The 144,179-nt window shown below is 39.9% G+C and overlaps 3 protein-coding genes across 5 annotated transcripts; 2 read left to right on the plus strand and 1 right to left on the minus strand.

Annotated features, from left to right (window-relative positions):
• Positions 1-15,735: 15,735 nt before the first annotated feature.
• On the minus strand, positions 15,736-22,871 carry dusp19a (dual specificity phosphatase 19a). The gene is made up of 4 exons (XM_053627881.1): positions 22,502-22,871; positions 18,551-18,597; positions 18,236-18,388; positions 15,736-16,105 (listed from the first exon to the last, which is right to left on the minus strand). Exons 1-4 carry the CDS (start codon positions 22,722-22,724, stop codon positions 15,884-15,886), a joined length of 645 nt encoding a protein of 214 aa, XP_053483856.1. The 5' UTR covers positions 22,725-22,871; the 3' UTR covers positions 15,736-15,883.
• Positions 22,872-27,088: 4,217 nt separating this feature from the next.
• Positions 27,089-102,297, plus strand: nckap1 (NCK-associated protein 1). Of its 2 annotated transcripts, none has more exons than XM_053626288.1 (31): positions 27,089-27,495; positions 46,245-46,355; positions 54,720-54,812; positions 54,955-55,011; positions 55,788-55,930; positions 56,147-56,237; positions 57,606-57,743; positions 60,247-60,295; positions 60,521-60,677; positions 64,963-65,019; positions 65,411-65,507; positions 65,622-65,728; positions 69,449-69,581; positions 70,015-70,096; positions 71,043-71,101; positions 77,028-77,173; positions 78,547-78,679; positions 82,123-82,242; positions 83,690-83,829; positions 84,293-84,424; positions 92,236-92,454; positions 93,116-93,246; positions 93,547-93,644; positions 95,152-95,245; positions 95,615-95,697; positions 96,985-97,065; positions 97,153-97,246; positions 97,628-97,744; positions 98,019-98,128; positions 100,609-100,698; positions 101,258-102,297. In XM_053626288.1, exons 1-31 carry the CDS (start codon positions 27,388-27,390, stop codon positions 101,372-101,374), a joined length of 3,387 nt encoding a protein of 1,128 aa, XP_053482263.1. In that variant the 5' UTR covers positions 27,089-27,387; the 3' UTR covers positions 101,375-102,297. The 2 variants fall into 2 exon arrangements, with proteins under 2 accessions (XP_053482263.1, XP_053482264.1); XM_053626289.1 differs by having other exon boundaries at positions 54,726-54,812.
• An 8,587-nt stretch (positions 102,298-110,884) lies between these two features.
• frzb (frizzled related protein) lies at positions 110,885-121,043 on the plus strand. Of its 2 annotated transcripts, XM_053626290.1 has the most exons (7): positions 110,885-111,775; positions 112,378-112,416; positions 114,026-114,082; positions 116,519-116,584; positions 116,673-116,877; positions 117,048-117,111; positions 118,280-121,043. In XM_053626290.1, exons 1-7 carry the CDS (start codon positions 111,301-111,303, stop codon positions 118,340-118,342), a joined length of 969 nt encoding a protein of 322 aa, XP_053482265.1. In that variant the 5' UTR covers positions 110,885-111,300; the 3' UTR covers positions 118,343-121,043. The 2 variants fall into 2 exon arrangements, with proteins under 2 accessions (XP_053482265.1, XP_053482266.1); XM_053626291.1 differs by lacking the exons at positions 112,378-112,416; positions 114,026-114,082 and having other exon boundaries at positions 110,886-111,775.
• The last annotated feature ends 23,136 nt before the right edge of the window (positions 121,044-144,179 follow it).

Here is a 144,179-nt window from a genome sequence, read left to right on the forward strand (position 1 = left end):
TAACTCTTTGGCAATAATTCAGCTTGTCATATTTGGACAAAGAAGGGTTCCATGTATAATCCCAGGAACAGCAGACCCACAGTGAAGCCTAGTGGTGGAAGCATCATGATATATGAGGCGGCTTCTCTGCAAACAGTACTGGGGTAATACACACCATCGAAAAACATGAATGGAGTGACACACCAGAGCATTTAATCTCATCTGCCAAGAAACTGAATCTGGAGGGAAGATGAATGTTTCGACAAGACGATGAACCCAAACAAACAACCAGAATAACTCAGGAAGGCCTTGCATGACCTAGCCAAACTCCTGACTTGAATATCATTAAAATGTATTAAGTAAACATTTTGAAATTGCAAGTCCATCAGAGGGATCCTCATAACCTTGTGGATTTGAAGACGATTCGCCAAGAGGAATGAAACACAATTCTACAGAAAGCTAGTTACTTCTTACCGTAGACGTCTTGAAGCTGTAATTGCCAACAATAGCTTTGCAACAAAGTACGAATGTTGGTATATTGTGGTGTCTGAATACTTTCCCCATATCAAATTATTTTTTTTAAAACATATCTTGTTTCTGATTATGAAGATATACTACTTTGCTCATCTTTATTAGACAAAAGGACATTATTTGTGCAAATTTGAAGTGGATACTGCACTTGTATGCACTTGATACTCCCTCACTGTATGTCTTGAATACAGTGTGAACTTGAGAACTATTATTCAGGACTGAGAATTGCAAGAAAGTGGCTGCATTCTGTTGGGGTTTTCAAGTGCCTAAGCACAATCTCAGGTGAGACACAAAAGTCTGGAGGGAAAATATGTTTAGTAGAGTTGTTCTGTTTCAGTTCTCTCACTATGTAAACACACCAAATTAATCCCAAGAAAGCCATCCATAACACACACAGGAGCAAAAACAGCAATAAACCAGACTGTAAACTTTATCAGCAACCTAAAGTTTAAACAGATTAATGATTCTCAGTTTTGAACCCTTTCCCTTAAGAGGGGGAATTATATTTCTGTGTCCCCCACTCCACCCTAATGTCCCTCACTCTATTCTATTGTGTCTCTAACCTACCCTACTATCCACCGTTTTATCCTACAATTTTCCGTTCAACCCTACTTTACCCCATTCTTCCTTACTGATTCCCTTCTTTACCCTACTGTCCCCTATTCTACTTTCCTGCCCCCTTTTTATCCTAGTTTACTACATTCTACACTAGTTTACTGCATACTACACTTCTGTGTCTCCACTTTAGCCTACTGTCCCCAATTTGCCCTACTATGTTCCCAATTTACCCTACTGTATCCCCATTCTACCTTACTGTTTTACCCTATTTTACGCTATTCCCACTGTATCCCCACCCTACTCTGTCACCCACTTGATCCTATTTTACCTCATTCTACCCTCATTCTTCCCATCTGTGTCCCCACCTTATCTTCCTGTCCCCCACTTTATCCTACTGTCCCACACTTTAACCTACCGCCCCCCCCACTTTACCCTACCGCCCCCCCCACTTTACCCTACTGTCCCACAATTTACCCTACTGCCCCCACTTTACCCTACTGTCCCCCACTTTACCCTACTGTCTCACACTTGACCCCACCATTCCCCACTTTACCCTACTGTTCCACAATTTACCCTACTGCCCCCCACTTTACCCTACGGTCTCACACTTTACCCCACCATTCCCCACTTTACCCTACTGTTCCACAATTTACCCTACTGCCCCCCACTTTACCCTACTGTCTCACACTTTACCCCACCATTCCCCATTTTACCCTACTGTCCCACACTTTACCAATTGTTCCACATTTCACCCTACTGCCCTCCACTTTATCACCCCCAATGTCTCCCACTACTGTCACCCAATCAAAGGTCCCCTTTTATATTCTAATGCCTCCAACAGCCCCACTATACCTTATTGTCTTATAATCCACCCTGTTGCCCAAGGGCGTTAGCTGGACTGTGAATCATCTGGAACTGAGCCCAGATTCTTCTCCATGCATTTTTTTTCCAGCTCAGCTAGTAGCCTAAGTTTTGTTTTATGGAAGCTGAGGTAACTTCGCTGTCAATGTATGACATGATCAGAGAAAGTTGGATTTATAATCTCTTTGTAGGACTACCAGACCGATAAAGGCTAAAACTTTTCTAACTAGGCTAGTTTGGTGTCTCTAGAGAAGGGGAGGCACAGCTAAGTTATCACTGTATGGGTTTAGCTGCTACAGTGCCATGCAGAGTACATTATCTTTCCTTATGCTATGCTCATATCATGTTCATGTAAACTGGAACTCATATAGAAATGTACACACCTTGTTTTCCTGCTCGGCATCAGAGGATGTTTCTGTTTCAGTTTCATTCTCTTTACTGGTTTAAACACACACACACACACACACACTGACACTGACAGTGTGAGAGCTGTCAGCCAATAAGACACGAGTGTATCCACATATTTTCCTGTAAACCCTGTCTGATTGGTCTCGCCTCCGTTCACTGAAGATGTAAAATTACAACACCGCCGTCTTCTTTTACTGACGTTTGGTTATGTAGTGACAAACCGCTCCAAGTGGAGAATTATTCGGGGCTAAAGAAAAAAATCTTCGGGGCAAAAGCCCCTAATGCCCAGGCCAGGTTACACCCCTGCTGTTGCCCTTCACTTTACCCCACTTCTCCTCACTTTACACTACTACCTTATCTTCTTCTGCACTTTATCAACTCTCCACTCAACCCTCTGTACATCTTACTGTTCTCTCTCTCTCTCTCTCTCTCTCTCTCTCTCTCTGTCTGCGGGTTGGTTTGTATTACCCCAGCTGCGGGATCACTTGCCTTGCTCTTGCTCGGTGGTGATTTTTGACTCGGTGATGATCTGTCCCTCTGTGTGGCCTGTGTGTGTGTTCAGGGCTCGGTACTGCTCCGTGTCCTCCTCCTCCTCCTTCTGCACAGCTGCCACTTTGCGCCGGGAGAGCGCCGAGGACACGGTACCCATGAAGAGGACGCAGAAATCCGCGCAGACACCGGCAACAACATGAGAAGAAAAAAAAAAAAAAAAAGGACGCGAGGGAAAAGCTGAGGAAAGCACTTGGGTATCCGTATTTTTTTTGTTGTTGTTGTTGGTGGTGGTGGTTTTTTTTTGTTTGTTTGTTTGTTTTTTACGGCTTAAAATGCAAAGTGTCAGTAATAAAGCGCTGCTCGCATCTGGCACAGAATAAAAACCTCCGCTGGAAGTCCGGGTGCGCTGGAGACCGAGTGTTATTAACGTTATTCACCACAGGGGGCGCTGTGTGACCTGTCTGCAGCTTCAGGGATTTCACCGTCAAATCATGTTTATCTTTCAATATTGTTTAAACTTTAAAGATAGAAACCCCTTCTAGTGTAAAAAAAAAAAAAAAAAAAAAGTCCAATGGATCCCTGTGTGAAATTCACATTTAATGTTGCACGTTTTTTTGTCATATTAATCGATGTCACATGTTAAACACGTAAAATGTAGGTGTAGGTTTTCTGGAAGGGTTTGCAGCAAAATTATTTTTGAATATAATCTAACTATTCAAATAATGAAATAATAAGTAGAGTAGACAAATAAGATCCACAATATTTATTTATTTATTTATGTTTTTGTTTGTTTGTTTATTTGTTGGAGAATGTTTTTTTCCTCAACTTTTTTTTTAGTTCTCCAACCATTATTCAAAGTAGATTCAAGCTAACATTAGCCTATTAAAATAGATTCAAGTTACAAAGCAGATTCAAGCTAACATTAGCCTTTTAAAGTAGATTCAAGCTACAAAGTAGATTCAAGCTAACATTAGCCTATTAAAGTAGATTCAAGCTACAAAGTAGATTCAAGCTAACATTAGCCTATTAAAGTAGATTCAAGCTACAAAGTAGATTCAAGCTAACATTAGCCTATTAATGTTGATTCAAGCTACAAAGTAGATTCAAGCTAACATTAGCACCACGTCGGTTGTGCCATCATCAGTGGATGTTTGTGGACGTCTGCTTCTCAGTTGGTTAAGTTGGTCTTTTTGAATTTGTTAATAAGTTCAGCAACAGTGTGGTGTGTGATGTGCTTGCTGTCAAAGTTCATCGCAAACTTTCGACAGCTTCCCGATCCTGAATGATTTCAATACATTCTTCTTTTGTCAAAGGCGTTCTTACAGACTATATATATAATGTGTGTGTGTGTGTGTGTGTGTGTGTGTGTGTGTTAATTTCTTAGTTACTGTATGTACACTCATCATCTAGCATTATCTAGAACAGAGGTTCTCAAACCTTTTGCAGTCACGGACCCTTTTCAGTAAAGAAATAAATCCACTGACCCCCTGATTTTATAGCTGATATACAGTAGTCTTAGGCACCCTTGTTTTTATACAGAGTTTGTCTTAGATGTTTGTTTAATATCTTCTACATGATTGTATTAGTTTGAAAATAGAGACATTTTTTATTTTATGAATGTTTTTACAAAAAAAGAATGATTTTACAGAGATCGTCAAATGAAATAAAACATAAAACAAAGACAACATGAGTAAACAGAAAATGCAGTTTTTCTTTTTTTATTTCTTTTATTGAAGCAAAAAAAAGTTTTCCAACACCTATCACCAATGTGAAGAACCATTTGCCCCCTTAAACTTAAAATCTCTTTGTGCCGCCTTTATCAGCAATAACTGCAATCAAACGCTTCTGATAACTGGAGATCAGTCTTTCACTTACTTCTAAGACCAGGATTTACTCCTATGCTTTGGCTCATTGTCTTGCTGCATAATCCAGTTGCACTTGAGTTTCAACTTACAGACCGACGACCGGACATTCTCCTTTAGGAATTTCAGGTAGAGACCAGAATTCATGTTTCCCTCAATTACTGCAAGTTGTCCAGACCCTGAAGCAGCAAAACATCCCCACACCATCACACTTCCACCACCATGCTTGACTGTAGGTATGAGGTTCTTTTTGTGGAATTCTGTGGTTTACGTGAGATGTAACGAGACTCCTGTCTTCCAAACAGTTCCACTTTCGACTCATCAATCCACAGAACATTCTCCCAAAAGGTTTAAGGATCATCAAGGTATTTTGGCAAAATTCAGACAAGCCTTAATGTTCTTCTAGGTCAGCAGTGGTTTTCACCTTGCCACCTTTTCATGGATGCCATTTTTGTCCAGTGTCTTTCTGATAGTGGAGTCATGAACAGTGACCTTTATTGATGCAAGTGAGGCCTGTAGTTCCTCTGATGTTGTCCTTGGCTCTTTTGTGACTTGCTGGATGAGTAGTTGCTGTGCTGTTGGAGGAATTTTGGAAGGCCAGCCACTTCTGGGAAGGGTCACTACTGTGTGAGTTTTTCCATTTGGAGATAATGGCTCTCATGAGTCCCAGAGCCTTTGAATTAGCTTTGTAACCCTTCCCAGACTGATGTATTTCAATCACCTTCTTCCTCATCATTTCTGGAATTTCTTTCAACTTTGGTATAGTGTGTTACTAAGACCAACTTCAGGCTGTTGTAAAAGTTCTATGTAAGTGTTGATTTGATTGAACAGGGTTTGCAGTAATCAGGCCTGGTTGCGCCTAGTCCAGCTGAACCCCATTATGAATGCAGTTTCATAGATTTGTAGATTTGGGGAATTAACAACCAAGGGGGCAAATACATTTTCACACAGGCCCAGTTGATATTGGATAACTTTTTTTATTTTCTTCAGTAAATAAGATTGTCATTTAAAAACTGTATTTTGTATTTACTCATGTTGCCTTTGTTTATCTTAGCTTTTATCTTTAGTTTTTTTTTTTGTCTTAGTTTTAATTTCTGAAACAATTTAGTAAGAGATATAAACAAAAATAGAAGAAATCAGGATGGGGCAAATACTTTTTTGCATGTACTGTATATCTGTGTGTGTGTGTGTGTGTGTGTGTGTGTGTGTGTGTGTGCATGTATGTGTGTGTAGTAGTAGTAGTAGTAATAGTATTATGTAGTTTTCAGACCCCTTTATTTGTTGCACACTTTGTTGTGTTGTGGATTTGATTTTGAATGGATATACTTGCCATTTTTACTCATCAATCTACACTTAATTGCCCATAATGTTAAAGTGAAAACAGATTTTCAAAAATATACAATCAAAAACTTAAATAGCTTATTCACAAAAGTATTCAGACCCTTTGCTGTGGGATAAGTAAAGCAAGATGCTGCTGGCTTTACTTATTCCTGAGATGTCTCTACAACTCAATTGGAGTCCACCTGTTGCAATTTGAATTGATTGGATATTGTTTGGAAAGACACACACCAGGGTTTATAAGGGCCCAGAGTTTACACTGCATTGTCAGGACAAATAAATATATGTATACACACATTTTCCCACTGGGATGAATAAAGTCTTATCTGGTAAAAATAATAATAATAATAATAAAATAATAATAATAATAATAATAATAATAATAATAATAATTAAATGTTCTACTGAAATAGCAAATTTCTTCAGTGATGTTGAACACTCAATGCTCAGTGTAACTGTTTAGCTACCATTCTAGCTAGTTAAGTTATGCTAGTGTTAATAGGAATTGAGCTATTTCAGTACAAATTAAAATCTTCTGCTTCATATTTTCCATTTTGACTCCACTTAAGGGCAACACATTTGCCTCACACCTCCAGGGTTGAGGGTTCGAATCCCAGCTCCAGCCTGTGTGTGCGGAATTTGTATGTTCTCCCTGTGGTTTGGGGGTTTCCTCTGGGTACTCTGGTTTCTTCCCCAGTCCAAAGACATGCGTTGTAGGCTCATTGGCATGTCCAAATTGTCTGTAGTGTGTCAATGTTTGTGTGATTGTGTCCTGCCATGGGTTGGCACCCCAGCCAGGGTGTCTCCAGGCTCCCCACAACCCTGTGTAGGATAAGCGGTACAGAAAATTGATGGATGGATGGACTCCACTTACCTCTACTCTATGTTTCTTCACTTCACTTCATGGATGTGAACGTGGTGACTGGGATCAGCTAAAAGTTGAGTTCAACTGTTTTGAAAGTGTCTACTTTTCACTGGGAATCCTGGATGCTTCATCTTTGGCCTAATTCACATAAAATCTGTATTTTTTAGATTTTTATTTAGAGTTCTTTGGGGGTTTTTTCTATCAAAACCATAATCCATAACTCACAGGGAAATAAATCTAGTTTATTGTGGTGTATATGATTCAAATACACAAAAGTCCTATTTAAATACTTTTGTCGGTTTCGTCATAGAAATTAATTGTATTTTTCTTTGATATCATATATCACTCCTTTAACATCATAGGCATGTGCTGATATTACATATCATTACATATCATAATCCATCGTCTGACTGATTATCAGCACATGTATTCATGAAGTAATTCACTTTTTCATGCTCACACCATGCTGTAGAATGAAATAATTCATTTCAAGTTTGATGCTGTTGCCTTGGCAACCGGCTGAGTTTGAAGCATTCAAACAAAACTCCAGCTGGTGTTTGTTAAAATCATAGCGAGCTGCCAGTCATTTCCCTTTTCTCACAAAAGTCTCCACATGCGGTTAGGAATAACATCAAGAGAATGAACAGTGCAACACATTTCAAGCATTATGTTCTGTTTGCTTATTTATTTATTTAGTAAATTTATTTATTGTTTATAGTAAATTGTTTATTTATTTATTTAGTAAAAGGAAATGTGGACTAACACTAAAAGAGAGATTTTTTTTTCCAACTTCAGCAAAAGGAAGCCAAGCACATAATAAACCTGAAAATATGTTTTTTATAGTATAGACATGATGCTCAGGTCATTTTGACTTTCAGAGTAATGAGAAGAAATGCTATAAATGTATTATGTCTCTAAAAAATAAAAGAGAGTTTAATTCAAACATGAAAAATACATTTGTGGCTCCACTGCTATAAATATTGTAATAAAGGTAAGATTAATATAAGATAAAAGCTGTGATTGCTATAAAACGTGCTTGGATATAAATCATAATATTGATAACAGAACAGAAAAGGAGATGTGGTCTTACACACACCCAGTACACAAAGCAACAATACAGTTTCAAACAATAATAATAATAATATAAATAAATAAATAAATAAATAAATATTTACAAATTATTCCCAAACTGTCACGATCTCGCCGGCAGATGGCGCTGTGGCAACAACGTGCACGAGCAGTTTCAGAGCGCGCACGTGCTTGAAGTGCGCATGGACACTAAAACTGTGTCAAGTGTTGCCAGCTGTCGGCAATTAAGAGAATGCTGACTGGTTATTTAAACCCATCGTGTTGCTGCGCATGTCGCACGGCATTAAAGTAAAGCAGAGAAAGGACTAATGGAGAATGGACGAACAGCGAAGAAGATGAGCAGAGAAGAAGACGGAATGAATAATGGTGCTAGGTTGTGATGTTGCCATGCTCTGTCTGTTTTCCTGTTCCTTAGCTTATGCCTTGTTAAGAGTGTTTATGCCATGCCAGAGTTAAGAGCATTTATGCCTTGCGATAGTTGAGTGTTCATGCCATGCCGGTATTAAGAGTGTCATGGCGTTGTTTAATGAGTGTTCATGCCTAAGTTAAAGGAGTGTTCATGCCTGAGTTAATTGAGTGTTCCATGTCAAGGTCTGGTTCTAAATTTGGTGCTTCCCGCCTCATTTCTATTTAAAGGAGAAATGTTTAAGTTAGTTAAATGTGGTAGAGTTCCCACACCCTATTTAAGTTTCCTGTTCTTTGCTTGAGTTCGAGTTTTATGTTTAGACCTTGTTTCCCGCCTCCTCGTGTGTTGACTTAAGTGGCAAATAAAGACTGTACTCCTGCACTTACTTCCTGTCTTGAGTCCTGTGTCATAACAGAATGCCGCGCCCAACCATGGAAGTAGCAGGATGGCACCTTATTGGGAGGCGCTCGGACTACTGGCCGCATTTCCAGTCCATGCAATTCCCGCAGAGGTTCACTGCCGAGCTTCCACCAGTGACAGCGGGATTAGGGAGCTACCCACTGGAATTCCTCTGCAGTTGCCAGGTTTTTTTCTGCAGCCTGGCGTATCCCAAGCCTACCAAGAGCCAGTGGATCGGGTTCTTGGTGTCCCGGATTTGCAGCCCGGCCAGGGACTGGGCGGAGGAACTGGTGAGTACTGGGTCCCCCGCTCTCCAGGTTGTCACCCAGTTTGTGGAACTGTTTGTCGAAGAGTTCTACCGGCCAGGACATCTTCGTGGTCTGGATCTGCTGGGGTGGTGGGTCAATGGAAAGCCCCAGCCTGATCCGCCCTTCCACCTTTTCTACAAGTGGGTGGACATGCTAGACTCCACAGCTCCCAAGTAGATGAACATGCCCAAATCCACAGCTTCGCGTCAGGTTCCAGTCGACGTGGTGGAGAGGACACCGAGATGCATGTCTGAGGCCTGCAGGAGGGAGACTCAGTTACAATGCCCCACCTGCAAGAAACTGGGTCTCCAAGAAGCATTCTACTGTTTGAAGGAATGCTTCAAGAGCAGCTGGCGGGAGCATAAACGCCTACACCGGAAAGCCCCTGTAGAGCTCCAGCCCGAGGTCAACCTGGCGACCTCTGGACCCCCGTCTGAGGTTAACCTGGTGACCTCAGAGACCCAGCTTGAGACCTACAGGGAGGTCTCAGCTCCGGAGCTCCAGCCCGAGGTCAACTTGCCGACCATGGAGCTCCAGCCCGAGGTCCACTTGGCAACCTCAGAGCTCCAGCCAGAGACCTGTGGGAAGGTCTCTGCCACCAAGAAAGCTGCCCTGCAGTCCTGTCCTGCCGAGGATGCTGGCCCGCTGTCATGTCCTGCCGAGGAAGCTGGCCCGCTGTCCTGTCCTGCCGAGGAGGCTGTCCTGCTGTCCGGTCCTGCCAAGGAGGCTGTCCCGCTGTCCGGTCCTGCCAAGGCGGCTGTCCTACTGTCCGGTCCTGCTGAGGAGGCTGTCCCGCTGTCCAGCCCCGCAGAGGATGTCCCGCTGTCCAGCCCCGCAGAGGATGTCCCTCCAAGCTCCAGCCCCACAGTGGATGTCCCTCCGAGCTCCAGCCCCACAGAGGACGTCCCTCTGATTTCCAGCCCCACAGAGGACGTCCCTCTGATTTCCAGCCCCACAGAGGATGCCTCTCCGAGCGCCAGCCCCACAGAGGATGTCCCTCCGAGCTCCAGTCCCGCTGAGGATGATGCCCAGCGTTCCAGTCCCGCTGAGGATGTCGCCCAGCGTTCCAGTCCCACTGAGGAAGGCACCCCGAGCTTCAGTCCCACTGGGGGTGGTGCTCCGCCTGTCTACTGCCCGGCGGAGGCCGCTCTTTTTTCCGATGCATCAAGAGACAGATTACACAGGGGCCCAGGACCCCTGCTGGAGCGCCTTTGGAGGGGGATTCTGTCATGATCTCGCCGGCAGATGGCGCTGTGGTGACAACGTGCATGAGCAGCTTCAGAGCGTGCACGTGCATGTGCTTGAAGTGCTCATGGATACTAAAACTGTGTCAAGTGTTGCCAGCTGTCGGCAATTAAGAGAATGCTGACTGGTTATTTAACTATTGCCTTGCGATAGTTAAGAGTGTCATGTCGTTGTTTAATGAGTGTTCATGCCTAAGTTAAAGGAGTGTTCTTGCCTGACTTAATTGAGTGTTTCATGTCAAGGTCTGGTTCTAAGATTGGTGCTTCCCGCCTCATTTCTAGTTAAAGGAGAAATGTTTAAGTTAGTTAAATGTGGTAGAGTTCCCACACCCTGTTTAAGTTTCCTGTTCTTTGCTTGAGTTCGAGTTTTATGTTTAGACCTTGTTTGACTTAAGTGGCAAAAAAAGACTGTACTCCTGCGCTTACTTCCTATCTTGAGTCCTGTGTCGTAACACAAACATTTGGTATTTATTGGTTTAAAAATAAATTTATAAGCATGTCTTGATAATTTATCAAATCAGTAATATTGCATAGATAATTTATTTCAGAGGTATTTGACCTGTTTAATCTGTTTATGTTTGATTGAAACATATAATATAGCAACAGGTCCATTTTATTTAATGAAGCAGATAACGCATTAAGAAAGTAAAATAAACTCCAGACAACACAAGCACATTCAGATTCAAGCAATTTTCCTTAATAATAATAATAATAATAATAATAATAATAATAATAATAATAATAATAATGATATATTATAATAATAACTGCATACTGTATATAATATTCCTATACACAGCAGCCTATTGAGTGGATTGTTTATCTGAGAAAAAAAAAATGAAGTTGATCCAGTCCTGTAACAAATGGAAAAGATTTGAATTGGATTTGGAAAAGAGATGTTTACTTGATTGCAGTTTTTTTTTGTTTTTTGTTTTTTTGTAGTTGTTTGATTTTATTATATTTTATATTTGATACTTTTCCTGTATTTTTAAGTGCTTCAGTAAAACTAAATAAGCTTAATAGTTTTTAAAGAAAATAATATCAGATATCAGGTATAAATATAGAATGATGGATGGATGGATGGATGGATGGATAGATAGACAGACAGACAGACAGACAGACATTGTCCACACAGAATTTAAATTGGAAATAAACAGGTTTTGGGTTGAAATCTTTAAATCACAGAAAGTAAATGTTCAATATCATGAATATTTAATAATCAAGATTCTGCACTATTTCTAGGTTCCTATTTAAATATTTAACTTTAAGTACATTTGTGACATTGGCCATGTTGTCTGCTTTATTCAAAAGGTCAGATTTTCCTCATGCCTGATCTCTTCTATTGAAGCATGTATTCAGATGACACTCCGATGGATTTGATCTGAAATGGATCAAGTTTTTGCACAAACTTGTGGAGTCCATACCAGCTCGAGTCACACGGTCATTAAAGCAATAAGGGGACAAAAGTAATACCAAGAAACTCTGAAATCCATGTAAATATTTCAAAGATTTTACTTTTTACTCAAGTTGAAGTCAGTAATATATTTTGTAATGAAAATTGTGTAAATTAGAAAAGAATGCAAAATCAAAGCAGTTTCACTAGTGCTCTCAAACTTATGGACCCTGCTGTATAAATAGGTAGATATGTATCTATACTGATACAAGGTGTCAGTATAGAGAACATTTCTACAGTAGAACAGGACTATAATTATGTAATTGAAATCTGCATTTGAAACATTGCCCTTCCCTGATTAATTTCATCTCTACACTCTGATTTGATGAAATAAAGTAAGAATTATAGTGGATTGGAATGTTTACTAGCTAATATGTACATTTGGCGTGCTGGGGGAAAAAAACATCATAATTCCACAAACAGAACATTGTGTGTTTCATTTGTTTATTAACTACATTTAAATTTAATCACTCCTTTTCCTTATGGGAACAGTTAAAAATACAATTTGCACAATTTAACATTTACCTCAAATGTAGTCATTCAGTCAAGACATGTTGGATTGGTTTTATACTAGAGTTATGAGTCTAATTTAGCAAACAATAATGAATTATTTACAACAAATGGTCATCATACAGCATCAGAATCCACACGAGAAAGTGTATCAGGGATTAGTTACTAGTGTTATGGACTCGAGTCACATGGCTTGGACTTGACCTGGACTTGAGTCACAAGTTTGCTGACTTTCGACGCGACTCAAAATAATAATGATTAATAAATTATAATTGCGACTCGACTTTGACATCAATGACTCGTGGCTTCACTTGGACTCATAGCGAAGATTAAAAATGATACAATTAACAGTGTGCAGTGAATCAACTATTCATTTTCCAAATAAACAATTCATTTTCAGAAAAATCAGCATCAATCTTTATTTCCAAGGTTAACGTTTAGCCAGTCAGACAGCCACTCAACTTGTACTTGACAAACACAGTTGAATGTTGAAAGAGTGCTATTTCCCCAATGACAGGCACTTTTAGAGATAACCATGCTCCCAAAAATAGTAGCCTTCGCTTACAAAGATTATGTTGTTTACAACAATTAAAGAGTCACAACACGTAGAACCTGTTGTTGCAACAACTTAAAATTTTTTCGGCATTTGAAGTTGCACAGAGCAAATCCCAAAGTAAAGCCAAATTTAAATTATATAGATGGGTACACTTAGTGACAATAGTCTACACCTCATCTCATGTGAAATTGAACGGAAATTTTTATAGTCGTAGTGTAGTGTATTTCAAATACTCATGTACTTCTACTGAGTTATGACATTTGTCTAGAAAGTGCTGAGCACCAATTTTAAAAAGTCTGCAAGATTTGTGTAAATTTACTATATCAATTAGAAATGTGGCTATAAATTTTGCAACAAGCACATTATGACTTAAGGACTTGTAACTTGACTTGGACTTTATCACTCTAGACTTGTGACTTACTTGTAAACAATGATTTGTTCCCACCTCTGTTAGTTACCGGTTTTAAGGTGAGTATGGATAATTTAGGGTTACATTTTGCACGATGCTAAACTAGAAGCTTTAAGCGTCCTTTACTTTTTAGCTACATAAGCTTCATTAGCTTCTAAAGAAGCCAGCTTTAGACACCTTGGAAAATATAAGGTTTGCTGTATGTAGGTTATTGAATTAAATGTCATACATGTCAACCTATTTTTATCATTTTACTTCTAAATTCTGATAAATTGAAATGTGTTTACAATAAATTAGCATTTACAGTGAGGGAAAAAAGTATTTGATCCCCTGCTGATTTTGTACGTTTGCCCACTGACAAAGAAATGATCATTCTATAATTTTAATGGTAGATTTATTTGAACAGTGAGAGACAGAATAACAACAAAAAAATCCAGAAAAACGCACGTCAAAAATGTTATAAATTGATTTGCATTTTAATGAGGGAAATAAGTATTTGACCCCTCTGCAAAACATGACTTAGTACTTGGTTTAAAAACCCTTGTTGGCAATCACAGAGGTCAGACGTTTCTTGTAGTTGGCCACCAGGTTTGCACACATCTCAGGAGGGATTTTGTCCCACTCCTCTTTGCAGATCTTCTCCAAATCATTAAGGTTTCGAGGCTGACGTTTGGCAACTCGAACCTTCAGCTCTCTCCACAGATTTTCTATGGGATTTAGGTCTGGAGACTGCCTAGGTCACTCCAGGACCTTAATGTGCTTCTTCTTGAGCCACTCCTTTGTTGCCTTGGCCGTGTGTTTTGGGTCATTGTCATGCTGGAATACCCATCCACGACCCATTTTCAATGCCCTGTCTGAGGGAAGGAGGTTTTCACCCAAGATTTGACGGTACATGGCCCCGTCCATCGTCCCTTTGATGCGGTGAAGTTGTCCTGTCCCCTTAGCAGAGAAACACCCCCAAAGCATAATGTTTCCACCTCCATGTTTGACGGTGGGGATGGTGTTCTTGGGGTCATAGGCAGCATTCCTCCTCCTCCAAACACGGCGAGTTGAGTTGATGCCAAAGAGCTCCATTTTGGTCTCATCTGACCACAACACTTTCTCCCAGTTGTCCTCTGAATCATTCAGATGTTCATTGGTAAACTTCAGACGGGCATGTATATGTGCTTTCTTGAGCAGCGGACCTTGCGCGCGCTGCAGGATTTCAGTCCTTCACGGCGTAGTGTGTTACCAATTGTTTTCTTGGTGACTATGGTCCCAGCTGCCTTGAGATCATTGACAAGATCCTCCCGTGTAGTTCTGGGCTGATTCCTCACTGTTCTCATGATCAATGCAACTCCACGAGGTGAGATCTTGCATGGAGCCCCAGGCCGAGGGAGATTAACAGTTCTTTTGTGCTTCTTCCATTTGCGAATAATCGCACCAACTGTTGTCCCCTTCTCACCAAGCTGCTTGGCAATGGTCTTGTAGCCCATTCCAGACTTGTGTAGGTCTACAATCTTGTCCCTGACATCCTTGGAGAGCTCTTTGGTCTTGGCCATGGTGGAGAGTTTGGAATCTGATTGATTGATTGCTTCTGTGGACAGGTGTCTTTTATACAGGTAACAAACTGATATTAGGAGCACTCCCTTTAAGAGTGTGCTCCTAATCTCAGCTCGTTACCTGTATAAAAGACACCTGGGAGCCAGAAATCTTTCTGATTGAGAGGGGGTCAAATACTTTTTTTCCCTCATTAAAATGCAAATTAATTTATAAAATTTTTGACATGCGTTTTTCTGGATTTTTTTGTTGTTATTCTGTCTCTCACTGTTCAAATACAACTACCATTAAAATTATAGACTGATCATTTCTTTGTCAGTGGGCAAACGTACAAAATCAGCAGGGGATCAAATACTTTTTTCCCTCACTGTATAATTATAGTAAAAATCATGTCAAAACCCTCTGAGGAAGCACAAATGGCTTTAAATATTAAATGTGCATTTTTTTTGCTATATTTTGTATCCTTTCCAATGATTAGGTCCAGAGCGTTTTCTGTGTCTTGCCTGCCTGAGAGTCGAAAAAATATATAAAGTGTCAGAAATCTCCTAAAATATTTCTAAACAGGGCACTAAGTTGATTTTGGTGTATCTTTATTTTTTTTTTTTTAACCTTTATTTACTAAGAAAAGTGAATGTAATGTACTTTAATGTGTATTTAAGGTACATAAGGAACATTAAGTCTTCCTTTGTAACTCTACAGTAAATCTTCTGAAATTTTTTTTTACAGACAATTATATTTCTAATCATCCTGATAAATGAGTCAATAATGGGCTTAAATGCATAATAATAATAATACGTTTACAGTTATTATATTATTTCGGTAATAAGAGTTCTGTTGTGTTCCTTTGACTGCTTCTCAAGCTTTTTAATAATATATTTTTTTTAAAAGTCATGTATATATTTGTATTAACCAAAACAACTTTATTAACAACTTTCTCCTTGCCAGTCTAAATGCTCATTCCTCCTCATACTCATAAAAGATAGAAGATCATGATTATCATGGTTATGGCCATGTCAGAAACCTTATCGGAAGCACTGGTGCCTTTAGTATGAACACACACAATGTAATTTATGGATTTATGAATGACCAATCAGACCATTTGCTTGTAAACCGCATTGGGGTTTGAAATTTTTCAGCTGATCGATGAAACCTGGGTTCGGACACGACGCTGACCTCGATGACTTCACCTGAGAAAACGCATCATCAAATGACTGGCCTTCTCTCCACATCAGGTATCCGATGACCACAGAGACTGCCCGAGACACACCAGTGTTACAGTGGACGAGCACTACACCTTTCTGTTAGGAATAATAGATTAGGGTTGGAGTGTTATACAGTATGTAGAGTGATAATATCTAAAATTTGAGAAAAATTGGAACTTGTAAGCAGATATTGCAATGCACCCGTAAGATAATTTGATTTCTGTTACAAGCACTCAGATAGAAATGTAAATCAATACACGCCATAATGGTGATATTAGTCATTCTTATGTAATATATACCACACAGCTTTATAGACAAAAGCTTTCATTTTTATTTTTTGATGGATTATAATGAGAAATAAAATCAATTGAGATGTTTAGTAGGCAATATGTATATTAAGTGTACTACAAAAAAACCCCCACTAATTTCTACAAACAGAACTTCGTTGATTTTGTGTGTTACCTTTATGTGTTTAGTTTAGATAGTTTAGTTTAGTTTAGTTTAGTTTAGTTTAGTTTAGTTTAGTTCATTTATTATCCACAAGTGGAAATTTGTCTTTGGCTTCACTATACACAAGGACACCAACACAACATAATAATTTTTGTTTGTTGGCTTAAATAATTTTAGTCACACATTTCCATTATACAATGAAATGAAATGTGTGCAATTTTCAATCAGCAAAGACATGTTTGGTGTCTTAGCCTGGCTTAATTAAATGTTTACTAAAGCTACAATTTAGCTAACTAGCAATGAGTGTTTATAAAACACTGTGTCACACCATGTGAGGAAGCATGTGAGCAAGTATAATTAGGGATTAATTACTAATAATGATAATAATGCTGAAGATTTTTTTTTTTTATGTCCATGCTGCTTTATAGACAGATACTTTTGTTTCATAAATAGAAGCCTTCAGTAAAGGTAATTGGTAGCTACTATGTGTATATAGCTATGTGTATATAACTACATGTATATAGCTACGTGTATATAACTATGTGTATATAGCTACGTGTATATAGCTACATGTATATAACTATGTGTATATAGCTACATGTTTATAACTATGTGTATAGCTACGTGTAAATAACTACATGTACATATCTATCTACGTGTACATAGCTACGTGTATATAAATACATATACATAACTATGTGTATATAACTTAATTTACATATAGCTATGTGTATATTACTACGTATATATAGCTATGTGTATATAACTACATGTATACAGCTACATGTATATAGCTATGTGTATATAACTATGTATATATAGCTACGTGTATCTAGCTACATTTATATAGCTACATGTATATAACTGTGTATATAGCCACGTGTATATAGTTACGTATATATATCGATAGTATGTGTATATATCTATGTGTACATAGGTATGTGTATATAGTATAGCTGTACCTTTGTTTTCATTTTGTCTTAATTTCAAGACAGATAGCAAATAGAATCTGGTGAGGGAATGACTGCTGTAATATAAGTAAATTATTTTGCAGATGTTCCACAGCTTTAAATGTAAATATGAACTGATTAAAAAATACATGTCATTCTTTAATAAGCAAAAAAAAAAAAGTGATATAAGTGAAATAAACAATTTGGTGTTATTGGAAAAATATATGTGAATGTGGAGATATCACAAAACTAAACCTCTGTGGTCATCTTTCTTGCATCCTGGCATATCACTTACACATTATAATGCACTTTATCATGCTTCATGTAACAAATACCAGACTAATCACTCCTCAAGACAAAATTATAAGGTATGAGGTAAAAGTCTAATGGGAACACGGCTTGATTAACGTGGCTTGAGTCATTCTGTTTTGTAGGTTACATGCTCATTTTACAGAGGATTGGAAACTTATTTCCAGTGGCCATTGTAATCATAAACCCTTTCACGAATTTGCCTCATGTGGCAGTGTCAGGTTATGGGTGACTGGCGCTACTATTTGGTAAAGAGGTTGTATGGCAAACAACGGCCCTGGCAGCGAAGTGATCTTTCTACAACGGCGTCAATAATGCATGGTGAAAACTCGACATGAATTATTCAGGCAGCTGTTGATGAGGATAGGAGCTATGCTCCATTGGACTGGCTGTCCAGTATCAGATAGGCTGTAAAATCAACACTCAGGAAATTACTTTGGGAAAATGAACCATCCCAATTACACACAGGCTTTTGTTATGTGTCAAGTGTTATATCCTCTTCAGCCATAAAGCTTACCTCTGCCTTGGCCTGGTCTATGAACTGTGCACACTCGTGTAGGTGTGATATGATGTCTGTGTCAGGTAGATCCAGTATGCTCAGGGTTTTATAGATGAAGAGATCTGGGAAAGCGTTTTCCACACCGTATGCCACATTCAGTATGTGAGTGACCTGAAGTCAATTGGAGTAAATGCTTTATGAGAGTTTAAACATAGATGTCAGTGGGAAAAAGGATGTATAAAATAATAGATATTCATTTAAAGTGGTTTCTTTAAAGTAATAATAACAATAATAATAATAATAATAATAATAATAATAAAAGAAACATTGTACCTTGTACTTCTTTAAAGTGCCAAAGTCATGAGCGGCATCCTGTGAACCTGTAAATGTTTGAATTTAAATTTTTAAACAGAAAGTACACATAGTATACATTCATCCATCCATCTATCCATTTTCTATACAGCTTATCCTACTGGGTCTTGGGGAACCTGGAGCTTATCCCAAGGAACATGGGGAACAAGGTGGGGTACACCCTGGACAGGGTGCCAACCATCGCAGGGCACAATCACATGCACATTGACACCCCCATTCATACACTACGGACACTTTTGAAATCAGTCTACCATGCATGTCTTTGGACTGGGGGAGGAAACCAGAGTATCTGGAGGAAACCCCCTAGCACGGGAGAACATGTAAACTCCGCACACACAGGGCCATGGTGAGAATTGAACCCTAGAGGTGTGAGGCGAACATACTAACCACTAAGGCACTGTGTGCCCTACATAGTACGCATAATAGTATAGAGTAAAAAGTAAACTTAAAGGTTCTTGTTTAAAAAAGCAGACACTGTTAAATTATTTCGAAACCTCTCTACAGTATATAACCTTCTTTCCTCTCCATTTACCTGAAAGAATTTCTTCTAAGGACATGAATTTTCATTAAAAATACAATTGAAATGTGATTTCCATTTATCAGTTTTACTAACATTATATCCATGAGACAATTAAAGTACATATTTGTATTTAAAATGCATGACAGGGTTGTTGCCTCACAGCTCCTGGAGCTCAGGTTTTTGTCTGTGTAGATTTTCTGTGCATATTCTCCCCATGTCCATGTGTTTCCTCTGGGTTCTCTGGTTTCCTCCCACCTCCCAAAAATATGCCATGGATTGGCTAGGATGAATTGCCCTAAGTGTTCATTAGTGTGTATGTATGTGTGTATGTATGTGTGTGTGTGTGTGTGTGTGTGTGTGTGTGTGTTTGTGTCTGAGAGTGGTGTCCTGTGATGGAATGGCATCCCATCCGGGGTGCATTCCCGCCTCATTCGCAGTGTTCCTGGAATAGGCTCCATATCAACCGCAACCCTGACCAAGATAAAGTGCTTACTGAAAGTGAATGAGTAATTATACTGTGTACAATATGGTGCAAAAGTCTTCTGTAAAGCAATGACACCTTTAAAAATCAGAATTCAAATAATTTGACATTTAAAATGGCATAAACTCTCTTAGGTAAAGAACTGTCTCATGCAGTTTTCTAAAGAAATTAGTTCATAGATTGTTTCAGGCTTTTTGAAGAACATGCTACAATTTGTCTCTCTCTGCAGGTAAAAAAAATAAATAAATAAAAAATAAATGGAAAAAGTCCCAGACAGCCTTGATGATGTTCTTATAAGAAATTTGGCCAATTACCTCAAAATAATTATTTGAAAGAGATTTTTTTCCTTTACTGCTCAGACAGTTATGCAGTAGGCATAACATAGGCATGTAGGACAAATTTTGTATAAAACGTTGTAGAATAAGACATTTGCACAGTAATGTATCAGTAAATATACAACATATATAACTATACTGTACATGTATTTATACAGATAAATATATTTTAAGTATACATTTTTAAATAATATATAGAAATAGTAATATATTCGGTATAAAAAATAGTATTAAGAAGAATTATAGCGTAATATACACTGTATATGTAGTCTAGTGTTATGCAGTACAGTGTAGCATTATAGTATAGTTTATTAGTTGTTCTATTATTTAACAAATACAGTTTAAAAAAGTATATAAAGTATTTTTAGTATATTTTAGCATTTTAGTATCTGATGGAATATACACAGACCAGATTAGTGTTATATAATATATACAGTATAGCATTATATGTATAGTACATGCAGTAAGGAGTAGCATTTTATACTAAAATATAGCTATTTATAGTATAGAGCAGTGTTTTACAGTATAGGTACTGTATAGATACTGTATATATAGTAAAGAAGAGCATTGTATGATATACTATATATACAATATATTGTTATTATAGAGTATAGAAAGAGTATTAATGTAGTGTAGAACAACAGTATAGTATTCACAACACAGTATAAACTATAGAATATCATTATTTGTGATACGAATAGGGCAGCATTATATTGATATAGTAGAAAATACAGTACTGAATACTTAAACTAGAGAGTAAAATTATATAGTATATACATTATAGATTAATATAGTATAGTTGTAATTTCCACATACTGTCATTCCTAAACATCATCCACACACATTGTATAGACTATATGCAGAAAAGAGTAGTATTATATGGTATAAAAAGGAAGGAAGAGAATATATTATGTTGTAGCATTGTATACTACTTATTGTAAGGAGGATATTATATAATATACTATACACAGTATAAAGAACATACAGTATGGGGTATTAAAGTATAGAATAGCATTATAGAGCACAGTATATAATATGCAAAGAATAGAGTAAATGTGTATAATATAGACAGTATAGATTAATATATTATAGTTGTAATGACCCGTATTATCATTCCTAAACACTATGACCCATAATCATACACACACACACACACGCATATAGTACATATAATAGCATTATATAGCAGTACAATATATAACATGCAAAGAATAGAGTAGCTTTATATGGATATAGTAATAGCAGAAAATACAATAAGTATATAAAGTAGAGAGTAACATTGCTGCATATAGTATATACAGCATGGGAAAATATAGGATAGTTGTAATGTCCCCATAATGTAAACACAATAACCCATTACCAATACATACACGCACACACACACACACACACACACACACACAGTATAGACTATATACAGAGCAAAGTGGCATTATAGAATATACAATATAGAGTATTATTATATAGTATATGATGCAGTACAGAGAATATATACATATAAAGTATAGCATAGAGTATTAAAGTCTAAAATAGCACTACAGAGTACAGTATAGAGCCAGATAGATTAGCATTATATGAATATAGTAATAGAAAAGACAGTATTGGGTACCTAAAATAGAGAGTACAGTTTTGAAGTATGTACAGTATGGATTAAAATAGTGTAGCTGTAATGTCCCCATATTGTCTTTCCAGTGTATACAGCATTATAGAATAGATATGATATGATATGAGAGTAGTATTTCATACTGCATTTCATGTAGTATGCATTACATTACATTTGGACTGCATTACATTTGGACTATACAGTATGCAGCATTACTATAGAGTATAAACAGTACAGAGAATATACTATAGTATGGAGTAGCATTATATAGTACTTACAGTAAAAGCATAATAATATATACAACATAGGAACTTTATAGTACGGAGTATTATTATGGAGTATACTGGAGCATGGAGTTTTTAAGTCTAAAAATTATGGAGTACAGTATAATAATAAGTGGTAGCAAATACAGTACTGAGTTCCAAACATAGAGTATAGATTATATACATCACACACACACACACACACACACACACACACACACACACACACACACTACAGTATTTGTAAAGTGGAGTATTATTATAGAGTATATACACTACAGAAAATATTGTGTAGAGTAGTATTTCATACTACATTTTATGTATATACAGTGTAGTAACTATACAGTATGGAGTATTATTATAGAGTATAGTATAGAGTATCAAGTTCTAAAACAGCATTATAGAGTACAGTATATAATATGTATAGTAATAGTAGTAGAAAAAATAGAGTATAAATTCACATTGTATAGTATATACAGTATAGAATAATACACTGTAGTTGTAATATATCTACATACAAAAAAAATACATTGACCCGTCATCATCCACACATACATACAAATAAAGTATAAAGTATGTACAGAGTAGTATTATACTTAAAGTATAGAGTATACAGTATATAGAGTATGATTATACAGGATATACAGCACACCTGAGAAAACTGAAACCAGTAATACAACACCTGTGATATTGTGTGCTATAGGCCTTACCCAGTAACAAATAAGGTCTAATACATCCCACTTGGAGATCCCATGTATTATCCTGAATGTATCCACATGGCGTCTCAGGTTGGACTGTGTCCTCAACCACATGGACAGTGGATCCTTTCCATGTTTCAATAATCCTCCTCCCGCTCAGAGTCGTCACCCGAGTGCATTGCTTTCGCAGATTGGTTTTGGAGAATGATTTAATTTCTTGGGCGAGTGACTGCATCACTTGTGTGGATGTGGACCTCGGCAATGCGAAATATGACAAGCTGCTGTCGTTTAAGTTGCTTGATCCGTGGTGTGATCCCTGTTTACTATGCTCCCGTAGCTGTATTGGTGGGTGCCTGCTTTTCTTACAGTCTGAAAGCTGAGAAGGCTCATTACCTGGTCACAAATACCTGAAGCACTCAGGACAATAGTGCCACCAAGAGGAGCTCATCATCACATCAAAGGTCAGAGGTGACCAACCTGAATGATCCTGTATGGTCAGAGACTAGCAGTTTGGTGCAAATACCAATATTGTCAAAATTGTCAAATGTTGTCAAATTTTGATATTGACAAAAAAAAAAAAATTATTTTAATTTTTAAGTCCTAGATTTCCAACATGTGGTCCATGAAGGTACTACAGTGTCACTGAAATGCCTGAAGCTTTTAAAACCAGTAGCCTATGTATATTTGGCAGGGGAAGAAAACACTTGAGAAACTGTACTTAAGTAATATTTTGGATAATCTGTACTTCTCTCAAGTATTACTGGCATTGAATACTTGTATTTTTCTCAAATATAATTACAAGATTAAAAAAAAAACAAAAACAACACTTTATATTCCATACATTTTTATTTTCAACTTCAAACATGTAGGTCCTTTTTTTTTTTTTTTTTTTTTTTTTTTTTTTTACCTTTGTTTCTTTTTCTTTGATAAAAAAAAATAAATATCCACCTTTAAATTTCACACCCACATCTAAAGAAGTGTGTTAATTTAACTTTACGTTTGGCAAATTATTTACTTAAGGTTTGTAATTTAGCTTGTTAAATTTGCTAGCTAGTTACATTTGAAAATTAGCTCATTACATTTGCTAGCTATTAATATTTTTATAAATTGCTGTTTAAATTAAGCAAATTAGCTTATTAAATTTATCTAGCTAAGTTTCACAATTCATCTTGTTAAATTACCTAGCTAGTTAAGTTAGCTTAAAGTTAGCTTGTTAATGTAGTTAGGCTTTGTTTTTGTTTCTAATCTACCTTAGCATTCTTTCCAAAATTCCTATTATAAGCTTAAGACAGCTATCAAAGCCAAATTCTAGGTTTGTCTGCATTTGCAGAGCATTTTTCTTATGACTGACAGCTTAGTGAACTAACTCAGGGGTTCACAAACTTTTCCAGGGCAAGGCCCCCCCAGATGGCATTAACATTTGACCGAGGCCCCCCTTTTGCAAGATGTCTTTAAAACACATTAAAAATACAGACTCAGATCCATGAGTAACAATGGCAGGCAAACAATGTTACCAAACAGTGACCATTTACATTGGTTTTTTGTTGTTTATCAATTAGAAAGTTAGGTATAGCAAATGTGATTTTAATATGTATTGTTACAAATAACATGTTATAGTAATGCGTATATATATATATATATATATATATATATATATATATATATATATATATATATATATATATATGTATGTATATATAAATCCTGTATTTATTTATTTTTCACACCAAATTGTTGAGGCCCCCCGGGCGCCCCCTGGCGGCACCCACTTTGAGAAGCACTGAACTAACTAGTCATACAGGATCAAGTATGATGAATTTGTGGTCATTGCTCTTCACCAATTAAAAATATGTACTTTTTACTCTTGAGTACTTGAGTATATTTAAATGAAAATCTACTTTCTCTCAAGTAGATTTCTGCCTCCATACTCTTTATACCTTTAACTGAGTGAGATTCTGACAGTACCCATACTTTTTCAGGCACATTTTCACTGTACTTTGTCCATCCTGGATGTGTAGATTGGTTGTGAAGCAGAGTTTCTAGAACAAATGGAAAAGAAGTGTCTCCTTCCTTTTGGCGACAAATCCATCGGTGGAAGTGGTTTTTTTTTTCTTTTTCTTTTTTTACACTGGTCTATCTGAATAATAAATGAATACACAAAAGGCCTGTCAGGCATAGATTACAGGCAGATGGGGACAGGAGACTGTTCCTTTCGACCACCATAAATCAGATAGAGCAGATTTATCACAAACAGGTAGAAAAGGATCAGAGGAAGAGCAGGGAGCATGATGTATAGAGTGTAGAGTAGTATTATAGAACATTATAAAGCATGTTACATGGCATTTTATCCATATTAAATGTGGGGGGAGGAGGAGGTTAAAATATTTTTCCATCAGGAGCTAATGTTTTAATGGTCTCCATGAATTTATCCATTCTTGGTCCAGTCCATTATTTAGCATAAATCTTACTCCATCTTAATCAATAATTCTTGATCAATCTTAATCAGCCTTAATCAAATTGCATCTTAATGAAATAATTGCCAATTCTGTCTATATAACCATGATCATTGTATATCACAATTTCCCTGCCTCCTTGCCAAAAACATAAAATGGATGATTGTTTTTGATTACAGCACCCATCACAGAAATCCTTTAGGTTAGTAAATTCCTATGAAACCACAGGTTATTACCAAAAGCTCACAAACAGAAGCCCCTGGACTTCATTAAATTTCCATGAAACCTCTTCAAATGACTCCACTGTTTCTATTAAGAATTAATATACTGAAGGGAAAATGGTTAATGGAAAACAACACAATAACAAAAATGATTATGAACTACTGGAAACTAAAGATGGCACCGATCCCATTCCCAGTATCGATATCAAGGCTGATATCAGCGAAAATCAGATATCAGTGGGTCAGATATTGGAGAAAACATATCGGATATCGGATCCTGTAACAAATGGCAAAGATTGGAATTGGCTTTGGGGAAAAAATATATTGTTGAAACCAGAAATATTTACATATAAAGAGATTTGGCTGTTTTAATTGATTATAATTGATTTGATTATATTTATATTTTATCATATTTATATATTGATTATATGTACAATGTAAGTGATTTGTGTGTGAAAGAGTTTAACTATGAAATGCCTCGGTTAAATTTTTTTTAAAGCTTAGTAGTTTTTAAAGAAGACAGTATCAGATTGGGTATCGGTAGCTGATACTCAAGGTTTCAGTATCTGAAAAGAAAAAGTTGTTTCATGCCGTCTCTAATATAACGCATTACAAAACAAACAGGAACCAGTAAAAACACATGAATTGTAAAATTAATACAAATATAATAGTAAAAAAATTTATTGAACAAAGTAATAGTAAAAATCATTAAACTTATGGATGTCTTTCAGTATATCTTTTAAAAAAAAACTAATAAATACTTCTTTATATATGTATTAAATTAATAAAGAAACAAACAAATAAAGACCCATTTAAATGTTTACTTAATAGATTATTCATGTCAGATTTGTTAACGGAAAACAATTAGTCCAATTCTCATTAGGTAGAATTTTTCAACAGCAAATCCAGAAAGAAAGAAAGAAAGAAAGAAAGAAAGAAGCATTTATATATTTTTAATAGATTATTCATGTCACATTCGTTAATGGAAAAACGCTAGACCATCAGTCCAATTCCCATTACGTAGAGTTTTTCAGCATCAAATCCTTAAACAAACAAACAAATTTCTGTGGATTTATCTAAGGATTTGTTGATGATAATTTAATGATAGATCTGTTTAACATGCTTAAACAAACAAACAAACAAACAAATAAGCATGCATTTAAATATTTTAATAGATTATTCGTGTCAGAATTGTTAATGGAAAACATTAGACCATTAGTCCAATTCCCATTAGGTAGAGTTTTCCAGCATCAAATCCTTAAACAAACAAACAAACAAACAAACAAATTTCCGTGGATTTATCTAAGGATTTGTTGATGATAATTTAATGGTAGATATGTTTAACAATAGTTTTTAGCACGTTCGCCTCACACCTCTAGGGTCGGGGGTTCGATTCCCGCCGGGGCCATGTGTGTGTGGAGTTTGCATGTTCTCCGGTACTCCGGTTTCCTCCCAAAGACATGCATGGTAGGCTGATAGGCATGTCTAAAGTGTCCATAGTGTATGAATGGGTGTGTGAATGTGTATATGTGAGTGTGCCCTGCGGTGGACTGGCACCCTGTCCAGGGTGTACCCCGCCCTGTGCCCGATGCTCCCTGGGATAGGCTCCAGGTTCCCCTGTGACCCTGAAAAGGAGTAAGTGGTTGAAGATGGATGGATGGATGTTTAACATGCTTAAACAAACAAACAAACAAATTTCCATGGATTTATCGAAGGATTTGTTGATGATAATTTAACGGTAGATCTGTTTAACATGCTGCTCTACACCCGTCACAGCAGCGCGTCGTGTTATAGTAGTACTACAGTATTATAGTGAACAACGCGTGATTTGAGACACAGCCCTTAATTTTCCAAATTCCAGGAATTCAAAATGGCGGCATTGTAAGAGGAGTGCGCTGTGGTAGTGAGCGGGGAGCGGTTCGGGACACGGTCCTGCGTTGGTGTTGCAGGAAAAGAAACAGGCTGAGCTTTGATAGACGGGGCAACACCTAGTAAAAAAAAAGAGAGAGAGGGGGAGAGAGAGACAGACCGGGAGGCTAGAGACGAGCTCGACCAAGCCTTTTAGCCTGTAATATGGGCTTCATTTAAACACTACACCGAAACTGGTTTCTTTATTTCTCTCTCTTCTGACACTACTGAGAAAAAGGGGGACATTTTCTCTTCGTCCTGGGTTTTGGTTTGAATTAAAATAAGAGAGAGAGAGAGAGAGAGAGAGAGAGTGAAAATGTCTCGGGGTGTGCTGCAGCCGAGCCAGCAGAAACTGGCCGAGAAACTCACCATCCTCAATGACCGCGGTATCGGCATGCTCACCCGCATCTACAACATCAAAAAGGTAAAATAATCTCGGATATTTAACGACATGTCTCCTAAAATGGCTGATTCTGTTTCATATAAACGCGCCGATGGTGTGTGTGTGTGTGTGTGTGTGTGTGTGTGTGTGTTCTCGCTTGATCACTAAGCACGGTTCAGAGAGGCAGGAAAATACACACATTAAAATATATAAATAAACAAACACATAACGCGTACTGTCTTTTATTAATAACTTCGATCACCTTCGGATTCGGCACGCGCGAGCCTGTTGACGGTTGCAGCTAACGCTAGCTCGGTTATGCTAATGCTAGCACACGCTAACGCTGTCCAAGCTTAACTCAAGTTTATTGTTTGATAAAGAATTAATTCAGTTATGTTCTGCTTTTATTTACGCGAATCTACGACAAAAAAACCATCCCCCCCAAAAAAACCAAAACACATTTTCGGACAGATTTCGCACCGGAACGTTGCTTAGCTACGGTAGCTAGGTAGCTCGTGCTAAACGGCTAATCGCGTATAACTACGGGTTAATGGAAGCGAAATTAGTTTCACTTCAATTAGTAAATATTTTATTACTTTATTGCGATAAAAAATTGAAGTGTTATAGTGTAGGTATAATTATTATATTATTCGTACGAATAATAATGATGCTTCTATTGCCTTGTTTGTGTATTTGACATAATTACATATTACAGGAATAAGACTGATGATGATTAAAGTATTAAAATCAATAGGGATATTAGTTATTTTATTTATTCATTTCTGTCTTTCTATCTTTATTTTTATATTCTTAATTTGTCATAATTAAGCAATTTAACTGTGTTAAAGTAATAATTGCTGTATTATACAAATAACACTCGTGTTTCGGTTATATAAGGAAAATAATTATTTTTTAAACGTGTATAAAAGCTATTTAGTAATTTCCCCGTTTTTTTAATATTAATGTATTTCTCATGAAGACAAAATTACACAAACCGCGTGTTAAAGTCAAATGACATTTGTTTGTTTGGTTTTAATTTATTTGACATAATTACACATTAGAGGGATTATAGCAGTGTATTAAAGTATTTTTTTTTGCTATTTTATATTAATAAGTTACTAGTTTAGAAATATTTATTTAATATGCTTAATTGTACACAACTAAGAATTATCCTATCATATTGTTATATTATTATACTGCCATCCTGCTGAAAAAACCCATTACAGAAATATAACATCAACAGAAGGCAACAGATTACCAGTAGAGACCTACAGGGACCATTAAAGTTTCCATTAAATCCAATACAATCACATTTGAACCATTAAAACCATTAAATATTCTTTGAGGGTTTCTGCTGTTTTGGGTTTTTTTCCAGCAGGGCCCAACTTTTTTTTTCTTGTTTGTTTGTTTGTTTCTTTCTTTCTTTCTTTCATTGTTTTTATTTATTTACATTTATTGGCTTGACATAATCACACATTACAGGAATAAGGTGATACATTACTTTTTTTTTATAGGAATAACATTTATGTCTGTAGAAATATTTATTTATTACGAGAATAATGATCATTGTGGTTTGTATTTTTTTTTTTTTTTACTGGTTTTCTTTTTCATAAGAGAAATTGAGTTGAATTTATTGGGCTAAAAGTGAAAGTAATTTTTTATTTATTCATATGTAAGAGGACTTCCCTTAGTGGAATTTGGCTTTTTTCTGAAATAATAAAAATAATCTTTATTCGTCTTATTATTATTATTATTATTATTATTATTATTATTATTATTAAGTGTGGTATTGAATGTGAAAGACAGCACAGTGAAAGACCCTCTGTAGAGTATTGTGCTGTTTCGTCCCTTGAGTGCTGTGTGAATGCGAGGGTTTGTGCTCAGTTGTCCCTGCTTCTGTGTGTGTGTTTCTGGCTGTTGTATATAAATGTCAGTAGTGTTAAGTGAGCTCTCATCTGCAGCCTGTTTGGCTCATGTGAAAATTTTAGGCTTTGCAGGTGTTTATTAGAGACGTTGTGGTTTACTGACGCGGTTTTGTAACCACTCAAGTCCTGAGTGATGCGGCGTTCAGTGGATTTTATATTAAAGATCATTTCCTGTCAACTAACACTCTTATCAGAGGACCGGACATGAAGCTGAAATGGATAGGAAGGAGTGTGTGTTAGTTCAGGATTTCCTCCTTCTACTCCTTATGACCCCCTTATGACACAAGTGGTTTTGGGTGTGTGTGTGTGTGAGAGAGAGCGAGAGAGAATGAATGAATTTAGTTTAGGGGTGGTTGATAATGTCAGTAAGGTGTATCATGATCCAGGAAGACAATACAGAATGTGTATCATAATATTTGTTTAATTTAAAAACTATAAACAGATTGTTTATGTTACATCCACCATTTACAAAAGATATATATAAATTTAACAGTGGTGTGGGGGATTTTTTTAACCCCCCCCCCTTATTTTTTATTTTATGTTGCAGTGAGTAACAGTAGTCTTGATTTGTAGATGTCTTGAGGGATGATGATTCCCATGATGCTCAGAAAAATGTCATGATGTTAAAGTATCATGACAATCGTCTTATTTGGACAGGATTAAACGTACATGGGGTCCTGAGGTAATTTCGTATTTTACTGGTGCTTCTCCTCTGTGACTTTATTTCCTTCCATATAGGCCATGTCTGTTTTTCTCCATCTTCCTCTGAGAAAATTACACGCTGAATTATCGACTGTTTTTCACCAAACTCTGTGATCGTCCGATACTTTTGGCCCAGGATTCACACGTCTGTTATTTTCTATGCAGTCAGATCTCCGTACGTGGGGTGGGGGGGTTGTTTGACTGCTGCTACTTGCTGTGTTTAATCTCCAGTCTCTTCAAGATTTTTTCAGATTTTGCAATCTCAGAAATGAACACAAAATCAGGGAAACTTCACAGTATTCGCAGGAGCTATCAATTTTTCCAAATACCGCAGGTTTTCTGCAGATTTGGACCAAGACGCGTCACATGACGTCATCACGACGTGCATTCCGCCAAAGCCCTCTTCAATTCACGTGCACAGCTAAAAGGTCTCATTTACCCACAGACATCACTGCGAAAGACCGTGCAATCAAATCAATTTCGTGCAATTCCAGTAGTTTTCCACAAAAAAGCACAAAAAGCAAAATTTGAAAAAAGTCGCAACAAAAGCATGCATTTTTGGCTGCGGCAAAAAAAAAAAACCTCAAATTCCTGTACGGACTGAATTTCATAGCGCGTGTATTAGAGCCCCTCCCACAGGTATTAAACACTTCCCCGAACAAAAAACGGATGCTTCTCGTATTCTTCGCCATTGTTGTTTTATTTATTTGAAATAAGATCCAGTATCCACTTCTCCACTCCAGCATCTCTTTGGCCATTCGGATGGCACGTCGTGAACGGAGCGTGATCACATGGCCCCGTGACTCAAACATAGAAAATACAACCCGCTAGAAATTCTTTCCTTTGGTCGTTTCATTACCGTCTGAATGTTAGTTTTATCACCGATGCGACGTGTAAAAGATTTATTATGGATGTCCCCCTGATGGACATATCCAAACCGAATAGGGCTCTGCAACCCTTTTTTTCCCTTTGAGATAATTCATTGAGTACGCTGATAGGTTTTATTTCACATAGATGAACTCTAAAAGTTTTCCCTTTAGAGACAGAAACCGACAGACGTGTGAGATTGAGGAAAGGGGTGGGGCTTCCGGGATGTGTTTGTTTATATCGGAGGTTTTTAAGTCGTTCCAGATTCATTTGTTGATTTGTTCATCTCGCATTTTATCGAGGAGAAAAATACGGCTCTTTTGGCGTTTTATTGAGTGATTACTCGTAGTAGCGTACACCGATGTCTTTGCGGAGCTGCTGCGCCAAATGTGTAATGTTCAATTCAATTTTATTTGTATAGCGCTTTTTACAGTGGATATTGTCTCAAAGCAGCTTTACAGGAATATATATAAACACAGGATGGAGATTTTAAGTGTGTGAGTTTATCCCTATTGAGCGAGACAGTGGCGAGGAAAAACTCCCTAAGATGATATGAGGAAGAAACCTTGAGAGGAACCAGACGCAGAAGGGAACCCGTCCTCATCTGGGTAACAATGGACAGTGTGAAAGTAAAAGAAAGTTCATTATGAGTTTTACATGAAGTCTGTTTGTTGAACTAATCCACTGTTCACTAAAGGAGACCTGAGTGTAAAACTGCATGTGCAGTCCCAAGGCCATTGCAGAAACCGTAGTCCCAGCAACCACAGCGAGAATGTCCATGTGGAATTGAGGTCCTAAACTATTTCATGGTACTTCAAGCGGTACCATCCTAAGCAAACTCCAGGCTGTAGCCTCCAGTTCATGAGAGCTTCATCCAGAGGTAGGGCATCCAAACGGCTCAGGCAGGTCCGGAGTGCAGAAATTGTCAGGATCACTGGCATCTCCATAAAATCATGTGTGGCTCAACAGAAGGCGAGAGGGAGGTAAAGGGAGGGAGAGATTGTTGGGTAAGGCTGTGTACTTTGCGTAAAAGAAAGTCTACTCATGATAAGCTTTAGTAAACAAATACGTTTTCAGCCTAGACTTAAACACTGAGACTGTGTCTGAATCCCGAAAACTAATTGGAAGACTGTTCCATAAAAGTGGGGCTCTATAAGAGAAAGCTCTTCCCCCTGCTGTAGCCTTCGCTATTTGAGGTACCGTCAAATAACCTGCACCTTTTGATCTAAGTAGGCGTGGCAGGTCATAGAAAACCAAAAGGTCTCTTAGATACTGTGGCGCGAGACCGTTTAGTGCTTTATAAGTTAATAATAGTATTTTATAATTAATGCGAGATTTCACTGGTAGCCAATGCAGTGTTGATAAGATCGGGTGATGTGGTCGTATCTTCTGGTTCTAGTTAGGACTCTAGCAGCTGCATTCTGGACTAACTGGAGTTTGTTTATGCTCCTACTGGAACATCCAGACAGTATGGCAGTATGGCCAGTACAGTAATCTAGTCTAGAGGTGACGAAAGTATGAACTAAAATTTCTGCATCATGTAGTGACAATATATTGCTTAAACAGATCTTTCGGTAGGATTAAGGGGTTTTTAAAATTCAAGCACTAACAATAATCAGAAACCCATTAGTACTCAGTAACGATCTGGAATAGTACATACGATTTGAGACAACATTAGTTTGTTTGTTCAGTTAGGGACACAGGGTCACATGGTGCTATACTACCTCCACAGTTTACATCAGTAATGCACCATGTGGAGGCGTCGCGTTGATTTTTAAGGATGTGCACAAGCGATGCATCAAAGTGCCGCAGGATACATGCGGTCACCGTTCTGCCTACATGTACACACAATCAACGGCAAGTATGCTTATTTAAGCACCAAGCCTAATATCGGTTTGTCTTGGTCGTTCGTGGCCACTTGTATTTTTTGGTGCCGGTCAGAGCAAGTCCTCTGATTGGCTGTTCAGCCGAGCGAATCAGTGCAGGAGAAGAGAGATGAAAAGAATCATGCTGTGCCTTCACAAAAACGTCTAATCATTTAGTTTAAGTGTAATGTGATGATGGCTCTGCTCTCCAGAACTTTATTCCATTTAAATAAGTGTGTTCTGACCTCCCCCGCCCCCAGATTTTCTCACTAATGTAGTCTTGGCTAGTTCCCAACCACCAGCCGGATCTCCCCCATAACACAACCAGTCATGGAGTGTGAAGGCTCTTGCATGTTGCCTCAGAGACACATGAAGCCAGCCAACCGAGTCTTTTTGAACTGCTCCTCATGATTTGTCACGGGATGGCGTGTAACACTTGGAGGAAAGTGCTATCTGCCACCTTCCGTATGCATGAACTCACCGACAGCCATGATTGACTGTGATTGACAGGGCAAAGAGAATGCCCCTCCCACCTTCTCGGACTCCTGGTCACTGATGGTTGCTGTAGACTCCAGTAATCAAATCCTTGTGTAATTGTGTTCTGTGCAGAAACCATGGATTCAGTAGGGAATTAAACACTTTGGGGCATGCTGCTAAAGAAAACTAACAGTTACATATTAACATGTAATAGTTTTGTTTGTGTCATTATTGTCTCGTGAAGCCTGTATTGGGATACGTCTCGTATCATGGCTTTAGTGTCATCTCATGCCTGCTGATCAGTTAGCTTTATCTCCTTATAAACTCTGTGCTGCATCCAGTAATTATTTTAGCTGACTGACAGAAGTGTGTGTGTGTGTCACACGAACATGAATTAAATATTTGCTGTGACAGCAAGAGGAAAAAAATGAAGCAGACGTTCATTGTTCATGTGTATTGATGACTGAGGGAAGACTGTTTAGTTAGGAAATCTAAATCACATCACAACGTAAGGTTGTGAAAGAGAGTAGGTGTGTGTGTGTGTGTGTGTGTGTGTGTGAGAGAGAGAGAGAGAGAGTGTATGTGAGTGAGAGAGAGTGTATGTGAGAGAGCGAGAGAGAGTGTATGTGAGAGAGAGCATGAGTGTGTGGGAGTGTATGAGAGTGTATGCGAGAGAGTGAGTGTGTGGGGGAGAGAGGTTGTGTGTGTGTGTGAGAGAGTGAGTGTGTGTCAGAGAGAGAGTGTGTGTGAGAGAGAGTGAGAGAGTGTATGTGAGAGAGAGCATGTGTGGGGGAGAGGTTGTGTGTGTGTGTGAGGTTGGTTGTGTGTGTGTGTGTGAGAGGTTGTGTGTGTGTGTGTGAGAGGTTGTGTGAGAGGTTGTGTGTGTGTGTGTGAGAGGTTGTGTGTGTGTGTGTGTGAGAGAGGTTGTGTGTGTGTGTGTGTGAGAGGTTGTGTGTGTGTGAGAGGTTGTGTGTGTGTGAGAGGTTGTGTGTGTGTGAGAGGTTGTGTGTGTGTGTGTGTGAGAGGTTGTGTGTGTGTGTGAGAGGTTGTGTGTGTGTGTGAGAGGTTGTGTGTGTGTGTGAGAGGTTGTGTGTGTGTGTGTGTGTGTGAGAGGTTGTGTGTGTGTGTGTGTGAGAGGTTGTGTGTGTGTGTGTGAGAGGGGTTGTGTGTGTGTGTGTGAGAGGGGTTGTGTGTGTGAGAGGTTGTGTGTGTGTGTGAGAGAGGTTGTGTGTGTGTGTGTGAGAGAGAGGTTGTGTGTGTGAGAGAGAGGTTGTGTGTGTGTGTGAGAGAGAGGTTGTGTGTGTGTGTGAGAGAGAGAGGTTGTGTGTGTGTGTGTGTGAGAGAGGTTGTGTGTGTGTGTGTGTGTGAGAGAGGTTGTGTGTGTGTGTGTGTGAGAGAGGTTGTGTGTGTGTGTGTGTGAGAGAGGTTGTGTGTGTGTGTGAGAGGTTGTGTGTGTGTGTGTGTGTGAGAGAGTGAGTGTGTGTCAGAGAGAGAGTGTGTGTGAGAGAGAGTGAGAGAGTGTATGTGAGAGAGAGCATGTGTGGGGGAGAGGTTGTGTGTGTGTGTGAGGTTGGTTGTGTGTGTGTGTGTGTGAGGTTGGTTGTGTGTGTGTGTGTGAGGTTGGTTGTGTGTGTGTGTGAGAGGTTGTGTGTGTGTGTGTGTGTGAGAGGTTGTGTGTGTGTGTGTGTGTGAGGTTGTGTGTGTGTGTGAGGTTGTGTGTGTGTGTGAGGTTGTGTGTGTGTGTGAGGTTGTGTGTGTGTGTGTGAGAGGTTGTGTGTGTGTGAGAGGTTGTGTGTGTGTGTGTGTGAGAGGTTGTGTGTGTGTGTGTGAGAGGTTGTGTGTGTGTGTGTGTGAGAGGTTGTGTGTGTGTGTGTGAGAGGTTGTGTGTGTGTGTGTGTGAGAGGTTGTGTGTGTGTGTGAGAGGTTGTGTGTGTGTGTGTGTGAGAGGTTGTGTGTGTGTGTGTGTGAGAGGTTGTGTGTGTGTGTGTGAGAGGTTGTGTGTGTGTGTGTGTGAGAGGTTGTGTGTGTGTGTGTGTGAGAGGTTGTGTGTGTGTGTGTGTGAGAGGGGTTGTGTGTGTGTGTGTGTGAGAGGGGTTGTGTGTGTGAGAGGGGTTGTGTGTGTGTGAGAGGTTGTGTGTGTGTGTGTGTGTGTGAGAGGGGTTGTGTGTGTGTGTGTGTGTGAGAGGGGTTGTGTGTGTGTGTGTGTGTGAGAGGGGTTGTGTGTGTGTGAGAGGTTGTGTGTGTGTGTGAGAGGTTGTGTGTGTGTGTGAGAGGTTGTGTGTGTGTGTGAGAGGTTGTGTGTGTGTGTGAGAGGTTGTGTGTGTGTGAGAGAGGTTGTGTGTGTGTGAGAGAGGTTGTGTGTGTGTGAGAGAGGTTGTGTGTGTGTGTGTGTGAGAGAGGTTGTGTGTGTGTGTGTGTGTGAGAGAGGTTGTGTGTGAGAGAGGTTGTGTGTGTGAGAGGTTGTGTGTGTGAGAGGTTGTGTGTGTGAGAGGTTGTGTGTGTGTGTGAGAGGTTGTGTGTGTGTGTGAGAGGTTGTGTGTGTGTGTGTGTGTGTGTGTGTGTGTGTGTGTGTGTGTGTGTGTGAGAGGTTGTGTGTGTGTGTGTGAGAGGTTGTGTGTGTGTGGGAGAGAGACAGAGAGAATGCGTGTGGGGGAGAGAGAGAGAGAGTGTGTGTGTGAGAGAGAGAGTGAGAGTGTATGTGAGAGAGAGAATGTGTGTGTGAGAGGTTGTGTGTGTGTGTGTGTGTGAGAGGTTGTGTGTGTGTGTGAGAGGTTGTGGGTGTGTGTGTGAGAGGGTGTGTGTGTGAGAGGGTGTGTGTGTGAGAGGGTGTGTGTGTGAGAGGGTGTGTGTGTGAGAGGTTGTGTGTGTGTGAGAGAGAGACAGAGAGAGTGCGTGTGGGGGAGAGAGAGAGAGAGAGTGTGTGTGTGTGTGAGAGAGAGTGTGTGTGTGTGTGAGAGAGAGAGAGAGAGAGAGAGAGAGAGAGAGAGAGAGTGTGCGTGTGTGAGAGAGAGGGATATCATGATACCAAAAATCTAGTAGTCGGTACCGATACCACCGAAAGTACTCGATACCAAAGTCGATACCACGGTGTGGTATAAATAAATAAAATTAAAAACTCCTGGAGGACATCCTCCTCTGGCTGAGAGAGAGAAGGGGCTATTTTAGTTATCAAACACTGTCTGACAATGACTAATAAAACAGTGCTAAATGCTAACTACAAGTGTTCAGGTGCACCCCTGCATGCGCGCACACACACCCACACCCGCCTTGTGCTCTGAGTGCAAGCATTAGTTTAAATTCACTGATATGGTGGCAGGCCAAAAACATTTATTAAAAGCATGAACATGTGAATAATTATTTACATTAGCTATACAATACATTAGCTACATTTTGCTGACAGGACACGGGCTGAATGGCGATGCATGTTGGCCCATTCGGAGGTAGTTTATAACATTGCAATGCGTTAACATCATTAACAAATAACTGTCTATCGCAAACATTACATGGAGCATAACATTAGCTGGTTTCACGGCCATCATGCCAGCTGTCTCAAACAAACATAATATAGGACCGTCTTTCAGGTGCTTCTCCAAATTCCAGATGTTTCCTCGCTTTGTTTGAAATGAGCGATAGCATCGGGTACACACCGGCAACCGATGCTATCTTTCCTCTCAACGAGTCGGGGCGGAGCTAAACTTGTTAAGCTAAGCTAATCTTCTGTAGTTTTTCCCGTGTGCTTGTAGGCGTTTTTCTTCTTCTTCACCACTTGTGGACCGACTAAACCAGGGGTTCCCAAACTTTTCCAGGGCAAGGCCCCCCAAATGGCATTAACATTTGACTGAGACCCCCCTTTTGCAAGATGTCTTTAAAACACATTAAAAATACAGACTTCTGAATATATCCCCCCTTTTTTTTTATTAACAATTACATCTTACATCTTTACATTACATTAGGAATTGATTGTGTGTGTGTGGTTGACTGAGAGTGAGAAAGAAAAAAAATCATGTATTTATTTTATTTTCACACCAAATTGTTGAGGCCCCCCGGCAGCCCTCTGGCGGCCCACACTTTGAAAACCACTGGACTAAAACACTTGGGCGTCTTTGCTGCCCCCTTCAGTTCCGGAAGAATTGCAACCTCGGTACCTCCATTATCAACACTACCTATGCTAATGCAGAAAAATAAGTACCGAAGTACCGTCACGTTTTAAGAATGTTGGTACCGAAGTATCTGTTTTCGTGATATCCCTAGTGTGAGAGAGAGAGTGTGTGTGTGTGTGAGAGAGAGAGAGAGAGAGAGAGAGAGAGCGTGTGAGAGAGAGAGGGAGAGAGCGTGTGTGAGAGACAGAGGGAGAGAGCGTGTGTGAGAGAGAGAGGGAGAGAGCTTGTGTGAGGGAGAGAGCGTGTGTGAGAGAGAGAGGGAGAGAGCGCGTGTGAGAGAGAGGGGGAGAGAGTGCGTGTGAGAGAGAGGGGGAGAGAGCGCGTGTGAGAGAGAGGGGGAGAGAGCGCGTGTGAGAGAGAGGGGGAGAGAGCGCGTGTGAGAGAGAGGGGGAGAGAGCGCGTGTGAGAGAGAGGGAGGTAAGCGCGTGTGAGAGAGAGGGAGAGAGCGCGTGTGAGAGAGAGGGGGAGAGAGCGCGTGTGAGAGAGAGAGGGCGGTAAGCACGTGTGAGAGAGAGAGAGGGAGAGAGAGCGTGTGAGAGAGAGGGGGAGAGAGCGCGTGTGAGAGAGAGAGGGAGGTAAGCGCGTGTGAGAGAGGGAGAGAGCGCGTGTGTGAGCGTGCGCGTGTGTGAGAGCGTGTGTGTGAGTGTGTGTGAGAGAGCGAGTGTGTGTGTGAGAGAGAGGAAGAGAGCGTGTGTGTGAGAGAGAAAGGGAGAGAGCGCGTGTGAGAGAGAGAGAGAGAGAGAGAGGGAGAGAGCGTGTGTGAGAGACAGGGAGAGAGCGTGTGTGAGAGAGAGAGGGAGAGAGCGTGTGTGAGGGAGAGAGCGTGTATGAGAGAGAGAGGGAGAGAGCGCGTGTGAGAGAGAGGGAGAGAGAGCGCGTGTGAGAGAGAGAGGGAGGTAAGCGCGTGTGAGAGAGAGGGAGAGAGCGCGTGTGAGAGAGAGAGGGAGGTAAGCGCGTGTGAGAGAGAGGGAGAGAGTGCGTGTGAGAGAGGGGGAGAGAGCGCGTGTGAGAGAGGGGGAGAGAGCTAAGCACGTGTGAGAGAGAGAGGGAGGTAAGCACGTGTGAGAGAGAGAGAGAGGGAGGTAAGCGCGTGTGAGAGAGAGAGGGAGGTAAGCGCGTGTGAGAGAGGGAGAGAGCGCGTGTGTGAGCGTGCGCGCGTGTGTGAGAGCGTGTGTGTGAGTGTGTGTGAGAGAGCGAGTGTGTGTGTGTGAGAGAGAGCGAGTGTGTGTGAGAGAGAGGAAGAGAGCGTGTGTGAGAGCGCGTGTAAGGGAGAGAGCGCGTGTAAGGGAGAGAGAGAGGGAGAGAGCGCGTGTAAGGGAGAGAGCGCGTGTAAGGGAGAGAGAGAGGGAGAGAGCGCGTGTGAGGGAGAGAGCGCGTGTAAGGGAGAGAGAGAGGGAGAGAGCGCGTGTAAGGGAGAGAGAGAGGGAGAGAGCGCGTGTGAGGGAGAGAGCGCGTGTGAGGGAGAGAGGGAGAGAGCGCGTGTGTGAGAGCGCGCACGTGCTCTCACACACGCTCTCTCCCTCACACGCTCTCTCTCCCTCTCTCTCTCACACACGCTCTCTCCCTCTCTCTCTCTCACACGCTCTCTCCCTCTCTCTCTCTCACACACTCTCTCCCTCTCTCTCTCACACACACTCGCTCTCTCGTGTGAGAGAGCGAGCGAGCGCGTGAGAGAGAGAGCGAGCGCGAGCGTGTGAGAGAGCGAGCGCGAGCGTGTGAGAGTGCGTGTGTGAGAGTGTGAGTGTGTGTGTGCACTCGCGTGCGAGAGTGTGTGTGTGAGAGAGAGTGCACGTGTGTGTGTGTGTGTGTGTGTGTGTGTGTGTGTGTGAGAGAGAGAGAGGGAGAGTGTGTGAACAGCCATGTCTGTGCTGCTTTGAAAGGTTTTGTCCTGGATTCGGTCCAGTTTGCTGCATAGAGGGGATTGTGGGGCATTGAGCACAGTCTTCTGTTAGACTTTCCCATTCACTTTGGGGTAATGTTAGCCTCCTTATACACACACACACTTTCTCGCTCCCCACAAGTGTGTTTCCATCAGCAAAAAAAATCTTTTAAATCATGTCTAAAATCCTGCTTTACGATCATGTAATAATTGAAAAGACAGTAATTAAGAATTTAAGAACGTTTTCCTGATCGTCTGAGGTGGAAATGTAGACGCAAGGATGCGGGTCGGGCCTATTAAAGATGGAAGCCTGTTTCCACCACTGAGAGAAAAAGAACAAATTGTGACTTTATATCTCACCGTTCCAACTTTATATCTTTCAATTCTGACTCTATATCTGGATGCAGTTTTGCCGTCCACTTGACCTGAAACGTGACTAACTTCAGGTAACGAGCGCATGCTAGTTTTCCTTGTCTTGACTAGCTGGTGAGTGTTGGTCTTCCTGTGCATTCAAGTCTACCCAGGAAGTCGACGCCAACTCAATTTTGATGGCGGTGTACCTTTTTAATTAACTGCAAAAAAAAATACAGCGAGGTTTTTAACTCTACTATCCTCAAAAATGAACAAAGAATGCACAGATCAGGTGTGTTTGGCCTTTTTATGTTTTTAATCAGTTTATGAAGCCGCTGTAAACTTTATCGTTACATAATATATTGTAATTGTACAATGCTATCGTATTTTGTGCAGGAAATTTAGCTTTCAACAAATTTACCGTCATCTACTGACGTTGCACCCATCGATTTCTCCATGTTTTCTCACTGACACGCCCCCAACTCGGAAACTCAGGGCTCAAAGAAAATCCAGTTTTTCCCCACTCATAATTACGACTTTGTCGAGACGTTCGTATGCGTTCAGCTCGTAAATCCGAGCTTTCTGATATGACTCGAACGCACCATTATGTGGCCTTTTTACAGAGAATGGTTGGTGCTTTGTCTGTGTGTTCTTTGTAACTCACTGAATGTCAAGTGGACGTCAAAATTGAGAGGGGAAAAAAGTCAGACTTTTGAGATGTAAACTCGTAATTGAGAGAAAAAATGTCTGATTTGTGAGAAATAAAGTCGCAATTACGCTTAAAAAAAAAAAATTCCGTGGCAGAAACGGGCTTCTATAAACAAAGATACGACAAGGAAATTGTATACAATAAATTTATATACGGAAAACAAATGAATTTAGGATTAGAATCATTGTTAGAACGAAAATGTTTGCGTCTCTCCATGTGCGAGCGTTTGTCTGGTGTGCTTTTGACGGCATCCTCTTCAGGATTATTCTTTCTGGATGAATTGTTGTATAAAATGAAGACTTTTTTTTTAATAAGACGGATTTTATTTAAGGAACACATGCTGACTAGCCGAGCAGCCTGTCCTATCTCAAACAGCAAGTCAAATACAGACTCTCAATCTCTCAATAGTCAATTTGTATTGTTTTAATATGAAAATAAATCCAGCGGATTATCTGTACGCTGTCGCAGCCCGCGTCGGTTAATAAAACAAGGTTACACCTTCAAGCAAATAAAAGCAGTGTTGCAGTTTTTTATTTTAAAAAGCATGTATGTATGTATGTATGTATTTATTTATTTATTTATTTATTTTCGTACTTCTGATCATTCATCAGAGCAAACACTCGACGATTGCATGCTTTCAGAAGTCCTGTTGCTTAGCAACTGGCAGGCCGTGACATCAGCGCTGTAACAAAAAAAGAAGTCTTTGCATTTTTTTTGTGATGTAAGAGTTAGAATTATGAGAAGGATTTCGTGTGTGTGTGTGTTAGAAGCCGTACAGGAATTCCCAAAAATTTCCCAGAATTTCCCAGCCACATGTGTATCAGAGTTGTTTGATTTTTATGAGACAGGGTTCCTCGTTTTGTGTGCACATGTGTAAAACGTGGTGTGTAGATTTTCACACTGATGGTCGCTTTAAATGAGGAGCCACAAATCAGATAATGCTGTCAGATAATCGAGTTATGATGGACTGATGCTGAATCAGTAGCACAATAAATTACGTCGCAGTACCAAAATAAAATGTTGTGGTGCTCTTTTTGGGTGTCCTGTTTTACGTTTGTTCCATTAAACAAGACAAAAATTGTATTTAAAATGCCCATGAAATGTGTTCCCTGAGTATTGAAGTGCTTGAATAATTTCCACAACAGCTATAATTTTTCCTGCTGAGGCCCTGATTACACTAGTGCGTTTTCGTTTTAAAATGAAAACGATCCTCGTCCACACTGGTGTTTCCGCTGTGTTATAGAAATGATCTCCGTCCACACTACAAGACCGATTACGCATGTCACATGACCATTCATGCACACTGGGCATGCACTGGGCATGTGTAAACAGGAAGTTGGTTGCTAGACCAAACTGGTGTTCCGTGTAGGGCTTATGCCTCTTGAAATGTGATTGGTTGGCGCATGTAGCAGCTGCAGTGTTATAAAATACAGAATTTAACTGCACAATGGCTGCTAAGAATGACAGCAAAAAACAGCAAACAGCAAAGCTTGCAGTTCGGTCTCCATGTTGTTGTGTATACGATTAAGGTAGTGTAACGGTCATACGGTAGGGGCTTGACGAATCAGGGAAGGACACGCGTTGATCCAGAAGACCCAATCAGGGAGCGAATGTGGGCGAAACCACGCCTTTCATTTTCAAAAGGCTTCGTTTTGGTCTGTTTACACTGAAATGCGATCCCAGAGTTTTCAAACTAAAACGGGGTCTTCGGCGTTTCCGAAAGTCTCCGTTTTGGATCAAAAACGGCGGAGTAGTGTAGACGACAGGCGTAACCGTAGCAACAGTTATGCGTTTTAAAACGAAAACGCACTAGTGTAAACAGGGCCTGAGGCTAAGCAGGGTTGAGCTTGGCCAGTACCTGGATGGGAGACATCCTGGGGAAAACTGAGGTTGTTGCTGGAAGTGGTATTTGGGATGCCAGCAGGGGGCACTCACTCTGTGGCCTGTGTGGGGCTCAATGTCCCAGTATAGTGACGGTGACACTATACTGTAAAAACAGCACTGACTACGTGTACGTGGACAGCAGTCTAATTATTTTTCATTAGTGGTTTTAGGTTTTTGGACCCCCTTGGATATCAAGGTGGATAGATAGAGGGGTTGGTGGGTAAAGGAAAGGATACGAGATAAAGGGATAGATGGGGAGGTAAAAGGATTGCATAACATTGAATAAATGCACATAAAGGCCAAATTCACAACACTACTCCAGGCGCGGCAGTGGCTGTAATGTGCAGCAGGAAGCGGAGAGACTCAGGAAGTCAACGCTTATCTCAGAAAACGGGTTAATCCTCATAGGAGAGGAGTTATTTCACGCAGAAGGGCGCGTCCTACATCGCGTTAACGTTATGTACAAGCGCCAACTTCACTTCACTTCAGACATGTAATGAACGCTGATCAGTGATCCCAAATCTTTCAGTGGCTGTATAACCCAGAGCGATGTGTGATTCATGCATATATTATTTGTTCTTGTGTGTTTTTGAGCTATTTATGTGCAGATGGTATTACCGAGACTAACACTCGTGCTACATTTTACTTTTGATCAGAATATACCTTTCATGATCTTCCTGTTTCTGTGCACCTTTGCCAAAGAATTAAAAAAGAAACCCATGCTCATTGATTTTTGTAATAGATAACTCTCAGACTTTTGAAGCAGATCGCATCTCTCACATCTCTGTGCATGTGAGGTGTGGTGTTGAGTCACAAAATAAATGACATTTTTATTTTATTTGTTGAAATTTTCCCTCACATTGTGTTTTTGTGCCATTATTGCATAATTTATTATTATTTTTATTTTTTAAAAGTTCTTTTAATTCGATTTCTTTACTTACAAATTCGTTGGCTTTGGCCTCATGTTATTGATTTCTTTCCTCGCATGTCATCCTTTCTTTAACAAGATCAAATTCGTTAAACCAGACACACCCTTGATTACTTATTTATTTATTTATTTATTTCCCGAACGCGAATCCGTAGATGTGCATGGTAGAGAATTTGGAAACGTTTCTGTGTTTTATTGTGTAATTCTCTCTGTTTTCTGTTACACTGCTTCCCCCCAGCAAGGACAAGTTTGGAAGGTTTGCACAGCTTTTCCACCTTCCTCCCCCGTCTAAAATCTTGTTCCCTCGCTCCCTACCTCCCTCGCTCTCTGTTCCGTCTCACTACCCCTTTTCCTGCTTTCCTGCCTTCCTGCCAGCCTCATGTCCCATGATCTCTCTCTCTCTCTCTCTCTCTCTCTCTCTCTCTCGTTCCGTATGCACCACACACACAGACACACACACGGCTCTCTTGTTCCCAAACTGCACTACAAATAGACGGCGCTTTTTTTTTTGTTTGTTTGTTGCATATCATCATTTTACTCATCTTTCATTCATATGTTACTTTTATGTTGCTTTTATTTTTTCCCATCGCATCACAATGTTTTATGCTGTGTATTCCAGGCATGTGCTGATAAACACAAAGTCAAGCATTTCTTTACCTCTTGACCAATCAGGGAGCAAGTTGGTGGGCATGTGGGGGGAGGGACATGGAGGACAAATTGACAGTGAAATATTCTTGGTAGTGAGTGAATATGAGGAGATTTGTGATATGTCTTTACGATGTTATGTCATTCAGACATGCCATAAAGATGTCATTATGATGTTCTGTCATTAAGACTTAATATATTAAGAAACTGATAAGATGTTGGAATTTATACTTCATCTTTAAAATGGTAAAACAACAATTATGGATTTTTTTTTTCTGTAAAATAAAAAAAAAATCCTTTTAGAATTGTTACACTTATTTCTTTCAAACAGCTGTAATTTCCAGCCTATATACTGTGATATATTATGTATCATAGAATTGGGATATGATGGGGTTTTTTTCTCTATCGGCCACCTCAATCTCATACAGGCCTTATATGAGCAGCTCAAATTCACTTGATTTTCTGCCTCCGAGACTCCATAGGATTTTCTGCCTCTGTTGTAAAAGTGTACACAGTTATCGTGATATGGAAATGTATTAGCACATGCTTCTGAATTTTTTTTTTTCATCCAAAATGTAAAGACATCTCAAATGCATGGCTTTATTTTATTTATTTATTTTTATTTTTTTTGTCATTGCATCTGAATGGTTTTGGCTTAACCTGCATCAGTCTAACAACCCACAGCTTACTAAAGGCTATGACATGGCAGGTGCTTATGTGTTCAGGGGTTTAAACATTGCCAGTGTTAAGACGGAGGACTGGTTGATGAAATGATTGATGGACTGGGAGGGTAATTAGTCTCAGCACGTTGTTCAGTTGAGTGTGTGGCTTGGTGTGGACTGAGGGCGAGTAGCTGCATGTGAGCGCAGCCTGTGGTGTCTCGGCTCGGGGTCGTACCACGTCGTCTTCCTCTACGAGGGCTGTTCTGTGCAAATGCGTCTTGCCGGCAGGTGCATGTGCAGAGTCGTGCTAATCATGTGACCATAACGTGCACAAACACACATGCACACACTGTAGCAGTGCTGCAACTCTGTAAGATGCTCATCACTTACAGAGCAGCACCCTCCAAAACACCTCCTCCTTCTATTTCTCATTCTTTCTCTTGTAATGCATCTCTTACTCTCTCTCATCTCTAACGGTCTCTCCGTATTTACTCTCTCTTGTCTGTCTCAGGCTTTGTAACCCGCTAATCTCTATTTTAACTCTCTAATCTGGCTCTTGACACTCTAATCTGAATACATTTTCTAATCCATCCTTGATCTGTCTGCTTAGATTTAATTCTCAAATCTGTTTGTTAGCGTACTAATCTGTCTCTTAAATCTCTAATCAGTTCTTTAACATTCTAATCTGTTCTTTATGTTTCTAATTTCTTTAACGCTAATTTGTCTTGTGACTTTCTACTCCCGCTCGTCCGTGCCCGACTCCCATCTCATGCTCGCCCGACTCCAGGCTCCTGCTCTCGCCCGCGCCCGACTCCAGGCTCCCACTCTCGCCCGCGCCCGACTCCAGGCTCTCATCCGCGCCCGTCCCCAGGCCCCCGCTCTCGCCCGTCCGCGCCCGTCCCCAGGCCCCCGCTCGCGCCCGTCCGCGCCCGTCCCCAGGCCCCCGCTCGCGCCCGTCCCCAGGCCCCCGCTCGCCCCCGTCCCCAGGCCCCCGCTCGCCCCCGTCCCCAGGCCCCCGCTCGCCCCCGTCCGTGCCCGCCCGTCCCCAGGCCCCAGGCCCCAGTTCGCGCCCGTCCCCAGGCCCCAGCTCGCGCCCGTCCCCAGGCCCCAGCTCGCGCCCGTCCCCAGGCCCCAGCTCGCGCCCGTCCCCAGGCCCCAGCTCGCGCCCGTCCCCAGGCCCCAGCTCGCGCCCGTCCGCGCCCGTCCCCAGGCTCTCGCCCGTCCGCGCCCGACTCCAGGCTCCCGCTCTCGTCCGCAACCGTCCCCAGGCCCCCACTCTCACCCGACTCCGGGCTCCTGCTCTTGTCCGGCTCCCGCTCTTGTCCGGCTCCCACTCTCGTCCGCGCCCAGCTCCCGGCTCCTGCTTACCTCTGCCTGACTCCCCTCTGTAATCTGTCCCTTATCTCTAATCTCCCTCTGATATGTAATCGGTCTCAGTCTGCCTGTCTTTCTTTTTCTATGCAAGTTTGCTGTCGTACACTACTGTTTCACTCCTCTCTCCTTTTCTCCCACTCAATCTATCTCTCTTCCTCTCTCTGTGTTCCATCGCATTTTTAGCTATGGCCAAATCCCTGCACTTGTGCCTCCTCGTCCTCTTACTTGTGTCTAACCATTGTACTTGTTGCGTATTTCATCACTGGACCTCACTATCACACATTTCCCCAGGAAGTCCATTTGAAGCAATAACGTTTTGAATATTTCTGTCTTCTTCTATGTTTTTTTTTTTTTTCTTTTCAGGCATGCGGGGATCCCAAAGCCAAGCCCTCATACCTGATTGACAAAAACCTTGAATCTGCGGTCAAGTTCATTGTGAGAAAGTTCCCAGCTGTGGAAACCCGCAACAATAACGTAAGTCTCTGAGCACTGACTGTAGAAGAACCTCACCTTGTTTGTTCATTTGCTGATAACCGTTAGGGTTAGTGTTATGTTGTTAGGCCTTGTGTTGTGCAGATTGTGTTAACATCATACATTGGCAGCCATTTTGCAGGTGGAGCTTCTCATGCTTTGCTTGGATGTGGTGGGTTTTTTTCCACAATAAAGTGTCTTTTTTTTTTTTTTTTTTTTCAGTCCATGCTGAATTCCTGTGATATAATGAATGAAAGTGTTCAGCACAAAAATAGGAATATGATGAAGACCGTGTGTAACCGGTGCTGTTTTGCGTTTATAAACACCAGTCTTATGTACAGTTAAAGATGTGTACATATGCTGATATCTCAATACATTATCTATACAACAGTTAGTTATTATTAACATTAGTTTCATTCCTTAATCCTCAGTAGTTGCTTGTTATGGAAATATGCATGGAAAATTCATGGAAATGATAATTCCACTCAGATCTTAATCCTTGTTGTGCTGCTTTTAAAGTTGCCTAAAGTGTATAGCAAGATAATGTAAGTATTGTCTTAAAGCAGGCATGCATTATCATGGCATAATTATTAATATGGTGTGTAATAATTTAACCAAATTAGTGTGTTTTAGTTCTCAGTCACATTGTGTGGTTTCCAGGGAGCCCTAAGCTGGTTTACTGCTGTTTACCGGCTGCAGGTGCAGAGAAGATCCAGGTCCTGGAGTTGAACCCTTTATCGCTTGGGCATGTAGTCAGAAATTGCTTTTAGGCACAGATCCTCGGAGTTGTTGCAAAATAATTGAACTCATTCACTGAGAATATGTAACATTTGATTTTCCTTATTATCGACCTGAGGGTTCGGAGCAGTAGCATCAAGTGTGGTCATTAAAAAATAAAAATTTTTAAAAAAATTTAAAAAAAGGTACACAAATGTATTTGTGTGTAACAGAACAACATTCTCTGAAAAAATCATATAGATGCCATGTAACGTCACTCGTTTTTTTAATATGAGGATTGAGTGCGCAGTTGTAGGGTGATCAGTGAGGCCTGCTTGTCTGCCTCGGGGAGGGTGTGCTTGCGTACGTGTGTGTGTGTGTGTGTGTGTGTGTGTGTGAATGAGTGAGTGTGCAAAGGAATGTGGGTGTAACACACAACCACACAATTCTATCAACTCACATTCCAGCAGAAAGCGGCGCGTTGTCATCGTCCGTCAATGTGTGTGTTAGTCACCGTGAGCTCCAGTCATGATTAATACTATACTAACAGTTCCATTACACAATAATACTGCCAGTTTTATTTTACTTTATTATTTATTCTAATTAGACGGACATCTGTGGGCTCCTTTGTGTTTTGATGCTCTGTGTATTTACTGTGTGTGTGTGTGTGTGTGTGTGTGTGTGTGTGTGTGTGTGTGTGTGTGTGTGTGTGTATTTTTGTGTTTCTCTAATAACCACTCATTGTTTTATTTATTAAAAAAGTGTTGTATTTTTCAGATGCAGCTCTTGTAGTGTATCTCTCTTCTCTCGTTTAACATCCAAGATGTTTAACTGCTTCTTAAACCAATGTCGAGCTGCGTCATGTTTACCTGTGTATTTTTGAGTTTGCCTTTGTGTTGGTTTATATATGTCTCCTTTCTTTTTGTGTGTGTGTGTGTGTGTGTGTGTCTGTCTTTTTTTGTGCATTTGTTTGCATGCTTAACACGGCTATTTTCTGGATTGTTCTTTTGGTAAGTTTGGAGCCCGTTTGCTTTGTTTAGAGCTCACATATTTCTATGTAGTCTTAAGTTTTCTGTTGTACTCACATATGTATCGAGCCTCACAACTAGACTGAAGGAACCTCAGAATAAACAGTGTTTGTTTGTTTGTTTGTTTGTTTGTTTGTTTATTTTCTTTGGATTTGGTTATTTATAGTGCCAACATGGTGCCAGAGCTGGTACTAAATCTGAAACTGTTCCATGTGACTCCATATCTGGTTTTCTGACAAAAAAGTATGTGCTGTTGTTCTTTCTAAATTCCTATTATATCACAACAGTAAAAAAATACACACAAAAAAACACCCTGTTCAACCTTTTTATCCATTTAGAGTTAATGTTATCGAACATTCACGAAACAGTGTGTCTTGAAGTTAGACAAAAAAAAAAATGCAGTTTGCGACCCTGACCCTGAGTCAGCGTCTGTTCTCACGACTCTTCTGTGGCAGAAAACACAATATAAAGTTACAGCTTTACCTCTGGCTGTTACATAGTGCTGACACTGGAGACTCCTTCCATACCTGTTAAATAAGCCTCTCCTGACATCAAACACCATGTCAGCGATTATACATTTCCTTTGTTAAATAAGTAAGTTGTTACTATAGACTCCTGAGTGAGAGACATCACTCTGATGTCAGTCAGTCTTTTCTGGTTGCAAAACAAAACAACAACAAAAAAAGTGATTTTTAAGAGCAAGCAAGATAATGTTGCGTTGTGCTGCTGGGTGTTGGAATCAGAAAAAGGTTCATAAACACATTTGTTATTAGCTAGATAGCGATCATATCAGCGAAGTTGGCATGCTTACTAAGAATTTAACAAGCATAGGCATTCTAAATTGTACATGAAGAAACTAGCTAGATATCTAGGTCACGTTCTTACTTAGGAGTTGCTACATTTAACTAGCTAACTTGGTTGTGTTTTATAAATGAGTCCTCAATGTACCGTGTTGTACTCGTAAAATGTTTCTTCTTGGACCTACCCATAAACAGCAAATCATTAAGAGACTTTGCTCAGAGTTTCTTTGAGAGATGTGGTTCGTCCCCAAACTGTTGCCACAAAGTTGGAAGCACACACGTGTATGTGTGTATATATATATGGAATGTCTTTCCATACTGTGTACATTTACTAGAACTAAGAGGCCCAAACCTGTTCCAGCATGACAATGCCCCTGTGCACAAAGTGCGCTCCATGAAGACATGGTTTGGCAAAGTTGGAGTGGAACAACCTGAACAACCCCTCGGAATACTTTTGGGGTGATCTGGAACACCAACTGTACCCCAGACCTCACCCCCAGTGTCTGACCTCACTAATGCTCTTGTGGCTGAATAAAAACACAAATCCATACAGCCACACTCCAAAATCTAGTGGAAAGCCTACCCAGAAAAGCAGAGGTTATTATAACCATAAAGAGGGACTACTTCTGGAATGGAATGTTCATCAAGCACATATGTATGTGATTGTAGGACATCCGTGCACTTTTGGCCATATTGAGGTTGTTGTATTCTAGACCAGCTTCATGTGGCCACCTATGCTATCTGTGAAGGGGAATAGGGTTAGGTCTATGTAATATATATGACAATATTGTATTAGAAAGCGCACAGTAGTATAAACCAAGTAGGCAACCAAAGTAGCAGCTATCAGAGCTGCTGTTACAGAACTAAAACTTCCTGACCAATCAGGTTTGAAAATTCAGCAGCACTGCGGTATTATCTAAACTTGCATATTACAGTTTTTCAACAATCTTATGACACATGACATAATAATTCATCACATCCTAATCCTTACATGATAGTGTATTACACTTTTACATTACAGTGTATTGCGGTTTTATGCACGAACATTAGTTTTACATGATAACATATTACAGTTTTCCGAGAACTTGAATTCTCGAACTGTTTAAACTGAAACAGCCACGCCTACAGATATTAAATATTTAATAACATTCATATACTGTATGTATGTTTCACGCGCTAGAAAGATTTCGTTCTGCCAGAATTTTCTCAGGTATAGACACTACACACTAAATATATAATGTAAAACTCTCAGTATAGTCCTTGTACATAAAGTCCCCACTGTTTTCCTGATGGAGGACATTAGCAGTTCAAGCTTTATACGGAGAGCTGGAAGATGTCTGCTCTGAAAATCTGCTGGTTTGGAACCGAGCAGCCAGCACCATCGGGATGTATGGAAATGGTCATTTTGTTTCCATGCCAACAGCTTGAACAATTCAAATTGTTACATGATTTAAAAATAAATGAGGATTTTGCAGGGTGAGCAGATTCAGTATCACGATCATGACTCATGAAGCTTTTATCAAGCTGAAAAGGTCCGAGCCCGTAGTTGTCGTCTTGCAGGTAGTTATAATCTGTGAGACGTTATCTTTCAAAGTCATGAAAAGATCACGAAAACTTTATTAACCATGTGCAAAGAGAGCCCTTACTTTCACTTTTTATTTACGAGTATTGACGTTACAGAGCCATGCGCTCATGACATCTGTCATCGTAATACATTGTGGTTCTGCTCTCAAACCTGATGAAATGTGGGAGGATTCTTTAAAAGGTTCTCTGGAGAACCGCACCAGCACCGTCCCTTTTAGACAACATGTATTAGAGATCTGCGTGTTCTGAGGTTCCTTGGTTTTTGTAACTGCATGGGTCTGTGCTTGCTGTAAGTTTTTGTCCATTATCTCAACCCTAACATACAGTTCAGGGTCTGGGTGTGTACTCACAGAAATAGCGACACATTTCACGGTGAATAACAAGGATGGTGGGATTTTGGTTAAAAGTCAAAAATTGAAGGGAATATAATGGAAGTACAATAAAAATTTTCATTAAAACTATCTTTTTTTTTTTTTTTTTTTTTAAAGTTTGCTTTAGTTAATTTTTATTAATTTAAATGTACTAATGTATTAAATGTACTAAGTTTATATTAATTCAACTGCCATTCGTTAGTTTCATTTGTTATAATTAGCACTTAATGTTAAAATTATTTCCATTTGGTGCTTTTTTACATACACTTCTTAATTGATTTATTTATTAAAAATAATCTCATTGTAATTTATTTAAAAAATCAATTTATTCATTTAAATGATGTATAAATTGCATTATCTTTTACTGTTCGAATCACAATTATGATTCCTTTCATTTATCATTTTATTATTATATATATATATAATAGAATTTTTTACCACTTATTGTGGCTTTTATTGCATGTGTTCATTTATTAATAATTTTATGCATATTTTATTACATTTATTTAATCTAATAATGTAGAAATTGCATTACCTTTTTATTATTTGAATTCTGTTGATCATTATACAGTTTTAAACCCTTTATCACTTATAAATTATACAATTAAAAAATTTGCATTTACTGCAAATTTCTGTAATGATTGCTGTCGTTTATTACATATGATCATTTTATACAATTCCTTAAGTTCCTCTTTATTTGCACTTGATATTGCAAAGCATTTTTCACATTTCTTTTTATTATTATTGTAAGTACAGATTTGCTTCGTTTTGTGCTGTTCTCTCCATCCTTGCTGTTTTCCTTATCACATACGGGGCTATTTAACACCATGATTAAAATGCTTTGCTGCATTTTAACATACTTGTAGGAGTATCGTTGAGATGGGTGAAGTTTGTGAAATACTAGTAAACATTGTACTGGTTAGTAGTAAAGTGTTTACTAATATTTATTATGCATTGAAGAATGCATTAGTGGTTATGGCCAGTGGGGGTTATTTGACCATCACCTTTTTTTTTTTTTTTTTTTTTTGGCAGGGTGTTTTGATAGAAATTGCCCAATACTCAGTTTGCACAGTGATGTCCAGCACATCATTAATGCTGTTAATATAGAATAAGCGTATCATAATTCCTATGACTATAAGATTGCTATAAGTTTGTTACTAACTTGACTTAAGAGCAGGTTTGCATTGCACAAGACTTTAAAAAAGCAGAAAAGTTTATTGTATTTATAAGAATCGGATAATAATTAATGGGATTCTTATGTTGAAGGATGTTAGTATGATTTTTCATTAAGGATTTAAACAGTTACAGGGTTGTGTTACAGGAAACTAATCAAGAATGGGGTTGCAGCAGAGTGGAGGTTACTGTTGCTGACCCGAAGTTGATTATTTTCCTATAACAGATCATCCTGAAATGTTTTATTCCTCTTATACCACAGCGATTTGCCCACGATTACAATTTTTTATTTAAATTTTTAATGATCCGTCACGTTTTTTAACTGCTTGCAGTTACATTTAACAAGACAAGTAAGTTCCTAAAGCCAGTCGTTCCCTTACCAGCCTCTCTATTTTTCCTTTTTCTTGACTTTAAAAAGAAAAAAAGAAACCAGAAAGCACAAGCTTTGTAACTGACTGTTACAACGCACTGAAACTAGAGACTCCTTCCTCCTAACTGTTACATAAACATCCACTTTCAGAAAACTTCACCATATCAATGATTTATACGTATTTCTTTGTTAAATTAAAGCACACTTTATTCATCAGTTTATTATTTGCGATACAGTTCCATGTGAATGAGTTGTTACTATAGAAACGAAAATGTATTAAATGGAGCGCATTAATATAAATCTGTCATTTGGATTACAGCCAGAAATACTGCTGTTATGGAACATTCATCACTTTCTGACCAATCAGATTAGAGAATTTACCAACGCTGTGGTATAATTTACATTAAACTCACATGATGTCTCCAGCATTTTCTAGCCCTTTTTTTTTTGTTTTTTTTTTTGCAATGCACACTTGCTGTGAAGTCACTAGCAGTTGGAAGCAAGCCAAGCTTTAAGCTAGGAAGGCTTAAACGTGTTCAGACTTGATGCAGGGTTCAGACAGCCACACAGTTCGGCTTTTGAAACCACTACGCAAGATTTATTGCGTCTCAGATGTTTTATGCAATGAAGGTTTACGCTACGTACGGCTTTTCTTTCTTCAGAACGTCTGGAGAGTCAGGAACCAAAGGGGGAATATGCTGAGTAAAATCCACGAAAAACTTAATTCAGTAGTTGAAAAAATACGTAGAGCGTATGGGTGACCATGTACAGCATATGTTGTAAATAATATAAATATGAAGTAGTTTGCAATGGTTCCTGACTTTTCAGACACCCTGTAGGTAGAAATATACATAAATTAATATAATATAATTTTGTTAAAGATAATTGATAGATACCGTCATTGAAAATTTATTTTAATTAGAATAATTTTTGCTAATCAACTCTTGTAGCACTTAATTCACAGTGCACAATACTATTACCAGGGTTGTAATCATACATTGTGACACTATAAATCACAATGCAAACTGTGACCATGTGCATCTTGGAAACGTGCAATATCAGCATTAAGTTAATTATGCATCTAATGCAGTTACACTGCGGTCCCAATCTGTGCAATCCATAGGTATAAAGAGAGCACACTGGTCATGTGATTGCATTCATGAGCCTGCACCATTACCGAGATGGGAAACGTCTGCACTTGTGACTGGTATCTCTGAATCACACTGACTAATACGCGTTATATGGTTAAACTTTGGTTACATTGCCCGAGAAAGAGGCTGTGGAAACTGGGCATTTTAGTCGACTTTGGAGCTCTATTTCCCGGATCAGAGACTTTGTTTATTCACTCGATAAAACTATTTGAAGAATTTATTTATTATTTTTAAGACATGGTGAGCCTTTAATGCATTTTGTTTACAATATTTAACCTCAGTTTGTAGTCTTTTCAGTCATAGTTCTTCATTTAAATTTGTTCAGAATATTCAAAGAATCTCGCATAGTAAACCCATAATCATGAATCATACCAGAGTGTAGAGTGTCGTTAGACCAGCTAATTATTACATTTAATTCAATTGTTATTCCTCAATCGGTGCAACAATTCGGTTTTGACCTTTCATGAACCTCTGATGCCGTAAACAGAATTATGGGATTGCCTTACCGCAATAAGGATGCCAGCAATTCTGCATTTGGATTGGTACAAAATAAGGAGCCACGAAAACATCCATCTTTATCCTTTTCTCTAAATGCGACAGAGTTTATGTCCGGAATTTAAACGCTGACTCCCGAAGCTCTCTCCTTCCATGTGGAATGAAGGCGGATTGATATTTCGAAGTGTTCATGATAAACATGTCTGAATATCACACCATTTTATACTACTCGTATGTAATATGCATGTAAAGGATTTGAGCAGATCTGTCAAAATACTACATCATAACAAAAAAATGTCATCTTAATGTTGTGAGCATTTCTAAATATTGTAAGTAAGAAGTTGTGAGCTGTTTGGGCAGCATTTGTGCTCCAGGGATACATTTGAAAAAGCATGAATCCTTCTGAGAGAAGGAAATCCCATAATCCTGGATTTGGATACGAGATTCAAACAAAAAATTCTGTTGCTCAGATGCTCAGTTTATCTTAATAATAATAATAATAATAATAAAAAAATCTAGTTCCATTTGCACGGTGGATATAAAAAAATAGACATATTTGTGTGTACACGCCAAGAACCCTGCTGACGAGTCGAACTTAATTATGATGACTGCATTGCTTTCTGAAAATCTGTTTCCTTTTTCAACACTGTGTTCTTTTCTTTTTCTTTATTATTACAGCAACAGCTTGCACAGCTCCAAAAAGAAAAATCAGAAATACTAAAGAATCTCGCTTTATATTACTTCACATTTGTGGATGTTATGGAATTTAAGGTAGGCGACTCAAACTCACTTTGAATTCGCCCCCCACCCCCACCCCCCCACCTCCGTTTGAGCATTTACTGACTTCTCGCTGAGCTCTGATAACACACTGCATTTACATGTACATTTTTTCTTCTTCTTTTCCCTTCTACAGGACCATGTGTGTGAACTGCTGAACACTATTGATGCTTGCCAAGTTTTCTTTGATATTGTAAGTTGGAAAAAGTATTACCGGTCAGGTCATGTGAACCACGTTTTTTTTTTTTTTTTTTTTTTTTTTTGGTAGCAGATGAGAATTGAACAGAAATGATAAATTCCCATGAGTGTCAGGGCTGCTGTACACGTGTGAGCCCATCACACAAGGACTAACACGTCGAGGTGTGCTGGTATAGGAAAATAACTAGCTACGTGGTGGTGTGATGTGGTCCAGCTCAAAGCTGAGTTACTGTTACAACCCTGAGGTTGGTTATTTTCCTATAACCGCATGCCTTTTAAGTGTTTTTATTCCTTTTATACCACAGGAAATTGCAGTGATTTTTTTTTTTTAAATACATATAAAGGAATGGCATGTTGTACATTTCCTGCATTTTATAGTTACATTTAATGGAAATGCAAAGCAAATTATTTACTTACTGTTATCATTACTGTTTATTATAGCCACTTAGAAACAGTCATTCCCTCATGAGCCTCTCTTAGTTTTCTCTATAATAAGTTAATTTGAGAAAATCTTATGTTACAAAGGCACAAACTGCTCTGTCTTGAAGACTTTTTCCTGTGTTATCTCCGAATGTTACAAAGCACTGACACTAGACACTCCCTTCCAGAAATGATAAAGAAAAGTCCTTGTGTTAGTTGTTGCTTTAGAAATGTTAATGTATTAGAATAAGTGCATAATATGCAGGTTGGTTGTATCACCATGTAATCACCACAGCCCCCGGGCTGTTTTTTTTATTTAATTTTATTTATTTTATTTTTTTTCTTCCTCAGACTGTAAATTTTGACCTCACGAGGAACTACCTTGATCTTGTTGTGACGTACACTACACTGATGATGCTGCTGTCTCGTATTGAAGAGCGCAAAGCAATCATTGGTCTCTACAACTATGCGCATGAGATGACGCACGGAGCGAGGTACAGTACGAATAAACATAATGTTTAATACGATATAAACTGCACGAATTGGAAAAGCTATTCTAATATTATCCAGTGTTTGCTTGTGTGAGGACACGTAATTGGTGGCAGTGCTTGGATTTGAACTCCCACCCTTTCAATGAGCCATACTTAAGATTTAAAAAAAAAAAATAAATTTGCCAAATGGCATGCGGGACATTTTTTTTCCCCCCACAGCGATCGAGAATATCCTCGGCTCGGACAGATGATCGTGGACTATGAGAATCCTCTGAAGAAGATGATGGAGGAGTTTGTTCCTCATGGAAAGGTAAAATTTCACACCCAGATTCATTCAGATTATTTTAACCTGTTCTAGCTCATCCAAGTATTTTTAGGAAAGTGGCAGACATTTAAAAAAAAAAAAAAAAAAAATGTTGTCTAATACTGTTGCTATTAGGAGGGTAACGATACACTACGGTCACGATTCATTTCGACTCACGGTATCGGCTTCACGATTCGATTAATTTTGAGACTCAGAATATTTGATGGAACAAAATTTGATGGAAGAAAAATGATGACTGAAAAGACACATTTTTGTCTCAATAAAACAAAATAAATTTTAAAATGCTAAGAACGTGGGTTTAATATTGTAAACAAAATGCACTACAGGTTTCTCCATATTTAAAAACATTTAAAATATTTTAAACATATCCCAAACATTTGATTGAATAAACAATTCGGGTCTCTCACCGAAACATAATGAGCTTCATAGCAGCACCTGAGGCCTCATTTAAACTGAAGATGGAGCTCCAAAGTCGGCTAAAATGGCTGTATTCCCCATGCTCTTTCTTGACCACCATAAATCACAGCGATACGTGGCTGGTGTAGTTTAAAAGCTACTGAAGAGCTCTTTTAACTGTTATAACATGGTTGTATATAATGTAACTGTACATAACTCATAATGCATGCCAGTCATTGTCTTCTGGAGCTATAGATTAGCGCAAAATTTATATATATATATATATATACTCTGTATATATTTTAAGACTATGGGTTGTTCAGTTTGGAACCTCCGGTGTTCAATTGCATCAGATGCGTAATAAATAGAAAGCTGATTTCCTTTATGGGAATCACACTCTCCTATGATGCACGACTTTACACTTTTGGATTGCCATGTCAATAGTTCCTATTAATATATCACATAATCTACTGTAAAACAGTTCACTTTCTATATAGTTTTCTATGAGTTAAGGTTTGGGATATTGACTACAGTATTTTACCATTGGACCATTTATTATTAATTGTGGTGTAGAATATTCTTATCACTCAGTCCACCTTTAAAAAACGTTTTTAAAATATTTTATAAAAAAACATTCATTCCTGGGACATCCAGTACATTCAAAACTGCTGACAGGGAACAAATAGCCTCATCTTTTAACGTCCTTTATATTTCTGTATCAGTAAACAGTGTGCCAGTAATACTAATAATCTTTACATATTTTATATTGTGGGGATCGTTAAGGTTAATGTGAAACCATAGAGAAGAGCATTTTCTTTATGGAAAAGCTCAGAATAAAACCACTTTAGGAAGGTAACAATCCTTTTTTGTCTTTGATAACTTTTGGTACAAACCGAGACCTGTATCCATCTGTAGTATGAACATTTCAAGTGGTTACTAACTATGTCTTCCCTACAGTCCCTTTCGGATGCGCTGATCTCCCTACAGATGGTTTACCCACGGCGTAATCTCTCAGCTGACCAGTGGAGAAACGCTCAGCTTCTAAGCCTCATCAGCGCCCCCAGCACCATGCTGAACCCAGCGCAGTCTGATACGGTAAGACAAAGGCCTGGGTCGTTATTCTAATAACAGACCTTAATAGTCCTGACAGTGCATTGTGACCATGTGTATTGGCATAAAGTGAGAAGCCCCCTCATGTGGGTAATGAGTTTGCAGTTTATGTATTAAAGGCTTGAACTATCCTCTTCTGAGTCTAATCTAATTCGTATCCATTTATACTTGCAGACTTATTCTTAGCAGTAAGATATAATGGACTGGTCAGGTTTTAACAAGGTTTTAAAGAATTCTCATATAGCCTTGCTAAGCATTTTAAAATAAACATCTACCATGCTTTTGTTCATCTGTATATTATGTTTTCAAGCAGTTTTAACTAGAGCTGCAACAACTAATCGATAAAATCGATAATAGTCGATTATGAAAATCGTTGTCAAGGAATCTCATTATCGATTAGTTGGTCTGCACATGGCACGGGGTACGTTTACTCAATACATAACTTCTGTTCTGAAAACACGCATCAGAGAATGAATACTGAAGTTGTGTCCCAAATGACGTACTATACATTTACACTATGCACTGTGTACTCTACCGTCTAGTGTAGGAAGTTTAGAAAGGTAGTATCGTCTCAAATGGAGCACTAGCTGTTTTTTTACTAGCCGGAAGTATAAGTTGTTTCCCAGTCGATGGCTCATGACGTCATACGCACGTAATGTGATGCCGCTAGCTTTAGCAAACACCCAGAGTCACCGACAATGACTTTCTTCAGTTAACTTTTTGTTAACGTTACCTTTTATTCCCAACATGACCTCAGTCACCATCAGACGAGGCGAAATAGTCACGTGACTGAGGAAGAACGTGTGCGTCCTCCAAGTCCTCTAAGGCAGAGGAGCATTTTATATTAAACACTGCGGAGAAGATTGTAACCTGCAAACTTACAAAGCAGAGATTGTGTAGCACTGAAGCACGGCAGTGATGCACGAGCACAGACATGTTTATATCCAAAATGCTCCACTGTGTGTAAGGGGATGAGGAAACTGGTGCGAGTTGCTTAAAAGGTTTAGTTTAATTTAAGTTTGTCATTAATATGTTGTATTTACGTGCTTGCGGTGTAAATTCTGGCATTTATTATAACAAAAGTGAGCAATTAGTAAAGAGGCCTCATTGCTCCTCACTCGCAGTGTAGACGTGGTGATACACAGTGGGAGTGCGAGTAAGATCTATAATGTCTAATTAAAACACTATGATCAAAAGGAAACACAAGTAAAATATGTCTGAAGGCAGCGAGTAACAGAAACCACAAGGTGCAGTGAAAGTGAATTTATATTATTAATTTAGGACTGTAGTTTAATTCAGTGCTTTTTGTGCATCCATAAAAAATAATGCATAAATACTATATGTAATATAAACATATATATATATATATATATATATATATATATATATATATATATATATATATATATATATATATATATGTATGTGTGTGTGTGTGTGTGTGTGTGTGTGTATTGGGCTCTTTTCAGTCTTATATAATTGGACAAATGACTGTGCAAAGTTTTAGTCTGAAGTTTATATTTGTAACAGTCGGTTTGTGGATTTTATTTTAAATAAATAAAAAAATGGTGTTGAAAGTTTGTCCTCCCCATGTGATTAATCGAGTAATCGGCAAACTAATTGATTATGAAAATAATCGTTAGTTGCAGCCCTAGTTTTAACTGTGTATATCAGTCCAGCTAACGTTAGACAGTATACAGTACAGCTCAGCTGATTTAGGAATCATTTATAAATGTAAAAAAAATATTACAGTGGCATACTGGCAAACTCCCCCACACTAAATATCAACCAAATTTGAGCTCTTCTGTCTGTCCGGTCTGACCACAGTAATGTTTATGCTGTACTGCTGTATTCAGCTATAATCATTACTGATGTTAACAGCTGGAATGGATTGGAATTGTCTTCTATGCATAAAGATTTAGGTTGCTCCAGTTTATTTTCCATGCCTCTTTCATTCCACAGCACTTGTTTTAGGGTACAGGTTACCGCCAGAGATCCAAAGGAAATGGAGGAGGAAGTGTTGCTTTGTGTTTTCCCGAGTACTTGTAATAGAGATGCAGTGTCCTCCAGTCCCTACATGCAAAGATCCAGAGCTAATGCCATTTATGGGCTCTAATGAGTCAAAGGGTGGTTTCTGGTAGACACCGTTTTATCCACTGCATTAACCATCTGGATGAACTAACTTTGCTCAGTTTAGCAATAAAATTAGTTCTAGAGCTTAAATCATGGAGGAAAAAAAGCTAAGGTCCTTGAATCTAATGTTAGTGTTTTGTTGTAATGAAAACATGGCCTGGCAGTGGGAACTAATACTTCTGATACACAACCAAGTGTGAGCTATGAACACATTTAACCCACATTGATATTTAAGATTTCTCTCAAAAAGGACCTAAATGACATCATATATGATACTGAAACAGCCAGCCTACAGTATATGCTAGGTTATCGAGTCCATTTCCTGTAATTAACAGAGCTATTTCCTGTCTTCCAGATGCCATGTGAATACTTGTCATTGGACACTATGGAGAAGTGGATAGTGTGTAAGTAAATGTTTTTATGATTCTGTGATTCTGTTCAGACTGCATCCCTCTACATGCTTTCCAGGTCATGCGCAAGTCTGCACAAACACTATCGTTTATCTTTCTCTGCATTTTCCCTGCACATATTTCCTTCTTAATGACATTCTGTATTTTGTGAAACTGACCTAGTGACTTTTCCTGAAGATTTCTCTCTCTGATTTTTTTTTTTTTTTTGTTCCCATGTAGTTGGGTTTATCCTGTGCCACGCGGCTCTAAACAACGATCCCACTGCCCTGAGTTTGTGGAAACTGGCCCTACAGAGCAGCTCCTGCCTCTGCCTCTTCAGAGATGAGGTCTTCCACATCCACAAAGCTGCCGAGGATCTGTTCGTCAACCTCCGTGGGTCAGTGTTATCTCTTACTCAGCATTTTCCTTTGTATGTGTATATAAGCGCTGTTATATACAAACATATATATATATTTATATTTATATGTATGTATGTATACAAAAAATATATACATATATATATATATACACACACACACACACAGTATTTCACAAAAGTGAGTACACCCCTCACATTTTTGTAAATATTTGATTATATCTTTTCATGTGACAACACTGAACAAATGACACTTAGCTACAATGTAAAGTAGTGAGTGTACAGCTTGTGTAACAGTGTAAATTTGCTGTCCCCTCAAAATAACTCAACACACAGCCATTGATGTCTAAACCACTGGCAACAAAAGTGAGTACACCCCTATGTGAAAATGTCCAAATTGGGCCCAATTAGCCATTTTCCCTCCCCGGTGTCATGTGACATTGTTAGTGTTACAAGGTCTCAGGTGTGAATGGGGAGCAGGTGTGTTAAATTTGGTGTCATTGCTCTCACACTCCCTCATACTGGTCACTGGAAGTTCAACATGGCACCACATGGCAAAGAACTCTCTGAGGATCTAAAAAAAAGAATTGTTGCTCTACATATAGGTGGCCTAGGTTATAAGAAGATTGCCAAAACCCTGACACTGAGCTGCAGCACGGTGGAAAAGACCCTACAGCGGTTTAACAGGACAGGTTCCACTCAGAACAGGCCTCGCCATGGTCGACCAAAGAAGTCGAGTACATGTGCTCAGCATCATATCCAGAGGTTGTCTTTGGGAAATAGACGTATGAGTGCTGCCAGCATTGCTGCAGAGGTTGAAGGGGTGGGGGGTCAGCCTGTCAGTGCTCAGACCATACACCGCACACTGCATCAAATTGGTCTGCATGCCTGTCGTCCCAGAAGGAAGCCTCTTCTAAAGATGATGCACAAGAAAGCCCGCAAACAGTTTGCTGAAGACAAGCAGACTAAGGATTACTGGAACCATGTCCTGTGGTCTGATGAGACCAAGACAAACTTATTAGGTTCAGATGGTGTCAAGCGTGTGTCGGGGCAACCAGGTGAGGAGTACAAAGACAAGTGTGTCTTGCCTACAGTCAAGCATGGTGGTGGGAGTGTCATGGTCTGGGGCTGCAAGTGCTGCAGTTACAGTTACAGGGAGCTACAGTTCGTTGAGGGAACCATGAATGCCAACATGTACTGTGACATACTGAAGCAGAGCATGATCAGTATTCAGTATTCCAGCATGATAACGACCCAAACACCCCTCCAATATGACCACTGCCTTGCTAAAGAAGCTGAGGGTGAAGGTGATGGACTGGCCAAGCATGTCTCCAGACCTAAACCCTATTGAGCATCTGTAGGACATCCTCAAACTGAAGGTGGAGGAGCACAAGGTCTCTAACATCCACCAGCTCCGTGATGTCATCATGGAGGAGTGGAAGAGGACTCCAGTGGCAACCTGTGAAGCTCTGGTGAACTCCATGCCCAAGAGGGTTAAGGCAGTGCTGGAAAATAATGGTGGCCACACAAAATATTGACACTTTGGGCCCAATGTGGACATTTTCACTTAGGGGTGTACTCACTTTTGTTGCCAGCGGTTTAGACATTAATGGCTGTGTGTTGAGTTATTTTGAGGGGACAGCAAATTTACACTGTTACACAAGCTGTACACTCACTACTTTACATTGTAGCAAAGTGTCATTTGTTCAGTATTGTCACATGAAAAGATATAATCAAATAATTACAAAAATGTGAGGGGTGTACTCACTTTTGTGACATACTGTATTTTTGTATATGTATGTATATGTAATAGATATGCATTGATGTATCGGCCGGTAAAGGCAATTTTTCGCGCTATGGGCTATCAGCCGATAATTTATAAACATCCAATGATCAGGGCCGATTATATCCTGTCAATCAAAAGAGGGCGGGAAAACATGTTGATTTCGTGCTGTGTGTAAAGAAGATGTCTCTTGTGTGGAATGATGACAAAACTGCAGTTTGTAATCTCTGTAATCTGTGCACTGCTAAAATTTTACACCGGAAGTGAGCAGCAGTGAAGCGGCGTACAGTTTACTTTTTTTTTTTTGCCGCGCCGACCGCTCACCCTCACGGCAGTACACCGTTAAAAGATTTAAATGAAGATGAGTTGACAAAAAAGTATATATTGCACAGAAAAATATATTTGTAGAGTAGTATATTTCATATCCAGTTAATGTTAATATATGAAAAAGTTTATATTATATATTACCAGTGTCATGTTCTGTGATGAAGTAGAAATGCCTTTGTTTGTGGTGAGTGAATGTGAGACTAACAGAAGGTTTTTTAGAACTCAGTCAATGTTAATAAGAATGAATAACATTCAATAAGTTAAGAAATCTTACTTTAATCTTCAGGATTTTGTTAATGTTAATTAGAGTAATGTGTGTTCTGTTTATGAGACCAGTTACTGTGAAACAACTTGTTGAAATGGAGAGAATAAAATTTTTATTTGCATTTCCTTCAGAATTCTTTTAAATGAATTATTATTAATTCAAAAGCAGGCAAAAATGACAGAACTGTTGGTTATCGGTATCGGCTGAGAAATTTAGTATCGGTGCATCTCATAATATATATGTGTGTGTATATATATATGTATATATGTGTGTGTGTGTGTGTGTATGTGTGTGTGTGTATATATATATATATATATATATATATATATATATATATATATATATATATATATGTATGTGTGTGTGTGTGTGTGTGTGTGTGTGTGTGTGTCTGTGCATGCGGAAGCGGCATGTGCAGAAGCGGTCCGGCTCTCTCCTTTTTTGTGTTTTTATTATTTAATTTTGTTAGTTAGCCTATCAAGTAATATAACAGCTCTTATACAATCGATCCCAGCTGATGTTTATTGAAGAACACTACATATATCTTGGAGTCTATTCAACCTTTATTCCTCCAGAGATTTTACGTACCCCGGAACTCATCGGCATTGCCATCCAGCTAGCAAGGCGGCAAAGAGAGTGGAAACAAAAGTGGGGAAAGCGGGCCAGGCTACGAGCTCATATAAAGTACAGGCACCCTAAAGGGCTGTGTGCTGAGCCCTATGCTCTTCACACACTTCACTCATGACTGCATCCCCATTAACAATTCAGATTCCCTAATTAAATTTGCAGATGACACTACAGTCGTCGGCCTGATTTTTGACAACGAAATGACCTACAGAATAGAGGTGGATCATCTGGTTAGGTGTTGTAAAGACAGTGACTTGGTTCTTAATGCCTCAAAGGCAAAGGAGATGATCATTGACTTCAGAAGAACAAATCATAAAGTACACCTCTCCTTATATACATGGAGAAGAAGTGAAGAGTGTGGAAAGCCTAAAGTTCCTTGGAATCACTATGTTAAAACAGCTGACATGGACCATAAACACTGCAGCACTGGTTTAAAAAAAAAAAAAAAGGCTTACCAAAGAAACTTTTTCCTTAGGAAGTCGAAGCAGGCACAACTCCCACAGAAATTGCTGCTAGATTTCTATAGGAGCACAATAGAAACCATTCTGACAAACTGCCACAGTGTGGTATGTCAGCTGCATGGCTGCCGAGCGGAAAGATCTGCATCGTGTGGTGGAGGTGGCCAGCACATCATTGGCATGGAGCTCCCAGAACTGGATACCATCTATGCCAGCAGACTGAGAAAGAAAGCATGCAGGATAATCAGAGACACAACATACTATTTTATTCTATTTTTAAACTGCTGCCATCTGGAAAATAGTACAGGATAATAAAATCAAGAACAAATAGAGGAGCTGTGGCCTCCATTACACCTGTTTCACACCCTGAAAAGATACTGTGAACTTTCTGTTACACACACACGTGTAATACATGTGTACATGCATATCCGTACAAGTGTTCACACACAGTAAGGATTTTTGACACGTGCATTATTGATCACAAATGTCACTTAAGGTCATATAGCTGCTGTTGCTGATTTTTAAAATGTGCTGAAATTGGTTTATGCTGTTGTTTTTTTGTTTGTTTTTTTAATTATGTTACTGTTATTTATCTGCTTATTTATTGATTGTGTATGCTCTCATTTAGTGTCTTATGCTCTCATTCAGATTTTTTAAATTTTTTAATTTTATTTAATTAATGGGGATAAGCTAAATAGAGTTTCATTTTATTTTGTATAATGACAATACAGACTATTAATTCATTCATTCATAGTTAGCACTGTGAAATAATATAAAATCATCAGTGGATTGATTTGCTTTTGTGCTGTTTTCTTCTTTTCTCTCCAACCTGTTTATCTGTCGCAGCTACAACAAGCGCGTCAACGACATCCGTGAATGCAAAGAAGCAGCGCTGTCTCACGCGTATGTGCATTTAAATTACATTGCTAAAATTCTACATTCTCAAAACAGAGTAAAGCAATTGCTGACAATCACCATGATTCATCAACACTGTCCATCAGACCCCAACAGACACCAACATTGTCCATCAGGCACCAACAGACACCAACATTGTCCATCAGGCACCAACAGACACCAACATTGTCCATCACGTACCAACAGACACAAACATTGTCCATCAGGCACCAACAGACACCAACATTGTCCATCAGGCACCAACAGACACCAACACTGTCCATCAGGCACCAACAAACACAAACATTTTTGGTGTTTTCTGCTTCATGGCCTGTTTAATTTTTCTGCAATTTATTCATAATTCATGCATTCTGAAATGTAATGTTTCTGCTCTGCCCAGTGGCTCAATGCACAGGGAGAGGCGTAAATTCCTGCGTTCTGCGCTGAAGGAACTAGCCACTGTGCTGGCAGACCAGCCAGGCTTACTCGGCCCGAAGGTACTGACCTCTGAGCCCTCTGCTCTTTTAATTTTCTTTATGAGTAGTAGGAGTCTGCAAGCTCCCACGGTAACACATACGGAATATTTTCTGACTTTTTTTTCCCCTCTCCAGGCTCTTTTTGTCTTCATGGCTCTCTCGTTTGCTCGTGATGAAATCATCTGGTTGCTCAGACACGCTGACAACATTCAAAAGAAAAGCACAGATGACTTTATTGACAAGTAAAGACACCAAACTCTCTCTCACACACACACACACACACACACTCACTCACTCTCCTTCTGCTTTGGTTGTTTATCTTGGTTAAATATGAATATTTTTTTTTCTTCTTTAGAAAAATTATTCTTTCTTATTTTGCTAGTTTTTTTTATTGTATTGTAATTATGGTACTATTATTATAGTATTTTAGTTTTGACTTTCTTTATTTCCCTTTACGTCACACTGTAAAGCAGTATAATTGTATGAAACGTATACATATATATTGTATGAAACATAATGTATACATGCTGTATAACTGTGGTACTGGTACAGCACCAATATCAGTTCTGATCCAGATCCTGGCTTTTTCCCTTTAATATCTGACTAAACCTTTTAAAATAAAAGTTCACCTAAAATTAAATGTATGCATGTAGTCACTAACCCAAGACATGGTTTGATGTCTGAGTTTTGGTTTTTCAGTTTTGCACTGACGCTAATGTAGCTAACCAGAGAGTTGGCACAGTGGCTCTTTTTCTTTTTTTTTTTCTTTTTCATGATACCGATACGCAAACCGTGAGTCTCAGCTGATGTCTGATATACTAAACTTTAAAATGATTTTTTAATTGAACTATGCTTAAAAAAGACAGACAAAAACATAACTTAAACAGAAACTGCACCTTGCATTATTCATTTAAACTCTTCCACAGAATAATCACTTCCATGGCAAATATCATGTAATATCAATTCTAACAGAAAATACAATCATGTTTTTTATGGAAGCATTTCCAGTTCCAAATTAAAGTAGTTTTTTTTAACTATCCGTTTTGCATGTTTATTATTATTATTATTATTATTATTATTATTATTATCATTTTTATTTTTATTTTTTTATTTTTTACTGGTATTGGCCTGATACTGATCCTGGTGATCGGATCAGATCTGGGTAATTGAAGCTTATAGCTACCGGTTTAGCATCACGTTAGCTTCAGGTAGGAGGTGTGTCCAAAAGTATGACCATGTAATTTTGTTTTTGTTAGAAGTCTTTCAGATAATAATAATATATACATACAGTTTCCTCTGAAACTATTCGAAAGGCAAGGCCAATTTTTTGTAGATGTGTTGAACAACATAGTGCATAGCATGTTTTGTATCAGACCACCCAATTTGTAGGCGAGCAAGAAATATTGGAACATGTGACTGACAGGTGTTACTTGTTACCCAGGTGTGTCCTGTTAGATTGATTTATTTAAACAATAAATAGCTCTGAACATCTACTCTTGGTTTATCCTTCAGTTTCACCTGTGAAGACTGCATTTATTGTTGAAAAGGATAAGCCAGCATGAAGATCAGAGAGCTGTCTATGGGAGCCATTTTGAAGCTGAGGAAAGTGGGGGAAATCAATCAGAGGCATTGCACAAACATTGGGCATAGCCAGTACAACAATTTGGAATGTCCTGAAAAAGAAAGGAACCACTGAGCAACAGGCACCAAATGGGTCGTCAAAGGAAAACAACAGCAGCAGCTGATGAGAGAACCATTGTGAGAGCTGTGAAGAAAAACCCAAAGCAGCAGTCAGTGACATCAACAACAACGTCCACAGGGCAGGGGTGAAGGTATTACAATCCACCATTTGAAGAAGACTTCCAGAGCAGAAATATAGAGGCCATACCAAGATGCAAACCACTCCTCATCAGTAAGAATCAGAAAGCCAGATTGGAATTCACAAAGAAATACAGACATGAGTCATAAAAGTTCTGAAACCAAGATTAACCTCTACCAATGTGATGGCAAAAGAAAGTATCTGCTCATGATTCAAAACATACAAGCTCATGTGTGAAACGTGGTGGAGGTAGTGTCATGGTTTTGGTTTGCATGGCTGCTTTTGGAACATTCTCACTAATCTTTATTGATGTAACTCATGATGGTAGCAGCAGAATGAATTCAGAAGATTACAGGAACATTTTGTCTGATAATTTACAGAGAAGTCAAGAGGAACTTCATCATGCAGCAAGACAACGATCCAAACCACACTGCTAACTCAACAAAGGACTTTATCAGGGGGAAAAAGTGGAAGGTTTTAGACTGGCCAAGTAAATCACCAGACCTTAACCCATCTGAGCAGCATTTCACCTCCTATAGAGGAGACTGATGGAAGAAACCCCTGGAAACAAACAACACCTGAAAGTGGCTGCAATAAAAACCTAGAAAAGCATTACAAATGAAGAAAACAACAATTTGGTGATGTCACGGAGTCGCAAGCTTGATGCAGTTATTGCAAGTAAAGGGATATGCAACCAAAATATTAAGTGTTATTTACTTCAAGACTTGTATCTGTTTGTATCTTTTTACATGTTTAAAAATTGGGTGTTCTGATACAAAAGCTTCTGTGTTATGCTTTTTAACACATCTAGATATAAATATCAGGAAATAAAAGCTGAAATCCTTACCTCTTATCTCATTTTTATCTCTCATCTTTTGATCCCAAACCCAAATGTCTTAATTGGGGACTGTATCTGATAATATACAACCGTTAGTTCCGGTCAACTAATTTGATTGGACAAGCATTGTTCCAATAGTGCTGATATTTATTTAGTATTAACAGCACCGGGATATTTAACTGTTTTTATCATGCCGAAATTCCAATTCAAGCAACAGTTTGTTGCATTGAAACCGTTGCTGTACCGTGTTGCTGTACCGTGTTGCTGTACCGTGTTGCTGTACCGTGTTGCTGTACCGTGTTGCTGTACCGTGTTGCTGTACCGTGTTGCTGTACCGTGTTGCTGTACCGTGTTGCTGTACCGTGTTGCTGTACCGTGTTGCTGTACCGTGTTGCTGTACCGTGTTGCTGTACCGTGTTGCTGTACCGTGGCTGTCAGTCAGTCTGTGCGTTGGCATGGTAACATGCACAACAGCATCCCCTACCTCAACACTCCTTAAGGTTTATGTTCCCTCATGCAATCTGCAATCGGTTAATGACTGACGCTTAGTAGTGCCTACTCAGCATGGCTCAAGATCCCTTTCCAGAACCTTCACACTAACTGTCCCTCAGTGGTGGAATGAACTTCCAACCTCAATCCGGACCGCAGAATCTGTCACTATCTTCAAAAAACAGCTAAAGACCCACCTCTTCCGTGAGCATATAACTAACCCCAAAAATGCCAACCCCACATTACACTAAAAAAAAAAAAAAAACTACACTGGCTCTTACACCTTTACTCTAGAAAAGCACTTTGCTTCTCTAGAACTCAGTTTTAAATCTTGTACGGTAGCACAAATACGAAGAACTTGTATTGTTCTTCGCTTGATATATCGCTTTGCTTGTATTTTCTCATTTGTAAGTCGCTTTGGATAAAAGCGTCCGCTAAATGAATAAACGTAAAATGTAAATATAAACATGCAACACTCACAATCGTGCTGTTGTGGCGAATATCAGCAGGAATCACAGCTGTGCAAGTATTCACAACAAAAGCACTCTTGTTTATCTCTTGTTCATGTGTTATTGCGTGCTACATAGGCTTTATAACTCTAATGCAAAGCAAATGAAGCAAACTTGCATCAAAAATGAGGAAGGGAAATTCTGTTTAATTTCTGATTTAAACTGTGTTGCTGTGAGAACACTTCGCTGGCTGTTCTTCTTACTTCCTTACATTAAACAAAAAAAATGGTTAAAATTACACACAATTACACATTACTCCAGAGTTGTTTATTTCTACTATGATGTCGTTTGTTAAAAATCATCTTAGGCACATTGCTGAGCTGATCTTCTACATGGAGGAGCTGAGAGCCCACGTGAGGAAGTACGGCCCTGTCATGCAGAGGTACTACGTGCAGTATCTGTCCGGCTTCGATGCAGTCGTCCTCAATGAGCTCGTTCAGGTGAGACTCACTCAGCATAAATGTTCATAAGTGTACATAATGTAATTTTTATATAATTTTGAGGAAGCATAAACATCTACAACGATTTTATCTGTTTAACCACTAGGCAGTAGGCATGGTATAAGCAAGATGCTGAAGCATCGTAATATCAGAACATAACATATTGCAAAAGTTCACTGACAGTTTAAACTGATTCGAAAATAATGTTGTGCTTTTTTCTGTTATTGGGGATATTCTCACAGTCCTGGCAATAAGGATCTCTGTACTTATATACTGGGTGTCTACAGTACATGAGATCGAGATATAATACACATGACCACCAGATGGAGACAAACTCTTTGCATTTGCTATGCACAAATTTGTATATAAATAAGCACATTTTATAATCCTCTTTTTTTTTCTTCCTTTTTTTTTTAACCCTTGACTCTTGCAGAACCTCTCAGTGTGTCCAGAGGACGAGTCCATCATCATGTCTTCCTTCGTGAATACGATGACTTCACTCAGTGTTAAACAAGGTGATTGTTTTTCTTTCCAGAAATTGATTAATCAGACTGAAACTACTTTTGCTCTTCTAGAGTTTTACTTTTATTTTGTGCTACTCCAGCACACATGTTTAAACAAGTTCACCCACTCACCAGCGCAAAAGAAATATAAAACGTTGTTTGTGTTTGGTAGGTTGGTAGCCATGGTTTCCATTAACTTACAGTTTGGCCATTTCTTGTTATCGTTATGAATGGGTTTGTGAATGTGATGATTACAGTAATGCATGATTCTGCTTCATCTAAATGTTATTTCACTGTATACAGTAAGGTTTACATTAGCAAGTGACCATTTGCTGCTTTGGCTTTGTCTCATATGAGTGTAATGACTGCTACTGTTGCTGTTAGTGGGTGTGGTTTTAAAAAAAACTTGCCGTACCCAAAAAATGGTATCGTATGGTTTGTTTACACTTTGCTGTGCTATTTTTGTGGAATAAGTTTGTAATAAAGCCCAACAAATGATTCTGTTCCTGTCCTGTACTGTAAACAATATTAATGCAGGTAGGAAGTGAAGTTGGGAGAGTTGAGAATTTTGGAAACAGAAGACATCCCATGGCAGAGGACGAGTCCAAGGAGTCACTTGTTTAGAATTGTCGTTGCAGTAGCTAATTTTCATAAAGTTAAAAAAAAAAAAAAAAGGACAGACTAATTACAAATGTTGCTTGATGCTGTAACCGGGAATCACAGCACAGCGTTGCAAACTTAGACTGAAAAAGAATGAATGGTGACTTATTGACTATCCAGTCATCAAAACTCCACCACTAAAAGAAAGATCTCTTGTCTCTCTCTCTCTCTCTCTCTCTCTCTCTCTGCCTCTTCCTCTCTCTTCTCTCTCTCTCATTCTTCTTTCTCCTCTCTTTCCTCTTGCTCTCTTTCTCTCTCATTCTTCTCTCTCTTCTCTTTCTATCTCTCTCTCTCTCAGTGGAGGATGGAGAGGTGTTTGATTTCCGAGGCATGAGGCTGGACTGGTTCCGACTTCAGGTAAGCAGAGTGATTGCAACCTGTCCCGTTTCAACCACCTTAGTGAGGTAGCACTGCTTTTCCCTAAGGCTCTATCAGACAGACCAAATTTAGCTCCAGAGCTAACTACTGATGTTGGTATGTTTGTCTGTTTCTCAGAGTCTCTTCAAACAGAACTAATCAAGCTACAGAACTTCATGTCATATGTCCTGCAAGACACAATTAATCAACTCCTAAACCTGTGTACTGGTGTTTTATCTCTTATACTTTTTTCAGGTATAATTAATCAAGCCCTAGAACTAACCATTGGTGGTGTATACCATGTCTCTACCTTCAATTGGATATAATTAACCAAACCTTAAGCGTACTAGTGCTCTATCTTCTGTCCCTCTGACTCTTCTGTCAGGCAGAATTAGTAGACACCTGATACTGAAACGGCGGTGTTGTCATGTCCTGTTTCTCTAATAGGCATAATTAATTGAGCCCTCTGTGGTGTATTGCATCTGAAGATTGAACTAATTTAACTGGGAAGATGGGTCTTCCTCTGACTCCTATTGGGCACAATTAATCAAACATTAAATCTGTGCCCTGGTGTCACTTCTTGGCCTTATCAGGCATAATTTATTACTTTATATAGCAGAGTACTGGTGCTTAGTCATTCTCTGTCCATACTATTTAGTCCTACATAGTGCTATTAATAATTAGTCCTACATAGTTTAGTCCTACATAATTAATTAAGCTCAGATGAGAAATAATGTACCTTTTGGTCTAACTCTAATAATTCAGTGGTGTAATGTATATATTATTTTATAAATATATCCACTGGCATGCACACATTTACCCACATTGTTAGCACTCCATCCTGAAGCACTTTGTTAAAATCGTTTTGGATGTGTACCATATGCATCTGTATTATTTATTTATTTATTAACTGTGGTCAGTCATTCCCAAAAGTCAGACTTCTGGTCAGCATTCACTGGAGTGCAGTCAAGTTTAAGTGTGTTGGAGGCATGATTACTCATCTCAGGAGAGAAAAATCTTTTCATCAGAACATACAACAAAATGAAAAAAGCAGTTAAGAATTGAGGGACGACAAACAGAACGACACAGGGTTGCACACTTTTAATGATCTCCATCTATTCCCAACAACCTGCTAATCATTACTTTTTATGAAGAAAAAGATAAAACAGCAGAATTACAGACACTCATTAAACAAAATGTAATCTGGATGACGTTTTGACCAGTCTCCGATCTTTTTCTCTTGAGAACATGGTCTTTACAAATACTTGAGGTTTTTTTTATTTCATATTTTCCCCCGACTGTAGTGTATTCTTAAGTTGCTAAGTAGATTATTGTACATCACTGTGGTTGTTTTGAATTTCTTGATCACCCAGCTAGGTGGGTGGATGGATGGATGGGTGGGTGCGATGGCTGGGATAGATGAATGGGGATGGGTGGATGTTTAGATGAGTAGGTAGGTAGATGGATAAGTGGAAAGATGGATGAGTGGGTAGATGGATGATTGATTTAGTAGATGGATGAATGGGTTAATAGATAACTGGTAGAATGGATGAAGGGTAGACAGATAGATGGATCGTAGGTGAATAGGTAGTTAGGTAGATGGATAGGTTGGTGGGTCGGTAGATGGATGGGTTTGTAGGTAGGTAGATGGATGGGTTGGTGGGTAGGTAGATGGATGAGTTGGTGGGTAGGTAGATGGATGGTTTGGTGGGTAGGTAGGTAGATGGATGGGTTGGTGGGTAGGTAGATGGATGGGTTGGTGGGTAGGTAGATGGATAGGTTGGTGGGTCGGTAGATGGATGGGTTTGTAGGTAGGTAGATGGATGGGTTGGTGGGTAGGTAGATGGGTGGGTTGGTGAGTTGGTAGGTAGGTAGATGGATGGGTTTGTAGGTAGGTAGATGAATAGGTTGATGGGTTGGTGGGTAGGTAGATGGATAGGTTGGTGGGTTGGTAGGTAGATGGATGGGTTGTTGGGTAGTTAGATGGATGGGTTAGTGGGTGAGTTGATAGGTAGGTAGATGGATGGGTCGGTGGGTAGGTAGATGGATGGGTTGGTGGGTAGGTAGCCGGATGGGTTGGTGGGTGAGTTGGTAGCTAGGTAGTTGGATGGGTTGGTATGTAGGTAGATGAATAGGTTGATGGGTTGGTGGGTAGGTAGATGGATAGGTTGTTGGGTAGATTCGTGGGTAGGTAGCTGGATAGGTTGGTGGGTAGGTAGATGGATGGGTTGGTGGGTAGATTGGTAGGTAGGTAGATGAATAGGTTGATGGGTTGGTGGGTAGGTAGATGGATACGTTGGTGAGTAGGTACATGGATAGTTTGGTGGGTAGGTAGATGGATGGGTTGGTTGGTAGGTAGGTAGATGAATAGGTTCATGTGTTGGTGGCTAGGTAGGTAGATGGATGGGTTGGTGGGTAGGTAGATGGATAGGTTGGTGGGTAGGTAGATGGATAGGTTGGTGGGTAGGTAGATGGATGGGTTGGTAGGTAGGTAGATGGATAGGTTGGTGGGTAGGTACATGGATGGGTTGGTGGGTGTGTTGGTAGGTAATTAGATGGATAGGGTGGTGGGTAGGTAGATGGATTGGTTGGTAGGTTGATGGATAGGTTGGTGGTAGGTAGATGGGTGGGTGGGTGAGTAGGTTGGTGGGGAGGTAGGTGGGTAGATGGATGGGTTGGTAGGTAGGTTGGTGTGTAGGTAGATGGATAGATTGGTGGGCAGGTACGTGGATGCATTGGTGTGTGAGATGGTAGGTAGATGGATAGGTTGGTGGTTAGGTAGATGGATGGGTTGGGAGGTGGGTTGGTAGGTAGGTGGATGGATAGATTGGTGGGTAGGTACATGGATGCGTTGGTGTGTGAGATGGTAGGTAGGTAGGTAGATGGATAGGTTGGTGGGTAGGTAGATGGATGGGTTGGTGGGTGAGTTGGTATGTGGGTAGATGGATGGGTAGGTAGGTAGGTTGGTGGGTAGGTAGATGGGTGGGTTGGTAGGTGGGTTGGTAGGTAGGTAGATGGATGGATTGGTGGGTAGGTAGATGGGTGGGTGGGTAGGTAGATGGATGGGTTGGTGGGTAGATTGGTAGGTAGGTAGATGAATAGGTTGATGGGTTGATGGGTAGGTAGATAGATAGGTTGGTGGTAGGTAGATGTATGGGTTGGTGGGTAGGTTGGTTGGTAGGTAGGTAGATAGATGGACGTTCACTGGATGCTTTTTACACCACTCTGTTTAAACTCTGTCGGTCTGTCCATCTATCTATCTATATAAAAACAGCAGCTAATGCATCTTTATATTAGGTAAGGTTAGTCTTTTTCTCTCTTGAAGATTTGGTCTTTAACGATTACATGGGCTTGACATTTGAATGATTCCCGCACATGTGCCAATATAATGTCTATAAGATGACTGACAGGAGGTGCATCCAAACACAAACAAGCATTCCGGACCAGAGGTCAGTTTTCCAAACGGGTTTCATCAGAACCTTAATGCACGTTTGCTAAGGCCACAGCTTAATGCACTATTACTTTTTATTATCTTCTACAAGTAAGGAATAAAAATTGACTATTATACCTTTTAGGATAGCTGGATGGATGGATGGATGTATAGATAGCTAGATAGATAGATGTGTGTGTGTGTGTGGATAACTTATTAAATCAGGAAGATGCATGATGTCTGGTTTAAGCTGCTACCTGCGCGGAGTGATATTTCATATACAGTGGGGCGAAATAAGTATTGAACGCGTCAACATTTTTTTCAGTAAATATATTTCCAATGAGGTTATTCACATGAAATTTTCACCAGAAAAGGAACCAACTGAAATCCGTCAGTAGTTAGAAAGTAATAATGCCCCCTATCTGTGCAAATTAATATCAGCGGGGTTAGTAAATTGATTGTCTATAAACAGACTTTTTGTTATCAAGGTGTCACACAAGAAACATCTCATGATGGGTAAAATCTCATGATGGGTTGAATGTCGAAGCTTGTTTAAAGTTTGCTACAACTCATTTGGACAAGCCTATGAAAAACTGGGAGAGTGTAGTCTGGTCAGACTAAAGCAAAATTGAACTCTTTGGCTGTCATACTACACACCATGATTGGAGAAGAAATGGCACTGAACATCACCCTTAAAACAATATACCCACAGTGAAGTTTGGAGGTGTAAGCATCATGGTGTAAGGCTGTTTGTCATTTCATGGTACTGGCAGACTTCATATAATTGAAGGAATGATGAATGGAGCTCTTTACCGGGAGATTCTTGAGAAGAATCTGCCTCCATGCACCAGGATGATGAAGATGAGATGTGAGTGGACCTTCCAGCAGGACAACGATACAAAGCATACAGCAAAGGAAACTCTCAATTGGTTTCAGAAAATAAATCAGGGTGTTAGAATGGCCCAGTCGATCACCTGACTTGAATCCAATTGAACAAGATTTAAAAACTATGTTTATAACAATGGGAAAAATCACACCTGAATACTGTGGCAGATTAATTTCTTCATCCAGGAAGCACCTTGAAGCTGTCATTACAAACAAAGGCTTCTCCACTAAGTATTAAATACATTTTATTTTGCGTGTTCAATGCTTTTTTTCTGTGTCATTCCTCTTTATTACACATAACATCATTTAATGACTTTAATGTGTGGATTTCTTTATATTTGCAGATTTCTTGAGTTAATACCAAAATCTGGTGAAAATTTCATGTGAATAGCCTTATTGGAAATATATTTACTGAAAAAAAAAATGTTGACTCGTTCAATAGTTATTTTCGGTACTGTAAATATGGAAAAACTAAGTCAAATATCGGCAGTGTTTTGCGAAGAGCTGTTTAGGCAACTCTTTTTTTTTTTGCGACGTGGGGTTTCCTTAGAGCTGCAGCATTGTGTGGTCTGTCGTGTGTAGGCATCTGCTGATAATCATTTATTCAATATATCATGATAATTACCAGTGCACATGGTTATCCTGGACAGTTCAGTTGATCACAATCTCTGTGTTTCATTTGGAACAAGGCTGTTTAGTCATCCAGGCCTTTTTGGGCAGCGTTTGTGTTCTTGAAAACAGGCTAAGGACAGCTGCCTGGTAACGTTCAAAGCCATCCTTCCATTTGTCTTTCTTAGCAAAGCAAAGTGTGTGATGAGGTTGTAAAATTGACCGAGTTCACTCAGTTCACTTTGTTTCTCTTGCGTTTCCAGAGCTGCTGTACTGTTTTCTGCTACGCTTGATTAAGCCGGCAGCAGTCTGTAAAGAAAAAGGGAAAAAAAAAAGAACTCTAAAAATAAGGCTCAGCTTTTAGAGACTATCCTTTTCACCCTGCTCCGACTAGAGGCGAAAGCCACTTCTCATCACCTGAGATTACTTCCATAAAAGTTAAACAAACATCATCTTACAGAAAGCTTCACCACATCAGCAATTACATTGCATTTTTCTTTGTTAAGTAACAATTTTTATTAAAAACAGTCTGTTTACTATGTGAGCATCCACCACAGTTCCTGTCACTGAGCGAGTTTGTGGTCTCTGATCCTGGTCTGGAAAATAATAAAGAAAGAAGAAGAAGGGGGGAAAAAAAGAAAGACTTCAAACCTGAGAAGAATTTTGAGCAGCGGAGCATTGGCCAGGCGATGCTCATGTTTCTCACTTCAAAGCAGCATGTGCGCTGGCCCTGCGGTGAAGCACAGTGTGTTTCTCATGCGTCTGATCCCATGTGAGTGTGTGTATGTGTGTGTCAGTCATTCGGTCGGCCGTGCTGTGAGTCAGCAGTATCATGTTTGTGTGAAAATTTCCCAGAAGTCCTGCTCAGAGCTACACGCGCAGAAAACCGCACATTCCTTCACCAAGCTCAGCTTTCCATCCGTCTCTTTTTAAAAATGCTTTTCCTGGGTTGTCAGAATGAAGAAATGACCTTGACCGTGTGTGTGTGCGTGTGCGTTGCAGGCCTACACCAGTGTATCCAAGGCGTCTCTGGGTATCGCGGACCACCGGGAGCTGGGTAAAATGATGAACACCATCATCTTCCACACCAAGATGGTGGACTCTCTAGTGGAGATGCTGGTGGAGACGTCAGACCTATCCATTTTCTGGTACAGTCTAAGCGGGTCTTTTTTAAAATTTATCTATTTATTTATTTTTTGTAAAACATCCCACACAGGACTCTGTAAACATCCACGTCTCGGTGGCGGTTGCAACAGTTTGTTTGACGGTGTGCTTGATTGTGTTGCTGTGCGTGTGTGTGTTTGAGCTGATTAGATATCACTTTAGCAGAAGCACAGGAAATGGTGTCCAAAGCGCCCCCCCACCCATCATTCTCTCTTATTGCCACATCTTTTACTCTCTTACATTGTCCCTCTCTCTCATCTTTCTTTTCTTCTTGCTCTCGCTATCACTCTCTCATTACCTTTTCCACGCTTCTTTTTTTCCTTTGTACTCTTTCTTCCTTTTATGTTATCCTTCCCTTTCTTTCCTGCTCTTACCTTCCTCCACCTTGTTATTGTCATTTGCTCACTTCCTGTTCCTCAGCGCCTCTGTATCCGTCTCCTCTCATGTCACTCCTGTTTTTTCTCTCTCTCCACCACTCCCTTCTTTCTTCTCTCTTCTCCTCTCTGCCCCTTTCCTCTTCATGTCTTCATCTCCTGCTCTGCAGGTTTCTCTCTCCCCCCTCTTTCTTTTCTACTTTAGATTTTTTAAAATTATTTTTTCTTTCTTGTTTCTCCTCCATTTTCCTTGCTCTCTTTCTTCACCCCTCTCTTCATCAGTCACCTCTTGTCCCATTTTGTTTTCCACTTGCTGCTTTATTTTCTGTCATGTTCCCACCGTCTGTCTCTTACTTACTTTTTCTTTCCTCACCCCATATTCTTTTTTTAATTGTTTCTGTCTTTTATTTTCTTTCCTCTCTTTTTCTCTTTGAACCATTTCTCTTTCTCCATATCTCATGAGCCTTTTCTTTCCCCTCTCATTCTCAAGTCTCTACTTTTCTTTCTCTCTATTTCTTCCTCTTCATCTCTTCCTGAATCCTGCTCTTCTCTCTCTCTTTAAAAAAAAAATTGTCACTCTTTCTCTGCGACTCACTCTTCTTGTCTTTTATGTCCCTTGCTTTGATTTTTTTTTCTCTTTCTTCACCCTCTGTTTTTTTATTTATCATTTACGTCTTTTTCCACTCTGTTTTGTTATCGTTCTCCTCGTTTCTCTTTTCTACCCTCAAATTTTCTGTCCCTCTCTCTGCCTCTACCCTCCTATCTTTTCTTCTCTCTCGTTTTGTCTGACTCCTATTTCTCCTATCTTTTCTGCTTTTTTTTTTGTTGTTGTTTTGTTCCAGTTGTCTTTTTCGATTTTATTCTTATTGCATTTCCTCACCTCTTTCTTCACTTCCTTTTCTCTCCTATCTTTTCTACTTAGTTTTTTTTCCCCCGTATTTTTTAACTCGATCCCTTTTTTTCCCCTCTTCCCCTCTGTACAGTTTCTACAGCCGGGCATTTGAGAAGATGTTCCAGCAGTGTTTGGAGTTGCCGTCTCAGTCGCGTTACTCCATCTGCTTCCCTCTGCTCTGCACCCACTTCATGAGCTGCACCCATGAGCTCTGTCCTGAAGAGGTGACTGACACACACACACACACACACACACACGACTTGAAATCTCTCGATTAGACACATACCGGCTCTGTTGGTCTGTGGAACAAGACCTACTTGACATGTTTATAGTGAACACTTGATTTATCGATCATGGCCCACAGTGTGGTGGTATTAAGACCAAGTAATTACACACCATGGGTCTGTTTACCACACACACAGATGCAGACACTATTCCCTGCTTGAATCCTCACCTTGTTTTATTATAATCACACCCCCTGTGAGTCATTGACTGGCTATAAATAAATGATGGCTCCAGCCTTAATGATGATTTCAGGTAAATTTTTATACACAGCTATTAATAAATTACACAAACCCGGTGCTGTGTCTGAGCACATCCTGGTTTTGCATCCCTGGAGCAACAAGCTTTAGGAAAAATGCCGTCAGTCAATTGCAGACGTCATGTGACATAACCATTTTAATTTCCTCAGCTGGAATATTATAGCTATTTCATTGTGTGAATAAAGGCAAAGTTTGCTAGCATGATTATGTTGGTATTAGCAGTCTCTCAAGCAAAAAAAAAAAGCTGAATGATTGGCTGATCTTATCTAACATCAGCTCCACAGCAGGATTCCTGTCACTCAGTAAATACGGATGTATGTCTGTCTCCTGAAATGCTGTTTATGATACGGAAATGACTTGACGTGGGATTTATTCTCCAGCTTGTTTATAGAGGTCATCGGTGTGACTCCTGCATGGACACTGCTGCTTAAACAGACCTTTCACTGCCCTGAAACCCTTAATTATCTGTTTTCACTGGATTGAATGAGAACATTTACATCCGGAGGGCAAAAATAATCAATAGCGAATTATTCGAACACTGAAACCTTAGTGTTTTTATTTAGTCAGAACTCATTTGCTTAATTGGTTGACACAAGCAAAACAGTCTGCCGTAAACACATGGGCACATGCACAGCTAATTAACTTAACACGGCTGTAATAATGCTGTTTGCTCAGACTGCTGTGTGTGTGTAGGTGAGTGAAGGGGAGGCTGTGTTCTCCGTAAAGAGGCATTTTATACATCTCCTTTCAGTGAATATGGTCAGTGTGGACCAGTCTTTCCATCTCTCTGTCTACCAACTGAGCTCTACAGCAACCGCCCACTTTTTACCAGCACCAGAAGTTTTTTAATTTGTCCATCTATAGACTTTTGTGTTGACTCAAACTCAAGGCCCTAGTTTTATTTGGTCAAATGTAATCAGCATTCTCAAAATTCCCAGAAATGTTTTTACTGTCCTAAAATCCTGACCTTCTAGCTAAAAACCCCCTCTAGTTCTAATCAACCTCCAAAAATCACAAATGTAGCTCTCTAGAAAGCTGCCCATAGGATTTTGAAAGATGTGGGAGTTTATTTCCAGTGAGCATTTGTTTTGGGATGGCATGAACAAGCAATTTTTTTTTTCATATCGTGGCCTTTACATTATACACTATATGTCCAACCATTGATGGACACCTGACCCTCAGATTGTAAAGCTTCCAACTTTGTGGCAACAGTTTGTAGAAGATCCACATGTCGGTGTGATGGTCGCGTATCCAAACACTTTAAGCCATATAGGGCACAATTGCAATAGCAACCATTTTGTTGCCAGTCATGTTGTTAGCACATAATATTCCATCATTTTCAATGTGGTGAGTCACAAGGTATCTGCAGGAATAAATCCCTCTGAGCTCAAGATGACAAAGCCAAGAAACTGTATTTCCTCATGGACAATGTGCAAGTGAGCTGACTCGAATGAACTGATGAGGGCCGATGCTAACAATAAACTTCTTTCTTATAAACTGTCCATGATGCATATTGGACACAATGCTAACTCAATCAAAGGAACAGGATAGGCTTAAAAACCAGGCAACAATGTAAACATGAGCCAAGAAAACACCAAGGTACTCAATTTGTGGAAAATATCATGGGTAAAAGTCATAGGGAAGTGCAGTACAGAGTGGGAGGTGTAAGTAGCATGACGTTTGGAAGTGAGTTTGGTTCTTGCTGAGGACACTGTGCCCTGTAAGAGAGGTCCAAATCCTGGCATTTAAAGTGCTATTAAATACTTTCCCCAGATTACTGCTCACGCAATCCCCTCTGAAATTGCTCAGGTTTAGTTTGTTTCCACTCGTAGAGATTGGTGTAAAATCTTGGCTCCAGGTGTTGGGAACAGCCTGAGCACAGAATGACTGGAGGAGCACCATGTACAGTTCATGGTCACAAGCTGTTTTTGATGAAAGGAAATTGTGTGTTACTGGCTGGTTGAAGTGGTTTTGGTTATCCTTAAATGATTATACATCTTGGCCAATTCCTGCCCTCTCTCCTATCATCTGAGTCAACTGATTGTTGGGCAAAATATCCCATCATGATCCCATCCATCCTGTGCCACTAGTTGCACTGGCAAATACCGAAGACTCTTATCCTCTTTCACTTTTCCTTCTTTTCTCTTGCTGTCCTTCTTATCATTCTTATTTGCCATTTTATCTTTTTCATGTCATTCTTTTTTCCCCATCTCTAGATTTCCCTGCCTTCTTATTCTCCTGTTTCTTCTTTTTCTCCCTCTGTCTGTCTGACGTTTTATGAGTATGTAGAAAGGTTGTGTGGAAAATGCATGCTGAAATGCTTGCTTTATTCTGTCGCTAATTGAAGCGTACACTGGCAGGCTACCAGTGCTTCCATGGGTTAAATGTTCCTCAACACAAGCTAAACAGCTTCCTGTTCCACTGGCTGCACTCGGCATTGGTCAGTCTGCCTCCATCCCCTGATCAGATCTGGTAAACAGGCGTGTGTTTTTTTTGTTTTGTTTTCCCCCCGAAAACAGGCTTAAACGAGCGTGTAAATGCGCACTCACACAGGCTGTGCGATTACCGCGGCAGGACCGGGCAGGCCGAACTGTCCCAGAAGAATAAAAGAGATTTATGATGGGTTAGGTGGCTTGGGTTTCCCTTGTTCAAACATGAAACACCCTCTCTCAGCAGCTCTGAAATGTGCCTCTTCCTATGGCCACTTCACGGCTTTGGACAGCTGCAGCTTTTGTTTATGTTGGAAAGGCATTAGAAGTTTCCAGAAATATTTCCATCCTTACGAGGAACCTCTTCTTTTTTACAAAGTGGTTTATAGTAAAAGAACAGGCGCTTGAGCGAGTATCAGAGTGGCTGTTGCTTTGGCAGTGTCGCAAGTCCATGTTGGGCATCTGACCTGATGCGATTTCATATGCAACAAGTGGAGAACGAAGACAGAAATTTCACTCGTTCATTCCTCTTTTATAGATTATTGAATTGGATTGTGCAAGCGGGAGAGAAAGACAGAGTGGGGGGTGGGGGGGTTTATGAAAGTGGATAAGAGGATTTAGAATGACAGGGACAGAGAAATGTAAGCAAAGTTTGAATAGCTAAAGACATTTGCCTTCTGTTTTTCGCTCATGCAGAGGCACCATATTGGTGATCGCAGTCTGTCTCTGTGTAACATGTTTCTGGATGAGATGGCCAAACAGGCTCGCAACCTTATCACCGACATCTGCACAGAGCAGTGCACCCTGAGTGACCAGGTCAGTATTACCCTGCCCTTTAACCTCCCCCTAAACACCATCACCCTGATTCTTAACCACTAACCTCTGCCCAAACACCATCACACTGATCCTGATTCTTAACCTCTAACCTCTCCCCAAACACCATCACCCTGATTCTTAACCACTACCCACCTCATAATCATCATGACCTTTATCCATAACCTTTAACCCCTGAATAAAATGAACCTCTAACCTCACCTAAAACTGTATCCTTAACCATAAACCCCCATAAATACCATGACCCTTCCTTAACCAGTATCACCCTCTAAACACAATGATTATCCTTAACCATGAACCTTCCACAAACACCACGATGATTATCCTTAACCATTAACCTACCATAAACACCATGACTCCTATCTTTAACCAGTATTGCACCTTAAACACCATGGCCCTTATCCTTAACAATTAACCTCCCCTAAACAGCGTTACCCTTATCCTTAACAATTAACCTCCCCTAAACACCATAACCCTTATCCTGAACCATTAACCTCCCCTAAGCACCATGACCCTTATCCTACCCTAAACACCATGACCCTTATCCTGAACCATTAACCTCCCCTAAGCACCATGACCCTTATCCTTAACCATCAATCTATCCTAAACACCATAATCCCTATCCTTAACCATTAACATCATAATCACCATGATCCACCATGAAACCCCATAATCATGATGGTCCTTATTCTTAACTATTAACTGCCCCATAAACACCATTATTTTCACCTTTATTTCACCTTCCATAAACCCTGACCCTAAAGCTCTAACTTCCACCCAAACACCATCTGACATCTGATCGACCTGACCTTTAACCTTTTAATTTGGCCACAAATACTATAGCTCCTACTTTTAACCTTTAATCAGATGATATTACCTCGAAAGGCATTTTGCAAATTCAGTGACTATAGGCTTCCTTATTTGTTAGCTACATTAGCTTTGTAGCTCCAGTGCAAAACTTTAAGCAAACTTTAGACACCCAAAATGTCTTGGCTGATCAGGTACATTTGGAGTAAGGGAGACATTTCTCCTTTCTCCTAGGTTGTCCTTCATGGCTAATTGTCTTCTTAGTTAAGTGGCATGTTACCAGACAAGAAATTTGCCGACTTATGAAGGTTTCTGCAGCCTTATGTGGAACACATTTGCCCTTTGGCAACCTCACTTTCTTTCCACCAAAAAAATTGTGGAGCTTTAGGAAAGCAAAACTTCCCCAGATGTTCACTCCTCAGCCAGGCGCATACATCAACCCCTCCCCTCCTCTTGAGATAATGCTCAGAGATCTCTCCTTGTCTGTGTTTTTGTAATAATATAAGCAAACAGCACAAGGACTCGTAACTCTTCCAGAGTATGCTGCTCTTGTCTCTTTGCTTGCTCATTGGTATAAAAAGTGAAGGGGGCCCTTTTTCCTGTTTCCCCCTCAACCATGCAGCTACTGCCAAAACACTGCGCCAAAACCATCAGTCAGGCCGTGAACAAAAAGTCCAAGAAGCAGACTGGGAAGAAGGGAGAGCCAGAGCGAGAGAAGCCTGGAGTGGAGAGCATGAGGAAGAACAGATTGCTTGTCACCAAGTAAGCAGCACCTAGGTCTCAATGACCCATACACACACACATGTCATCATTGGTACATCAGTCAATTCAACACATAACTTATGTGCCAAGTGTTAAAATCAGCACACACAATCATGATAACTCCAGTACTTGGCACTACACACTTCAAAAACCCTCTCCTTGTGTGCCAATACCAGTTCATCTTAATCCAGCCTGCTGGTGGTCTCTGCTACTTAATCAGGCCTGAAACCTATACACCACACCACACACACTCATGCATGCACAGATCCTCCACTCAATAGAAAGAGGATAGACCTTGATCCCTGACTCAATACCTCAGTGGAAGTGGGATATTTAATATATAAAACAACTTTTGCCATGCTCTGTTCAGGGCCAAGCTTCATTCTGTCTCTTTAATCTGAAGAAAATGACTTTTTAATGCTAGCTGCTGTCTGACAGCAAGGTTGTTTTTTTATGTTCCTAGCTTGGATAAGCTGCACACTGCACTGTCAGAACTTTGCTTCTCCATCAACTATGTACCTAACATGGTGGTCTGGGAGCACACCTTCACCCCACGCGAGTATCTGACCTCCCACCTGGAGATCCGCTTCACCAAGTGAGTCTCTCTTTCCCCTCCTCTTAAACTTTCCTTGCTTTACCATCTCCTTGTTGTAAAAGCCAATCGCAGCTGGACACAAAACAGATGGAATCCACTGCAGTTGGGAATTTTTACTTTAACGAAAGCATGAATAGGTAGATGGAAATGTATTTTGAAAAAGCCACTGGTGAGATAATCATGTGATCATACACTGTGATACCGTAACAACTCTACCAGTAACAACCACCATAATGTCCAACATGAGTAATATGGATGTGACATTTGAACTCATTGGAACTCTCATTACCTGCACATGCTTGTGTTGTGAAAAATAGCTTTTATCGGTCAATACATCGGTGCATCTCTAATTTTATAAATTATATATAATTTATAAAATTAGTGATGCACCGATGTATTGGACGATAAAGGCTATTTTTCACTCTATGGGCCATCGACCGATAGTTTAAAAACATCCGATGAGTAGGGCCGATTAAATTCTGTCAATAAAAAAAGGTTTCGTGCTGTGTGTAAAGATGTCTCTTGTGTCAACTGACAACAAAACTTCAGTTTATAAACTCTGTAATCTCTGCATAGCTAACATTTTATGGGAAACGAGAGTTCTCCAATGCTTTTGTAAAATTCAGTCAATTAATTCTGTTAATGAATTAATAACATTCAAGTTAAGAAATCTTACTTTAATCTTCAGAATTTAGTTTATGTGTTAATGTTAGAGTAATGTGTTTTCTGTTTATGAGACCTGTTACTGTGAACAAACTTGTTGAAATGGAAAGAATAGTTTTTACTTGCATTTCCTGCAGAATTGTAGAATTAATTATTATTCATTTAAAAGAATGCATAAAAGGCAGAACTATCGGTATCGGCCGATATCACTCTGAATAATCGGTATCAGCTGAGAAATCTAGTATCGGTGCATCTCTTTATTATATATATATATATATATATATATATATATATATATATATATATATATATATATAAAATTAACCTTTTGCTCTTTTGTTAAAAAAAATCACAAAACTGCTCTGCTCTCATGGATATCAGACAATTGTAAACACAACAAAGGTTTATCAAAAAAAAAATATATGTATAGGTGTGCAACAGTTATTGGCACCCTTTTAGTCAGTACTTTGTGCTACCTCCCTTTGCCAAGATAACAGCTCTGAGTCTTCTATAATGCCTGATGAGGTTGGAGAATACATGGCAAGGGATCTGAGACCATTCCTCCATACAGAATCTCTCCAGACCCTTCAAATTTCGAGGTCCACGCTGGTGGACTCTCCTCTTCAGTTCACCCCACAGGTTTTCTATGGGTTTCAGGTCAGGGGACTGGGATGGCTATGGCAGGACCTTGATTTTGTGGTCAGTAAACCATTTTTGTGTTTATTTTGATAAGATAACATTTATTGATCCCACACTGGGGAAATTCCCTCGTTACAGCAGCTCAGTTACACAAAAAACAGATAGGAAAGAATACACATTAAATAGGAATAGAACTGAAATAAAGTATCTAAAAAAATATACAGTATCTCACAAAAGTGAGTACACCCCTCACATTTTTGTAAATATTTGATTATATCTTTTCATGTGACAACACTGAAGAAATGACACTTTGCTACATTGTAAAGTAGTGAGTGTACAGCTTGTGTAACAGTGTAAATTTGCTGTCCCCTCAAAATAACTCAACCCACAGCCATTAATGTCTAAACCACTGGCAATAAAAGTGAGTACACCCCTAAGTGAAAATGTCCAAATTGGGCCCAATTAGCCATTTTCCCTACCTGGTGTCAAGTGACTTGTTAGTGTTACAAGGTCTCAGGTGTGAATGGGGAGCAGGTGTGTTAAAATTTGGTGTCATCGCTCTCACACTCCCTCATACTGGTCACTGGAAGTTCAACATGGCACCACATGGCAAAGAACTCTCTGAGGATCTGAAAAAAAGAATTGTTGCTCTACATAAAGATGGCCTAAGCTGTAAGAAGATTGCCAAGACCCTGACACTGAGCTGCAGCACGGTGGCCAAGACCCTACAGTGGTTTAACAGGACAGGTTCCACTCAGAACAGGCCTCGCCATGGTCGACCAAAGTAGTCGAGTGCACATGCTCAACGTCATATCCAGAGGTTGACTTTGGGAAATAGACATATGAGTGCTGCCAGCATTGCTGCAGAGGTTGAAGGGGTGGGGGGTCAGCCTGTCAGTGCTCAGACCATACACCGCACACTGCATCAAATTGGCCTGCATGGCTGTCGTCCCAGAAGGAAGCCTCTTCTAAAGATGATGCACAAGCAAGCCCGCAAACAGTTTGCTGAAGACAAGCAGACTAAGGACATGGATTACTGGAACCATGTCCTGTGGTCTGATGAGACCAAGGTAAACTTCTTTGGTTCAGATGGTGTCAAGAGTGTGTGGCGGCAACCAGTTGAGGAGTACTAAGACAAGTGTGTCTTGCCTACAGTCAAGCATGGTGGTGGGAGTGTCATGGTCTGGGGCTGCATGAGTGCTGCCGGCACTGGGAGCTACAGTTCATTGAGGGAACCATGAATTCCAACATGTACGGTGACTTGCTGAAGCAGAGCAAGATAGCCTCCCTTCGGAGAGTGGGCCACAGGGCAGTATTCCAGCATGATCACGACCACAGACACACCTCCAAGACGACCACTGCCTTGCTAAAGAAGCTGAGGGTGAAGGTGATGGACTGGCCAAGAATGTCTCCAGACCTAAACCCTATTGAGCATCTGTGGGGTATCCTCAAACGGAAGGTGAAGTCGACATCCATGATGTCGTCATGGAGGAGTGGAAGAGGACTCCAGTGGCAACCTGTGAAGCTCTGGTGAACTCCATGCCCAAGAGGGTTAAGGCAGTGCTGGAAAATAATGGTGGCCACACAAAATATTGACACTTTGGGCCCAATTTGGACATTTTCACTTAGGGGTGTACTCACTTTTGTTGCCAGCGGTTTAGACATTAATGGCTGTGTGTTGAGTTATTTTGAGGGGACAGCAAATTTACACTGTTACACACGCTGTACACTCACTACTTTACATTGTAGCAAAGTGTCATTTGTTCAGTGTTGTCACATGAAAAGATATAATCAAATATTTACAAAAATGTGAGGGGTGTACTCACTTTTGTGAGATACTGTATATACAATAGGAATAGAACAATAAGAATTAGAGTAGTGAAAAAAATAACAATAATGGTAATATGTACACTATGGACACCTCAATGTATGTACAGGTGAATGCAAATTTGAATATATACAGATGTGTAAAACCTTGTTTATATACATGAGTGGATAATGTATGTTTTGGATCATTGTCCTGCTGGAAGATCCAACCACGGCCCATTTGAAGCTTTCTGGCAGAGGCAGTCAGGTTTTCATTTAATGTCTGTTCATATTTGATTGAGTCCATGATGCCATGTATCCTAACAATGTCCAGGTCCTCTGGCAGAAAAACAGCCCCAAAACATTAACCCTCTTACATTTTTAGGCCTTGAAACAACTTATAATAATGTATTTGTGTAATATTTCTTTGAAAATGAAGCAGTTCAGTGTTTTTACTAAACTTAGAGCACAATTCTTAACTAGAGAAATGACAAAAAATGCTCGCTAAAATCCTTATACTCATTTAGAAGGACCATACGAGCATCAGCGTGGTCAATGCCTTTGAATAAATTCAAGTAAATAATAAATAAATAAATGCGTTTTAGCGCCAAAAGTCAAGTTTCTGGTGATAATCAGACCAGCAGGTAGTGTTTTCACGAATGCACAAAAATGGTCCCGTTATGACTCCAGACCCCTGCAGTGTCAGTCGCACTGGTTGATGCTGAAGATGAAGACGGATCAGGGTCTGAATCAGGAGAGTTTCCATCACTATCTGTTTCGGTTACGAGGTAAGAGGGTTAAAGCGCCACCACCATATTTAACCGTGGGCATGAGGTACTTTTCCATATGGCTACCTCTCTGTGGCACCAAAACCACCTCTGGTGTTTATTGCCAAAAGCTCTATTTTGGTTTCATCTGAACATAGAACCCAATCCCATTTGAAGTTCCAGTAGTGTCTGGCAAACTGAAAACGCTTGAGTTTGTTTTTGGATGAGAGTAGAGGCTTTTTTCTTGAAACCGTTCCAAACAACTTGTGGTGATGTAGGTGACTTCAGATTGTAGTTTTGGAGACGTTCTGACCCCAAGACACATCTAACTTCTGCAATTCTACAGCTGTGATCCTTGGAGATTTTTTTGGCCACTCGAACCGTCCTCTTCACAGTGCGTTGAGACAGTATAGACACACGTCCAATTCCAGGTTGATTCATAACATTTCCAGTTAACTGGAACTTCTTAATTATTGCCCTGATGGTGGAAATGGGCATTTTCAATGCTTATGCTATTTTCTTATAGCCACTTCCCATTTTGTGAAGCTCAACAACCTTTTGCTGCACAACACATTTATATTCCTTGGTCTTACCCATTGTTATGAATGACTTTGGGGAATTTCGCCTGTGTGTTTCCTTATATTTATATCCCTGTGAAACAGGAAGTCATGGTTGAACAATTTCCTGTTCCTAGTCACCCGTCACCCAGCTACACACATTTTTTTTTAAATATCAGTGGGAATATATGTCAAATATATTTTTCTCATATGAATTCATAGGGGTGACAATAATTGTTGCACACCTATATTTAACAAAGTTCTTTATATTTATATATAAATATGTGTTCTTTGCAATTGTTTGATATCCATGAGAGCAGAGTATTTTTGTGATTTTTTTTTTAACAGAAGGTTAAACAATAAAGACAATTTTCACAGCCTTCTTTGCTCATATTTACCAAGGGTGCCAATATTAGTGGAGGGCACTGTATATGCATAGAATGAAGAGACCACACAGGTACATGTACCTGATGTATCACACATCTAAAATAGGAAAAAAGTTTAAACTAAGAATGGCATAAGCATCTCCTCTGGTCTGACTTCAATCTCAGCCTTATCTCTGACATTAAGTAAAGCTCTGTCGAAACAGTGAGGCTCGATGAATCATGTCCCTGTGTGTGCGAGCACCTCTCATACCTCAAAAGGTCACTCAAGCCATTTAAATATAGATGCAAGTGGGCTTTTCCCTTTGTTCACAATGTTATTTTACCATGGTAAAATAAACAATTGCATGTATGTTGCATTAAAATAATACTGTCTTTGAAATATATCTGACACCCATTTTTACACCCGGACCTCAGTAATCTTACTTGAAACAGGTTTTTCCTTGATGATTTCCAAGTGCACATCCAAGTCCAGCTCATATAAACTTGCATGCTTTGACAGCCTGCTAGCACACGCATAATTCTCTCGTCTATCACAGTACTCATGTTATCCTGCTCTCACTGTTAATACTGTTCCTTTCCATTTCTTTTCCTCACAGAGAGGTTTTACTACGTTTTATTTCAGAGAAACATACAGCTCGCTGTTTAATTAAACCACGAATTGGAAAATGAGCGTAAAGGGCCCTTTTGGGCTTTATTGTTCCACCTGTGATTTATTGGCATAGCTGACAGGAGTTTGGGTTAGAGTTGACTTTTGACATGCCTCCAAATCCAAGCCCTGTCCAAGCACATAAACACACGCTGAGGAATAACAGGTATTTTCCACTGCAGGGTTCAGAGACTCTGACGCGTTTAGGCTGGCCACGTCTGTGAACCCTTTTAAATGCTCCTGCTTCTCGCCGATGAGGCTCTGTTAGCACTGCTCCCTACTACAGTTGCAATCAAATTTATTCAAACCCCACTGCAAATCAGGTTTCTTGTCAAAATCAAATCAAACAAAAGCAATAGATATAGTTCAACACATTGAAAGCTTCGTGTTTTCCCCTAATTTAACTGAAAATGCAACTTATAATGACTTCTCCAGTCTCAGTTATTCAACCCCTTTGTGGCAAGCATCTTTAGTACTTAGTAGAGAACGCTTTTGCTGTTATGTCCTGCTGCAAATGAAAAGTATAGCTTCTGGCAGCGTTCTTGAGGAATCTTAGCCCATTCCTCATGAGCAATGGTGTCCAGTTCAGTAATATTGGGTTTACGTGCTGCAACCGCCTTCGTCAAATCCTTCTTCAAAAGACTCAAAAGAGTCTTGGTGGAATTTGAGGTATACTTGGGATCATTGTCCTGTTGGAAGGTCCAATGATGCCCAAGCTTCAGCTTCCTCACAGACAGCATGACATTTTCACCTAGGATTTCCTGATACTTCAATGAATCCATCTCGCCTTCCATACGCTGCAGGTTTCCAGTGCCAGAGGATGCAAAGCAGCCCCAGAGCATCACTGAGCCACCACCATGCTTGACTGTGGACAGAGTGTTCTTTCTTCATTCTTCTTCCTCCAGACATATCGCTAATCCTTCGTGCCAAAAAGATCGCTCCACAGAACAGAATCCCAAAACTTGTGTCCCTTATTTATATGATTTTGAGGCGACTTTTCTTGTGCTTTTGGGTCAATAGTGGTGTACGTCTTGGAGTTCTGGCATGGAAACCTTCTGCGTTTGGTATGCGCCTTACTGTGCTCACTGACACCTCAGTGCCTGTTGCCTCAGTACCTGCAGTCTTGCTGCAGGTCTTTTGCAGTCACTCAAGGGTTTTTCACAACCTGCCTTCTCAAAAATCAGGTTGCAGCCATTGATAGCTTCCTTTCTCTGCCCTGTCCAGATATTTCTTATATTTTCTGGCCTTGCCAGTTCAGGTATTTCATGTGTTCCAGCTCAAGCACACCTCGTGCAACTATGAAGCCTTTGGTTAGTTGCATCAGGTGTGCTTGAGACAATACCTGTTTTGCATATTTGTGCTGTTGGGAGGGATTCTGTTCAGGGGGTTGAATAATTTTGGGACTGGAGAAATCATTATAAGTTGCATATTGTTGAAAATTATGTAGAAATGATAAATATGATGGTATAAGCCATTGTCTCAGAACAAGTGTATTACAAAACTGCAGAGAGGAAAAAAATGGTTTGGAAACCTTCCGGTCTCCAAGTTCGTATTTGGATTGGCCTCTTGTCAGTCATTTTATAGACACGCCAACAATGGTCCTTCACATCCTCATAGATCATTATGAAGGGAAGTTGCGTGTTTATAGAGTTGTAACTCGGGGTTTTAAGCAGTTGAATGTCTGAGTACACTTGAAAATGATGTTTTGACCGTCCTCACTTATGGTAACTCTAGTTACCATGCTAACTCTAGTTGAATAAGTTTTGAGGGCAGAGCTTTGTGTACATGGGTGGAAATGGGGGTGGACTCAAGGAGTTTTAAAAAAAAAATCATTAAAATCTCATTCAACTCCATTCATTTAACTGTTAGAGACCATTTTTTCACAAATCTTACCTAAGGAATATTCAAACTAATAATTTGCTAATGACCTGTACTTACGTTTAAACTGGAGACAGCTGTTTGAGCAAATGAAGGTGTAAAGATGGTCTAATACTGCCTTTCTGCAGATCTGAAAAAAGACTTGAGATAATCCACACGAGATTAATTATGCTAGTAAGCTTACTTACTAAAGAAGATTGTTACTATAATAACTAGCAGTGAGTAGATCGTTAATATGTATGTAAATACATTATCAAATTCATCTGTAGCTGTTTAAGCAAAAAATTTTGGCTTATGTTACTGATGAATGGTATGATCTAGTTTTGAGGAATATAACTTTGCCAAATCAGCTGCTTACTTATGTATATTTGACTTTGTAAGCCATTTTGTGCACAGTACATGCAAATGTACATGCTGATCTTTTATTATTACTCAAATATCATCGTCGTCATCATCTCGATTCTTTCAGGTCCATAGTTGGAATGACCATGTATAACCAGGCCACACAGGAGATTGCAAAGCCATCCGAGCTCTTGACCAGCGTGCGAGCCTACATGACTGTGCTGCAGTCCATCGAGAACTATGTCCAGATTGACATAACCAGAGTGTTTAACAATGTGCTGTTGCAGCAGACACAACACCTGGACAGCCATGGAGAGCCAACCATCACCAGCCTCTACACTAACTGGTGGGCCAGACATGCACATATACACTGTAACTATGGCTGTATGGCTAAAACACTCCAAATCTCAGCACTTATTTGTAGTCTAATCTTAACTACGACCTAGATCCTGAAGCATTGAGATCAGCTGAAGAGTGTTCCTAACTAATTCTTACACATTGCTTTAGCTTTACCATCAGCATTCCAGTACTTAAAATAAAAAAAATAAAAAAATTTAAATAGCAGTAGGAGTTAATGGTATACCTCAAGGCTCAGTTTTGGGACCCATAATGTTAATGCTGAAATCAGCACATGCATTAATACAGATGTCACTGTGGTCTAGACTATGTGTATTTCATACACCTGATGTGTTCTGACAGATTCTTTAACAACAGGAGTTAGTGTGCATTGGTTAAATAATGCACAAAACATTGTGATAAGACTGAAGCAACAAGAATGAAAACAAGGGCAAGTGAGGTTTAATGGCAGTGACCCCTACTTCTTTTCATCAGCAGGACTTGAGGTGGGGAATAAGTCCCTATGTAGCCGTACAGCTGGCCAATAACAATATTTTTTCTTCTACGATTGCAATCATTTGAGTTTATAAACATCTACAAATAGTTTTACAGTTAAGACTATAAATCTGTAACATTCAACCATGTTAAAGGTGCGCCAATTCTTTTCACAGGTATCTGGAGACTTTGCTTCGGCAGGTGAGCAACGGCCACATAGCTTACTTCCCTGCCATGAAAGCATTCGTCAATCTTCCAACTGAGAACGAGCTCACCTTCAATGCTGAGGAGTATTCTGACATTTCTGGTAACCTCTCCAAAATGGTTCACTACTAACATTACTATTAATCTTAAAGAATTTAAGAAAGACAGATTATAATTTAGCACTGATTTGACTTTTTACCTTATTTTGGAGTTCCTGTTGAAGATGGTTGTGTAATTAGAATGTTCTGCTCGCAGTCTTCTTTTTATTTATTTATTTATTTATTTATTTATTTATTAGCATTTTTGTGTAAAGTGTTTCATGAATCAAGCCTCATGAGATCATCATTCTGGTGTTTTGCTTTTGGTGACGGTCTGAATTGTCTGTCTTCTGTCTGTAATTCAGAAATGCGGTCGCTCTCTGAGCTTCTGGGTCCATATGGAATGAAGTTCCTCAGTGAGAGCCTGATGTGGCACATCTCCTCCCAGGTGGCTGAGCTCAAGGTGAGGAGGTCATCAGTGGTGAAGCTGATGGAGATTTTAGAAGAGCCTTGGTTATTAATGTGTCACAAGGCAATATCCCTAGGTCACGTTTAGGAGTTGTCTGGTATTAAAGCTCATGAAAGCACTTCAGTCCACTGAGAGCAATGCTGTTAGATGTTATCGAACATGCCATAGGTGTGCAAAGCTTATGTTCAAGTGTCTCCAAATAGTACAGGTCAGGACAAAGTGTCCCCAGGTAAAATTAATAGGTCATGTTGAAGGGTCCACAGGTTATGTTTAGGTGTTTTGGGGTATTAAAGGATATTGTAGGACAAGGTGTAGTTTCCTCAAGTATTAAAGGTAATGACCAGGTTCCCCCAGGTGTTTGAAGTTATAGCCAAGTATCTTCAGGTGATAAAGTGTCAGGTGTTCTGAAGATATTAAAGGTCATGGCCATGTGTCCTCAGATTTTAAAGGTAATGGTCAGTTGTTTTCAGGTGTAGAAAAAAAAATTAAGGACAGTGACTACAGTGATTGAAGGTGTCGATGCGGTGGCTCCAGGTCATATTTTGGCGTTTTTAAGTCTTACACCTCATGGTCACCAAGGTTTAGCTAATCGTGATGTAATAAAGGTCATGACTGTGTGCTCTTAAATGGTCACACAGGTCTTGACTGAACATGTCGAGGTATTACAGGTGTTGTGTCCTCACGTCCTGAAAATATTAAATATCATGTTGAGCTATCTCCAGGTATTAATTGTGCAGGAAGATCTGGAGAAACCCAGTAGCTGGTCTGCTTCTCTCTGTTGGCTTCTCCAGCTGCTGAGAGCAGTCTCCATCCATCTCTCCTTGGTGTATTCCTTAATGACGTGATTCCCACAGCAAGAAGGACGGATGTACCTGTAACTGTATTTGGTACAATATTTCCCTCTCCCTCTCGCTCCTTGGGTAACACAGTGGATGAACACTAAACACACTCTTTACTCTAATGACGTTTACATACATTAAAGTAACCCTGTTTTAAATAGAAACATAGAGTTTATTGTATCATAATGGTTACTTTTTATGGGTTGTTTTACAGGATTTATTTTATTTTTTTATTGTTGTGTGAATGTCAACATACTCAAATAATTTGAAACCCAATATCATAATCATATATTCTCTCTTTGGACAGTGGAAATGTGTGAAAGATTTATGTTTTTCTAACATGCAAGCTTTTTCTGCACCTGAAACTAATTTACGGTTGGAAAGGATAGTTTTGCCTAATTTTTTTTTTTTTTGGTTCATGGTCTCACTCTTTACACAACACTGTGTTTGCTTAATGTGAAACATATTTGAACACACGAGCAGGTGATTAGAGTAAACAATTCCGAGATATGCAAGCTGGACACTTGATCATATTTTTTGTTTCTTCTGTCCTCAACCGGAGAAGAGTTCAGTTTCTTCTAATCCAGGGCTATGGGTCTCTCTAGAGAGGAGAGACATTGGTTTGCCTCGTTTTACCTTTTATCTTGTGTTTTATTCTACAGAAACTGGTGGTGGAGAACGTGGAGGTTCTGACCCAGATGAGGACCAGCTTTGACAAACCTGACCACATGGCAGCACTCTTCAAGAGACTCACATGTGAGTGTTCGCTGAACCGTGTCTGGGGTGCGGGGGAGGGTGCTGCCGCCAGGTGCTAACAGTTAACTTGGCGTGCTTCATATGGTTGGTGCTGTAACACCTTGTTTTACCGTCTTACACATGGATCACTGGGGACAAAATTCTGAGCTAGGTGACAACTTGTAAATGTGTGCTCCATGGGCCAATGCAAACCGCTTTCTCTACAACTGCATGGACTTTCAAAAAAGTCAGAATGTATCAGGAAGTGTGCCGGTCCAATTCCCTGGACCTGAAGGAGTCGTTCAGGCATTTGTTTTGAAAGAGAGTGCTGATTTAGAATCGGGACTGTTTGCTGTTTAGCATTTGTCTGATGTCTTCTGTTTCCTTTAGCTGTGGACAGTGTGCTCAAGAGGATGACCATCATTGGAGTCATTCTGTCCTTCCGCTCGCTGGCACAGGAGGCGCTCCGAGATGTAAGTGTGACTCCATGCCCTAATCCTTGTCACAGGCCACAGTGACAGGGTGAAGTTATAAATGGAGTCTCATCTTGTGGATTTTATTTATTTACTAGGCTCAACACCATCTATGGTATCGGACATTACTGATAGATTCGGTCTATCGCTATAGCTATCAAGTTGGACAATTTAAATGTCAGTAAGTCCGCAGCTTTAAAAGCGACGAAAATATGTTGTCTCTCGTAGTACCTGTTTCTTGTTAGCATAATTTGTATCCTGTATCAGAGGTTCTCAACCTTTTGCAACTAAAGCCCCCCCAAGCCTTCCCTATCATGTCATGCCCCATATTGGAGGACACCAGGTATTAATGATTATCTATTCTATATAAAATCTATCTATCTATATATACCTAATCTATAATCTGTTTTTGATAGATAGATAGATTTTTTTTTACTTTTTTAATTACTTTTCATAACCTATGATTTTTTAAAATAACTTTTATAAAACTATATAATGGACAGGTATGGAACATGAATGATGTAAAATGTTTCTGAACACTATAACTACTTTGAACAAGAGAACTAGGCTGTAATAACGTGGACTATTTAACATGTTGCATTACATTCATCTTGCATTCTAAAAAACATTCGCATGTGAATGATATAAATTGGCAGGAAGGGCGCGTCTCATTATCCATGACGTTGTTAAATCTCCGGCTCTCAGCCCCTCACTGAATAGAGCAGACGCAGAGAGGGGTGTGAGTGCAGCGGGAAAGCAAGACCTCGCGCTTGCAGGAAAGTACTGGTGATATTTGGAAAGTCACTAAGGTTTGTCCAAAAAGTTGCTAGATTTGTCGTTAGGCGTTTTTTTTTGTTGTTGTTTTTTCTTTCAAAAAAAAGTTGCTAAAGGGGTCTGAAAAGTGGCTAAGTTGGCAACACTGGTCTGCACTGACAGCTAGATAAAAGGCAGACTAAGCTCCGCCTCTACCCAGCAAAAAGAAAATACAGAGGGAGAGAGAACACAGGTTATTTCCATTTATGCACATTCTATTTCAAAAGCAATAAAATACACCGAGTACCCAAATGATGTCCTGTCTGGGTTTTTTTTCTTGGAAAAAAACCCCCATGGTAAAAGACCATGGTATTTTTGCCATGTATTGCCATGGTATTGCCATGGTATCTTTTAACATGGGGGTTTTTTTCCAAGAAAAAAAACCCCCATGGTAAAAGACCATGGTATTTTTGCACATGATCTCACAAGCTTAAAAGATTGAGATATTCTGATATCTACCTCTGTCTTCTGAAGGTTCTCTCCTGCCACATTCCTTTCTTGGTCAGCTCAGTGGAGGATTTTAAGGATCACATTCCCCGTGAAACAGACATGAAGGTAACAACCTGCCGCTTACTAGCAAACGTGCACACACAGTCTCTGAGACTGTTACAGCAGAGGTAACATTCTGTGTCTTGTTCTCAGGTGGCCATGAACGTGTATGAGCTGTCCTCAGCAGCAGGTTTGCCCTGTGAGATCGATCCTGCTCTTGTCGTGGCTCTGTCTTCCCAAAAGTCTGGTAAGAATTCTGTAGATCTCTCTAATTATAATAATAATAATAATAATAATAATGTCAGTTCTCAGAGTATGCAAAAGAACATTTTTGACTTGGCCCGTTCGTCGTTGTAAGACAGTTCTCCATTGATTACTGACAAAACAGAGCATCAAAGCCAAACTCCACATCCCCAACTCGCTCCCAGAGGGTTGTTCTAATACAAATACAAGTTAATTGTTGGACATTAGCAGCGTTTTTCTTGGCACCTCCAACTCCGGGCCTGCCGAGAGAAAACGTTTTCTCCTAGCGGTTTCTGCTTTGTCATTTTCTGAGCCAAAACAAAGGTGTGTTGCGAAGGATTGGTGGGAGTCACCCTCTCCCCCCTTTTTTTTCCTGTGATAACAGAAAATATCAGCCCCGAGGAGGAGTACAAGATCGCCTGCCTGCTGATGGTGTTTGTGGCCGTCTCTCTGCCGACCCTAGCGAGCAATGTCATGTCTCAGTACAGCCCTGCAATCGAAGGTATCCATGATGGAAAGAATGGATTTAAATAGCTATTATTAAGCAATACATTGAATACAGCTGAATGTTTTTGACAAGTGATGACATAAAGACGGTTCTTGGTAGTGAACCAGAACCATATTATTGTATATATATGTGTGTGTGTGTGTGTGTGTGTGTGTGTGTGTGTGTGTGTGTGTGAAGTCCATTTCAGGACCCATAGTGAACTACTTTTTATATAAAAATGAACTCGGCTCATCTTTTGACTCATCCTTTTGGTGTTCATGTATTTTAGGGCACTGCAACAACATCCACTGCCTGGCGAAGGCGATTAACCAGATTGCTGCTGCTCTCTTCACCATCCATAAGGGCAGCATTGAGGACCGTCTGAAGGAGTTCCTCGCCGTGAGTTCACCACCTCTACACGTTCATCAACTTAAACAAGTTCCTTTGTTAAATCAGTGAAATATAAGCCAGTTTCATTTATTCGGTGCAGCTGTTCTTAGCCTTGGCGCTGGACTGGCACAGACTCGAATCAGTTTGTCAGGCGTGCAGTTGTTCTCGAGTCAAACGACATGTTTGACAGAAGGGGGAAAACGAAGAAGCTCTCAAGGACAAAACTAGTGCTCTCTCTCTCACACTCTCTCTCACACACACACACACTCCTGGTCTCTCACTCTCTGGCTCTTTCTCCCCTTCTTTTGCTATAAATCTAATGCTGTATCAAGATGAAGTGGCTTGTAACTTGTAATTCCCCTCCGATGACCTGGAAAAACACGCTCTCGGCTTGCAAAATTTAACTCATAAACTCGTTTCTGGAGTGACGTCAAATCAACATGGCTGCTCAAACTGTGAGCAGTGTACATTTTAATTTTAAATGAGTTTATAACAGTATTGGCTTTAGACCAGTTAATATACAGACACAGTTAGATCTGTAAGCATCTATATCTATCTATATATCTATCTATCTATCTATCTATCTATCTATCTGTCTATCTATCTCTATATATATATATATATATATATATATATATATATATATATACAGTGAGGGAAAAAAGTATTTGATCCCCTGCTGATTTTGTATGTTTACCCACTGACAAAGAAATGATCAGTCTATAACTTTAATGGTAGATTTATTTGAACAGTGAGAGACAGAATAACAACAAAAAAATCCAGAAAAACGCACATCAAAAATGTTATAAATTGATTTGCATTTTAATGAGGGAAATAAGTATTTGACCCCTCTGCAAAACATGACTTAGTACTTGGTTTAAAAACCCTTGTTGGCAATCACAGAGGTCAGACGTTTCTTGTCGTTGTCCACCAGGTTTGCACACATCTCAGGAGGGATTTTGTCCCACTCCTCTTTGCAGATCTTCTCCAAATCATTAAGGTTTCGAGGCTGACGTTTGGCAACTCGAACCTTCAGCTCTCTCCACAGATTTTCTATGGGATTAAGGTCTGGAGACTGCCTAGGTCACTCCAGGACCTTAATGTGCTTCTTCTTGAGCCACTCCTTTGTTGCCTTGGCCGTGTGTTTTGGGTCATTGTCATGCTGGAATATCCATCCACGACCCATTTTCAATGCCCTGTCTGAGGGAAGGAGGTTTTCACCCAAGATTTGACGGTACATGGCCCTGTCCATCGTCCTTTTGATGCGGTGAAGTTGTCCTGTCCCCTTAGCAGAAAAAAAACCCCAAAGCATAATGTTTCCACCTCCATGTTTGACGGTGGGGATGGTGTTCCAGGGGTCATAGGCAGCATTCCTCCTCCTCCAAACACGGCGAGTTGAGTTGATGCCAAAGAGCTCCATTTTGGTCTCATCTGACCTCAACGCTTTCACCCAGTTGTCCTCAGAATCATTCAGATGTTCATTGGCAAACTTCAGACAGGGATGTATATGTGTTTTCTTGAGCAGCGGACCTTGCGCGCGCTGCAGGATTTCAGTCCTTCACGGCATAGTGTGTTACCAATTGTTTTCTTGGTGACTATGGTCCCAGCTGCCTTGAGATCATTGACAAGATCCTCCCGTGTAGTTCTGGGCTGATTCCTCACTGTTCTCATGATCAATGTAACTCCACGAGGTGAGATCTTGCATGGAGCCCCAGGCCGAGGGAGATTGACAGTTCTTTTGTGCTTCTTCCATTTGCGAATAATCGCACCAACTGTTGTCCCCTTCTCACCAAGCTGCTTGGCAATGGTCTTGTAGCCCATTCCAGACTTGTGTAGGTCTACAATCTTGTCCCTGACATCCTTGGAGAGCTCTTTGGTCTTGGCCATGGTGGAGAGTTTGGAATATGACTGATTGATTGCTTCTGTGGACAGGTGTCTTTTATACAGGTAACAAACTGATATTAGGAGCACTCCCTTTAAGAGTGTGCTCCTAATCTCAGCTCGTTACCTGTATAAAAGACACCTGGGAGCCAGAAATCTTTCTGATTGAGAGGGGGTCAAATACTTTTTTCCCTCATTAAAATGCAAATTAATTTATAAAATTTTTGACATGCGTTTTTCTGGATTTTTTTGTTGTTATTCTGTCTCTCACTGTTCAAATACAACTACCATTAAAATTATAGACTGATCATTTCTTTGTCAGTGGGCAAACGTACAAAATCAGCAGGGGATCAAATACTTTTTTCCCTCACTGTATATATATATATATATATATATATATATATATATATCTCGATAGATCGACTTGCTATTGTCCGGTGTAAATTTATGAACAGGATGACTGGTGTAAGTTATTATTTTGTCTTCTGGGAAACATCTCGTCAATAAATATCTTGTGTAACTTCTGAAGGGCAGTACTAAATGGGGGGGATCTTTAACAAAATGAGAGACACCTTTAATTATCTGTGCTTTTCTGTGTGCTTGCTCAGCTCGCCTCCTCCAGTTTGCTGAAGATCGGTCAGGAGACGGACAAGACCACCACCAGGAATCGCGAGTCTGTTTATCTTCTCCTTGACATGGTGCGATCCACCTTCACCATCTTTCTGCCATCTGGCCTATGCTCCGTTACTCCTCTTCTTTTAAAATATTATTTTAATCACCTCACCAGCTTGAGCTTGCGTATTGAGCATTTTGAACACTAACATATTGAGCCTTCACACAAACTTTGCATAATCTGTTGAAAGAGCATATGAAATATCACAGCTGTTTGTAGTATTTTTTTTTAAAAAATTTTTAAACACAGCTTTATGGGATTTATGTTTGATCAGCCATCTGCAGTCATTTAATCCGTATCTGTCGTCTTGTGATCAGAGAGGAGCTTGTGTGGGATTTGTCTGAAGGATTAGCAACTCTTTGAAGTGTAATCTACAGGCAGCTGGGCTCTGGTGGGTAATGGAAAGTGACGAGCGTCTTGATTAGGCTGAGGACATGTTCGTGTGTGTCCTCCACCCAGTGCCAGAACTGTCTTACACACACACAGCACCATGGCAGACTGGCAAGCCCACTGGCAAGCCCACCACCAATCCCTGAAATCTGTTCTCACATGGATTTTTGTGTGTGTGTGTTCGTTCATCCTAGATTGTTCAGGAGTCTCCGTTCCTCACCATGGACCTGTTGGAGTCATGTTTTCCGTATGTGCTGCTCCGGAACGCCTACCACGCTGTCTACAAGCAGTCGGTATCCGCTTCTGCATGAGAGCTGACCAGTCACATTCCCCATACACACACACACATACACACACACACACACACACACACAAAATTCCTCTCTAACCATTCTCAGTCTTACTGGAGCAACACTTCGTATGGGATCAAATCTTTAAAACTTCAAAAAAAAAAAAAAAAAAAAAAAAAAATTAAATAAAAAAAGCCGTTATTGACCAGGTAGAAGAAACTACAAGTTTTGTTTGTCAAAGAATAGTAACACTGAATATAATTTTTTGATGTTTTTCTTGTTTTAATTTGTTTTAATATACTTTTTTTTTTTTTTTTTTTTTTAGAGTGGGATGTGGAAAGGGAATTTGCAATGGTTTAAAAGAAAAAAAAAAGTATTTGATTGTGCGTGTTGTGAGAGTGGGCTGGGGTGATGTAATAAAACACTAAAGCACCACGTTATGCTAAAACGCTGTAAAACACTATGAAACACAGTGATTTCGGTGTCGTCCTAGCTCTAATCTGTGTGGGTTAATATGCGCATTCCTTCTCCGAAGTCTTTTTTTTTAATCACAAGTTTCATGGGTTTTTTTTTTTTGACACATTTGCCAAAATAATGATAGGACACACAGCATCTCATTTGATTAAGCAGAAATGTGGGTAATTACGTGTTCTAAAAGATGCCTATGGTGGTGTTTGTATAAAGCATATTATAATTTTTTAACTAACTTTGGTGATGCCTTGCAGAGACTCCATTGTAACTTTGTGTGGTTATGATAAACATTCGTACATATTTATTGAATGTTTATAAGTTGCTCCTCCTTTCCCCTCTCCTCCCCTCCCTTCCGTATTTCCCTTTTACCAATTTTATATGTTTTTGATTTTTTTTTTTTTTGGAGATGACCATGTATCTTCCATAACATTAAATAAACATTGGGTCATATGCACTCGACCCTGTGTGCTGTCCTTCTGCTTCAAGACTTTGTATTTATCACTGCTTGCTATAGGTCAAAGACAAAACATTTTTGAACGGTCATACAGTATAACAGAAGCATTTAATTATACAGTAAAATTTAAAAAATAATAAAAAAATTCCCTCAAAAACAAACCTAGTGAAAATTGCTAAATGTAAAACAAAGCAGCTGAGCCCTGGAGAGGCCACAAAAAAAATAATGCTAAATACTAAACTGATACTCTAACTAAACATTTTTAATGTCGATAGATGTAATGAAATTATTGAAATTCGTCGCTCACCCAAAACACTTCTCCCAGAGCGCTCCATGGCCACGTTATCTTTAGAGGAGACCGAAAATTTTAAATGTTATTAATTAGTGAATCCGAAATGGAAAAATTGAAAGTGTGAATTGGATTAAAAAAAAAATATTTAAAATAATAATAATAAATAAGTAACAAAATTAACACTTAGTCTTAGTCCTGTGTCAAATGTCCTTGATAGTTTTTTATATATATATATATATATTTAGTCAACCTTATGTTTTTTAATTATTAATCAAGATTTAGTTGCATTTTAGGCTTATCTTAGTCTTAGAAAACAGTATTTTAGTACCGTTTTAGTCACTGAAAACTGTAGACATTTTAGCCAGAAGATTGTTATTGATTACACTGGGGGGGACTCTAGTTGTGTAATATCTGTAAATATAATAAACATATAAACACCTCTTTAATATATAACAATATTGCACTTATTTCACGTCTCCCCCAAACACTGTTAAAAAAAAAGCAAGAAAGAGAGAATATCATCAAAAGAGTGACAGCCTTAGTGCTAGTGCAATAAAAAAAAAAAATGAAAGTGAAATTGTAAATGGTCTGCAATTACATAGTGCCTTTTAACCTTGGTGGTTAAAAGTGGTTAAACTGTATCTCATTCACCCATTCTCACACACACACACACACACTACAGACAATTTGGAAATGGCAGTCAGCCTACAACACGTTGTAGTCTTTGGACTGGGGGAGGAAACCAGAGTACCCGGAGAAAACCCCCAAAGCACTAGAAGAACATGCAAACTGTACAGTAAAAGCCCATAGTGTCTTGAAAATCTGCATAAATGACAGCTAAAATACTTTACAAACATTACCTATATCTCTATATAATATTGACCAAGTTTCTATTTGTAATAAATATGTAGGCCAATAGCTGTGGATATAATACTCTGTAAGCTGTGGTAATGAAAATAAATTAAGATGAATAAGGGCATTCAAAATAGATTAAACCTGGATCTTTTTACGTCCGTGCACGCAGCTTTATCCATATCGGAGTTTCTACCATCGCATCTGTTACAGTAACTGTTTGTTTTACGGCTCCATTAAGACTCCGTTAACTTCCCTGAGGTGGAATCGTTCCCATTGGCTGCAGCCTGTAGGTATTATGGCCAGTCATGAAAGTCAGCAGTGCGCACCCACACACACAATATATACCTGCTACGCTTATGTGAGGAGCTTGCATTTATGTGTGGAGCTCACTGAAAAAACAGTCTATAATATTATATCGATGAAAATAAAGAGAGATTTTGGTAAAAGAGAGATTATTTTTTAAACTACATTTTAGTGTAGTCTTTTTTTTGTCAACAATATTGCATGTTGATGTAGTCACAGTTAGTGTTTAATGATGTCTGTATCGTCTCGTCATGGGGGAAAAAAAGGTCGCAGACAAACATTTTTCATCATGGTTTTCGTTAACGAAATTACCACTAGAGGAAATAAAGTACATCATGTGTATGCATTAAGATTTTGTATTATCTCGTAACAATATTAATCTAAATCACATGTACGATTTTTTTTATCTATTTATCTTTTAATCAAAATCTTTTTATGTTCTATCCAGGGCTCTGTATAAATTTGTGCAGTATTTGAAATAAAATTCATGTCTTTACAAGATGCTCTTACTCTTTGAACAGTTATTATATTGAATGGCATATCAGTGGGTTGAATTTCTCTTTACCCCATTTACATGTATTAGACATTCTTGATTAAAGTTTTATAGGAAATGTCTCACTGTCTAGTATAAACATATTACATTAATTCATGTGTATTTTTTTTCCCTTGTGTTTTTGGCTTTGACTAATATACTAGGGTCATCACACCAGTATGGAGAATGTGTTGGTCCCCATGCCAGTTGAGCCATCCTGGCATTGTATACACTGCTATAGATGCTGTTCTATTGGTTGGAATCAGCCACATGATTAATTATGTGGCTTACATGAAGGTCAGGAGGTAACGTATAGGTATCATGTTCTATATACACCATATGACTAAAAGTGTCTGAACACCTGACCATTACACCCATATGTGGTTCTTCCCCAAACCGTTGCCACAAAGGTGGAAGCACACAATTGTATAGAACGTCTTTGTATGCTGTAGAATTACGATTTCCCTTCACTGGAACTAAGAAACATGTTCCAGTATGACAACGCCCCTGTGCACAAAGCGAGCTCCATGAAGACGTGGTTTACCAAGGTTGGACTGGAAGAACTCGAGTATCCTGCACAGAGCCCTGACCTCAACCCCACTGAACACTTTTGGATGAACTTAAATGCTGAGCACAAATCCTCACAGCCACACCCCAAAGTCTAGTGGAAATCCTTCATAGAACAGGAGGTTATTATAACAGCAAAGGGGACAAAATCTGGAATGGGATGTTCAAGAAGCACATATAAATGTTATGGTCAGGTGTCCAGAAACTTTTGGCCATAAAGTGTATGTGCCAGATTGAAATGAAAGTATAAGATACTTTTTATCTAAAGCTGAGTACCCTACATTAGCTTGCTGTGAAATAAGACAGTGTTTTCATTGGAGTCTCTTTAGTATTTTGCTAAAGAGAAATAACTAGTTCAATATCATAAGCTGTTAAATACAGCTAGCTGGCTAGCATTACAGTGAGCAGGAGTCATTTTCATAGATTACATCAAGTGCTAAATTGATGATTCTATCATCCTTTAAAAAAAAATATTCGATTAAATTTGATGCAGCAACATTGATACACAGTGGCTTGGTGGTTAGCTTGTTTGCCTCACACCTCTGGGATTAGGGGTTTGAATCCCTCCTCCGCCCTGTGTGCATGGAGTTTGCATGTTCTCCCCGTGCTTTGGGGGTTTCATCCGGGTACGCCGGATTCCTCCCCCAGTCCAAAGACGTGTTGTAGGCTGATTGGCATTTTCGAATTGTCTGTAGTGTGTGAATATGTATGTGAGTGTGCCCTGTGATGGGGGTGTCCCCCGCCGAGTTCCCTGGGATAGGCTCCAGACTCCCCCACTACCCCGTGTAGGATAAATTGTACTGTAAAGTGAAAAAGGATGGATGGATGGGGGTAACACACAGAGGCATTGCTGCAGTACTTAATGTTATTCAGGTTTTTAATAACCCAAAGAAGCTTAGACTGAACTAAGCACAAATTACCACAGAGATCGAGATGATCTCACATAGCAATAATTTATGATGTGTGGGGTTTATAATAATTTATGATGTGTGTGTATCAGCTAAAAGAAAAAGAAAAAAGAGAGAGGCAAATGATCTTAATCATACCTCCAAAGTTGTTACAGAATGGCTTTAATGACGACAAAGTGAAAATATTGGAGTGCCATCACAAAGCCATGACCTGAATCCCATCAAAATTTCATGTACTGAACTGAAAAAGCATGTCTGAGTTACACATTCTGGCGAGTATTGTGTTGTGAGAAGCTCGTGAGAGGCTACTCCAAGTGTTTGATTCAAGTTAAGCAATTAAAAGGCAATGCCACTAAATACTAACAAAGTGTCTATAAACCTTTGCCCCACTGAAAATCCAATTTAATAAATAAAAGCTGAAATAAATGTATCTTAGCTATTAATTTGAAATGAGCTCTTATGGAAATAGTGCAGTTCTAAAAAAAAAAAAAAAAATTAATGTCTTTAGCCTTTGTGTATGTAAACTTTTGGCCTCAACTGTACATCTCAGTGTGAATATATGATAAATTATATCATAATAGAACAGACCCGTCTGATTTGGGGAACACTGGAATAAACTATAAGGTTCATATGTAGTTCTCCTCTTTTTTTCCGTCCCTCAGTCTGTATTTTGGCTTTATCTTTATTTGATCATTATTGTGCCAGCCAGTCTGTTTGTTTGCTGTTTACACCTGCATTCATTAGACCAAATCCCTTTATCACCTCCTCACAGATGTGAACAGTTAACACCCTGTTAAAACACCTCCTGCACTAAATGACTGTAATTGTAGCAGCTGGTGTGGGTATAGACTACTGGTGGATGTTGACTTAACATGTTCATTGGCTGGCAGTGTAGTTGACCTGGTGTGTTAACCTCAACGCCAAAGGAACTGATGAGCCGTACAAATCATGTGTGGTCTTTGAGGTAAAACATTTCCTCTGAAGTTTGAACATTTCCCCATCATGGTCTGGTTTGGAAATGTGTGCCAAGACCTGAGTAGGTATGATTATAAATGCTGTCAGCAAGTCAGGGCTGCAGTGGGCATAATATTTATTTTACACCCATGTTAGTCTGAGTGCCTAACCTCAGCATGTTGTTTTCAAATCTAAATGCAACCATTTTATTTTCATGTACCTTAAATTAACCCTTTAATTAAGTGGTACTGAATATTGGTTTATTTATTGCTTCTTAAAAGCTTATGTTTGCACTTTTTGCACATGTATATCTGGTGAAATTCCATGTATGATTCATGCAGTATTGGCCCACGGTGTTCCTAACTTCAGTACACTCTGAACAAAATGGCTTCTTCAACAACCCTTTGGATTCCGCAAATAAGCTTTGAGGAATCCTTGTTTCAGAGAAAGGAGTGCTGTGATACCTTTTTAAGTGAGTAAAGTATTTTATCAAGGAGAGTAGATGTATTCAATTGTGTATTTTCATTATAAGACACAAGATGTCATTTACATTGTGGATTTTGTCAGTTGCTTAAATCACAATTGACTCGAGGTTAGTAGCAGCTCCAACACCAACCTGAGCAACAACAACAAAAAACAAAACAACCTGAAGTAATTAATATTTTTCTGGATTCTGCAAAATGAATGCAAACAAATAAGTGCATTAAATAAGGAATAACACAACAGACTGTGCTGTTATGGGAAAATAATCCACACAGTAGTGGAGTGATACAGCCCAATGCGAAGTGGATTAATTTCATACAACAACATGGTCTCGAGTGTGTTCTTCTGCTTACACCTCAGCAAGATGTCAACATTTACAATGTTTCATTCATTAATTAATGAAATATTACGCTTTTAAAATCTTTAGTATACATTTAGTGTTCTGGAAAGTCTGTGAAACAAGTTAGTTCCTGTTATGGGGTTGTTTTTGTTTTTTTTTAATGTTAAAATTGCAGCTTGTCATGGGACTGAAAAACCAGGAAGCACAAACTCTTCTTTAGCATGTCAGAAAACTTACTGTTACAAAGTGGTGACACTGGTGACACTAATTAAACTTCCAGGATTTTGGTATTTTGCGATCACTGAAATGAATGCAAAATCAAGCAAACTCCGCAATATTTGGAGGAGCTTGTAATTTGTAAAAAATTACAGCAGATGTTCCACAGATTTTCCACAGGCCAAGACGTGTCATGATGTCATCAGCTAAAAGGTCTCATTTACCAACAAACATCACTGTGAAAGACCGTGCAAAACAATTGTGCAATTTTGCCAATTCAAGTCGATTTCCGTTTAAAAAAAAAAAAAAAAACTCAACAAGTTGCATTGCAAATTTTGAAAAAAGCGGCAACAAAATCAAACATTTTTGTCCCGAACATTCACAAAAAAACTTGGTGAATCCCGTACGGATTGATTAGTCTTAGGTTATGTGGAGCATCCACCTTTCAAGTACCTGCGTATGAGCTGTTACTATAGAAAAAATAACGTCTTAGAACTAGCACATTAATATGAACTTATCGTTTGTTAATGTCCAAGCCCTGCTGCGGGAAAAAAATTAATAATCCACACATTCTGACCAATCAGATTGGAGAGTGCTGTTTTATAATTTGCCCTAAAAGTATTCACTTTGCAGTTGATTTAAGCATGCAGTTTCCATGATCCTATAAGCTTCCATCACTTGCATTGCTACATTAGCCTCGTAATCTTCAGGCACCAAACATGTCATTTGGGGTAAAAACAAAACTGAAAAATGAAAACTTTTCATTTTTGGCTGAACAGTTCTTAAAAAAAATTATGATTTTAAAAAAATCCACTTCATTAGCTCATGTAAATCTTTTTCTCATTTATAAAGCCAGTCACACAAGTGTGTGTGCGCACGCACGCACACGTGCTAGAAGACTGTTAAATGAGTCAGTGTAGTGCAGCTGTTTCTTATGGAGGCTACAGAGGCAGCTCTGTAACGTTGAATCAGAGACTGTCCTTAAAGACAACTGCCCAATTGTTGGTTAACTAGCAGTTTTATAATTAAAATCAGTGTTGTTTGGACAGCTTTGACTATTATTTGTACTAAAAGTGAATATAAGGTGACAGCATCAGTGAATGCAGTGTCTGTGTAGTTACATTACTTTCGCCACAGGTCACTAGAAGACAGTTTTAACATTCTAGAGTAAGCTCAGGTCTCTGCAGTGTGTAAGTTGATGGCCTAACAGTGGATTCCTGCATATGTGTATGTATTTATGAAGTAATTTGTAGTTTCTATGGCCAAAATTTTATCCTCCCTTAAAGCCAGTCACCACGGCAGAATGTTGTTTTTGTTTTTAATCGTCAATCTTCAAATATATTCCATAAACAATGTCACTCCCATAATACATAAAATAAAAGACTGATAACAAAATAATTTTATCTCGACCTGGCATGTAACATAAAATTATGTGCATTTTAAATCTTTCCATATTGAATCACTCATCACTGAAAAGCTTTTTCAGAAAGAATTTTTTGTGGTTGCTGTTTTCTCAAAATGTCACACACTCTTTCATAAGTCTTAAAACATTGACTCAAACATTGAGTGTTGAGCAGTTTTGATTTTATGTGATATGTTTTCATATTTTGTATAAACTTTCAGTGAAACAATTGCATGAAAAACATTAAGAAACTCTTATGTAAAGTTTACACTGTTGCAAAACAAAAAAATAATTCTAAATATAAACATTTGCTTCAAATTATGCATAATTAGTGCATATTTAATGACCTTTTGTCTCATTTGCACATTTTAATCCATATGAGAATTTTGTTATACAAAATATGCATTATAAAAATAATTTAATGTTACACAAAGTATTTTTTAACATAGGCTTTAACAGGTTACGTTTCATTTTGATGTGGATTAAGAATGGGGGGGTGGGACAAGCCCTTAGGGGGTGGTACCTGACCTTAAAGAGTTTTAGGAATTTAAAGTATCTTAATTGCACTATAAGTTTCCCTACAGGGCAGGGCTGTCACACTCCAGACCTGGAGAGAGAGTTCTGTTTTCTCTCTGCAACTCATTGTCAATGAGCTAATGAGCTGAATCATGTTTGTCAATTGAAGGTGAAAGAAAAACTTTGCAGTGCTGTGACCCTTTCTGTCTAGATACATACATACATACATACATGCATAGTGTATGTGCTAGAGAAATAAGGAGATGTTACATGAGTGTGTAACACCAACTAACAGAAAACCTACTTAAACTCAGTTCAAGAAGTGGCTAATAGCTGAATCAAATGGCTAATTTTAGCTGAATCAATTAGATAATCTTAGCTGAATCAAATGGCTCTTCTTGCAAGAATCAAATGGCTCGTCTTGGCTGAATCAAATGGCTAGTCTTGATTGGATCAAATGGCTAGATTTAACTGAATCAAATAGCTCGACTTGGTTGAATCAAATGGCTAGTTTTAACTGAATCAAATGGCTCGTTTCATACATAACCGTAAGTGGCGATGACAGTAAGTGTTTTTTTTTTTTTTTTTTTAATGAAAAGTTATGTTTTATAAATCACAGCATTTTTCTTATAGAGGCATGATAACCTACAGCAGGGGTGTCCAATCTTATCCGCAAAGGGCCTGTATGGGTGCATGTTTTCATTCCAACCAAGCAGGAGGCACACCTGAATCCACCTGTTTAATCAGTTGATTTTGGCTTTCAGTAGATTCAGGTGTGGCTTCTGCTTGATTGGAATGAAAACCTGCACCCACACCGGCTCTTTCCGGATAAGATTGGACACCCCTGACCTACAGCATATCATACCATGCAGTTTTCTTAACCCAAAATAAAGTCAGTCAGTCAGTTCAAACAAAAGGTGCCATGTTCCAAGTTGTCAAACACATCTAGATGTAACTATCAGGAAAAGAAAGTTGAAATTCTGATCTACTATCTCATATTCCTCTTTTGATCTTAAGTCCGAATGTATTCAGTGTATAGCAAAAAATATGAGAAGTGGCCTTGCTGTTCCAATATGGAAGGGCCTGGCTATTTTTGGGAAGGAAATGCCAAACTGCGCTGGATTTTGTAAAGACTTTTTATTTGAAGTTACAACGGATTTTTTCAGGTCGGTGTTGGTAAGGGTGTGTTCTAAATAATATAAATGTCAATATATATAAATGAGAGAGCTCCTGGATTAATGCAGTGTGTCCTAATGCTGTTAGGAGCTGAAGGAGAAAGGGAAGGTACTCATTGCTTGGCGATGTGATGGAGTGGAGGGGAGGAGGTTGGTTTGCACGTCAAAATCACCCAGGTCCTGCCCAGTGACGTCATTTGGGGACTACACCTGCGCGCGCACTCGTGCAAAGCGCTTTCTTATTGCTCGCGATCACTCCGAGCGCGGAAACGCAGAGACGACTCACAACCAATATTCTCCGTGGAGAGCTTTCTTTTTTCTTCTTTTGAACAAGTTTGCATTATAGGAAAGCGATGAGATTTGTGCATACACTCGCGTGACGCAGACGCGAGGAGTTTTAAAAACTTTTGTTCAGCGCCGGAGATCAGGAGCGCCGTTGCTTGATCTTATAGACTCTTCGAGATTAGATCATCGAGACGATGTGGCGTGCTTTTATCCCCGAGCTGGTGTGTGTGGTGGCCGTGGTGGCGTGCCTGGTGCTGGTGTGGTGTCCGAGTGCAGCGGCTCTGGCCGGCTCGTGCGAGATGGTGCGCATCCCGCTGTGCCACCCCATGCCGTGGAACATGACCAAGATGCCCAACCACCTGCACCACAGCACGCAGGCCAACGCGGTGCTCGCCATCGAGCAGTACGAGGCGCTGCTGGATACCGGCTGCAGCCCTGACCTGCTCTTCTTTCTCTGCGCCATGTATGCGCCCATCTGCACCATCAGCTTTCAGCGCGACCCCATCAAGCCGTGCAAGTCCGTATGCGAGCGCGCCAAGTCGGGCTGCGAGCCCGTCCTCAAGAAGTACAACCACACGTGGCCTGAGAGCTTGGCGTGCGACGAGCTGCCGGTGTACGACCGCGCGGTGTGCATCTCACCTGAAGCCATCGTCAAAGTAGATCCATCAGGTACACACCGACTCCAAGTTCACTGACCACCCCCCCCCCCCCGATTATCTAGTGCACTTCTAACAACTTAACATTGGCTGTGACTTACATTTGCACTCTTTTATCTAGAATAATATTCACACTTTCACACAAAATGCAGTTTGCCATCCAAGGAACACTCAAAGGAACTTCCGGGTTTTTTTTGTGTGTGGTGTTTTTTTTTAAAACCATTGTTCACTTTTTTATTTATTTGAAAGTGTTCTTTGGACATTTAATGGTTCTAGCTTTCTAAAGAGGGTCTACTTGGATGCAACCCTCTGGTGCAGGGTTCTATATAGATAAGACTGTAAAACAGCTACAGCAATACCATTTAACCATTTTGGGGTTTTACTGAATGGTTCTTTAACCATTTTTCTGCATACTGTAAGTGTTTGGGTCTTTGTGGTACAAAGAAAATGGTTACAGAACCACCAAGCAGAAGGATTGTTAAAATTTATTTATTTGTTTTTACAAAGGTTCTTCTGTGAAATTGCTCTAAAGAGTGATATCTTTGTTGGTATTTTGCTGCTTTTGCTGTTATTACTATTGTTATTGTTACAACTGTTTCTATTTCTTCCTTAAAGATAATTCATTCTTTCAAGACCCATCAAAATGCAGCCCTGGTAAGACAGTGTGTTGTCTCCCCCCTAACCCTCTCCCCCCCAATTGAACCTGTTTTCACTTCAGTTTGTATCCGTAGCGTGGTATTGTGAAGCAGCTTCACAGAAAGCTAGCTATAAACTATTGTACAGGTACATGTTGTTTGCCAAGATGACTCACAACTTAATTTATATATATATATATATATGTATGTGTGTGTGTGTGTGTGTATATGTAATGAGAACTAAAACAGTGGTCCTCAAGCCAATTATGTAGCTTTTAATACACTCTATTCACATACCCAGATACTAAAGGTAGAAAAGACACACCCTTATGGGTACCACTTCAGTGACACTACATGTATCCTGAAAAGTACAATTTAGTGCCTTTTTTTCCTGAGAGTGGAGGTGAATGAAAGCGACTGTGTTGAGGAAAAACTCTGTAAAGCATTAGGGAGAAACCTTGAGAGGATGTGATGTTCAAAACCCATTGCCGTGTGTTGGACATAGTGGACGTATGATTCATTGATTTTAATCCACTTTTTTTTTTATTATTATTATTCAGAAGGAAAACCTTATAGAGACTGGTCTCATTTTCCGAGCAGCCCCATGTGTCGAGAATAAAACCAAAAATATATTAATAAGAAGCACAACATCAAAATCAACAGCATATAATACAATCCACTAAGAATAAATGTTAAAAATGCATGAATTAAAAAAAAAAAAGTGATTATAAAATTGAAAGATAAACAAACAAACAAAAAAAAACATTAACAAGTACACCTGTAACTGAGAAGAATTTTAGGTGTATTTTGTAGATCCAGAAAGGATTTAAATGTCATGCAGGGATTTGCAGTTGAGCTGCTTAACTAAATACATATCATGGCATACAAGTTTAGAAAGCTTGTAATAATTAGACTATAATGTGTCCAGGCATCTGGGAGTGTCAGGAGGGTGGGTGGCGCATCTCTCACGCATGAGAAGTGCCCTAGTGGGATGTGGGATTCTGTAATTCTGCATGTTCTAACTGGTTGAGCAGTCTTTTCCTCTTCATCTTGACACATCTGTTATACCTCTGTCAGACATAATTCCCTGCTTTATTCATATTGGTTATACAGGCCAAGAGGGTCGTAGCAAAATGTATTTTCAAATAATTTTTCTGATTACGATTGTTGTCTTGGTGCAGGATACATTCACATTTCATTTTTATTCTGTTTCTTTGTAGAGAATTTGTAAAATAGCAGTCCAGTAAAACAGCAGTCCATTGTCTACCCAGAATACATGGGCGATGTGAAATAATTTTTAACCTACAATGGGGAATAGGGTTGGTAAAAAGGAATAGCTCAGGTTTACCTTGGGTAAAAGATCAGGCTTCTGCTGCGTAAAATGTCATGTTTACACTGGTAAAAGATCAGGTTTATGCTCCATACAGTCTCAGTCTTCTGCTGGTTAAATCTCAGCTTTACGCTGTGAAAAAGTTCAGGCTTATGATCTCAGGTTTATACTGGGTAAAATCTAAGGTTTACAATATGAAAAGATCAGGATTATGCTGGGGAAATGGTCAGGATTATGTTGGGGGAAAATATCAGGATTACACTGGGGGGAAAAAGCTCATTGTTTCTCTTCATTATAGAAATGAACCCTGACTTCGAGACAGAAGTGAACAATGGCAACTGTAAAGGAGTCAGTGGTACTTTGCACAGTTTTTTTTTCTCTTCATCACCTTTGCATGTGCATTTGATAACTACAGCAGTTTTAGACACCGTCCCCTCCGAAATTATTGGAAAGGCAAGGCCAATTGATTTGTTTGTGCTATACACCCAAGAAATTTCGGTTTGAGATCAAAATAGGGATATGGGACGAGAGTTTAGGATTTCAGCTTTTATTTCCTGGTATTTACATCTAGATGTGTTAAACAACATAAAACATATAACCTTTTGTATCAGATCACCCACTTTTTAGGTGAACCAAAAAATAGGAACAGGAACGGATAAGTTTTGAAGTAAATTGTAAATAATATTTGGTTGCATACTGCTTTTACCGCAGCCTCTTTCAGTTGTTTGTTTTGGGGGTTTCTCCCATCAGTCTCCTTTACAGGAGGTCAAATACTGCTCATCTGATTTTAGGTCTGGTGATTGACTTGGCCAGTCTAAAACCTTTCACTTTTCCCCCCTGATAAAGTCTGTTGTTGAGATGGCAGTGTGGTTTGGATCATTGTTTCTGCATGATGAAGTTTCTCCTGATTGATTTGGATGCATTTCTCTGTAAATTTGCAGACAAAATATTCCTGTAATCTTCTGAATTCATTCTGCCGCTAACATCATGAGTTACATCATCAATAAAGATTAGTGAGCCTGTTCCAGAAGCAGCCATGCAAATGCAAGCCATGACATTTCCTCCACCATCTTTCAAAGATGAGCTTGTATGTTTTGGATCATGAGCAGATCTTTTCTTTCTCCATCACTTTGGTAGAGGTTCAGCTTGGTTTCAGAACTTTTGTGGTTGATCTCCGTATTTCTTTGTGAATTCCAATCTGGCTTTCTGATTGTTACTGATTACTTACTGAGTTGCTTGCATCTTGTGGTTTGGCCTCTATATTTCTGCTCTGGAAGTCTTCTTCAAATGGTGGACTGTGATACCTTCACCCCTGCCCTGTGGAGGTTGTTGTTGATGTCACTGACTGTTGTTTTGGGGGTTTTCTTTGCAGCTCTCACAATAGTTCTGTCATCAGCTGCTGCTGTTTTCCTTTGACGACCCATTCGGTGCCTGTTGCTCAGTACACCATTGGTTTCTTTCTTTTCACAGGTGAAACTGAAGGCTAAAACCAAGAGTAGATGTTCCCGAGCTATTTATTCTTTACAGAATTAATGTAACAGAACACACCTGGGTTAAAGGAAACACCTGTCAGTCACATGTTCCAATAATTTTGCTCATCTACAAATTGGGTGGCCTGATACAAAATATGCTATGTTCTATGTTGTTTTACACGTCTACATATAAATACCAGGAAGTAAAAGCTCAATTTCTAACTCTCTTCTAATCTTCATCTTTTGACCTCAAACCCAAATGTTTTCAGTCTACAGCAAAAACAAATGAATTGGCCTTGCTGTTTCAGTAGTTTTGGAGGCGACTGTATGTATTACAGGGTGCCTGTGGGTCTTCTCTGAAATTACATTTTATGAAATGTAGGCCTAAAGTACTAACTTACTTTAAATTTGAATTTATATGCTCTGAGATTTTGGGCTATGGACATTCTGGTGTTTGTAACACTTGACACAAAAGTGACAAATTGTTGGTATTCTCCTCACTGGCCTGTTCATGCAGGTTTTAACAAGCATTTCAGTTCCCAGTATCTGCATTAGAGGCACATAAAATCACACAATCTGAACTTTTCAATATGAACTTCCACTTTTATCTTGAATGGCTAAGTACCAGCACAAAAAAATAAAACCCTTACTGTAACAGCCAAAATATAGAAATGTCAGTGCTGTGGATCAAATAGTAATGAACTACATCAAGCACTGAGCATCTTCAACCAAAAGTGGCAAGACAACAACAAAAATTCTTGCTGGTTAAAACTTGTCTGTCAACAACTCCGAAGCTCAGATTATTTATGTGCAAGTTATTTCAAGGACTTTTTGGTATTTAGTGCATCATAACTGCAAAGGTGGTCTTAAACTGTACTTTTAATAAAATATGAAATGTAACTTTAAGACACCTGCAGACTCCCTGTATTACATTTCTGACATTAATGTCCTTAAAGGTGCAATTCATGCTTTACTGAATCAAAAGCAAAGGAGAACATTTTCTGTTCACACTGCATGGTTGTTTGTGGCAAAAACAGAGAAACTAACACTGAAAGTTTGCTGGTTATTGACCTATAAAGATCTTTTTAGTTATTAAGTTCCTTATCGTTTGATAAGATAACCTATAAAAATATTAAGAGCTTATCTAATGATTAATTTAATAGTTGGCATTATTAACATTTTATTAGTTATTTATTCTAATTAATTTTATATAGATGTAAACACTCATGACCATCTGTGAGGGTCATTTGTGTAATCTGTGTTTAGTATTTAATTTTTTTAATTATTATTATTTTTACAGCACGTGTTTTCTGTTTCAGATCGGTGCAAGTGCAAGTCTGTGAAACTCGGCCAAAAAACCTACACTAAGAACAATTACAATTATGGTGAGTTATGGTGAGATACGTACAAGCAGATTATTAATTCCAATATGTGAACGTATACAAAGTGCTAACATCCGATATCCCCTCGCAGTAATACGTGCACGGGTGAAAGAGATAAAAACCCGCAGTCACGACCTCAGCGCTGTTGTGGAAGTGAAGGATGTACTGAAGTCTTCTCTGGTTCACATTCCTCGTGATACTGTGACACTGCACTACAGTTCGGGGTGTCTGTGTCCCCCACTTACTCCCAATGAAGAATACATCATCATGGGCTACGAGAACGAGGAACGATCACGGTACTGTTTCTTTCTTTGAGTCTTTATTTATGGAGTTTGGCACTGTACCCACTATACTTTATTATTATTATTATTATTATTATTATTATTAACAATAACAACTAGTACTCCTAGTAGTAGGAGGAGTAGTAAAATTATTATTGTTATAAATTTTTTTATTTCATATTCAGGTTGCTTCTTATTGAAGGGTCCATCGCACAGAAATGGAAAGACCGGGTGGGACGCAAAGTGAAGGTATTGCATGCTTGCATTTACAGCATTTGGCAGACGCCCTTATCCAGAGCTACGTACATTTATACATCTGAGTAGTTGAGGGTTAAGGGCCTTGCTCAAGGGCCCAGTAGTGGCAAGTTGGCGGTGCTGGGATTTGAACTCACAATTGATTGATCAGAAGGTGTTAATTAGTTTTCTATAACGGCAGTACTGACAGTAGTGTCTGTTCTATTTCAAATCACAGGTTTAAAATATTCTAATATGTTATCATTTGTACAGCAACAACTCATTCAAATGGACCCCACAAAGCCGTCTCACACACATTTAAGTAATAAACGACTTGTTTCACTTTCGATCATATTTTGGCTTTGGCTGGATGTTAACTTGTTCAAGTAAATAGTGTATGTTCACAGTTCTGCTGTATCCTACATGGTTGTCATACACTGCAGGACTCTCCATCCTGTGCACTTTAATATGTAAGGGGCTTGCTGTTATAGGAAAATAATCAAATCTCCACCACCAAACAACAAAAATATCTGCAATTCATTCACCCAAGAACAAACGGGTATTAAGCAGGAGCAAAGTTGCAGAGTCAGGAAATATTGCTCATATGTGATGCCTTTGCTTTTTTTAAAAAAATAATCATCTGCATGAAACATGATTAAAGAGTTTAACCGCCAAGTAAACCCTTAAAGATTCACTCATTCATTCATTCTCAGCTGACTTGTTATTCGTTAAGGTCAACGTTTTCTCATACGAAGTTTTTTCCCCACTGATGTTGAAGCCATTTTTTTTACAGCCTACAAAGGACTCAGATTCCCCGCAGCTAGTCCGTTATTTTCTACTGACTTATATTAATGGCGTCTTCTCTGTTTGGTAACACAGTGATGGATGAAAAAGTAAAATGTCTGTCAGTGAAGGCTTCGTGATCAGTTTGCTCTCTTCACACGCAGAAACCAGAGTGAGAATAGGCCAAGAAAAATGAGTGTGTATTGTGTGTTGATGAGGGGGGGTACATTCTGTTCTATGATGTGTACGCTGATGGTCTGCTGTGCGAACACAAAAAGCCTGCTGTATTCAAGACTGCAGGAGAATGAAGTGGCAGTGTGTGTTCTGCATGTGTGCTGCGAGTCTGAGCGACATGACTTTCTGATCTTTTTTTTTGTTGTTGTTTTTGTTTTTTTTCCAGCGCTGGGATCAGGCTCTCAGCAAAGGAAGGAAACGGGAAAATGACAGACTCGTTCGTCCCTGACCTCACTCTGACACGGACCAAACCCGACCACACAAGTATCTGAGAAAACTGAAAAAATTGCACTAATGTACGTACTTCTTGATGTGTAATGAGTTGTAGCAGAGATGTTTTTAGTTGTTGCTTTGTAAGATAATTTTTAACTATCTTTTTAAAAAAAAAATTATTTGCCTTTGCACGAACAAAATGTTCATTTCAACATTGCTGCACATGTGTGTGCGTGTGTATGTGTGGACTTTTTTGTGGGGGTGGGCTGGGGGACTTGATTCATGTTTGTGTTAGAAGTGAAGATGATGGGGATTCAATGGGGCATGAGGGAGCTTATACAAGAGCAGATGACTGTGTTTTCTAGCAGCAGGAAAATGAGAAACAGTGTTTGGACACAACACAGTGCACCATCAAGCCTTCATGTTCATGCAGCCGTGCTGACGTCTCCCCGTCGCTGGATTAAAACAAAATGGAGGGAGGAGGCGTTGTTTGGCACGAGACACAAACACAAGGACAAATCTGAAATCCTGAAAATAATTGTATCAGAAACAGAGACAAAATGTTTGTTAAGCATTAATGAATTACATTCATTTAAAAGGAATATTTTTGCATAATATCCCAGTAGTTCTGGTTTTGTAACTCTTAGGCACACATTTGATATTCTTGATCATGAGGACACCGTTAACGAATGAATGCATAATACATAGGATGAATGCCGTGGTTCATTAAAGACAGCTGTTTTTATATTGGACTGATTGATACAAGATGATTCAGCCTTGCTCAAACCGTTATTCGTCCTGCCTGTTATCACTTTTACTTCCACTATTAAACATATCTGACTGGTGAACTGAGTTACATGTTAAATGTTTATTAGATTAAGTTAAACAAAAGTCAAATTTACTAAATTTTACACATTTTCCAGACATGCCTGGTGTGTGAAGTTTTATAATTAAATTTTACACTGAAGCTATATTATATTGCTAAAAGTATGTGGACACCTGACCATCACACCCATATATCAGGAGCTGGACATCTTATTCCAGATTTATTCCCCCTTTGCTGTTATAATAACCTCCACACGTCTGGGAAGGCTTTCCACTAGATTTTGTGGCGTGGCTGTGGGGATTTGTGTTCATTCACTGACAAGAACATTAGTGATGTCAGACACTGATGTTGAGGAGTGAGGGGGTCTGGGGTGCAGTCGGAGTTTCAGTTCATCCCAAAGATGTTCAGTGGGGTTGAGGTCAGGTCTCTGTACAGGACACTCGATTTCTTCCATTCCAACCTTGGAAAACCATGTCTTCATGGAGCTCGCTTTGTGCACAGGGGTGTCATCGTGCTAGAACAGGTTTGGGCCTCTTAGTTCCAGTGTAGGGAAATTGTAAAGCTACACCATACAAAGACCTTCCAACTTTGTAGCAACAGTTTGGAGAAGACTTACATATGGGTGTGATGGTCAGGTGTCCATAAACCCTTTGACCATGTAGTGTGTATTATGATCTAAACAATTTCCAGCTTTTCTGTACGATTTTGGAGATTACAATGTGATGTACAGCATGATTACTAAATCCACCTTGTTAGCTACACAAGCCTCAGAGCTCCAGTGCTAAACTAAAGAAGAAAATGCCACACATGTCTCTGGTTAATCTACTATGTTTGCAGTAAGCGGTACATTTTATTTTTAACAATTTTTTTCTTTTTAAAATAACCTGATGATCAGAAACCTGTATTGGAGTCAGTAGAACAGTTTCTACCTAAGAAGAGAAGAGTGTGTGTATGTACCTTGTACGTTATAGGGATGGGGTTGTTTAATATCCAATTTGAACATGACCTTTTTGCTAAACCCCTAGTTTAATTTAGAAATGAACAAATAGCTCTTTTTCTCCCTGCAGTCAGTGCTGAATGCTCATTGTGTGTGGAATATTTCTGTGTGTGTGTGCCCAGCACAGTAATTCTTGTTCAAATTCTCTCATGGGGGTTTTACATAAACACATCCTGAGTGCCTCCTCCTGCTCCCTTCACATGAAAAAGAAGGCCATTTATGGTTGCATCAGTTAGTTTCATATTAACCTAGATCAAGAACCTTATGTACATGCTCTCTCTCTAAAAAGCATCATAAAACAGCGATAAAACATCATAAACCAAAAAATCTGGACATGAATCAATGTCCACGATCTCAATTATTTTTTCCCTGCTTTCATTTGTTTCCCTAAGACATGCATTTCCCACGGCCTGTGTTGACCGTGGAAATGGAGCTGCGGTTTATGCTCTGTATTTATCTGTCCGGAGAGATGGCTCAGAAATTACACCCCACCTGATTTATGTGACGAGGGAGTCGGCCAGTGCAATCATTTACTGCAGAGTTTATGGGAGAATTAACACGAAACGGAGGATTTACGGTGTTTAACTGGCCGTCCTGCCTCGCTTTATGGTTCCCCTGGTAAGTGATCACCTCAATCAGACCGTTTTTCTCCACCGTGCCTTACTGGCGAAGAGCCTCCACCATCAATCCGTTTAACACACTGAAATTACGCAGCATGTGGGAAGTGAGCAAAAGGCCGCAGTGGAAGTGAGCACCTCCTGTTTTCATTCCTTTCATCAGAGGGAGAAGGAATGAGGAGGATTCATCTCTGTCTTCTACCGCATCAGCATCCTGACACGTATTATGACTTCTTAAACTCTTATACCAAGTTTGTGTCAAAATAAGCCATTTAGAAATTCTGAAACTTTGTGTCTAGCTTATTTATATTACACACATAATATTTTGATACAATTAAAGTGTGTTCATAAATCTCAACCAAAAACATGATTTTAGGCTCCATGTCCATCACTGTTGCTTCTGTTGAGCTGCTGATAAGAGTGTTTTTATACTTGATCTGAATATTCGAATCCACACTTGGGTCTGATTCTGGGCTCGTTTGGGGAGTTATAATTGTAGCCGTTGGCTCCTTTATGTCCCAGGGCGCCCTCATGTCTGTGTTACCTTCTGGCTCTCCCTTTTAGTTACAGTATGGTGTCATAGTTAGTTTTGCCAGAGTCCCTGTTTGCACTCAGCACAGAATGTTCATCTTCTTAAACCATTACATGACAAGAGCATACCTAATAATCTGTGTTCTCTCTGCACTTGCTAAAACAGTTAACACTCCCAATCAAGTCCCAATCATTGAACAGTGGATAACTTTGCTTTGAATTTATAAAGTTAAAACTCTAATGACCATGTTTCTCAGACTCAAGATCCTTTCAACATAAGCAGCACTGCAGGACTCTATAGTATAGAGCTGTGATTCATAATGGCACTATCAGGTGTGACGCAGATGAGGATGGGTTCCCTCTCAAGGTTTCTTCCTCATGTCATCTCAGGGAGTTTTTCTGGCTTGCTCATTAGGTACAAATTTAAATCTATATCCGGATTTCTGTAAAGCTGCGTTGTGACAATTTCCACTGTCAAAAGTGCTATATAAATAAAACTGAATAGAATTCAGTCAAAAATAAAAGAATTCATTCTAAACCATGGATCTATTGTGCAATTCCATTCATCACTTTAAATCCAAATAATGCAATTGTGAAAATGATCTAAGATGAATAGGGTATTTGAAATAAATGTACCTATTGTTACTAATATTACTTATACTATATGGCCAAATGTATGTGGACACATGACCATCACACATATATGTACTTGTTTACTGTCCTATTTCAAAACTATGGCTGTTAATATGGAGTTAGTCCCCCTTTTACTGTTATAATAACCTCCAATGTTCTGGGAAGTCTTTCCACTAAATTTTGGAATGGATTTGTGTTCATTCAGGTACATTAGTGAGCTCAGACACTGTTGTTGGGTGAGGAGGTCTGGGGTGCAGTCAGCGCTCCAGTTCGTCCCAAAGGTGTTCAGTGGGGTTGAGGTCAGCGCTCTGTGCAGGAGTTGTCATGCTGGAACAAGTTTGTGCCTCTTAGTTCCAGTGAAGGGAAATTGTAATGTTACTGCATACAAAGACATCCTATACAGTTGTGTGATTCCAACCTTGTGGCAACAGTTTGGGGAGGAACCACATACGGGTGTGATGGGCAGATGTCCGCAAACATTTGGCCATATAGTGTACTACTGGAGAAAAATCTAAAGACATGACCTGAGTCAAAGGTATAGAACATGAGGGTAAAATGAGACCAGCTTTAGTTAGTGTGTTCAAGCAGGAAAACATCAAATTGCAGGATTATAAATGCAAGAGGAGGCACACAGTTAAATGTTGCCCACCTGTGCAAACCTGCTAAAGACACTTCAAAATTGCAACCAAAAGCTGCCTAAGCACATTTACAAGAAAATTTATTTGGTAGTTGCTCACATCACAGGAACTAAAATTGTCATTGGTTTCTCTGGTGAAAACACACTTTAGCCTATAGCCTCTATATTAACCAGAAGTTTCAAGGCATTTAACTTGACATCTCCAGTGTGTACATATATTGCTAGTTTGATTGTAATTTACTCTAAGCCTGTTGTAATTTTGTGTAAAACCTGAGGTCACCTATTCATGGGTCTATTGAGAAAAAAATTAAATTTAAAATATTGCATACAAATTAAAGGAAAAATCAGCGGCTCTGTTGTGCTGGTGTGATTTCGGCTCACTTGTCCCCTTAGTTCTGGTTACTCGTGGTGGCCCAAGATCTTACTAAGGTACTATGTCATTCTTGTTTTCACCTACAATAGCACATTTGCCTTAAACCTCCAGGGCTGGGAGTTCAATTCCTGCTTCCGCCCTGTGGGTGCAGAATTTGCATGTTCTCCCTGTGCTTTGGAGGTTTCCTCCAGGTACTCTGGTTTCCTCCCACAGTCCAAAGACATACGTTGTAGGCTGATTGGCATTTCCAAATTGTCCGTAGTATGTGAATGTTTGTGTGAGTGTGCGCGATTGTGCCCTGTGATGGGCTGGCATCCCACCTGTCCAGGGTGTCCCGCGCCTCGTGCTCTAAGTTCCCTGGGATAGGCTCCAGGCTCCCCGTGACCCTGTGTATTATAAGTGGTACAAAAAATGATTGAATGGATGGATGGATGGATGTGTCACACATTTGTAACTGTGGAACCAGACAGAGATCCAGAAGAGAGGAAAGGGCTCTGATAAAAATATTTTAAAAAGTGTTTTATTTTATTTGATGACTAGGAATTAATTTATTAAGAGTGCGCATAAAAACATATTCATAATTGAAAATTGTCTTTATAGAAGAGTCAAATTAAGGATTTACATGCTACATTTTAGCGCTAGATCGATGTCATTAGGAGGGTTTTTTTCTAATCGCTATAAACTACACATGAAAAATATTTACACGCCAAGTATTTAAACACCTTACTTGCCAAAAACCTCAAGCCTTTTCCAAGGTTTCACTCTGGCACTCTAGGACCCAATCATAACACACCTGACCTTTCTATAGGTAACTATATACACCCAGATTGCTTCAGCCCTTAAAGAACTGTTGCACTTCTGAGTTTGTCAGTTTTCTGTGGTTTCAAGAGCGCATATCCACAATCAGAAACATATGCTGAAATGTGTCAGAGTCATGGGCTCGGATTTGAGGTGTGCAGTGAAGCCCAAACCTGTAATTTCATGATGACTGTATATTGTAGGTTGTTTTTGAGTAAGTCTCATGTTTCAAGTCAGAATGCTTCCCTGAAATGTTATCCTCCTTTTACAAAAAAAAAAGTTACTCAATGTTCCATGCATATCTTCCATCAAATTTCATATACACAGCAAATTTCAGAGTCTTGCGTTAAGGTTAGATTTCTCTACAATCAGCTTCATTTTCTGTGATGTATAAAAACCTGTGCTTACTGTATACCAGAGTAGTCACAAATCTTGATAAAAAATTCTTAACACTCGGTTGTTTTCTAAAACATCTCATTGACCCCAAGGTCATGATCATTATTCTGCAGTTATTTCGAACCGCTCTGGCACTCAGTATCAGCTTGTTGCGGTTCAGTTCTCAGTGTGAACTAATCTGTTTCTTCACGGATATTCCCAGAACTACTAATTAAGCTTTGCACGCAAAGGCCTGCAGGAAGTAAAGTAAAGCCAACAGTCACTTAAAAAGAACTAACATAAGTTGATTTCATTTTTCCATCTAATAGTGTTATTATATTTTAACACAAACAATGTGTTTACAGGACAACAGAACCTGTAAGGAGTTTTAAAGTTCACCCTGTGCATATTACAGACGGTTTATAAAAATGATCAATTCTTCTACCTTTCACTGTTCTTGCGCTGAGTTTCCTCCTTCTACAGTATCTGAGACTTTTCAGTCTTTGAGTAAATTCTGTATTTACTGTTAAGTGTAATATTAATATTACTTAATTATTAATAACTCATCACTTTGAATGAAAAGTACCCAGGACCCAGGGTTAAGATTTGACTCCATGTGGTGATGTATTTCATTTTGAAACAGGAAGTCATCCATATAAAAGAGCCTTTCAAGATCTATAAAAAAAACAAATGTTCATGATATTTGATAGAAGTCAACGTTTACATATGAAAAATAATGCAGCACAGAACATTTACAAAACTGTGAAAGAATTTAAAATTTCACATCCCACTCTGACTTCCTGTTTTGGGGTAATGATGGTAGCTTCTACCTCAGAAATTTCTAAAGTGTAAATAATGCTATGTAAAACGACATAAAATAACACAATAGAGCTTTGCTGGTTCATACAGACCAAACATAACTCTAAAGACCTCCACTTTTCTGTCTGAAAATTCAATGTCATCAAAGTTGAGCTAGAGATGAGGCCAAAAGTTTACATACACCTAGGCTAAACACATTTAAACTCAATTTCTCACAACTCCACACATTTCATGTTACCATACATTTCTTTTGGCAAGTCAATTAGGGCATCTACTTTTTTCACATCAGAATTTTTTTTTTTAAATAATCAATTAGAGTCTCTTTAAACAGCGTGGAAGATTCCACAAATTGATTGAATGACTCTTAGCTTCTGATTGGCCAATTGTCGTAATTAGGAGTTAATTAGGAGCATACTTATGGCTGTATTTAAAGCTGTATTTAAAAGGGTATGTCTCAATAAGCTCCCTAGTTCGGTAGTCACGGCACTGATCAGGGAGTTGGCCATTTTAATGTCTGTCAATTGCAAAATCCTTCCAAAGTCCAGTTTTAAAGTCCAGTAGCTTGCCTATGATCGTGCTTGACATATTATGACAGATATGCATGTGATTAAGCAAACAAATTTATATGACACATAAAGCGTAATTTTTTTTTTAGTTTTTAATTTTTGGTGACATTTTACAATGCGAGTACGTAGACATGTCACCGGAATTTCGGATAGTATGCCAATTGGGATACAGAGAGTGCCTTTTTGCCCTTGATACCATGGACCAAGACCATAACAAAGGAATTGATGAAGGTGTTGCAGGCATCAGGGACCAAAGTATGTACATCCACCATTAAGAGAGTACTACATCACCATGGCCTGAAAGGTTGTTGTGAAAGGAAGAAGTCCCTACTGCAAAACTGGCTTACAACACCAGCTTGAAGTTTGCAAGTGATCACCAGCCTTTCTGGAGGCATGTTTTATTGTCAGATAAAATAAATATTGAACTGTTTGACCACAATGATCAACACTATGTATGGAGGAAAAAGGGTGAGGCTTTTAGGAACACCATCCCAACTGTGAAGCATGGGGGTTGCAGCATCACATTATAGGTGTGTTTGCTGGAAAAGAGACTGGTGCACTTCAGAAAATACATGGCATCATAAGGAAGGAGGAAGATCTAGAAATACTGAAGCAACACCTCCTGACATCATCCATAAAGTTAAAACTTGGTTGCAACTGGTTCTTCCAGTAGGACAAGTGTACCTCCAAAGTTGTAATAAAATGGCTTAAAGACAGCGGCTGTGGCTCAGGAGGTTGAGCTCGTTGTCCACTAATCGCAGGGTTGGAGGTTCAATTCCAAATTGCTCGCAATGCCAGGCTAGCGCCTTGCATAGCTGTCATTGGTGTATGAGTGTGAGTGAATGAGACACAGTGTAAAGTGCTTTGTAGAACTGCTAAGGTTAAAAAGGCACTATATAAGTGCAGACCATTTACCATTTACAACACAGTGCAAAGCCCTGACCTGAATCACATAAAAAAGTTAGTGGACTGAAAGGGAATAGTGTGTCTGAGCAAAACTGACTGTTACACCAGTTCTATCAGGAGAAATGAGCAGAAATTCCAGTAAAATATGGTGAGAAGCTTGTGGAAGACTACCCCAAGCATTTTTCTCCTTCCATCCATTTTCTGTAGTGTATCCCAGGGGGACTCTGAGCATAAGGCGGGGAACACCCTTGACAGGCACAGCTAGTAAGTAAGTAAGTGAAATGTATTTATATAGCACATTTAAACAAGGCAAAGCTGACCAAAGTGCTGAACAGAGTAAGAAAATGTTAAATAGAAAACAGAATAAAACCAAATAGAAACAGACAATAAACAATAGTAAAAATTTTATTAATACACCTAGGAGAAGAGATATGCTTTCAGCCTCTTTTTTTATTTTATTTTTTATAAAAATGATAATAGAAGGTGTGAGGCAGATATCCAGTGGTAATTGATTCAATAAATGAGAGGCAGCGACTGAAAAAGCTCTATCCCCCTTCGTTTTTAAATGGGATCAAGGGACATGCAAAAGAAACCTATCAGAAGATCTTAAAAATCTGCTAGATGAATGTGGTGTAAGAAGATCTTTGAGATAAGAAAGAGCATGACCATTAAGAGTTTTAAAGACAAACAACAGAATCTTAAACTGGATTCTAAAATGGACGGGGAGCCAATGGAGCGATGCTAAAATTGGGGTGACATGATCATATTTCTTTGCCTTGTTCAACAGCCTTGCAGCTGCATTTTGAACCATCTGGAGACGAGCAAGAGATGACTGAGGAAGACCCAAGTACAATGAATTACAATAATCTATACATGATGTGATAAAAGCATGAATAACCTTCTCCAAATCTTGGAAAGACAAAAATGTTTTAAGTTTAGAAATAATCCTTAATTGATAAAGATGCTTCATAACAACTGAATTTATTTTCTTGGTTAAGCATAATTCTGAGTTCAGGATGATACCAAGGTTCCTAACCTGGGAAGAAATTGAGGGGAAGTGATTACGAAGCTCATTAATGAGACCAACTCTCAATTTCAATGGACCAAAAACAATTATTTTAGTTTTGTCTTCATTAAGTTGGAGAAAGTTATTTGTTAACCATTTTTTAAAATATCGTCAATACAGTCCAACAATGGTTGAATGGAGTCGCCAGCTTTCAACGGTATGTACAACTGGGTATCATCAGCATATAAATTAAAAGAGACATCATGCGCTCTAATAATATTCCTCAATGGACACATATATGTTAAAAAGAAGTGGGCCCAGACTGGAGCCTTGAGGTACACCACTAATAATAGGAGCGGAAGATGAGGAGAAATTACCCAACGCTATTGAAAAGGACCTGTCTTTAAGATATGAGCTGAACCATTGTGGGGCAGTACCCTTGATACCAATCAAATACTCTAAATGCCAAAGAAGTATGTTATGATCTACAATATCAACACAGTATTTTTACTACCATCTACTGCCACTAAAGTGTCATTGGACATTTTTAGCAAAGTAGACTCTGTGCTATGATAAGAAGTGAAGCCAGATTGGAAAGGTTCCAATAACTTAGCTGAATTTAAAAACAGGATCAATTGTGACAGCACAACTTTCTCTAACAGCTTTGACAGGAACGATAACTGGGAGACAGGCCGATAATTAATAAAGCAATCTACATCCAAACCCTGTTTCTTAAGCAAAGGTTGAACAATAGCATGCTCAAAACAACTCGGGACCACTCCAGCATCCAAAGATGAATTTATCAACACCTGGATACTGGGGCCAATTACAGAAAAAGTTGCTTTTATAATCTCTGGGGGAACAACATCAAGTGAAGTGGAAGTTATTTTCATCTGGTTAACCAGATCACTCAGTTCCTTGAGAGAAACATGTTGAAAATGATAAAAGGAAACCGGTATAGCCAGCGAATTCAGGAACAGGTCTGAGAACTGTGAAGTGAAGGAAAATGAATGGCTATCACTTTATCAGCAAAAAAAACACATAAATTTCTCACAAAGTTCAATCGAGGATTCCCCATGGAATTGGCAACTAGGATTAATTATTGAATTAATTGTAGTGAATAAAAGCTTAGGTCTATAATAGTGTGTAGTAATTAAATCAGAAAAAATACCTACACCTAGATGACTTTGCTGGGCAAACACACACACACATTCACACACTACAGACAATTTGGAAATGCCAATCAGCCTACAAAGCATGTCTTTGGACTGGGGGAATAAACCAGAGTACCTGTAGGTAACCCCTGAAGCACAGGGAGAACATGCAAACAGGACAGAGGAATTGAAACCCCAACCCTGGAGGTGTGAGGCAAACGTGCTAACCACTAAGCCACTGTGTCTCCCAAGTTTTTTTTTCTAAGTTAATTAAAAGGCAATGCCACTAATTATTAACAAAGACTATGTAAACATTTGACCCACTGAAAACGTGATATAGTAAATAAAAGCTGAAATAAATCTGTCTCTTCTCTATTATTTTAAAATGACCTTTTATAGACATAAAGTAGATACAATAATTAAACTAACACAGAAAATGCATGGCAACATAAAAAGCCTAGGTGTCTGTTAACTTTTGGTATATACAAAGTGAAGGCAATATAATACTGTAGTGACCAATTTTGCAGCATGGTACAGGCTACCGAAATGTATAGATAATAAAACAAGGTTAGTTTATGATTTTAGGGGTTTAGGTTTCAGTGCATACAAATGTAATGGCCATATTATTGGGTTTCATGCCAACCAGGACGGCCAGGAACCTTGGGGTGATTCTTGATGACAGCTTGACCTTTACAGACCACATCTCAACAACTGCAAGGTCCTGTAGGTTCATCCTGTACAACATCAAGAAAATCCGACCCTACCTCACGAACAGGCTACACAACTACTAGTCCAGGTTCTTGTTATCTCTAAACTGGACTACTGCAACTCACTGCTTCCAGGCCTCCCAGCCAGCTCCATCAAACCCCTTCAGATGATTCAGAATGCTGCAGTGCACCTCGTCTTCAACCAGCCCAAGAGAACCCATGTCACACCCCTCTTCATCTCCCTCCAGTGGTTTCCTGTAGCCACCCGCATCAAATTCAAGGCCTTGATGCTCACCTACAAGACCTTGTCAGGAACATCACCCTCCTACCTCAACTCTCTCCTGAAGGCCTACGTTCCCTCACAGAATCTGCGATCGATTAGCGACCGACACTTAGTAGTTCCCACTCAGCGTGGCGCAAGGTCCCTTTCCAGAACCTTCACACTAACTGTTCCTCAGTGGTGGAATGAACTTCCAATCTCAATCCGGACCGCAGAATCTTTCACCATCTTCAACAAACAGCTAAAGACCCACGTCTTCCATGAACACCTAACCAACTCATAAAAAAAAAAAAAAAAAACTTTGCTTCTTCTGGAACTAAATTAATGGATCTTTTATGGTAGCACTACTTGTATTGTTCTCTGCTAGATATATCGCTTTGCTTATATTTTTCTCATTTGTTAGTCGCTTTGGATAAAAGCGTCTGCTAAGTGAATAAATGTAAATGTAAATGTATTAAGATAGCAGCTTTAGATAGCAGGATTTAGCCAAGGGCACATGGAGGGAGGCAAGTCAATGAGGGTGCAATTACAAACAGTACTGGAACACAGGGTGTAAAAGGGGGGAATAAATCACAGGTCAAATGCCATGAATATTTAGTAATGTCTCACTAAGCCCCAACCTGAGCTAGTTGTAATCTGTGCACTAACCCTAAGTTTCACATCCGTTCAGCATGTAAGTGTCCTTAACTGCAGATGACTGCTGAATGTGTATGTGTGTGTGTGTGTGTGTGTGTGTGTCTGTGCATATGCAGGTGTGTTATAACAGATGTTGAAATCTGCATCAATGCTTCACTGTTTCACCTCCTGCCAGAAAAATAAACAACTTTACCCTTAGACGAGGGTCGAGCCAAAATCACTTAGCAATGTAGTGTCCCATCACCCCAGGCTGTCTCTTTAGATTTAATAGAAACACAGTTAAACAAAGTAAAAAAAATTTTTAAAAAATGCAGAATAATGTATAACTTCTCTTCATCTTAAGGTTGGCCAGTGCAAACAATCCTGATGGAAATGTAGTCACAAAGTCCCTTTCCCTTGCTCGTGGGTCCACTTGATTGTACTTGTGTGTGTGTGTCTGTGTGTGTGTATGAAATGTTGCATTTAAAAATATATATTTTTAGTAGTTGCAGGCCACTATTTGGACACTAAACATCCAATTTAGCAGACACATACACACACAATGTCCTTGCAATAACGATGTGCTGTATATTCCTTACATGATTCATATGCATTTTATAATAAAAGTACACTGTTACAAGTAGCCACAGTGGCTGGTGAACTACAGCATTATTCTTGCCCCCTTAGGTAAAAATGAAGTTTATTTAATTTAATTCCATTGTGTCAAGTCCTCTCCTGCTGACTGGGAGGTTCTGTCTGTTTACTATCAGTCTGTCTGAGCTCCCTCCTGTCTAGGACTCATTGATAGGTTAGCTGAAAACAAGCTTTCAGGGAAAATCCTCTATGGATTGTGAGTGGCACCTGGCCATGAAATTTTGTGTATTGTGTATTGTTGAGGAATTAGCTGGTTGGATAAACAGGTGTGGTGGGGGTTCTGCAGATTCACTCAGGGGAAACAGTGAGCTAGTGTGGTGGTTTACTTAACACTAATGTTGGTGTCTGCTAGGGTTTGCTGAGAAATATGCTTGATTTCCAAATCATTTATTTAGACATTACTCAGACATTTTACTAAACAGATCAATTAGCATTTTTAAAAGTAGACAATAACATTAACTTGTGATCATAATGTCTAAACAGTCAGGACCTCCAACACAAACACTACCATGTCAGTGCCACAGCTGTGCAAAGAATGATCCACCACTCAAATAATATCTGGTGATCACTGGTCCAGAGCATGGTCTAGTGGATACCAGGGCTATGTGCTCAGTCCATTGCTGTTCATGCTGCTGAATCATGAAAGTGCTGCAAAGCACAGGACAAATCACATCACATTCTCTGAAGGTGGGTCTCATCAGCAACAACGACAAATGAGAAGGAGGTTGTCTGGTCTTTGTCCAATCATCAAATGCCCAGTTTCAGTGAGCATGCACCCATTGTAGCCTCAGATTCATGTTCTTGTCTGATAGGAGTGGAATTCAATGTGGTCTTCTGCTGCTGTAGCCCATCCACCACAAGGTTAGACATGTTGTGCATTCTGAGTTGCTTTTCAGCTCACCCCGGTTGTAAACAGTGGTTAGTTCGAACCAGACTGTCAGTGAGACCCAGTTTGGCCATTCTCCTCTGAACCTCTCTTAACAACAAGGCATTTCCACTGGCAGAACTGCCACTCACTGGATGTTTTTTGTTTTTGCACCATTCTGTGCAAAACTCTAGTGAGTGTCATAAAAATCTCAGGAGATCAGCACTTTCTGAAAATACTCAAACCACCCTGTTTGGCACCAACCACCATGCCAGAGTCAAAGTCACTAAGATCACATCTTGACCTGTATCTGCATAATTTTATGCATTGTGCTTCTGCTACATGATTGGTTAATTAGATAATTGCATGAATGAGCAGTGGTACAGGGACCTATTAAAGTGGACATATAATTTGAAAACATATTGCTGGCTTCACTTCTATGCTGATGATACATAATTATTCAGCAGTACAGCCTGTGTAAAAGACATAAAGGCTTGGATCAATAGAAATGTCCTTCTAAAATCTGACATAACAGTAGTACTGTTGTTGAGTGCTATGTCTCCACATAGAAAGCATGTTGATTTTGCCCTGGAGCTTGACAACTAATCTTTGAAACCAAATGCTATGGTTAAGGACCATTGTGTAACCCTAAGTTCTGGTTTACTCTAAATCACGATTAACATTCTAAAAGTGTTTATCAATTGAGAAACACAGCAAAAATAATACATTTGCTAGCCCGACATGATCCCAGTTTTATTCAAACTACACTGGCTATCAGTTAAATTCTGCATTGACTACAAAGTCCTACTCATGACATTTCCATCCACCCATCCATCCATCCATCCATCCATTTTCTATACCGTTCATCCTGCTCATGACATTTGAAGGTCTACAATTCCTACAAGTACAGCCCATCCTGAGCCCCTAGTTCAGCCCAAGTGAGGCAGGCCTACGAAACAAAAAGAATCTACAGCTTAGTCATTGGTAGATACAGTATATTTATTACATCCCTAAAAAAAGCCCTAGAAGTATAATCTAGAAAACACTAACTCAATAAATTTTTGTAAATACTTTAAAATTTTTTTTAAATAATTAAACAAATCATGTTTTGTGTCCATTGTTTGCTTCTTTAGTTTTGCACAATGAATTTAATGTAACTAAAAGTTACCTCAGCAAAACCTTTCCCATAAATATCTGCCTCAAACCACATCCAGTTCTTCATGAGACCATACAGACAGACACAGTGTGATACTATATACTATAATCTATAAACATGAACAAATCATCAATACTGTTCAGCACAATAGTTCAGCACTGTAATGTTTTGGGGGCAGCCATCTTGGACAATCAAAATATATATTTTTTCTCTTACTGCAGTTTGGTGTCATTCCACCATCTTCACCATCATGTATTAAGTCTGGCTGAAAGAAGGCAATCTGAAGCTGCTGTTCATGATGAATTTTACAACTCCAAAAATATGATTCTGAAGTCACCCTAGTGAAAAATGTTTTTTAGAGCTAAAGTAGCTTTATAGCCTTTTAAAACTGACGTTACAAGTCATGCATTTGTCAGAGGAAAATAATTGGGTTTAGTTGAAGGCACTAAGGGATGAGGGAGTGAAACTCATAAACAAGAGGAGTAGAAGCTGCCTGGGCATTTCCCCCTACCGTTCCTCACCTCTTTCCTGGCTCCTTTCATGTGAACTACTCATTTTCCACTCCCAGCAGCAAAATCACAGTCCAAATGAAATGATTTGTAACTTGAGAACTTGTAAAAAGAAAACCTGGTATTTCTTTGATGCCGTGTAAACGAGTATAATATTAATTACAGTATAAATGTCGAAAGATGTGGTTTAAATGACGGGAGCTTTTTAAAAGCACAATGCATGTTTTCGGTAAAAAGAATTCCTTCTTCATGGAAAATAAAGCAAAACACACGTTTGTTACAAGGTGCTACAACCCACTGATGCCAGTTCTCACAGCTTTCCTCTTATTCTGCTAAATAAACATGTAGGAATCTCTCAGAATTGCCCATTACCAAGGAAACACATACACACACACACACACACACACACACACACACACACACACAGAGAGAGAGAGAGAGAGAGAGAGAGAGAGAGAGAGAGAGAGAGACAGCTCGCTCGCTCAGATTCTCATACATACATATACAGCTCACTTTTCTCACACACCCACACATCATATACTCTGCCTAATGCCTTTCCAAGGCTCTCCACTGCTCTAAACGAGCACTAACAGTTACTGGCAAAGTCTGCCATGATTTGGAGTGCATTGCCTTCCCAGTGGGCCTGAATTCAAGTGGCCAGAGCCTCTGGATTGTAACAGCCACTGTGGTACAGGTTTTCACCCAAGTTTGTGTGCATGTGTGTCTGTGTGTGTGTGAGTATTGCGTGTGTGTGTAAACAGTTATACAAGTTGATCTCGTCCTGACTTAGCAGTACGTACTTTTCAGCACAGAGGCCATGGGGCATGTCCAATTCCAGCATATGGGCCAGGACACGCACTGAGCAAGGGACTAAAAGAGAAGGGTTTTTGATGTGTTGCCATACTGCGCACAACCCCATCTCCTCTTCTTCTCCAACATCTGGGAGAGCTCTGAAACCCCAACACCACCTCCTCTGCAGTAAGAGTGTGTGAGAGAAAGAGATTCTAGGCTGCCCAGAGAGAGGATTATGTACTCACTTTAAGAACATTGTGACTGGGGCTGAGGTGAACTTTATTTTTTACTTTGAACAATTTAATGACAGAAATTAGCTCAACAAAAGACTGACAATAAAGATGTCAATTAACCTCCAATGAAAATACATTATAATTCTGTTTCTGTTGCAAGGGTGTAGTCCATCTAAGACCGTCCATCAAATGCCTGACGTCTTACTGGAACCGACCTTGGTGAGCCCTCAAAAGGGCTGAGCATCACCAAGATAAAGGGTGGGGGTCAAGGTCAGTTCTAGTCAGACATCACCCCTAGACCTGATTCCGGGGGTGTGTCCTGATTACCATAATCTGGGCAGGGTACACAGTCTTTTCAGTGTTATTCATGGTGGTCAGTAGCACTGCTCTTTGTCTGATCTCTCCCCTCAGATCTGTTCACCAAGTGTGGTTATACTGGGGGAATTAAGCAGCTTGGTCTTGCACTCCAATGTAGACTATATGGCCAAAAGTGTGTAAATGAATGTATATTTATATACCTGACCATCACACCTATATGTAGGTCTTCCACAAACTTTTGTCTTAAAGTTGTAAGCAAAGAATTGTCTATATTTGCATGCTGTAGAATTAAAATGGCAAATGATCTGCACTTATATAGTGCTTTAAAAAAACAAACAAACAAACAAACAAAAAACTTAGCACCCCTAAGCACTAAGATTAAGATTTCCCTTCACTGAAACTAAGGGGCCTAAACCTGTTCCAGCATGACAATATCCCTGTGCACAAAGTAATAACCATAAAGACATGTTTGCCAAGGTTGGAGTGGAGGAAGTTGAGTGTCCTGCACAGAGAGGAGCCCTGACCTCAACCTCAGTGAACACCTTTGGAATGAATTGCACATCCCACAGATGCTCGATTGGATTGAGATCTGGGGAATTTGGAGGCCAAGCCAACACCTTGAACTCTTTGTCATGTTCCTCAACTCATTACTAATCAATTTTTGCAGTGTGACAGGGCACATTATCCTGCTGATAAAGGCTACTGTCATTAGGGAATACCATTGCCATGAAGGGATGTACTTAGTCTGCAACAATATTTAGGTAAGTGGTACATGTCAAAGTAACACCGAAGGTTTCCCAGCAGAACATTTCCCAGAGCATCACACTGCCTCCTCCAGCTTGCCTTCTTCCCATAGCGCATCCTGGTGCCATCTCTTCCCCAGGTAAGCGATGCACACGCACCTGGTCATCCACATGATGTAAAAGAAAACGTGATTCATCAGACCACACCACCTTATTCCACTGCTCCATGGTTCAGTTCTAATGCTCATGTGCTTATTGTAGGTGCTTCCGGTGGTGGACAGGGGTCAGCATGGGCACTCTCACGGTTCTGCGGCTACGCAGCCCCATACGCAGCAAGCTGTGAAGCACTGTGTGTTCCGACACCTTTCTATCATAGCCAGCATGAACTTTTTCAGTAATTTGTCCTACAGTAGCTCTTCTGGGAGATCGGACCAGATGTGTTAGCCTGCAGTGAGCCTTAGGCACCCATGACTCTGTCACTGGCTCACCGGTTTTCCTTCCTTGGATCACTTTTGGTACTAACCACTGCATACCGGAAACACCCCACAAGACCTGCCGTTTTGGAGATGCTCTGACCCAGTTGTCTAACCATCACAATTTGGCCCTTGTCAAAGTTGCTCAGATCCTTATGTTTGCCCATTTTTCCTGCTTCCAACACATCAACTTCAAGAACTGACTGTTTACTTGCTGCCTAATATATCCCACCCTATGACAGGTGCCACTGTAACAAGATAATCAATGTTATTCAATTCACCTGTCAGTGGTTTTAATGGTATGGCTGATCTGTGTATATTTTTTACATTTTATTCTTCAACTTATTCTTCTATTATTTTTAAATATTTTTATGAATATTTTATGATTACTGTATTATTTATTTTATTTTATATCCTTACTTGCACAGTACAGCGTCAACCACTAATTTATTTGTGACAAATAAATCTTGTGTATCTCTCCTCTCCCTCTCTTTACCTCCCTCTGCCTCTCTACTTCTGTCAAGCCACACATGATTTTATTGAAATGCCAGTGATTCTGACCCTTTTTGCTCTCCGGACCTGCCTGATCCATCCTGATGCCCTACCTCTGGATGGAGCTCTCATCAACTGGATGGTACAACCTGGAGATTGCTTAGGATGGTACCGCTTGAAGTACCATGGAAATGGTTTTGGACCTCAATTCCACATGGCCATTCTCGCTGTGGTTACTGGGACTATGGTTGCTACTGTGGCCTTGGGACTGCAATTACTACATGCAGTTTTGCACTCAGGTCTGTTTTGGGGAACAGTGGACTAGTTCAACAAACAGACTTCATATTAAAACCATAATGAACTTTCTTTTACTTTGACACTATCCGTTGTTACGCAGATGAGGATGGGTTCCCTTCTGAGTCTGGTTCCTCTCAAGGTTTCTTCCTCATATCATCTTTGGGAGTTTTTTCCTCGCCACCGTCACCACTGGCTCGCTCAATATGGATAAATTCACACACTTAAAATCTGTATCCTTTATATGTTTCTGTAAATCTGCTTTGAGACAATGTCCATTGTTAAAAGCACTATACAAATAAAATTTAATTGAATTGTATGTGCCAAAAAAATTAATCCTTGAATCTTTGAAAAGGACATTTGGTGCTTTAATTACATTTTTAAAAAATGCTCATACTGCTAGTACCAGTAAGATATTTTCTGTATTTGAAATGTATTTACATTTGGATTGCTAGGAAATTAAAAATGAAGGACTAGGTTAAAGTAGTATCCATGGGTAAATAGAGTAAATGAGGGTTAAGCTCCTTATGTAGATTTACTCCTAAGGAAATTCCAGTTTGATTGTGTTATCTTGCCCTCTTGTGGTGATTAATAATACTACCCACCTCCATACTCATGGGTTAATTGATGCTTGCAATTGGGTACTGTCAGTCTGCTGGAAAAATGGACAAGCTCCCCCTTCCCAGGGAGCAAGGCCAGTTATGCTCTGGTGGAATCCTAGACACAAATGGCTATACCATTGTTGGGATTTGAACTTGAATTACGTTGTGCCAGTCCGTCACATGTTTTTGCATAACTTTATATTGTATACACAATATACCAACGGTATGTGGACACCTGATAATGTGCTTGTTGAATATCCCATTCCAAAACCATGGGCATCTGTATGGAGTTGGTCCCCCTTTACAGCTATAACAGCCTACACTCTTCTGGGAAGGCAATTTTGGAATTGCTATGTGGATTTGTGCCCATTAAACATTAAGAGCATTAGCGAAGTCAGGCACTGATATCAGGCAAGGAGGTCTGGGGTGCAGTCGGCTTTCCAATTAATTCCAAAGGTGTTCAGTGGGGTTCAGGTCAGGGCTCTGTTTAGGTCATTCAAGTTCTTCCACTTCAACCTTAGCAAACTTGGTCTTTCTGGAGCTTAATTTGTGCACAGGGTCATTGTCATGCTGGAACAGGTTTGTGCCTCTTAGTCCCAGTGAAGGGAAATCTTAATTCTTCAGCAGACAAGGACATTCTATACAATTCTGTTCTTCCAATTTTGTGTCAACAGTTTGGGGAAGAACAACATATGGGTGTGATGGTCAGGTGGTCACATACTTTTAGCCATACAGTGTAGCAACATTGGCACTGATTAAATTTGCAAAAGGAAATATTTATATAGATCCTCAAGTATTGTTCCACTCACCCCTATCTGTTGCAATATTGAACATGCTAAGCATTTGTCTGCATATCCTTCTGTTTCAGAGAATCTCTCAATTCGTGGAGACAATTTGTAAACAAGAAAAAATATGAACAGAACGGTGGCTGTTGGGCCAGCTTTGTCACCTTCGCATGATCCAGATTTCACTTGATTCAAAGCCAAACAGAAAGAGCTTTATGAGTACAGAATAATTTAATATATTCCAAATGTATGTCTGTAGCCTATATCACATCGGACGTACAGCAAAGAGACAGGGGAAAAAAGGCTGAGTGGATAAAACTGGAATTTTCGAACTCTCGGGGTAAAAAACTACCAAGAGCCAGCACAACACTCCTACTCAGTTCAGAGAACAACAACAACAAAAAAAAAAAAACGATTTCAGAATGCTGATCTCTCAGCATTCTTGACAGCAAGAAAATGGCAGAGGCCAGCATTTCAGTTGATCAGAATGGGTTTAACTGTCCAGTCTGTCTTAATTTCCTGAAGGATCCAGTGACTATCAACTGTGGGCACAGTTTCTGTATGGTGTGTATTAATGGCTACTTGACTCAAGATCACAGAAGAATCTACAGCTGCCCTCAATGTAGAGAGAAGCCCTAAGAAAATAGCTTCTCCTGCTCAACATTATGCCGAACCTGGAGATGTGGAGTGTGATTATTGCACTAGAAAAAAACAGAAAAGTCCTGTCTGATGCATGTGCATGGTTTTTCTTTTTGAAACTAATCTTAAACCTCATCTTGAACATCCACCCCCAAATAAATTTAAAAATTTAAAATAAATTTTTTTAAATAAATAATAATTCCCCTCTGACTCTGAGGAGCCAGAAGGATGTGCTAAAAACTGAGAGCAGCATATAAAGAGCTGCTTGAAGTGATTACTAAGGCTGGTTGAGCTTTTTTATCCCCAGTGAAAGTAAATCCCTCACACTGCAGAAAACGTCGGGGTTACGCATGTAACCCTGTTCCCAGAGAAGGGAACGAGACGTTGCATTTAGCATAACAGTATGGGAACGCCTTGCGTGCGTGACCGGTATCTGAAGCTTGTGTAAAATCATGCCTCTATTTATAGGCCTGCCATGATCAGGTGACGTGGCAATGATATATATATGGCACCTGTGAACCACGCCGCCAGCCTCTATTATCTGAAGCGAAGATGCAATTCACAGGCCTGCCCTGGTATGACAGTGCTATTCAACATCTCGTTCCCTTCTCAGGGAACAGGGTTACATGCGTAACCCCGACGTTCCCTTTCAAAGGGAACTTCGACGTTGCATTTAGCATAACAGTATGGGAATGGGAATACCCACACCGTCATACCGAGGGTACGGCCTGTTCAAAAATACCCAAGCCCGAGGGTCACTGCAAGACACTCGAGCCCGGAGTGGAATGAATATCCAGGCTGTAATAACGAATAAATGTGTGTGGCATAGACCACCCTGCAGCCGCACACACATCCTGCAAGGATACCCCTTTGGACAAAGCCTTCGAGGAGGCGACCGCCCTAGTGGAATGAGCTCTTATACCCAGAGGCATGGCGAGACCATGTGTCGTAAGCCCTAGAGATTGCTTCCACTATCCAATTAGAGATGCGCTGCTTTGACACAGCATCACCTTTCCTGTCGCTGCCAAAGCAGACCAGTAGCTGCTCCGACTTACGCCACTGGCCGGAGCGGTGGACGTACGTACAGAGAGCCCTTACTGGACACAGCAGGTGCATCCTCTCTTGTTCCGGTGTGAGGAACAGAGGAGGGCAGAAAGCCTGCAACACTACGGGGTGGGCAGCTGATGTAGGCACTTTAGGAATATAATCCAGCTTAGGATACAGGAAGGCCTTGGCGAATCCAGGGGTAAAGTCAAGGCAGGAAGGGGCAACAGAGAGAGCTTGTAGACCTCCCACTCGCGTGAGAGATGTCAGGGCCAGTAAAAGAGCTACCTTTAGAGTCAGAAGCTTCTCAGAGGCTGACTCTAAGGGCTCAAATGGGGTCCCTGACAGACCTTCCCAGACCACAGCAAGGTCCCAGGAAGGTATGCATGGCCTGCAGATGGGCCTCAGCCGTCTAACACTACGCATGAACCTAGAAGTTAGAGGATGTTGCCCCACAGAGGCTCCATCAACAGGGGCATGGCTGGCCGAAACGGCGGCCACGTAACCCTGATTGTAGAAGGAGCCACCCTGCTGAGAATGTTCTTGTAAGAACTCCAGGACTGTAGCTATTGCGCAGTTCACTGGGTCTAGCTGACGTTCCTCACACCAGAAGACAAAAAGCCGCCACTTGAGCGCATACAATTTCCTTGTGGATGGTGCTCTAGCGTTTAACATGGTCTCTACCACCTCAGTTGTGTGACCAGAATCTATGAGCTGGAGCCCCTCAGGGGCCAGACCCACAGTTTCCATAGTTCTGGCTGAGGGTGATAAATCAGCCCTCCAGCTTCAGACAGTAGATCCACCCTAAGGGCTCAAATGGGGCACCCAACAGACCTTCCAGCACCACAGAAGGTCCCAGGAAGGTATGCGCGGCCTGCAGATGGGCCTCAGCCATCTGACACCACGCATGAACTTCGAAGTTAGAGGATGTTGCCCCACAGAGGCTCCATCAACAGGGGCATGGCTGGCCGAAACAGCGGCCACGTAACCCTGATTGTAGAAGGAGCCACCCTGCTGAGAACGTTCTTGTAAGAACTCCAGGACTGTAGCTATTGCACAGTTCACTGGGTCTAGCTGGCATTCCTCACACCACAAGACAAAAAGCTGCCACTTGAGTGCATACAATTTCCTTGTGGATGGTGCTCTAGCATTTAACATGGTTTCTACAATCTCAGTTGTGAGACCAGAATCTATGAGCTGGTGCCCCTCAGGGGCCAGACCCACAGTTTCCGAAGTTCTGGCTGAGGGTGATAAATCAGCCTTCCGGCTTGAGACAGTAGATCCACTCTAGGGGCTCAGATGGGGCACCGACAGCATACAGATGTGACCTCGGCCACATGTGTGGACTCCACCCCAAAAGTCTCCCAACATCCAGCTTTATCTTGCTCAGTGTTGATAGGATTGACACTACGCATGTTGGGGATAGAAACGCCCTAGAAAAGTTGTCCACTGCACCGGGGAAAGCATACTTTTCTGAGATTCAACCTGAGCCCCAAGCTCTTCATGTGGGTGAGAACAACATCTCGATGTTGAACCGCCAGCTCCCTGGATCGTACTAGAATTAACCAGTCGTCCAGGTAGTTTGGTACACAGATGCCCTGGAGTCCCAATGGAGCCAGAGTGACATCCATGCACTTTGTGAAGGTGCGAGGGGATAAAGCTAGTGATATTTCTATGTGGAAATATGCACCTTTTAGATCTATCGTCACAAACCAGCCCTCAAACTGAATCTGTGGAACAATAAGTTTGGGTGTCAGCATCTTGAATCTGTATGTCTGAAGAGTACAGTTCTGATGACACAGATCTAAAATTGGCCACATACTCCTCTATTTTTTGTGGACCAGGAAATAATGGCTGTAAAAACCTCCCACCCTCAGTGAATGGGGTACATGTTCTATGACCCCTTTGTCCAAGAGGGATCTTACTTCCTGCGCTAACGTCGGGCTCTGGTCTGTGCTGTCTACTGTGGTTAGCACACCTCTGAACCAGGGGGGTTGCGCTCTAAACTGGACCCGGTAACCCTTTTCTACGGTAGACAGAACCCATGGAGACACATTTGGCAGTAGTTTCCATGCTGCCAGATGGTCTTTTAGTGACGTTAACTATTCCACATTCTATTGGAGGGAAAGCATTAGATTTTCGTTGCCGTGTGACAGCTTACTGATCACAGAATACTGAAAACTTGGGACAGCCTTGGCTAGGGGAGGCCCTACAGTAGCACTGGGGTCTAACTGCCCTAACAACCTCCTGTCCCCTGATACGTCCCTCCAAGGCCCCTCAGGACCTCTCTTATTTGCCTGCTTGGCCTTTATGACCATTCTCAGATCAGGCCTAGTAGCAGGCCACGACTGTGGCCGCCCGGTTCCCCTGGCTGTCTGCGGGGGTTGGCGGGCTGCCATACTCATCTTCTGGGTCTCCCTCACACTAGTGCTGGCCCAGGCTCCACTCGTGGATGCCCGGGTGAGCTCGAGACAACAGGGAAGGAACTGCTTGCCATATGTCGAGCTCACTCAGCAGGTTTGCTTGGTAGGCCTACAACACTGTCATTGTCTGCAGTGACCCACAAGCAAGACTACTACTGCATAGGCTTGCCCACCAATGCCACGGTGGCCTTACATGACTTGGATGCAAGCCAGCCCCCGTAATTACCTACCGTCGGTGGAGAGAGGTAGCTCGCAAGCGCCTCCTCCACCTTGAGCATAGCTAAATAGCCATGCCGTTCATTCCCACAATGGCCGAATAATCCAACATCGTTGGGTTATGAATATGGCTTATGCGTGGTTTTCCCCCAGAAGCCTGAGATTTTGTCATGCACTTCTGGAAGACAGGGGAGTTTCTGCAGTGTGAGGGATTTACTTTCACTGGGGAGAAAAAGGCTCATCCATCCTTAGTAATCACTTCAAGCAGCTCTTTATATGCTGCTCTCAGTTTTTAACACATCCTTCTAACTCCTCAGAGTCAGAGAGGAATTATTACCTTTTTTTCTTTCCATAGCGGAAGGAGGAGTCACGACGCGAGCTCCAAAATCCAGCGGAGAGCCGAACCCGGAAGACAGAGCAAGAGATAGAGCAGCACTCGTCTCCAGCTCCTCTACCGGATCTATAAGAGATCCCCCGAACCTGAGACGGCTGGCTGCCTCGGCAGCGGCCGGCCCAGATCTGCGAGGCTCTGAAACCCGACCCGCTTCGGCTTCCGATTTTTTTTTCTTGAAGAGTGCGAGTCGCGAACCGAGCTGCTTAATGTAGGCGTTACCATGCGCAGTCTCTCGAGGCTGCCATCACATACTACACCGCTAACACTTCACCCAGAAAGTGTGCACTTTTCCCCGTGATGAAACGGGAGCAAGCCGTAACACAGTTCTTGAATTCTTTCTCGCTCATTACTTACCTCTCTTTTCCTCTAAAAAAAGGGATAGAAAAGTTAAGAGATTTTGAGAAAATATCGAGTAGAAATGAAGCGTTTTTGTCACACAAACAACAGACATGCAGTCTTGCTGAAGATAATAAGGCTGGCGGCGTGGTTCACAGGTGCCATATATATATCATGCGACGCGCTTAATTGCCACGTCACCTGATCATGGCAGGCCTATAAGTAGCAGCATGATTTTACATAAGCTTCAGATACCGGTCACGCGCGCAAGGCGTTCCCATACTGTTATGCTAAATGCAACGTCGAAGTTCCCTTTGAAAGGGAACTCCCCTTTCTTCCAGAAGTGCATGACAAAATATCAGGCTTCTGTCAAAACCATGCATAAGCTGTATTTATGTCAATAAATACAAATTTATTTTGTATATATACAATATATATATAAAATATCGGATTATTCGGCCATTGTGGGAATGAACGGGCATGGCTATTTAGCTATGCTGAAGGTGGTGGGGGCACTTGCGAGCTACCTCTCTCCATCGACGGCAGGTAATTTAGGGGGGCCGGCTTTGCCTTCCAAGCCACTGTGTAAGTCCACCGTGGCATTGGTGGGCAAGGCCTATGCAGTAGTAGTCTTGCTTGTGGGTCACTGCAGACAATGACAGTGTTGCAGGCCTACCAAGCAGATCTGCTGAGTGAGCTTAACATATGGCGGCATTCAGCCAGTTCCTTCCCTGTTGTGTCAAGTTCACCCGGGCGTCCATGAGTGGAGCCTGGGTCAGTGCTAGTGTGAGAGAGACACAGAAGGCAAGTATGGCAGCCTCCCAACCCCTGCAGACAGCCAGGGGAACCGGGCGGCCACAGTTGCTGCCTGCTACTAGGCCTGATCTGAGAATGGTCATAAAGGCCAAGCAGACAAAGAGGAGCAGTCCTGAGGGGCCGTGGAGGGACATATCAGGGGACATGAGGTTGTTAGGGCAGTTAGCCTCCAGTGCTACTGTAGGGCCTCCCCTAGCCAAGGCTGTCCCATGTTTTCAGTGTTCTCTGG

This window comes from Ictalurus furcatus, chromosome 6, assembly GCF_023375685.1.
Source record: "Ictalurus furcatus strain D&B chromosome 6, Billie_1.0, whole genome shotgun sequence".
Lineage (NCBI taxonomy): Eukaryota > Metazoa > Chordata > Actinopteri > Siluriformes > Ictaluridae > Ictalurus > Ictalurus furcatus.

What these genes read in the sequence shown, in the direction of transcription:
- dusp19a (XM_053627881.1), bottom strand. Translation starts at nt 22,724, where the DNA reads ATGCAGTCACTCGCCCAAGAAATTAAATCATTCTCCAAAACCAATCTG. An exon ending in GCACTTTAAAGAAGTACAAG is followed by an intron (nt 18,389 to 18,550) that starts GTACAATGTTTC and finishes AATTGACTTCAG; the next exon opens with GTCACTCACATACTGAATGT. An exon ending in TAGACCAGGCCAAGGCAGAG is followed by an intron (nt 16,106 to 18,235) that starts GTAAGCTTTATG and finishes TATTCCTAACAG; the next exon opens with AAAGGTGTAGTGCTCGTCCA.
- nckap1 (XM_053626288.1), top strand. Translation starts at nt 27,388, where the DNA reads ATGTCTCGGGGTGTGCTGCAGCCGAGCCAGCAGAAACTGGCCGAGAAA. An exon ending in GAAGCAGCGCTGTCTCACGC is followed by an intron (nt 65,020 to 65,410) that starts GTATGTGCATTT and finishes TGCTCTGCCCAG; the next exon opens with TGGCTCAATGCACAGGGAGA. An exon ending in CAGGCTTACTCGGCCCGAAG is followed by an intron (nt 65,508 to 65,621) that starts GTACTGACCTCT and finishes TCCCCTCTCCAG; the next exon opens with GCTCTTTTTGTCTTCATGGC.
- frzb (XM_053626290.1), top strand. Translation starts at nt 111,301, where the DNA reads ATGTGGCGTGCTTTTATCCCCGAGCTGGTGTGTGTGGTGGCCGTGGTG. An exon ending in CCCATCAAAATGCAGCCCTG is followed by an intron (nt 112,417 to 114,025) that starts GTAAGACAGTGT and finishes TCTTCATTATAG; the next exon opens with AAATGAACCCTGACTTCGAG. An exon ending in GAGAACGAGGAACGATCACG is followed by an intron (nt 116,878 to 117,047) that starts GTACTGTTTCTT and finishes TTTCATATTCAG; the next exon opens with GTTGCTTCTTATTGAAGGGT.